The following is a 144,179-nucleotide window of genomic DNA, read 5'->3' on the forward strand; positions in this document are numbered from 1 at the left end:
AAAAGATGATCGATAGATAATACATTCATTTAACTATTTTCGTATGTAGTCTTTTCAAATACATGTGGCAGTGCAAAGAAAAACTTTACTTTGTGATTTTCTTTCAATATATACTCACCAGTAACGAGAATTTCATTAGTTGAAAAATCGTCAAGTTGCATAATTTCATTAAAAAGTGACATTCTTCTATCAGTACTATCAGTTTTTTCTTCAAAAAAGCTTAAATGCCTTCAATTTGGCTCACAGCCTTATCATATACAGCTCCTAGATTGCCTATGTGCTCAACCAATTCAACAATTGGTCTATCTGTGCTCCTACAATGCTTTTTGCCTGACAATGTCCTAGTGGAGGTTGGAGCAACTAAACCTATTTCTTCTTTGTCCTTTACTCTTTCTGTATTTTCTTCATGATAGGGATCAAACTCTAAATAAAAGAAAGCATCCTCAACAGCATTCATTGCTTTAACAGCATCAACAATTGTTTTAGCTCTCTGACATGTTACTCTATTAGTTTCAAAAATCACTTTAAAATTATCAAAGAAAGGAAAATGTTTGCTCCTTAATCTTCTAGAATATAGACGAGTCTATGTAAAAGTTAAAGTAAATTCAAATAAAATATAATGAATAGAAAAAAAAATAAAATAAGTTAAATGATAGTTTAATCTTAAACAACCTACTTAAACCCACTAATTAAAAATTGCTTTCTCAACAATGATACATTTGTCTCGATTATTCTACCTAAATCCACTTATATTTTTCATATCATAAATAACGAAATGTTATCTTTTTAGTAGTTAACCCTTGACTCAATATAGAGGGTGGTTTTAAATTAGGAATTGAGAATGAGTTACTCCAGCATCATTTCAAGATATCTAAATATCCAACACGGAATGTTTTATTATCTGCTCTTCAACTAGGATCATTTGTCAATGCATGTAGGCATTGGACGAGATATGAATCCTTATCCCTTGTCCATGAATGTTTTACCTACCCCTGAGCTTTCTATTTTTCTTTTAGATGGGCCTCTTACAAATTGAAAAGGATTGGCTCGAGATAAAGACATGTTGATTTTCTAATCATATGGTTAGACATCATGCAAAAATATTAATATAGTAAATCAAAAATTAGATAAGAGTAAAATGTCTATATTAAGGCATGAAGTAAACTAATAAACATGGAAAAAAACCAAAGATATTGAAAACAATTGCCATATACATTGTACACTCAACAAGAAAAAAAATACATCAATATATATTGAACAAAGGTAGAAATCAAATTTTACACTTAACCATATCATAAAAACATCAATTAAATCTAGAAACATGATAAGAAATAAACAAAAATCTATAATGTTCTTATTCCCAGGATTGAAACTAATTTGTAAACATCTCATGTGCATATTATCTCTAAAATGAGTCCAAGCATAAGATGGCTTAACATGCATAATCAAACCTTGATGTTCAGGTTTATCTGGTTGGTTATTACTTCCTTAAGCAACATCACCCTTTATAGGATCAATTACCATCTCAGACATAATAAAATTATAGAGAAGGCAAGAAGTAGAAATGATTTTACACTATCTTTATTGAATAAAATGACTTCTCCTTAAAAATTACCATCTAGCTTCAATATACTAAAGCATCTATTGATACAATTTTTTACTTGAAAATGTTTCATATTGAAGTATTCCTGCAAGGCCGTCAATTGGAGTTCTGACCTCCTATCATTTAGATGGTATCTTTGACACCTTAATCATTTGTGTATTCGACATCACACAAATAGTAATAACCTATTACAGTGGAACAACATTAATTCACATAAAAAAAGTGTTCTAAACCCTAAAACCAAAATATTAAAGCTAATATTTTCTGAGATTCTCAACCCATTCTTGCATGTAATGACATCATTTAACACTCTACCATCTGTTGCAGAACCTTTCCATCCTAGTAAAACATATATGAATTGCACATATGAGGTGTAAACACCAAAGAAATTGGTAGCAATTTCATTTTTTCTAGTCCTGTATCTAGGGCTATCAATGTGTCTACATTGACTTTGATGTATATCCCATCTAAGGCACCAAAACAACCTTTAAACCATTTCCAGTTTTTATCTATTGAATTATCTAGTATCAATTTGAGTTTTTTAAACAATAGGGTATGCAGTTTCAAAACAAAATTCAATATAGAATAAAATTGTCTACTAATTGTCTCTTTAGATCTAACTACCTTACGTTTCATAACCCTATTTTTTGTATGATGAACAATTATGTTGAGAAGCTAATAATCAGTTCCTCTATTGGCATATGTTTAGATGCCAGTAATCCCCTTTTTGTTTGAAGCAAATGACATAATTTTACAAAAGTTTTCATATCCATTCTAGTATTATCTATATACCATCTATTGCTTTTAAAAATCATTGTATTTAAGTTTAACTCTCTAACATGTAGCCTATCATAAGAGGTTTCCCCATAATATACTCTACATTGTTTTTTAAGTTTCATTACAATTAAAGCCATAACAACAATAACTAACATATGCAACAAATTCTCCATTTGATTCAAATGCAAAATAAGGATTGTAACCAATTGCATCTTCTTTCTTAGTGATGAACGAGTCTTAACTGTTTATAAGAAAGATTCTCATTAATGTTGAAAAAAATAGAAAGCAAATTTTTGCATATGGAAGATAGAATCTATCACACATTCAAAACCAAAATATAAATGAACAACAAAATATTTGTGGATGAGAGAGCTAAAACCAAAATGAATAACATATTTATATATCAACATATTTTCAATCAATATCTAAACACGATCTAAACAAATAAAATAAAAAAACATTTGAATGCAACAAATGACGCATAGCAAATAATTAGGTAAAAGATAGTAAACACACCGTTTTATTGAAAAAAAATGCAAATAAACTAAACAGCACAAAGATTAAAACACAGATGTTGAAATTGATGTTGGTTGAACAGGAAAATATTTGCATAAAGCTCTGCTATGTTGAAATAAAAATCAGAATGTGATTTTTGTTATTGAAATATGATTAAGACATCAATTATGATGTTTCTACACAAGAAACATCATAATAGTATATTCTTCTGAATTTGATTAGACATTATAATGTTCATAATGTTAGAAACACAATTTTTTAGAGAAAAAAATTTTAAATTAGTCAATTACTGTATTTATTTTTAAATAAATGTAGTAATTAATAATAAAAAAGAACAACGAAAAATAATATTGCAACATTCTAATTACAAAAATGAAATAAAAAATTGATCAATTATTGCATTTTTACAAATAAACACAATAAATATATTCATTTACTGCATTTCTTTAAAAAAAAACAGTAATAAGGTTTTAACAAAAGCCATACTCTACCACAATTTCTTTGTACTTTTCAAAAACAAACTTAGTAATAGAAATATGGAATTAAAAAAAAAACAATGAACAATTACTGCATTTTGTTTATTATAAATATGGTAATTGACTTAAAAAAATTTTAATTTCATTGTCAAATGTTGCTTTTCAAAAAGTTAACATAGAAGTAATTTTTTATTTAGAACAAACGTGAAACTCAAACAACTTTTCATCCGAAATCATAAAATATCACAAGAAGATGTGAGTTTTTAATTCTATGACTTTTGAATATTATTGAGAATTTGACATTTTCCCCAAAAATCGAATAACTTTGAACCAAACATGAGAATCAAATACTCACAATTATATTTCAGGAGAAAATTTTTGGATTCCTCCTAACTAAATGAACCCTAATGATTCCAGCACAAGAATACAACAGGAGACATCTAAATTATTGAAAGCAACCAACATTTAACGTTTTTGAATTGCATTAAATGAAGTTAAATGAGAAATAAAACTCTTAATTTTAATGATTAAGATTCAATTCTTGATAACTTCAAATACCAAAAATAAAAAATAAATGGAAAGTAAAACATTCATTGAAACAGATCAAAGTTAGCACAAGCAGGAAAAGGTGTATTTTGGCCCCAAAAGCGAGGAAGCCCGAGAATGTAAATCGATCACATGACAAATAGTGATTACATAAGTTTGAAGACATAAGTGATGGAAACTTGCAGACTGCTACAAATTTTAGAATTTTTACCAGCAGGGCTGAAGTTTCTTCAGGTATTTCACTTGTTTGAAAACATAAAATCACTGCATATTGCTTCAGTAGCTATGAATTTGGATGCTACAAACCAGCCTGCAATGAGAAAACAGACATTTGAAATCTCATTCAAACCCTTGGGTGAAGGGTAAACTCATGAACTTAGCATAATCTTATGATTTACCTACAGACAGCAATTGAAACAACTTGGCTAAGGAGATCTTGTTCAAGTAAATTTTAATAAATGCAGACAACAATATAATATAAAGTTTTCATCCATACACCATCTGCCCCAACATTAATCTTGGCATGAAGAATCTAATTGATTGCTAAAAATGACTCAAACAATTGGCCTCACCTTGATAGGAAAAATAAAGAATGACTCTTCACATTTCAGATCCCAGCCAAGATTATTATCGGTCATAATGCCATATTTGTCTCAACATAAAAATGGTTTGGTAAGACCGGAAGGTCAAAGAATGTTCATATGTAAGTGTTGTATGAATTGCATTTTATTGCCATGAAAGTCAACGCAAAGGATTGATTTTCATATACTTGTATACAAATACCTACGCACCACACAAAAACCCACACAATCACCATCAGCTTCTTATGACAAAATCCAAAAAGGAATCTCACTCTTTATTCCTCTTTCCTTTCTATTTTTCAAATCTGAACATGGTTAATGGCTTATTATCAATAAAATTGCTGTGGAGTACACATGGTTCATGCATTCCTGAAGGCCTGGGTTCATTTATAAATGACAACAACTCAAATTAATCAATTCCCTGTATATCAGTTTTCATTTTCAGCAGTCTACTGCTGGTATCTTCCTATTTAATTTAAATTGGACATAATAAAATAAGTCAGCAGCAACTACCGGGATTTGAATACTGAAGCAGAAGCAAGAAGTCATTGTGTCAAGAAAAAAACTTTATCTGAATGTTATGTAGAAGGCACTGCATCAAAAGAATGAAGAATTTCTTCCAGTACTGCTCTTGTATTGTTATCAAGAGGACTTTCAGGCTTGTCTGAATGAGCAATATTAAGAAGGTAAAGCTTCTTTGATGCAACAAAAGCCGCTGAAAAGATCCTCTTCATTCCTCCCCTAGTGCTATCCACCTGATACTCAAACTCATATACTTGTAAGCCTCCTTGACCTGGTCTCTCAGCAACTCCAATTACCTTGGCATCCTTTGTGCTTTCCTGTAAACAAAAGGGTAATGTACAAAACAACATTGTTTAAATTACCATAGACATCAGAACTGAAAAAAAAAAATTAGAAAAACAGCAACCATATTCAATTCAACTTATCCATGTAAAGATATAAATGTAGAAAGAATGTTCAGCACATTACAATGCAGAAAGATACCTCATTATTTCTATACTTCAGACCTCATTTTAACACCCAGTTAGGAAATACATCAGAAATTCTATATTTGTAGTAGCCCCTGCACCTACCAAATGTGTCTGAATTATATGAATGGCTCAGCTATGTGCTCACATATTGTAAGTATTGCAAGAACTACCATGAAGAAAACTTGAAAACACCACAGTCAAAACCTTCTATAGTCTTTTACCACATATCTTGCACTTTCTTCGTCAGTTCAAAAGTTACAATAAAAGTAGATGTAAAATACATTGCTCAAATCATTTTATCCAAATAACACATGGTCAAATATTAACTTAAACTTTCAAACAATTGTTTTATATCTTCTTGAAAAAGAATAAATGTTATTTACCTAAGGCAAGTATTTCAAATTAGAAAATGACCTCAGATATTTTTAAAATGTCCTCAACACACAGGAAATTTCATGTATTACAACCATCATTTATGCAGTAAATAAGAAGGTTTTCTTTTTCCTTTTTTTTTTCTCTAATTTTCATTTAGCTCAGCCACACAAGGGCAAAAGACACAAGCATGTACACTTATATTGGTACACACATGACAAAGAGAGAGAGAGAAAGAGGAAGGATGTTGGTTTTGAGCAAAGCATACTCTCAAGAAGATATATTTAAGACATAGATTCATAGTCACGGTTTCTTACAGTAAAATAAAAACCCACATTCATACCACCAGTGAGTTTTATTTGTTACTGTCTTCTCTTCTCATATTCCAGCGTTGATTAAAAGTTGTAGAAAAAGGCCCTATGAATCCAGATAAGTTCAATATAATTGCCAGCAAATGGTAGACTGTACCATGATTTTGTTTAATTAGAGAAAACATAAACTGAGTGTCGGAATTCAAGCTAGGTTTAAAAGACTTAATTCAGGTGGCTGTTGAGCAAATGGAATATAGATGAAGCACCTTTAAATTGAGAAGCTAAGGACATATTATGGATGCAGAAACTGAATTTGTGCCTACACTTTATCTGCAAGCGTGCTTGTTAAGCTTTAGAGGGTTAAATTTCTTTAAGTCATTGGAGTAAATAAGAGGGCAATTGAGGACAAACACAATAGTTAGCAACCAAACATGAAAAGACATAAAAGTAATTCAATAGATACATGAAGGACAAGGGGAGTCTCTGGTAAAGCAAGGAAGAAAACCTAAAACACAATTAGGTCCATAATATAAGAGGCATGCACAAGGTACATTAAGGTTTCTGGAATTTTGCAAAATGAGAAAAATAGCAATTGGTAGAGAAAACTGTAACCGTAAAGAAATTCAAAAGTTCCTGAATTAGGTCCCCAAGAGGGCAACCAAAAGGTTAGAACTTGAACTTTCAAATTGGAGCGGTTAGGTTCAAATATTAGGGATGATACAGGGTGTAGGAAGGGCAAGAGCTATATCCCATTGCATAGCTCAAGTCACATGTGTGAAAAAAAAAAAAAAAGAGATCTTAAATTAGTGCTATGACAGGGCATTTCTAATGCCAAGGAATAATATCTTCATTTAGAAGAGGTCTGAAGATTTGGGATGAATCGGGGGTCCTAATAGGTAAGTGAAAATACCCTAGCACTCCAAAAATTGTCCAAGAATGAATAATATTCATAAATCCAACTTTCTGAACTAAAAATTCCAACTACACTTGGAGCCAAATGAAATATCAAAAACTGAATCATATTGGATAGACTGTAATGATACAATTCTCAAAGGGACCTTAATTCCTTCAAAATGAAGAATATCAGTGAATCTTTTGTTGGGCTAAAAGCCTCCAATCCAATCACACCAGCGGAAGCGAAATCAAATAATAAATCAAACACACAAGAGACAATAATTTAACGTGGTTCGGTCCAACTGACCTACATCCACGGATGAGAAAAAAGATCCACTAGTTGTAGAGAATTACAAACATACATCATATCATCAACCTCACTCAAACAATCAATACTCATAAAACACTCTCAATCTCCTCTAGTCCTATGGAGTATTCTCAACCCAAACAAACACAAACCCAAACCCTTGTGCACCCTTTCAACATAACCAAACACATACCCATATGCTCCCATACACCATATCTATGTGGACCCTCTCAATCTCCTCTAGTCCACTCACAAACAAACATACACACCCATAAGACGTAGAGCTTCAATATTCCTATGGGGTGTCTATCCCACAAAACCCTACAACTTTCTTACATCTTTTTCTCATACCTAACCTTGTAGAGACTTCACCTATTTATAACCATACAAACTTGCCCATTAAGAATCCCTCTCCTCTTAGAATTCTTCTCATGTAAGTCAAACTTGTCTATTAAGAATTCCTTTTCTTTTAGAATTCTTCTCTTGCAAGTCAAACTTACCTATTAAGAATCCTCTTTCTCTTGGAATTCTTCTTTTGCAAGTCTTCTTGTCCATCAAGCAATATCTGACAAATCTCAAATAAATCTCTAACAAATCTCAAACAAATCTTTTATGGGATTTGAGTCAATATTCCCAACAATCTCCACCTTGACTCAAATTTCATCAATCATCTGTTTTCATGCTAGACATGCTTGGCTCCACCTGCAATTGAAGTCTTACAATCATCTTCTCTTCTCTTGTGTCTTCATGCTTCATACAAACTAATCCTCAATCTTCAAAACTTGAACTCGAACTCTTTTCTTGAATCGAGCTCCTTTGAACTTGCTTCTTCTCATGTCTTAAACCAAGCTTTTTTCATATCTCAAACTGTCAACTCTTCCCATGTCTCAAACTATCGGCTCTTTTCACATCTTGAATCTTCAACTCTTCTCACGTTTCAAACCTTCAGCTCTGATACCACTTGTTGGGGAACACCACAGCTCTGATACCATTTGTTGGGCTAAAAGCCTCCAATCCAATCACACCAGCGGAAGCGAAATCAAATAATAAATCAAACACACAAGAGACAATAATTTAACGTGGTTCGGTCCAACTGACCTACATCCACGGATGAGAAAAAAGATCCACTAGTTGTAGAGAATTACAAACATACATCATATCATCAACCTCACTCAAACAATCAATACTCATAAAACACTCTCAATCTCCTCTAGTCCTATGGAGTATTCTCAACCCAAACAAACACAAACCCAAACCCTTGTGCACCCTTTCAACATAACCAAACACATACCCATATGCTCCCATACACCATATCTATGTGGACCCTCTCAATCTCCTCTAGTCCACTCACAAACAAACATACACACCCATAAGACGTAGAGCTTCAATATTCCTATGGGGTGTCTATCCCACAAAACCCTACAACTTTCTTACATCTTTTTCTCATACCTAACCTTGTAGAGACTTCACCTATTTATAACCATACAAACTTGCCCATTAAGAATCCCTCTCCTCTTAGAATTCTTCTCATGTAAGTCAAACTTGTCTATTAAGAATTCCTTTTCTTTTAGAATTCTTCTCTTGCAAGTCAAACTTACCTATTAAGAATCCTCTTTCTCTTGGAATTCTTCTTTTGCAAGTCTTCTTGTCCATCAAGCAATATCTGACAAATCTCAAATAAATCTCTAACAAATCTCAAACAAATCTTTTATGGGATTTGAGTCAATATTCCCAACATCTTTATTATCTAACAGGATATGACGTATCCTTTAAAAAAAAAAACAAAAGAAAGGATATGATACATAAATGTAAATTTATTTATTTTTGCTATAAAGGTTCTGAATATTTGATGATGAATAGGGGAAGCCACATAAATATCATGAGATAAAAAAATTAAATACCAATAAATTAATAATTATTGAATCATGCATGTAATTTTTGTTAGAAAATATGGTTTATCATTAACAAAAATAAAAGAAAAATAAAGGCAACAACAATTATAATGTTGACTTAACGTTTATCTACGAATTTACACTACTAATTTGACAATTGATGAACACTTACAAGCGTATTCTCCTAAAGCTAGGTAGAGAAGAAAAGAAATTCTAATAGGCAGTGACAAGTCAACATTTTTCATCAAGTTGATTTAGGTTTATCTATCTTTTCCCATCTTAGTTATCAGAATGAGGCAAATTATTGTTACTGACATGCAATTATTAGTCTTGGTTGAGTAAATAATGAGGACATTGATCAAATAAATTGCCATAGAACCTTTTGAAGATAGGTGTAATGAATCTTAGTGTCACATGAAAATACAAATAAATTCATTAGGAAAAATGGGAATCGAACCAATGAATGTGATAAAAAAGAAAGAGTTTGTTATCAGTACCTTGCGTTTTTCAGCCTGTATAAGCTTATCAGCCACAAACTGAGGAGTACCAAATTCTCCAAGGCCGTTTAAACGAACTGGATTCACAACAACCCCGACATTGTTACTCCCCTTGTTTGCCTCCTCAAACAAAACAGTTGCCCCTGCTTTCTCAACCTTAGCCCACCCCACCCCAATTCATCACATTAGATGCAAAGACAATGAAACTAACAGAAGTTTGAGGTACAGCAGAAGCATTTTCATTCAAAATTTCCTGTTTTATCTATATAAATTATAATAATAAAAAGAAATTACCTTGATCCAAGAAGAAGGCCTGAGAAGAGTGAAACCCTCCTCCACATCTGTGTATCTTTGGAGCTCCAATTCATTGTGAGACAAAGCTTTGGAATAGTGTGGCAAAAACCCATTTAAGATAAGAGCGAGAGCTGAGGAATTCAGGCTTCTCTTGGTCAGGGAAAGTGGGGGTGGCAATGTATCTTTGTCCGGAAACTGGTGTGTGAGAGCTTTGGTTCTGGAAGAAGGGAACTTTGGAGAGGAACGGTGGTGATGGCTGCAGGAGTAGGGGCTTTGGTTTGAGAGGGGGAGGCAAATTTGGCAAGCCATTTTAGTGAAGAAGCGTAGGGAGGCTATATCCACTGGACATTATTATGGACGCTAGTTTCAATTCTACGGCTCACTCTCTCTACAAATTTCTTTTTACTTTTGAACAGATATTCCGACTCAAAATCAAAGTTCAAACCAAATATTTATGGACCGAAGGTGCAATGTTTAACTCAGGTTTAGGTAAGCGTGACTTTATTTAGTATCAAAGAAGAGAAATTAAAATTTTATAATTTTAGATTTAAATTTTATTGTATGTAGATTTAATTATTTAATTTGTTTTAATTTATTTATTGATATTATATATATAAATATGAGAATTGATTATAATTATAAATTTTCTTTTACTTATAATTTTTTAAAAAAAAAAAGTAAGAGTGAATATGGTCTGTGGAGAGTTAACATCGCGGATCATTCCTATATGATTGATTTTAAAAATTTTGAACCATAGATTAGTCTATCAAGATCGCAAATCACTCATGTAATATCAATTCAATTAGATATAAGATTTGACCTTATTTTTTTTTATTTTCAAACAAATATATAATTAGAATTATAATCTTTTAATATCATAATAAAATTATAATCATATAATCCAAATTTATGAATTCACGTTATAATTCATATTAAAATTAAATATTATAAAATACAAACAACAAAAATCTAAAAAAACTCTTCAAGCTCAAAATTTTAATGCATATTTTGATTGAATTACAATAAAAAGTAAGTTAACAAAAAGATTAGTAAGAAAAAAAAGGATAAAAAATTAAAATATATATTGAAACAAAAATAATTTTAAATTCAAATTATTTTTTTATATATTTTTTTCAAAATTTAAGTACTTTTAATCAAACTGTTTAATCCTTCCTGCAGTCATAGGACACCTTATTCAAACACATATCAAGCTTGAAGTATCTTTCTGTCTTTTTTCCTTTCCTTTCGTTTTCTGCAAGTTGAAAATTTTTCTCACTCTTATCTCATTCCTAAAAAAAATGGGATAATGAATAGAAATAAGAGGATGACCTGAAAGATTAAATGGAAATGACAAAATTGAAAATTAAAGATTCCATTTCATTGAAAATTAAATTTTAAATAATTTAATTTTTTAGGTCTAATTTAACATAACTGTTACAGTTAGAAAAACTCAATTTGGAAAAAAGTACATTTAACTGTAATAATTGATTACTTTGAGGACTCACCCCATTAAGTAATTGATGCTTTTTTGCTATTTGCTATTTGATTTTCTAAAAATGAGTATAAAGTAAAAGCAAAGGCAAAAAAAAAATGACAATTAATTTAAAATAAACATAATTAAAATGTAACACCAGATCTAACATAATTAATCTACATAAAACTAGAATCATGTCTTTTTTCATTTAAAAAAAAGATCAAATACTATGTAAATAATCCTTCAACTCCTTTTTCCCCTTTGTTTTTTCTTATAAAAACAACAAAGAAATATCCAAAGCTCTACATAAACAAACAAATATGAGTTGTAAAGATTATTTTATGTGTACACTAACATATACATAAATGGTTCCCCCAAATGAACGCTAGCATAATAAAGTTTTTCTTCATGGCTTGATTGATCAGTAAACAAACCAATTTACCTCTTAAAATCACTGTTGTATACATAATTTGACACATTTCTATGCAGCACTAGCAGGTGAAGAAGCATGCTATTCCACTTATTTGAAACCCCAAATTCATCAATCCTTTGATCCTAGAGTTTGATTCATCAAACCTGTCTGCCTCAATCCTGCAATGACTCAAGTTAGTGACATTTTTGTTAGCATATGTCAGAAAAAAAAAAAAGGTAAAACAAAGAAAATGAGTAAGATTCTTTCACAAGGGCGTCCTAGGCACCTCGCAGCATGGAAAAAGTTTGGAAAACAAGCCAAATCATCTCGACTTTATCAAGGATTTTATGATGTCTTAAGGGCACTTGTTGAGATCACTATTTTAAAGAAAGAAAATAAAATCATCCCACATTTATAGTCAAACACCAAGTTATTTTTAAAATACTTCTTAAAAATAAAACTTTAACGAGTGCCCTCACTCTCAAAGCACTTTGTGCCATTTATGAAATTCTTTCATGTAATCATAGACTTATATATTGAAAATTCTTGATATATCTGTTTTATAAGCAACTTGAATTTTTTTTTTTTTTAATTTTTATATCTATTTATATTAATAACCAATAACAAATTGATTTTAATATTTAAGATTGTTGAAATCAACTTTAGGCCTAGAAAAATAGATAATACAGTTCATTTTACCTTCCTGATAGTTTACTGAATGGCAGGGATACTGAGGGAGCCAATGTTGAGCACTCTTGGCAAAATCTGTACCAATTGCACGGCATGCAAGGGTCCAAAAAAAAAAAAAAGCCAATATATAAACATGCCAACCTACATAGGCAAGGTAAATGCAAAAAACTAAGCAAAACTTAAACTCCAAAGACAGTACCTCGCCCAATCGAGCATTCAATTTCAAGGATACAAAATCATCAGCACGGGTTGTACCAATATTCACAATTGCAGTGGTGGCACCTGCCACATGAGCAGCCCTGTGAAACTCAAGGAACATTAGCTGCAGATCAAATCCTCTAAAAAAACTGTTTACTGTGCTTAGAACTTGATATACTCAAAACAGGGGAAAGTTCCTACATCAGAATCCTGAAACTAAAAAGCAACAAACTTGAGGACTGGCTCTTGCAGGAAAACTTTAAAGTGATAGATTAGTACATGACAGCCACAACTTATTAAATAAATTATGTTCAAATAAATAGAATAGTGAACCAATTATACTTGAACCATAGATTTCATACAAACACCATTGGTAAGTAACTTGATTTTGTTCTTTGGATGTGAATTGTAAAGTAAAATTTATACACCTGACAAGTCGGTAAGCAGACATGGTCATCAAAGATGAACCTAGTGCAAGGAAAGCATCACATTCTCTAGCAACTTCCATGGCTATATCAGCTCTTTCCTTGGGCACATTGTCACCAAAGAAGACAACCTTGAAGTTGAAATACACAACAAAACATTAAAAAAATAATTGCATTTGTATTCATTTTCATTTTAAATGGACAACTACTCAACTCAACTCAAATTAATCTCAAACTAGTTGGGTAAACTACACAAAAAACCTCAATTTTCATTTTCTTGGGAATGTACAATTACAAAAGCTAACAGCAAGATGGCTGAGGCAACATCACCATGAACAAAGATTGGGAAAAAAAAAAGACTACCTTCCTCCTTCAAATAGAACACAAAAAAGGTAAATAAAAAAACCATAACAAAAAAGAAAGGTATTTTTAGATAGAGTTAATTATATTTTTGGTACTTGAACTTTGAAAAAATGTATAAATTGGTACCTAAAGAAATAATATGTACAATTTGCACCCTAAACTTTCAAATAATGTATCATTTTAATCCAAATTCTAATATTGTTAACTCGTTTATATGATTTCTAACCAATATAATTTTGTTATATGCTTGTCATTTATTAAATAAAAGTGTTAAATGTTTTATAAAAACTCCATGCGGATCCCACGTGACAAACAATAATTAACCAATTCTGGATAAATATTTTTACAATTTAGTTTAATTTTTTTTTAATTTATATTGAAAAAAGATGTTAATAATATGTGTATGAACACATAACTTGATAATATTTGTTAAATGCCAAATAAGCTGATATGGTTAGCAAGATTAGAATTTGAGTTAACATGATACATAATTTGAAAGTTCAGAGTGCAAATTATATGTTTTATTTCTTTAGGTACCAGTTTATACATTTTCTCAAAGTTCAAGTTCCAAAAATATAATTAACTCTTTCAGATAACAATAGACATTACACCTATGCAATAGTCCAAAATGAATATTATTTAAATCAGTTAGCCTGTGATGCATCCCAAAAATACCAACACTAATATTTCTGGTACTGAGATGATAGCAGAAAGATCCTATTGCAATATACTATATCAAACTACTTGCTACTATCTGAAGAAATAAAAGCTAAAGTTCAGCTGAAGATGATCCTCTTCACCAAAATAACAAGATCCTTTGAAAATACATGTTTTACTTTCAATTAAAGGACTTTCAAGATGCATTGTAGATCCCTATCCTCATGATTCCCATTGAAAAAGTATGCAAAACTAAATCATGACAAGGAAAACTTCAAATTCACACGGGCAAGAAACAGTATAGGGGCATATATAGAAGGAAAATGTGATCAAAAAAGATACTAGTTTGGACCTGTATCTTCTTTCATTTGTATGAAAAAGTGGTAATTACCAAAATTTATCTTGCTCTAAATAAAACCACAAATCTTTCTGAGAACAATTCACTTTTCAGAAAAGACTGTCTGTTAAGAGACTATGTCCTGAATCTCACAGGCTTAGCTATCACTGCCACCACCCCCCATTTAAATAAGAAAAGGGTTCATTGCCTACTCTGCATAACTGGTTCATCTCAATAGCTTTAAAACATTTATATTCTTTTAGCACTTGTTGATAAAATCATGTCACAAATACAACTAATACCTGTGTATACTAGATTCCTAGATATTTGTGCCACATACATATGCCAAAACTTCATTACCATGTACATCTGAGGATTACATTCATGGTTCCGTGTGAAGTCTTTAAGTTATAAACACACTTTTAACAATCCCTCTAAACACTTAAAATCAAATTCTTAATTATTCATTATGTTCTCTGTTCACCACTACCATAAGCTACTGAAAGAGAGAAGTATGTTCAGGAAATAGGAAATATAAGCATCACAATCACAACACTTAGATGTCGATTACTCATAAAAGCAATGTATCACGCATCAGGTTTCATAAAAGCGAAGTATCTTACATCAGGTTTCAGGATCCCCTTGCATTTCTTGCAAGTGGGGATGTGGAAATCCTCCCAAAATTTCTCATCTATCTCAATATCACCATCAGGCCTTTGTTTCATGCCAAAGCTCTTATCTGATCCAGGGCTGCCATAGTCCAAGCTTTCAATTGCTGCTGCCCACTGTAATAACAAGTATTCATTGCCTATTCCAGTAATAAAGCAGAATGTCTTTGCAACCAGATACAACCGAAGAGATGAGGGATTCTATGTGGAGATAGCATATTAATCAGTTACTAAAGAAGCAAAATGTAATGGTGGTCCTTAACCTAAGCACAAAGTTTCATTTGATCCCTAACCTCTTAATTGTTCTATTTAAATTTCAAACCTCTTCAAATCGCTATAATTTAGTCATTCCATTAGATAGTTTGGTTAAAAGTGAATGGATGGTGCTAACATGAACAACCACATAACTGAAATTTGGATATTCTATTTATTTTAACAAAGTTATAGGATGATAAGGCATTATTGGAACAAATTAAAGACATTTGGCAAATAAATAAACAATTGAAAGGCTAGGAACAAGAAGTGAAAAAAAAAAAAAAAAATCGCAGATCACTCACTTTGGTTTGGTCACCTAACTCCACGTTATCAATTGGTTTTATATCCAACACCCATGAGATATGAGTTCATTTAATCAAAGCTTTCATAACTTAAAATCAGAATCCGAAAAATAAAATAATGCATATGAGGCCAATTCTTGTGAATTTCCTAATTTGGTTAGATTATTACAATATTAATTGCTGATGAGAAAACGAAGATTAATGGGAATTGCTCAGGGTGATTAAATCTACAAGACTAACCTTTGGATTAAGGGCCTTCACTTCATCTTGAAATAAATTTCGACAGAAGGAAAAACCACAATCTAGACAAATCACACTATAAACAGTCCCGTGCAATTCAAGTGGGTTGCTTCCAGCACAATGATGCAGCCTGAAACATCATCTTGATAAATACTGCTCTAATGTCATATTAATAAGAAAACAGTTCTTTACCTGTCAACATTCTGTGTTATCATAAAGTGTATTCGGCCAGCTTTCTCTAGAGATGCCAAAGCAACATGAGCAGCACCTGGTTGTGCTGCAGTAAACCGCCTCCATCCAGCATAGCTCCTAGCCCAATATCGCCTGCGGGCACGACTTGAACGTACAAACTCCTGTTCAAAGACAATTGCAAAAAGTTGAAAATGTAGAAATTGGTTATGGAAAGACACTTATAGAAAAACAATTGATAGTGAATTATTGCATAAATTTGGTTAACCACACATAGGTTCTAGACATCTTTAAAGAAATATGTCAGAAAACTACACTTATGAGAGATTAAAAAAAAAAAGATGGATTTGATGTTTTGTAAGTAACTCATCTTGTATACCCACTACTTTGGATAAATGAAATTCAATTATTCAAGAAAAAAAAGAGTTCCGAAGTTATGTGAAGATTTTTATCTTTATTTGTTATAAAAGACAAGCAATTTTGATGCTATAAAATGATGGTTAGATTCACATTTCACATGATGTATATGAACCTTTGCCAAAAGTACAAGTGAATGATCAAGAGTCTCAAGACATCTATGACGGTATTGACTAGAAAAAATACTACCTATGAAAAATGATGCATTCAGTAGCCAGCACGATAATGTAAATACACAACTGTGTTTCACTAGAAATCTAGAACACAAACTTCCCTGACCTTCAAAAATGAATGATCTGGAACTTCAGGAAACACCTTTTTGTTTATCACCCCACAGAAACACACATAAAGTTCTGAGAACAGAAATATGCTTTACGATGACTAGCTTTGTACCAGGTTTCCTCTCTTTTTCAGTTGTCTCTTTGATAACAAAACAGAGATACATAAAAGGGTACTGAGAATCTTCTGAGAAGAAAGCAGTCAAGGAATCTTATCAAGCCATGCTAATATCCCCATCATGTGCTCATGTTCTATACAGCCACCCTTATATATCATTCTTACATTCTTCTTTTAGTCCTTAGAGTACTCAATTGTGAAGGAAACAGTTAATGTCATTGCAAAGTAATGAAATCAATTGTAAGCATGAAAGACAACATGTTGCTTATAAGCAAACAATTTATCAACATTCTTCAATTCATTAGCTGATTCGCATATTAACTAAACTCTAATGTGTATTTGTTCAGTGCTAAAGAAGCCAGCTTTCACGGCACATGCCTGCAGATCACCTGATGGGTAATTGGCTTGAAACCAGAACTATAAGCTCCATTTGGGCTGAAAAAAAAAAAATTCTGTTATTGAAAAAAAAATGAAAAAATAGACATTGACATTTGAAAAGGAAGGAAATAGGGAATTTAGAATTAGAGAGAATTTTTAGTGTAAATTGTCTTAAGAGAATCTGAACCATGTATAATTTAGAGGCTGGCAGACTGCTGAGCAGAACCAAATCACTAACAAAAAGAAAAAGTCTGAACAAAATGTACCAATGTACCAATGTGAACAGCTAAATGAGGCAAGTTATGAACGCTAGGGTCTTCACATAAGTTCCTAGTTATTTATTTTCACAAGGGGTTTTTAATTTGTCTGATTTCCTTAAGCATGGGTATTTTAGAGCACTTGTCTTTTCACTAATGTATTAAACTCTGGCTTGATTTTATTTCATTGTTGATGTCTAGGAGAAGAAATCAAAATGTGGACAATAAATGGAAATTTCACAAAAAAAAAAGAAAAAAAAGAAGAAGCGATAGCAGCAAAGAACAGTTGATTGAAAACCTTAACATTTGAAATGCTATGGTTTAAAAAGTTGGCAAAGGATTTCTACGGCTGCTTGTTAATGTTTCTTTTTTCCTCAATTGGTTCAGTAAAAGAAGCATCTATTATCCAACTTTTTCTTTATAGCAACAAAGAACAGTTGATGGAAAACCTTAACATTTGAAACCAGCATTTTTTAAATGCTATGGTTTAAAAGCTGACAAAGGATTTCTACTGCTGCATGTTAATGTTTCTTCTTTCCTCAATTGGTTCAGTAAAAAAAGCATCTATCATCCAACTTTTTTTATTTCTCTTGCTACATCAGCAATTAAAGTTCTTTACACTACTAACAATTTCCAAGTATCCAAAATGCTGTAAAATTTGTACAAAATTAGTAATTACAAATGAAAAGTCATTCAACTTTTCATAGTTGGAAGCCATATATGCTATGCTTAAATAATGAATGAAAATATAAGCACTTAAGAGACAATGACCAATCAGCAGGAACATCTGTCAAATATACGGCATTGCCACTCTGACAAACAGTATAGTGTAGAATGAAGAACAATAAAAGAATGACTAATAATGATCTACAACACTTTACCCGCTATTTTTATGCCTAAATTTAGATATTGTATTAAAAAAAATAAGAATAATCAACAACAAATTAAAAAGTTACAGATATATATATATATATTTATTTATTTAAATTTTAAAAGTTATGGAAGGCTGTAACCTAAGGCAAAGTTGCCTGATGCTAGAATTTTCAAAATACTGGCTATTGCAAGAAACAAGGTTCATAAAATTATGAGTCACATTCAAAAAACAAAGCAAACAAGAGATAGAACCTTCTATAATCAGGAATTCCACATTCAGTGCTAATTCCAGCTCCAGTCAATACCACAAGCTTGTTGCTGCACGACACAAACAGCTGTCAAATATTTAGCCCATTCAAATAAATTTACATCACTAATTGTGTGTCTACAACAGGAAACTAAATATGTGAACACAAGAACAAGAATGACCTTTGTTCAAAGAGTTGATACAGGAGATTGACATCTTCAGTACTAGGAGGATCTGCTTCAGGAACCATCTTCTTGTCTTTCAAAAATTTTGAAGGTGCTTGTGTCTTTCTAGCTGACACCCCAGGGACAGATATCCGACATGATGTCTGTACAAACTTTACCAATCCCTGAGAGAATGTTACCCTTTTTCCTTGGCTAACTGGTTGTTGAAATTTGCAACTTGGTTGAAGTATATCTACAAGAAATGATGCATTCGCAAGAATATGGTGTCAATAATGCAAGCCATACTTACAAAATGATGAAGACAACATGTTATGTGATGTGTAAGACTACAACAACACCTGCCTGTCAAAAGACTTCCAAGCACCTCCCGTGTACTTGTAGAAGCCTGCATGATGAACATTAACAACTTTTGCATTTAAGAGCTCCAATCAGAAACAGAAGACAATCATGTGATGCAATAACACAGGACCAAATCGCACCAACATCCAATGTGCAAGTTTGTACGCTGACAATGGTCATTTGATGAAAAATGAAGTGTAAGAATCGTATGAATTCAAAACCCAGCTTTAGTTATATACCAGCAAGGACAATGTCGTGGGGGGAAGAATGTAGTAAAAGACATGATCATTTGGACATCAAGCTCCTCTACTCTCACTATATGTAAGGTATGCCTAACTCTAACTATAGGTCAAGCTCATTTTACTAATTTGTTTTTCCTACTTTCTCACAGACCTATTGGAAGCTTATTGCCGGAGTAAGGTTAACAGCTAAGATGCAGCTAAATAGATTTTTGTATCAACAATCATTTATGGGCATAGGCTAACCTAGTGGCTTAGTTAGAAGAATGATTTTTCATGGTGTTCTTTTCTATAAACTATAATATTGGACAGAAAATTGAAGATGGAATTCTATAACATATTAACATAAAATGTGGGTATCCATCATTGACTTTTAAATTTTAAGTTAGATAAAAAGGACAGAAACGAAGGATTAAATCCTGAATCAACAACAAATTTCCATTAGATGAAATAAATGGTTTAATTTCTTCGCTAGAATAACTCCAAAAGGAAAAAGAAAAACAGAATTCTAGTTTAAATACATGAAATTGCAGCATAAAGATATACAAGTATGAGATAAGTAAAGGAGGAAGGAAGCTTACAGAGATAAAGGGAGGAGAACGCCAAGGCAAACAACGTGCGAGCATGATCTTGGCCTTGGAAATCTGGCAGATTTAAAAAAAAAAAAAATTAAAAACGATGGACTTTGATTTGGTTGAGCCTCCAAGGAATGATGGGAGTTGTTGTGGTGTTGATTTTTTTTTTTTATGTTCATTTTTGCACCGAAATTGTCCGCTCCGTATCCATCCACGTTTCCTGTTTCTCCCTTTCCATATCATAAATAGTTTTTTTCCTATGAAAAGAATGCAAAACTTGGATTTTACATTCCTCGCAATCACAGGTAAATTGCCACAATGTTAACATATACATCTTTTTACTCGAATTTCAGAAAAAAAATTTATACATTATTATTTTAAAAAATATATATATAATTTACTTTTCAAAAAACATAACATACTAATCCAAATTATGATATTATTAGTTTAATTTTATGATATCTGCTTACCGTAAAATTGTCTACGTCGTGTAAATGCTATGCGATAATTGACAATTTTCATCACCACGTATAAAAATACTTTATTTTTTAATTTATGTAGAAAAAAATGTTGATAACTATGACTTGATATACTTGCACTTAATATTATTAATCGAACATTATATACATTAAGTGAGTATTTGTCCATTACGGCGGGTTACTTTTTTTATTTTATCATATATATTTATCATTTTTTGAAAATTTTATTTAATTTTATATAAAAAAAAGTATATAAAAATTACGAAAATGACACATGAATATTTAAATTAATCTTTTATCTCAAATTAATTTTCTATTATGTTTTTATAAAAACACATAAAAAATTAAAAAAAATAAAAATTAATTGAATATTAATTATTTTCTCATCTCTATCAATTAGATTAATTTTGTTATAAAATTAATCTAATAAAATATTTTTAAAACTACGAAAAGAAATAAAACAAGTGGTTTACATGATAATTTCACTAACATTATTTTCTTATAAAATTTATATAAAATTAAATAGATAATAAAATATATATATATATATATATATATATTATGAAGTAACCTGGTGTAAAGTACTTTAAATATACTTTTGATTTTTAAAAAATAAATAAATCTTACTTGATTTGATATTGATATTTTAAAAAATACCATATCAAATAGAGATTGACGGAAACCTATTAAATATTTTTTTATTAAGCAAATCATTACGTGTTAATTATTTTTACCTAATTAAAAAAAACAAAAAAATAAAAAAATTCAAATAAAAGTGACATGTGGATAATAAAATTGAGTTCATATTATCACAAAATATATTTAATTAAAAAATAAAAATTTAAAATAAAAAAATTGTAAAAAAAAAACCTAAATAACAAAATAATAAAAAAAAATTCATAAAATGTGGCACATGAAGACCTCGTTGAGTTATAAATATTAATTTATTAAATTAAAATGTTAAATAAAAATTTTATTAATAAAAATATATATAATATTAAATAATAATCAAATATAAATTTTTATATATACCTTAAAATAAGTTGTAACAAAATACCTTAAAAATACTTTTATCCCAACATCGTATTTTATAAAAAAACTCAACTCATTTCAATTTTATTTTGATTTGAAAAAAAATGGCTCCCATCGAATTTGAATGAATTTAAATCGATCGAATACATGATGTTTTAATATTTTTGTCAATAGGCACATTTTATTCTAAAATTTATTTAATTAAAAATATCAAATAAAAGGAAAAAGAAAAAAAGACAAAGGGAGGCTACGTAGCCGTCTTCATTGTCATACTTTTTATAACAAAATTAATTTAATAAAAAGAGTATAAAAGAACCAACAAAAAAAGGAAAAAAAGAGAAAGAAATTTATTTGAGCATCATACGGATATCCTAATTAAGCTAAAAATATTAATTTTTTTAAATTAATATATTAAATAATAATTTGATTAATTAAAAAAATAAAACACAATAAAAGGGGAATGGAGTGTTAAATGTGTACGTTTGTTTTGTTTTTTATTCAAAAAGACCTTAGTTTAAGAAAACAGAAGAAAAAAACTGAAAAAATAATTTAAAAAAAGCAAAAAGCAATAAAATTAAGAATAGAAGAAAATTGAGTTACCATGTGACACTTGCAATGATATTTTTCTTTGAAAAATTTATTTATGAATTTTAAAATGAAAAAAAGACTAAAAAAAAATTAAATCTAGATATGACTTTGATACTTCTGCAAATATTTTTAAGAAAATTATCAAATTTTAAAAAAAAATAACTAAAAATGGAAAATGTATATTTTAAATATCATATCAAATGGATCTCATATTAAAAAAATTTTAAATATTTTTTAAGAAGGAAAAGTAAATAGCAAAAAAAATAAAAAAAAAATAGTCAAATGACTTAATACGTGACATACTCTTAATATCAAGTGGATTAAAAATAAAATAAAAAAATTTTAATTAAATAAATAAAAATAAAATAAAAAATAAAAAAGACATACATAATATTGGTATCAAGAGGATAAATAAATAAAATCTCTTAATTAACCTTTTTTAAAAAAAGTAAAAAAGAAAGTATAGTATAAGTGAGTGCCACAAAAAAAAAAAAAGAAATCTTTTTAAATATATATTTTTATAATTTTTAAAAATATTTATTAAATATTTTAAACTAAAAAATTAAATAAACAAATATAAAATTAAAAGGCAAAAAATCAAAAAAAGCAAAGAAAAAAAAACTATATATATATATATCAAATACACTTATACTAAAATTTTTTAATTTTACAAATAAGATTAAGATAGTGATATATATCACTTAATTTATATTTAAAAAATTAAAAAATTAATTTAAAAAAATTAAAAAACATGTTGCCATTTTAATTTCACTTAAGAAATTAAAAAAATTTTATTATTAATATATTTGAAAACAACACGTGACACCATTAGAATTTTGTTAGAGGCGCTTTACCAAAATTTAAGATTTAGATGTGTATGGATTGGATTAGTTATTTTAGAGACTTGAAGTTGATTGGAGCTGTTTTGAAATAAAGAATTGTGCTCCAACCATTAAATCAAATTCTAAGACAAAATTTTAATCCTCTTCAAAACTTTATTGCCGGATAATTAGCTAAATCTACTTAGGCTAAAACCATCCATCTTGTTAAATCATGGACATAGTTTTCTAGGAACCACTTGACGACCATTCCAAGTTATGCTCTGATGAAGCAGTCCAACAAAAGGAATCTCAGACAAGTACTTTGATAATGAAAGACAACTGGAGGAATCTCAAACAATTTTCTTAATGCAATTGAAGTTTATGAAGGCCAAAACCATCGGAGAAAGCAACAATCTACTTATGCTACATCACATCTATGAACTTAAAAGCACTGAAAATCCATACAGATCTAATCAAAGAACAAATCATAGAAACAAACAGATAACATCCTAATTACTATTGCCATCTTCAGGCCTTAGATATGAAGTATAGGAAAGAAATGATTATTTACACTCATATGCATGTTTTGGTTATACATTTGCTCCTGAATGTATTTCCCTGAAAACTCTAAGGAAATACCCTGGGCTACAAAACAACTTCTTATAAGTCAAGGAGGGGGAAAGCTCTTGTAGACAACCTCTCGTCCAAGACCCATCTAATAACTAAAAAGGAAAGAGAAATGGGAGGAGGGGAGAGGTCAAAAAAGGATATACCGAAAAATCACATCAATGAATGAAGCATGATTGCGTTGGTATGGCTAGGCAAAGCTTGATGAGCAGCTCCATCTTCCTTGCAAGTAATCCTCTGTTGTGACACTCCTTTCATTGCTGCTTACAGATAGTGAATCATCCTCCAAGTCTAGCAACGCAAGGTTAAGATGGGATTCAATATTAGTAGGATATACTTCCCCATCAACAATATCAACCTCTTCTGATGCCCTAACTTGTTGCCTTGCCCAATTTGTTGCTTCCTGGTCACCATGTAGGAGCTTCAGGATCTGTAGTCAAAAGAAAATCAATAGGCCAAGAAATGGATCCAAATAAACAAAATGGCAAACCAGGCAAGAAAAAAATGAGAGAGAAAGGTCATTTGAGAGTGAGCTTACAAGGCTAATTTGAGGCCGCATTATAGGTGCGCGTCTAATGCACAAGGTAGCAGCTAAAACCATTCTTTCTATATGATGAAAATCATAGCCACTGCCTAGCTGTGGATCTAGCAACTGCGAAATATTGCCGTCCTTTAAGATTGGCTTTGCCTGGATATTGATATCAGAGCATTACCAATTGTTAAAAACCGAGTCACAAAATAAACCAGATTAAAACAGCATTGTAGTTCGACATTTTATGGAAAATGGGAGAACATAAATGAACATAAAGCATGATGTACTCAAATTATCATTTGTATAAACATCATGAATTACAGAAAAAGACACTGAATGTACTAGTCTTTCTGAATTATATAAACATTGTTTCTGCAAATTTCTAAATTATGTTATGATTGTAAATACCCTCATTTAGTTGAAGATATGCAGAACCATTCTCCTAATTCCATGTTTCAAGAGATAAGGCTCACAGGCAATAGATTTAGATATGAACTCACCCACATAACAAGGCTCTCCTGACCTTTTGGACAGTCATTGTCAATGGGCTTTCTACCAGAAAGCAGCTCTAGGAGTACAATGCCAAGCGCGTAGACATCAATTTTATCACTCATTTTGCCATGCATGAAGTATTCAGGAGCCAAGTAACTGCCACAGACAAGTGTTACCAAGTCTATCTAAAGTGAGTGATAAACTGGAAAATTTCAGAACAAATTACACACCCGAAGGTTCCAGCAACATCTGTGCAAGTCATATGAGACACAGAACTTGAGAGCTGACTAGCAAGTCCAAAATCTGACAGCTGAAGAAGCAGAACAACTAGTAATGAGACCAGAAAGCTTAAAACCAAAAGATAATATTGATACCTGATTGGTTCAACATGATACCTGGGGCTCAAAATCATCAGACAGAAGAACGTTGGAAGATTTCACATCTCTGTGGATCACAGGCTGTTCACAACCATTATGCAGGTAATCAAGTGCTTCAGCTACACCAACTGCCACCTTATATCTCTCCTGCCAGCCAAATGCATTTCTATCCTTCTTATTACCTTGATACAAGAGCAGCCAGTTAGGCTTGAGAACATAGTACATTTAAAATTGTAAACTACAACCAATTCCAGGAAGGAAAAGATTCAGTGTAACAAAATATAAGGTAGTAAAATTGACAAACTAATTACCATGAAGGTTCTCTTCTAGGCTTCCCCTGGACAAGAAATCATAAACCAAGAGCAAATTTTTTTCCTCTAAACAGAACCCAAATAATGACGTGAGGTTTTTATGTTTTAAACTTGTAATGATCTCAATTTCCTGAACAAACTCCTTGACTGCATTCTCAGTTGGCTTAAGTATTTTCACTGCCAATTCCTTGCCATCAGGAAGGCACCCTTTATAAACATGACTGCTGCCACCTTTACCAACCATATTCTCTGAAAAATCACAAAACAATTATCATTAGAATGACCACTCAAAATAGGCCAAACTCAGGATTTTTTTTCATTAACTGGTAATGAACAACAAACCTGGCATGAAGTTAGAGGTTGCTTCCAAAAGCTCTTGGTAACTAAACAATCTACATGAGGATGAGTATTTCTCAGGTAAACTTTGTAGCTCTTCAGGAAAATTGCAAGGAGACAGAGGACAGATAGGCTCATAGCCAACTGGCACAATAGCACCGTATTCTCCATCCAAATCCGAAGAATGATTCTTTTCTTGATCAGAATGGTTTTGCCTTTGATCAGGATAGACAACAGCTGAAGAATGCTGGCTTGGTAATTTTAACACCAATTGGACCACAGATTTCTTTGCAGAAGAATTCTCCGAGTGATGCCGCTTAGGTAGAAACACCCTGCGAAGAAGAGACCAACTAGGTCTCGAACTGGGCAGCTTCCTAACCAGAATGGAATTACCCTCACTCGTTTGGAATGGTACCAAAGCTAACCGATTATCCACACTGCCATTTCCTTGTAATTCTTCCAGCAATTGAGCGTTAGAATTTTCAGGCAATTTCAAGGCTGAAGCACAGGCTACACAACTCTTCTTTAATGTTCTCTGCCTTAAAAATAAACCGTATTTATACGAACAATTGCCGTTTTCTAAATTCAGCTTCCCTGTTCTTGTACTCTTGCGCAAGGATACTAATCGAACAAGACTCTTATTCCGTCGATCATTTTCTGCTCAACCAAATGCCATAGACCAGAATTCAGTATCAGAAACGGAAATTTTCTAAAAATTAAATACAGGAACAAATTAGAACTAAAACTAAAAGCAAAACAACAAGGACTGCCTTGGGATCGGTTCAAGTTTGTCTGAACTGCTTCCCTTTGGAACAAAATTTTCCCATTTTCAACAGCGTAAACCGAGAAACATTTTGGCAATTTTCTGGCGCAATATTTTGCAACTGAAGCAGATGAGTGTATCTGGAGATGGTTCTTGGAAGTTCCCAGAATCAGCTTAGCTGCTTCATGAGACTTGGCTTCCCTCACCAGAATCTTCTTCGCTGATGACCCTCTACAAACTTTGAGCTTCAAATCGACCTGAACAATCTCCCACCAATTTTCCATAATCACTTACTACAACTTTTAAAATCACTACACTATTCAATTCATTTACCTGTTTTAAGTTGCAGAATCCTTCATAAACTGCTAGTATAGAATCAAAAGTCTTAACAAGAGAAAGAATCGATGCCGTGCTTTCTGGCATTGAAAATTTCACCATAGAAATTACTCGTTTAGATTAAAAAAAAAGGAAATATAAAAGGAGAAATGTGAGATGTAAAGAGAATGATACCAGTGGCAGTATCAAGGATGTGAAGGGCAACGACATGATCACCAGGCTGTGCCACCTTGACCAGCGCCCATGTCAGCAATTCCTTGCTCACCCTATCAAATTTGACCCCCACCAACACTGTGGTTCCTCCTCCTTCCCCTTCCTCTGTCTCCCCTTTCATCTTCAAAGCAAAGCGTTGTCGTTTCCTTCCTCAGCTGCAATGGTGTTTGCAGATAACAGAAAATTTTCTTCCAAGGAAAGAGAAACGGAAGAGCGAGAGATAGAGAAGAATAAGAGAAAGAAGCTTCACTTTTTGTCACTGTGGGCTTTGCTTTTTGCCCATCAACTCTCGCTCCGGTTTTCTCTTTTTATTTTATTTTATTTTATTTTTGTGTGTGTGTAATGGAATAATCATGGCTTGTCTTGCCTGCACAACGCACATTGAGTGGTAGTATAACTGTTGGGCAGAGATATTAGGGTGTTTCCGTTAATATTGTAGACGTTGTGGTCAGGTGTGATATAGGCCGTTTGATTGGTCGGGGTTTAGGTGTTGAAAATATTTAGAAGTAGGCTACGTGGGTTTGGACTTTGGGGAAGATGGGGATGGTGGGGAGTTTTATATTTTGCTCATTAAGATCAAATATTTGTTAGCAAATATAAATAAAAAAATAGGTAAAAAATCACAAGAATGATAGAATCGGATAAATAAAAATAAATAAATAAATAAATCAACTTACAGCATAATTACAAAGCGAAGAATCCAAGGAAGGTGGGCAGTTTGTAGTTTCTGTCTTTTTCTGTCCGTCAAGTGCTGGTATTGTAGACACATGTTATCTAGGATACTCCGATTGTGATTGATTTTGGAGATGATTTGGGTATAAATTAAGTCGATTTAAAAATTAAGATTAATTCAGTGAATATTTTATGTAGGCTCAAGTTTGGTCCAATTTTGTTATTGGATTAATTATTTAGGTCCAAATTTTGTATTAAAACTAGAATTTTATGTTGAATCTTGAGTTTCATATTAAAGCTTAAAATTTGTACAAATTTTACATAATCAATTTTGATTAATTAAAGATCAAATTAAAATAAATACATTAATTAAAAATAATAATACAATTAAACAATCAAAAAAATTAATTAAAATTAAATTTTATAAAAAAAAAAAATGAAAGGCTAAAGGGCTGAATGACGACTGCCATAGTAGTAGCTTTTCCTCACTTTTCTCTTTCCCTAGACCTCAATCTCACTTTCCCCGATCTACTTCGCCACTTTCAGCTATCAAAATTTACCTATATGATTTATCTAGTTTATCTGTAACACAAATTGGTAAAATAACAATACCTTAAAAAATACAATAAATCAATGATGTAAGAATAATCCAAGATTGCCAATTACTTTTTTAAAAGAAATTAAATTCCTAAACAAAGGCGTAGGAGAGAAAGGGAGGATATGGGATTTTTAATAAAATTCCAAATGAATTCATATTGGAGAAGAGGATCAATTGGGGAAAAAAAACCCCAAAAATTGAAAACTAGCTCCACACCACCCCAACACCTCACTGACACTAGCTTCGACCTCGACTTTAACCTCAGCACACACCTCCCAATCATCCTCACTTATGTCTTTTGCCTATACTAACTTCGACCTTAGCTTCAATCCCAAACCACCATCACTTATGCCTTTTGCCCACACTAGTTTCGACCTCAACTCCAACCCCAGACCACCTTCACTTGTGCTTATCACCAATCCTAGCCCCATAGCCTTCCTTCTAGCGCCATTGTCAACCATAGCTCAACCCCACACCTATTAAACCCAACTCAGTCGTGCTTCCCACAAAAACCATAACGCAACCCTAGCACCATAAGCCTTGCCCAGCCCTTTACTTTCACGCATTCACAAACTTTAGCACAAACTTGTCCAACCACACCTTTACCACCCTAAGCACCAAGGCCCCAACTGTACCAACTTTCTCACATTTTGCCTATATCTATCAAACCTAACTTAATCATGTCTCCTACAAAAACCCTAACCTAACCTAAACAACAACCATAATCAACACCATAAAAAATACACACCTGTAAAAAAAAAAAAAAAACCCACATGCCCCTAAAGTGAGAACCCAAGGCCAAAAAGACAAGAAAAAAAAATAACAAAAACATTAAAAAAAAAAGAAAACTTTTTTTGGCTAAATATTTTGGAGGCCAATCTAGGAGGTTCAAGCGGTCTTTTAACAAAAAAAGAGTTAGAACAAGGTATATGGGAAGAGGGAAAAATAAATTTTTGGGAGTTTTTCAACACCGGTTATGGTAGCCGACAATGATAACAATAGCACAATGCCAGACTTCAAGCTTGGTATGAAGCTTTAATTCTTCTCTAAAGTTTTTATTTTTTCAGAATAAGGGTTCAAATTTTTTTTTTTTAAAAAAATAGTTACCTTTTATAGCAAAAAAAAAAAAAAAGACCAAAATAATGTCGTTTTTGCTCAAGAGGATCTGCATGTGACTCAACCCAAGGTTCACACTAACCGACTCGGCTACCCATTTTTCCCTTGCCTTTAACCAGTCCACCTAACCGAACTTGAACCAAACCTGAACTGAAGTAGAACCGTCAGATCACTCCAAGCTACCAGACCACTCTAAGCCACCACAAACCACCTAAACCACGCTAAATTGGCCTAGATCGCTCGCGGACCATTGATCAGCATTGACCAGTCGATTTTTGGTAATTTTTTTCATTTTTATTTTTTTAAAATTTTAAATTATTTAAGTTAGTTATTAATGTATATTTATATTTTAAACATTTAGAATAAATGCATATATTTTGGAAAATAGGAAAATTAATGTTTTAAAAATAATAAATTAAGAAAAATGTGTATGAAAAAATATTAAAAAAAGTGTAAAAAAATAATAATCAAAAAATGAAAAATGACAAACAAGTGTAAAAGAATAATAATAATAATAATAAATGAAAATCTCTAATGATGAAATATTAAAAAAGTTCAAGTAGTGATTCCTTAAAATTTTTAAATGAGAATATTTTTCTAAAATACTACTAAAGTAATGGAGTATTTAAAAAAGTATTCAATATAAAGATTTTTCATTTATTTAATTTTTCTAAAAAAATATAATTTAGTAATAATGTAAAAATAAATAAATGAATAAAAAAAAGATGATAAAAAGTAAAAATAACCTTTTTAGTATTAAGACTAATATAATAACACAGTTTATTTGTAATAACTAATCACTTTTGCTTTTAAAAAATAATAATAAGAGTAAATTTTTTCAAAAATAATAATAAAATAAAATTAAAGTTAGAATAAAATAAGAATGATACTAATAAAAGGGAGGAAACAAAATGAAAATCTTCAAAGATGGAATTCTAAAGAAGTCTGAATAGATATTCCTAAGTGAGAAAATTCTTCTAAAATACTATCAAAGTATTAGGGGTAACTAGAAAATTTTCAATAAAAAAATTTTCCTTTCTTTGATCCATAAAAAAAATGATATTAAATATATACAAGAAAAAATTAATAATGATAATGAATCAATTAGACGAGTAAAACAAAATAAGTAATAAAGAAAATATAACATAAGAAAAAATAAATGAGGTGATTGAAAATTATTACATGCATGCCATATGTTGTCATCTACATTTCATACAATAATTTCAAAAGTAACGTGAATTTTCGACAATGGGATTCTTGAAAAATTCAAGTAGTGATTTTCAAAAAATCCTTAAGTAAGAAAATTTTCTAAATTATTGTAGAAATATCGAGGTATTTAGAACAATTTAAAAAAAATCTCTTTTACGTTTTCTCATGAATAAAACTTTTATATAATGCATTAATGTTATAAATAAATCCATGTGCATCATATTCCATTCATGCACACCAATTTTAAAAATAAATAAAATTTTCGAGGATGAGATCTTAAATAAGTTCAAGTTGTGATTTTTTAAGAATCTTTAAGTAAGAAAATTTATATAAAATATCGCTAGTGTACTGGAGCATTTAGTATAATTTTAATAAAGATTTTTCGTTTTTTAATAAATCAAAAAAGAAATTTTTTAATTAAATCATAGGTATCATATATTATGTCATAAATTTTGATTTTTAAAATAGATACAAACTACCAAGGATGGGATTCTTGAGAAATCCAAGTAACAATTCTTGAAAAATCTTTAGATGAGAAAACTCTTCTTAATGCTGCCAAAGTATTGGAATATTATTAGAAAATTTTCAATATGCAAGTTTCTTATCTATTTTCCAAACAAATGACTAAAAATGAAAATGTGTTTTTTATTACAATAAAGAAAATTAATTTTAAGTACCAAAATTAAGATATTTTTGTCAAGATTAAAAGATAACACATAATTAATTTTATTGTTTTTACAAGCACCGTAGGGGTACTAATCCTTCCTATCACGTAATTGAATCCCGAGCCCAAATTGGTTTCGTTGACCCAAAAATTATCTTTTTAATAAATTTTAAGATTTTATTAAAAAAAGTTAGTTTTAATAGGAGATCAATCATACCTAACTTAAAAAGATTGGTGGCAACTTCATATGTTTTCAAAATTTGTCTAACGATCCTTAAAACCATTATGATAGCTTAGCAACTCTACTGGAGACATTATTTTTTTAAGAAAGTCAAGCCAAAAATTAATAATGTGTTATCTTTAATTTTAGTTTAATGGTCTTAATTGGTATTTAACCTTAATTTTCTTAATCTTAATTTTTTAATAATACTAATAATAATAATGATAATAAAAACTTGTTTTTCCTTTTAACCATGTCATTTATTTTACGCTTCGTATTTATCATTATTGTTATTATGAGGCACTTAAAATAAGGATTATGACACTCTGTTCCCTTATTCACACATGACACATTCATATAATGCATGAGTTTTGTACTTGAACTCTAACCCTTTTAGGATGGAGTAAAGTACTTATACTCTCGTAAGGTGATAACTTAAAAAATAGCAAACAAAATACTCCCACTCAAATTAAATCCTTTTCTTTTGTAACTTATAATGGGAAAAGAACGAGGTGTCTTACAAGTTTTACGTAGACACGAGTAAGGAACAATTTGGAAACCTCTGATATCCGAATAAATCTAAGCAAAGTATATAGTAAGCCATAAGGGCTGAACCTAAATGGAGCCATACCTACCCTTTTTGTAGATCATCTTAAAGAATTAAGGCAAGCAAGAGAACACTTGTATTGTAATGTTTTTTTTTAAAAGAAGTCATAAATGTGTGCGTTTATATTTGTTTTAATTTTTAAAAGAAATTTTTGGTCTTATCCCTTTTTTTTTTCTAAAAATAAAAGAATGACCTTCCCTTTTACCTTTCTGTTTCAAGCTTTTATTATTTCATTATTCCCAAAAGTTTTGCTTATTATTATTTTTTTCTTTATTTTTTTTCCTTTTCAAATTTCATATCATATCCTTATTTACTAACTTATCAATTTTTTTTCTTTTTGTGTTTTTTTAATATAAATTACACTGGCATACTACAATAACACAGTAAGGTATTTGCTCTAAGACATATTTTAATCAAGTTTCTTTTCATGGATCCCATAATGTTACAAATTTGTTTTTCGTCAATGAGTGCTCCATGTGAGTCATATAATAAGATGTATAAATGGTCTAAGAAAACCCAACAAAAGGAAGGGGATTGCTTATCTATCGATTATGTATCAGGATTGCTTGAAAAAATGCATCTAAATCTTACACAAAATAATTTAGAGGATTTGGCTACTATATGGGGTTTGATAAGTGAAGTGAGAAAAGAAAAGTCATATGAGAAATGTGGGTAGATCACATTTCTTGTCTTAGTAGTAATTGTGAATAATTAATTATAGCTACTATCTAGTTTTTAAACCCATCATATAAATGTTTCATGTTTAACGAAGAGGATTTGACATTGACTATCAAATAGTATTTGATTCTAATGGGTTTGGAACTTGACTATCCCGATAAAATATATGTCAACAAACCAAAGTCAAGGCACCATAAAAAGATTAGCCAAATTGATGGAAATGAAGATAGAGGCCATGGACGCTTTAACAAAGGACAAAGGCAAATGTGCTAAGTTACCTTAGCATTTCTTCTAGGATTTCATTTTGGGACACTTGAAAGATGACCAAGGTATGGCAGTAATTACGTTAGCAATTTACAGCATGGTGATCTTTTCAAAAACTTTGGAGTACGTTGAACTCGTAGTGATTGATCTATTTGAATAAGTTGAAAGTCAGACAATTAATCCTATTCCAAAAATCTTAGTTGATACCATTAGGTCATTGAATTTTTGTTACCAAAATGGAAGGCATTTTATAGGGTGTGCGCAGTTATTATTTGTCTGGATAAAAATCCATTTCATATGCTAAAAAAATGTTTTTTTCAGGCCTTATTTTTGAAATAGAGCCCTATTAAAGAATTTTGCCAAAGCCAATGGCCAGCATTGAAATCTAAAGAATGGGTAATGTTTTTTCAAAGACATACCAGTGATCAGGTCAAGTGGATGACACCATGGATGCCTCATGTGCCTATGTTATGTTGAGGATGAAATGAGCCATAGGTACTACTTTTGGAGCTATGGGGAATGATCAGTTACACCCCACTAATAGTGCTAAAGCAATTTGGTGCAAAATATTTTGTTCTTATAACACATGGACTCATTCAAGTAGAATTTGTTTATGGAGAAACAAGCTCGTTAAGAATAACAAAATACTCTATTAAGGTATGGAAAAACACTCAGAAGCTAAAATTAAAACCTCTTATCGACAAAGTTATTCTCGATTACTCAATTTGAAAAGTAAAACATTCTAGATATATTATGTTCCTTCTAGATGACTCTCTTTTCAACAAGTTAACCGTTGGGCAAAGGAACTATTATAAGATGTCGAGCTCATCAAATAAAAACTTGAAGTAAAAAAAAATGAAAAAAAAATTTAAAACTCCAAGAAAAAATGGGACAATTGAGGTATGTAACGGAAGCTCGAGAAAGTAGACTAAAAAAGGTAATGCAAGATCGAAACATGGCATAAAATGACCTAAAGGATTTGCATCAAGAAAATAAAAAGATGCAAGTCCAACTGAAGAAGGGAAATGGTGTCAAACTTGGTGGCAGATAGCATAGAGAGATGATTGAACTTAAGAAAAGATACAATTTTGGAAGGACAAAGCCAAAGAAAAGTGAGGAAAAGGCTATTAGGATTTCTTAGGAACAATAAAATTGGAAGAATGTGTATTCAACAGCTTCAGCAAGGTTAATAGAATGCCAAAAAATATATATATAAGATTAAAGGCCCATATAAAAGATGAAAAAAAAAGCATTGTGAAATGCAAAAAGGGAAATATTCACTTTGCTAGGTAATTCAAAAAATGAAACAACAATTACAAGATCACAAAAACCATATCTCTACAATTATAAAAGAATAAAAAAATAGAGAAGAAGACTAAAGATATACTTGTGACCTCGAAGTGGACACTTGCATGAAGTAGAGGGTAGAAAGTTAAGAAAGGCAACACTGTATAGAGTATCTAGCTAGTCAAATTTGCAAGACAGTGAGAAAAGCAAAAGAAATTGTCAAAAAAGTATAAACTTTGATATAAGAAATCAACCCAACTGGGGGTTATGGGCAGCATCTGTTAGACTTTTTGGTTAAAGCTAAAAATCATTACAAGCAAGTTAAATGTTTCTACAATTACAATTCTAGAATGATAGGCTTTATGTTATCAAAAGTTGTTCGGAATCAATGAAAAGTTCTAGTGTTTGAAATGTGTCATGGAGTAAATACCTTTTAATGCATTCATACATACATTGTGCATATTTTTTTTCTTAATACTTATCTCATTAAAATGGTGTTTTTTTAAGAAAAAAAAAAGTTAAAATGAGAATTTTTCTTTCACAAAAATAATATGGCATCCTAATTTTTCAAATTGTGGTAATAAAGGTTTAAAGATAGCTTAACCATGAAAGTACCCATTTGCTCATCACTCATACAATAAACATTCATAGATCAGAACAATGGAAAACGAGTAAGCAGCCAAGATAGAAAGAATGGAAAAAGCTCAAGAAGATATACAAGAACAGATGACTGAAATGTAAAGAGATGAGAAGGCAAATGATAGAGTTAAGGGAGTTGATGAAGGGCATGGCTAAAGCTAAAACCTTTGTTACAAGGGAGAAAAATTAACCTTAAGAAAATAATAATGTTAGAAAAGAGCTGCTTTACCCACTCGATTTTACACCACCTCATGTTCGAGCTTCTCAACTAGTGTATGCACTACTTATGGGTGGATAACCTTACCCTTTCATAAATACAACTCTGTCGACTAACCAACAACAAAATCACAGATAATTTAGGCAAATTAAAAAGTGTGGTCTTGTTGATCCAATCTTCATTTCGAACCTGGATGACCCCAAGGAGCAAGAGAAATTAAGAGGCATATTAAAGTCAGGAGAGAAAGATAAGATTCAACATAAATATAACTTACTAGAAGAAAAACTAAAAGCTATAGAATGAAGTGATACCTTTGGAAGTATCGATGTATGAACTCAGCTTAGTCCGTAATTTAATAATTTCATTGAAGTTTAAAACTCTTAATTTTGAGAAGTATGATAAAACTAAATCCCATCGGCTCATTTCACAATATTCTATCATAAAATGGTAGGTCATGCAAAAAATGATAAGTTGTTGAACCGCTATTTCTAAGATAGCCTTACTAGGTTTATGACTAGATAGTATGTCCAATTAGATAGGAATTATATATATTCTTGGAAAGATCTTCCTAGATCTTTTCTAGGCCAATTCAAACATGTATTGGACATGACTCCTGACAGGTTGTCATTGTAAAACATGAATAAAAGAGCCAATAAAAATTTTAAGGAATATGCCTATAGATGGAGGGATCTTTTCATTCAAAAACAGTCATCTTTGATTGAAAAGAAAACAACAGTGTTTTTTATTAGTACTCTTAAGGCATTATATTATGACAAGCTTGTTGGCAATGTAACAAAAAATTTATTGATATGGTGATTTTTGGTGAAATGATAAAAAATGCCATCAAGATTGACAAGATTGAGATAGGTGATACCTCTAACTCTAAAAAAGTAATGTCACTTAAAAAGAAAAATAGAGAGGTACATACTGTGAACTATGAGAATCAACTGCCTAAAAATTTCATACTATAACACCATATCCAACCTACATGCCTTATTACCTTACCACAAATAATATTTTTTGAGGTCTATACCCATATCAATCGATACCATAATTGAGGTTCTTAAAGAATTTTTATGCTCACATGCCCATTTATACCCCTGCACTTGTAACCCAACCTTTTATTCACCTAAGTAGCTCAATAAGCAATCTTAAAGGGCTATAAGCCACTCAAAAGAAAACTCTCATTGACCTTATTCCCATATCTTTACATTAATCTACTCCATCGACTAGTAGCAAACCATTTCATTGTACCTTTTTCTATAGAGCCTTTGAAACCTCTATAGCTAAATAGTATGATCTAAATGCTCAATGTGATTGTCACGAAGGGATTACAAGCCATTTCATAAAACATTGCCTAGCTCTTAAGTACAAAGTGCAAAATTTGATCAAACTAATAAAAAGCCAAATGTCAATGAAAATCATTTACTAAACCACATCGAGTCAACAATCAACGTAATATATGGTGATATGTTAGGGCATGTTAAGAGAAACATTGATGAAGTTAAAACCCCAATGAGTTAAGTGTTTGAAAGCTTGTTCAAAGTCAATATGCTTCATCCAATTCTTTTAGAATAAAAGACCTATCATGAAGATTATGATTCGGCTCAAACTTGTATTTATCACATGAATGTAGTAGGACATTTTATCCAAAATTATGGTGTGTTTTGCCCAGTGTTGCAAACAATGATGGATTCATCCTTGGTAGGTTCTCTTAAATAGATGACCAAGACTTAATGAATGTAATATAAGAAAGACTTTTAAGGAACATGTCTTTCAAGTTTGTGCTTAAGCTAATGACTATTTTCTGTAATGAAAATCCAAGTTTGGCAAAAGAACAACCTATTTTTTTACCCATGATGAATGCAACAGAAAGAAGATCTTCAGGGAACATGTTTTTTAAATTTATGTCTAAATCAGTGACTATTTTTTATAATAAAAATCCAAGAGAGTAGCTTATTTCTTCTCTTATAAGACTTTTAACAATTTAAGTTCCTAATTTATTCCCTTGCCAAAATGATAAAGTAATGCCATGAAAATATGATTGCAATGTTATAGCAGAAAGATTAAATGACTATCAAGTTACAAGTAACCTAAATGCCAATAGCATTAAAAATATAACTAGAGTGGGTGGAACAACATGAAGTGGAAGGTGTTATAATCTAAAATTGTTAAAAAATGCTTTAAAAAAAGCTAAAAAAAAAAGAAAAATTATTGGACGAAGGAGAAAAAACTCATCATTTAGTGGCTTAAGATGCATAGTATAAAGAACATGTCACTGAAAATGAAGCGATGAGATTTTGAAATTAATCAAACATAATGAATACAATGTGGTGAAGCAACTGAATAAGATACCTACTCGAATTTCCCTATTATCACTATTGTTGAACTCTGAACCGCATCAAAATATCTTACTGAGAGTGCTAAATCAAGCGGATGTAAACCATAACATATCTATCAAAAATGTCAACCATATTATGGGAAATATCTCTAAATTCATAACTTTCAATGAAGATGAAATTCCATTGAAAGGTAGAGGCAATACTAAAGCCCTTCACATCACTACCAAATACAAAGGCCACATCCTAGCTAAGGTTCTTTTTTATAATAGCTTTTCAATCAATGTCATACCTATGGTCACACTAACAAAGTTACCCATTGATGCATCATACATGAAGACAAGTCATATAATAGTGAGGGCTTTTGATGGATCTCATAAGGAAGTGCTAGGAGATATAAAGATACTGATGCAAACAAGGTCATGTATTTTCTTTGTGGAATTTCAAGTCATGGATATTTCACTGTCTTATAACCATCTATTGGGGTGACCATGGATTCATATAATAAGCGCCATCCCATCATCCTTGCGATAGAAAATAAAGTTCATAGTTGAAGATTAACAAATTTATGTTTTTAGAGAATAAAACATACTGGAAACTAAACCTATGAGCACTTCATACGTAAAAGCTGTAGAAAAGGCATTAGAGTGCTCTTTTAGATCTTTTGAATTTATCAATGTAACTTATGCAGGAGAAGGATCAAAGGTGCCTACTTCATGCCTATCAAATACAACAGGGATGGTTATTAAACAAATAGTGGGTAAATGATGGCATGCTAGATATGGCCTCGAAAAAAAATTTACAAGGTATTAAGGAGCCACTAAGGATATTTGAAAATAAAGAAAGATTTGGAATAGGATTCAATGTCACTACTGCAGGAAAGAAAAAAGCCATGGCAAAAAGATAGAAAAAAGATTGACCCATTTTAAAGGATATGAACAAGAGTGTGAGAAAATGATTATCCCTTTATGATACATTTTACTCAAGTGGATGTATTCATCTTGATTCACCAAAAGAGCCAATGTTGAACATGAAATAAGCTTTTTCTAAACTTTATATCCATATGTGGGTGATGAAGCGACAATAGTTCAGAAAAAAAAAAACCTTTCATTTATGTAGGTCCCTTCGGTGAAGAGCTGAACAATTGGATGATAATGAAGTTGCTAGTTATCCTTAAATCTTTTAAAAAGTAATTTAGTGAGTTAATTTCCCTAATGCTTCTACCCAAGAGCGTTTGGAGGTCTTTTATGTATGGCATAGCTTTCCTTTATCATTTTAATAAAATGACTAATGTTTTGTATTTCCATTTCCTCTTTCATTTCATTCATTCAAAATTACAATTTTTTTTCTTATCTTGTATGCCTATATCCTTTTAAGTTCACCCATTTTTAGGTTTTTAAATAATGAATATGAAGATAATCATGACAATAATTCAAGATTTGACTTTGAAAAATCTATTCATATTGATGAACTCGATAATGAAAAAGATTCGGATGAGTACAATATGTCCCTTAATTTTTTAAAACTAATGAAATAAGATAGGAAACAAATTGAACCTTATGAGAAAGCTATAGATGTAGTTAATTTAAGTAATGAGAAAATAAGAAAAAAGTCAACGTGGGTGCATCCCTTCCATCCACAAAACAAGGAAAGCTAGAAGAGTTACTTTGTGAGTTCATTGACGTGTTTGCATGGTTATACCAGGATATGCCAAGACTCAGTTCAAATATTGTGGAACACCAATTGCCATTAAAACTAAATGCAAGCCAGTGCAACATAATTTAAAATGCATAAAACCTAACATGCTATTAAAAATTAAAGAAAAAGTGAAAAAATAATTTGATGCAAGCCTTTTGAAAGTTGCTAGATACCTGGAAGGTGTAGCTAATATAGTCTTAATTTCTAAGAAAAATGAAAGTTCGAATGTGTGAGGACTATAGAGATCTGAATAGGGCTAGTACAAAAGATAATTTTTCTTTACCCTATACTAACACTTTCGTGGATAATACTACAAGGCATTTCACATTCTCATTCATGGATGGTTTTTCATATTATAACTAGATTAGAATGGTCCCTACTGATATTAAAAAAAAATCACATTTGTTACCATGTGGGGCACGCTTTGCTACAAAGTTATGCTTTTTGGATTGAAAAATACATAAGCTACTTATCAAAGAGTGATGGTAATGCTTTTCTATGACTTAATGCATAAAGAAATAGAAGTGTATGTAGATGACATGATTGCAAAATCTTGTAAGGGAGAAAATCATGTTACCAATCTCAAAAAGCTATTTAAAAAATTATGAAAGTACCAACTCAAGCTAAATCTAACTAAATGCATGCTTAGTGCTAAGTTAGAAAAACTGTTGGGGTTTGTTATTAGTGAAAAGAGCATTGAAGTTGACTCGAATAAGATACTTGCCATTCAAAACATATCTCTTCCACACATACAAAAAAAAATAAAAAGTTTTTTAGGAAAGTTGAATTACATCTCCTACTTTATCTCTCAACTCACTTCCAAATGTGACATAATTTTCAACCTGTTTTGAAAACATGACCCCAGCAAATGGTATAAGAAGTGTCAGTGCGCCTTTGAAAAGATTAAAAAATACTTGTCAAATTCATCGGTGTTGGTATCGCCCGTTATAGGAAAATCGTTAATTTTGTATCTTATAGTGCATGATCATTTTATGGGATGTGTGTTGGAACAACAGGATAAAATGAGCAATAAAAAATAGCCATTTATTATTTAAGTAAGAAATTCACCAAATATAAGTTTAAGTATTCTCAATTAGAAAAGATGTATTACGCATTAGCATGGATAGCCCACAGGCTTAGGCATATATGTTATATCATATTACTTGACTGATAGTAAGATTAAATCCTCTTAAGTACATCTTTGAGAAACCATAATTGTCAGAGAGGTTAGCGAGATGGCAAGTCATGGTTTTTGAATATGATATTGTATATGTTGCACAAAAGGCAATCAAAAGAAATGTGATAACTGAATTTCTAGCAGAACGGGGAAAAGATGAAAAAGGTGAACGGATAGAAAACCATAGAAAATGTTTTTTGATGAAGCTTTTAATACTTTGAGGCATATGATTAGAGTAGTTCTAATATCTCCTGATGGAAATTACTATCCAAGCACTGCGAAATTGGATTTTAATTGCACCAATAACATGATAGAATACAAAGCATGCATAATAGGCTTGCAGATGGCAATCAAGAAAAAGATTAGAATGTTAGAGGTATACGAGGACTCAGCCTTGGTAATCTATTAGCTATGAGGTGAATAAGAAACAAGAGATTCATGATACTAAAGATATGTGACAGATTTGATCAAGCAATTTGAGAGGGTCTAATTTTGGGATATGGCTTGAAAACATATTCAGATGACAGATGCTTTATCCATATTGACCGTAATGTTCAAAGTGAGTGATAAAGTAGAGATCTAACTTATCTAATTAAATGTACAAAGATTACTGGCATACTGCTCAAGTGTTGAAGAAGAGGTTGATGGTTTGCATTGGTACTATGACATCATGTAATATGTCAAGCACCAACAATCACTAGAACATGTGTCAAAAAATGAAAAATGAATTATCTGAAGATTGGCTATGGGATTTTTTTTTGACAAAAAAATTTTATACAAAAGAAATTGAGATCAAAAGTTATTGAGATGTATGAATGTAGCCAAAGCAAAAAAGATACTTGAAGAAGTGCATGAAAAAAATTGTGGGGCATATACAAACGGTCATATGATGACTAGACAAATCATAAGAGCGGGCTATTATTGGTTAAAGATAAAGAGAAATTGCATTAACTATGCTAAAAAATGTCATAAATTTTAGATTTATACAGATAAGATTCACATTCCTTTAGTTCCTTTACATATTCTCACATCTCCATGGTCATTCTCTATGTGAGGGATGGATGTGATTAGACCCATCATTCCAATAGCTTCAAATGGGCATTAATTTATCTTTGTGGTAATTGACTACTTCATGAAATATGTAAAAGCAGCTTCTTATGCTAATATGACAAGGACAGTAGTGTGTAGATTTATAAACAAAGAGATAATATATCATTTTGACCTTTTAAAAAATATTGTTTATGATAATGCTTGCAATTTGAATAACAAGATGTTGATAGAGGTTTTTGCTCAGTTTAAGGTTAAGCATTATAACTTGGCCCCATATCACTTGAACATGAATATGGCAGTAAAAGCTGTCAATAAAAATATCAAGAGAATAATAAAAAAAATAACTGATACTTATAAGGATTGACATGAAAAGTTACCTCTTGCATTGCATGCTTATAGGACATTAGTATGCACATCTATTAGGACAACTTCTTCTTCGCTCGTATATGGAATGGAGGTCATGTTGCCAATTGAAGTGGAGATTCCCTATTTAAGAGCCTTGATGGAAGTGGAGTTAAAGGAAAGGGATTGGGTTTAAAATCACTATAAATAATAGAACCTTATTAAAGAAAAAGGCTCACAACTTTTTGCAATTGTTAGTTGTAAAAAAAAAAATGATACGAGCACATGATAAAAAAATTTAAACTAGGTACTTCCGTGAAGGAGAATTGATTTTAAAAAAGATCCTTCAAAATCAGCATGATAATCTAGGAAAATGGACATCAAATTGGGAGGGTCCATATTTGGTCAAAAAAGTTTTTTTGGGTAGAGTGTTGATCTTGGCATAAATGGATAGAGATGCTTACCAAACCCGATAAATTCAGACATAATGAAAAAGTACTTGAAAAAAAGACAGAGAAAGGAAAAAAATTAAATAAAAAGAATAAAAAATGAAGAAAAATCAATAAGGACTCATATTGAAAACCCAAAAAAGATAATTTAAATCGAAAGAAAGATCTAAGTTAAAAACCCTAAAAGGTAGCTTAGATGCGAAGGGATATCAATTTTCAAATATAGGGGTAATGTCTAGTACTATGAACTCGAAAAGATCAAATGCATTGATGGAATAAACCTAAAGAGAAAGAATTTTGGAATCTTGTTCATGATTAGTATTCATTGTCTAAACATTGTTTCCTCATTTAAATTTTATACCAGTAACCTTTTGAAAGTACCTACTTGTTTGAATATCCACTTGTTTAAGCTCTTAACCTAACATTTCCTTGTACTCTCTTATAATGAATACACATATTTCTCTAATTTGTCTTGCTTTCTAATACTTTGCATTCCTATAAATAAAGGAAATGGTGATTCATCACATTGGTCATGAAAGTTGAAATTGTGATAAATGGTTGATAACACTCATAAAAGGTATTGCATTGCTTTGCAAAAGTCGAGAATGACAAAAAAAAGAAAAAAAGACAGGGTTTGGAAAAATGCCCACATTCAAAATCATCAAGCTAAAGTAAAAGCTTATTGCAAGTGATATCGGATAATGATGTTGGCAAATAATCCTTCCAATTCACAAGGAATCAGTTCTTAAAATTTGCAAATTAGTTTCAAATTGGTTGTTTTTTAAGACCAAAAGATGAAAAATAAAAAGGATTGACTTAGAAAACCTTGTTACCACAATTTGGATGCATAATATTGGTTTCTAATAATACTTGCATTGAATGTATGGCATTCATTGCATTCATGGATTGTATTTTGAAAAAAAAAAAAAGAGAAACGAAAAAGAAAAAAACAAGAATTTGAACTTTGGATTTTTAAGGTTAAATGCTTCAAGGAAAAGATTGAGGTATAGGAAACAATTCTGGACCAAGCATGACTCGTGGGACCCTTGGGTCATAATGTCACGAATTATTTCAAATAAAATATTTAAAGTTCCAAAACCTCTATTTATGGGGAGTCATTCCAAGCAAGATTTTTAAAATTTCAAAACCTCTGTTTATAGGAGTCATTTCTAGCAAGATTCTTAAAGTTCCAAAGCTTCTGTTTATGGGAAGCCATTTCAAATAAGATTTTTAAAATTTCAAAGCCTCTATTTATGGGAAGCCATTTCAAATAAGATTTTTAAAATTTCAAAGCCTCTATTTATCGGGAACCATTTTTAGATGAGATTTTTAAATTTTCAAGACCTTTGTTTTCAAATGAGATTTCTTTAGATCGGATTTTGGAATCTTAAAACTTTTGTTTACAATGAATCCCCTCATAAGTAGCATTTTTAGACTCTTATATTAAAAAAAAAACAAAACAAAACAAGCAAAAACAAAAAAACACAACTAAAAAAAAATAAAAAAAGTAAAAAAAAGAAGGAAAAAGGAATCCATTTGGTCATTGGCCAAGACAAAATGGATGTTTTAGTCTTTGTCCTATTCTTGATTTTCAGTAATATGCAAAAAGAGACAACTGTAAATACCCATTTTGTTTAGGATAACCTGATCATGATTGATTCTGAAAACGATTTAAGCATGGATTGGGTCAATTTAAAAATTAGGACTAGATTTAGTTATAGTTTTAAAATATTTCATGTGGGCTCAAGCCTGGTCCAATTTCATTATTGGGTTAATTATTAAGGCTCAAGTTTCTTTATAAAAACCCAAATTTCATGTTAAAGCTTGAATTTTGTGTTAAAACCAAGGTTTTGTATTAAAGCCAAATTTTGTCCAAAATTTGCATTAAATCCCGGATTCAAGTTTGATTTGATTAATTAAGGACCAAATTAGAATAAATACAATAATTAAAAAATAATAATACAATTAAACAATAAAAAATTAACAAAAGTTAAATTTTATAAAAAAAAAAAGTGAAAGGTTGAAGGGTGGCTGCCATCGTAGTAACATTCCCTCACTTTTCCCTTCCCCCAAATCTCAAGCTCACTCTCCCCAATCTGCCTTACCATTTTCAGCTATTAGAATTTACCTATCTGATTACTTGATTTATCTATAACACCAATTGGTAAAATAACAATGCCCAAAAAATGTAGTGGATTAGTGCTACAAGAACAATCCAAGATTGCTAATTACTCTTTCTAGAGGAATTAAATTCCTAAATAGAAGCATGGGGGAAAGAGGAAAGATTTATGATTTTCAATAAAACCCCAAAGGAATTCATGCTAGAGAAAAGGACCAGTTAGAAAAAAAACCCAAAAAATTGAAAAGTAGCTCCACACCACCCCAACACCTCACCGATACCAACTTCAACCTCGACTCTAGCCCCAGCACACAATACTTATGTCCTTTGCCCACACCAATTTTGGCCCCAGCTTCAACCTTAAACCACCATCACCTGTGCCCTTTGCCTATATCGGTTTCGGCCCTAGCTCTAACCCCAATCTGCCTTCACCAGTGCTTGTCACCAATCCCAACATATAGCCCTCATTCTAGTGCCATTGTCACCCTTAGCTCAATCTCATACCTACCAAACCCAATTTAGCCGTGCCACCTATAAAACCACAACCCAACTTTAATGTTATAACCTCTCAGCCAGCCCTTTACCTTTATGCATTCATTAGCCTTAACACAAACCCATCTAGCTGCACCTTTACCATCCGAAACACAAAAGCCCCAACCGTACCAACCTTTCCCACATTTCACCTGAACCTACTAAACCTAACTCAGCCGCACCTCCAATAAAAACCTAACTCAGATAATAACCATAATTAACAACATAAAAAAGACCTAACCACAAAAAAAAACAACCACACACCCTTAGAGTTGGAACCTAACACCAAAAGAAAAACAACAAACATAAAAAAAAAAAACATTTTTTTAAAAATATTTTGGAGATCGATCTAGGATGTTCAAGAGGTCTTTTAGCAAAAAGAGGGTCAGAATGGGGTAAAAGGGGAGGAAAAAAGTTTTTTTGTGTTTTTGAGAGTTTTTTGACACTAGCTATAACGACTGACAATAACAACAGTAATAGCAGACGTGGTAGCACAGTGTCAAATTTCAGGCTTGGCAGGAAGCTTTATTTCTTCTTTGAAGTTTTTTTTTTTTTGAAGCAAGGGTTAAAATGTTAAAAAAAAAAAAGTTACCTTTTATAGCAAAAAAAAAAGACCAAAACGATGCTGTTTTTATGTAGGAAGATCCATGCGTGGCTTGTGACCTAACCCAAGGTCCGCGCTAATCGACTTCACTACCTGTTTCTCCCCAACCTTCAACCAGTCTATCTGAACTAGACCTAAACCGGAATAGAATGGTCAGATCGTTCCAAGCCGCGATGAACCGCTTGAATCGCACTGAACTGGCATAGACAGCCCGTGGACCGTTGACCAGCATTGACTAATTGATTTTTGGTCATTTTTTTAATATTTTAATTATTTAAGTTGGTTATTAATACATATATCTATTTTAAATATCTAGAATAAATGCATATATTATAGAAAATAAAAAAATTAATGTTTAAAAAATAATAAATTAAGAAAATATGTATGAAAAAAAATAAAAAGTGTAATAATAATAATAATAAAAAAAGAAAAATGACAAACAAGTGTAAAAATAATAATAAAAATAATAACAATAATAATAATAATAATAATAATAATAATAATAATAAATGAAAATCTCCGATGATGAGATATTAAAAAAGTCCGAGTAATGATTTCTTAAATCTCTAGATAAAATTTTTTTTCTAAAATATTACAAAAGTAATGAAGTATTTAAAAAAATATTCAACACAAATATTTTCCATTTATTTAATTTTTCAAAAAATATATATAATTTAATAATAATTTAAAAATAAATAAATGAATAAATAAAAAAAGATATGATAAAAAGTAAAACTAACCTTTTTAGTATCAAGACTAATATAATAACAAAAAGTTTATTTGTGATGACTAATCACTTTTGTTTTCAAAAAATAATAACAATAAGAGTAAAATTATTTTTTAAAAATAACAAAATAAAATTAAAGTTAGAATAAAATAAGAATGATAATAATAAAAGGAAGGAAACAAAATAAAAATCTCTGATAATGGGATTCTTAGGAAGTTCGAGTAAATATTCTTAAGAAATCCCTAAGTGAAAAAATTCTTCTAAAATATCACCAATGTATTGGGTACCTAGAAAATTTTTTATAAAAAGATTTTCCTTGCTTAGGTCCCTTAAAAAATAATAAAAAAATATATAAGAAAAAATTAATAATAATAAGGAATCAATTAGATAAGTAAAACAAAATAAGTAGTAAAGAAGATATAACATAAGGAAAAATAAATGAGGTGACTGAAAATTATTGCAACATATCATATGTTGTCATCTGCTTTTCATACAATAATTTCAAAAGTAACATGAATTTTTGACAATAGGATTCTTGAGAAGTTAGAGTAGTGATTTTCAAAAAATCCTTAGGTAAGAAAAATTTTCTAAATTATTACCGAAATATTGAGATATTTAGAATAATTTTCAAAAAAAAAAAAAACCCAACAATTTTAATCTCCCTTCTTACTTGCCCTCACCCAAACCCATCACGTACCAAGGCCTCACTAGCACCAAGTTCCACCCATACCAACCTCACTACCAAACACATTAGAGCTCACACAAATCACCAACAACCCACCCTTCACTCCAGCTAAACCGACCTCCATTACCACCAGAAAGCAACAAGCCATGCGTCAATACAACCCTCATCAGCCCCTTTAAAATAAAAAAAACAACTTCCTTGTCCAAAGAATCATTCAATTAATACAAAAATCAATCAATAAAAAAATCAACAAACCAGCTCTTATGAGTTGATACCACCACCACCACCATTGCCCCTTTAATTTGCCATTGTCATTAGCCTCATTGATCTCTCTTAATTGAAACCCTTACCTAGATTAGCCTATAGCCTTACCATCGCCTACTGCCATCACAACCCCTCTTTACCTAGCCTTGTCCACTAACCCAACAACTTCAGAGCCATAGAACCCCAGCCAAGACTCTAGCCCTTAGCACTAACACCAGTAACTACTGCCCAAATTGGCCCTACACAGCCCCATACACCACCCGATCAACCAATAGAACTTAAAAAAAAAAAAACCTAAAAACCCACAAAAAATAATCCCATTTGCGGCACCTCACTTAGACCTAAAACCTCCCTTTCTATACCAATCTTTGATAGAACCCTTAATCGACCCTTGCACATCCCAAATCTAGCTTTCACCCCAAAATTGAAGGGCTACATCCCTACTAACAACCATAGCCTAAAACCATAAACCTTTTAACTCTATTATGCCAACCAACAGAAAAAAAAACTTACAATAGTCTAAAAAAATTTACAAAAAATACAACATATAAAAATGCAATCCCCTGATAGGGAACCAGTGTCATAGCCAAAATCGTCATATCGAAAAAATAGTTACAATTTATACAAAAAAATAGAAGTTTTGGTTGAAGAAGAAAAGGAAAAATTATCACAGTTGCATAAGAAGGCATGATTGGTGAAAAGGAAAAAGAAAGAAATGTAGCGACAGCGAAAGGAAGAAAGAGAAAAGGAAAAAAAAAGAGGAAAGAAAAAAAAAAGAAGAAGAATCGATGCCAGTAATTAAGGTTTTTTTTTAGGAATGAAAAGTTCTTTTTTAAGATCAAAGGGAAAATGATTTAAAAAATGAAAGCTTTTATAGTGGAATAATAATAAAAAAATTAAGCGGGTCAAACCTACCCGGCCTTATTTGTGCAACTGTCTGACCCACTTGAAAGTTTGAATCGACCCATTAACCAAGTGGCCCGCAACCCAAACTAGGCTTAGCTTTTGTTTAAGCTTGATTGCATTGTTGGATTCAACTTTTTAATAGGCCATAGATAAGACCCAAAGTTCAACCCCCATGCTTTCAATTAGGTTAGATTAAACTTATGATAAATTTATTTTAACTTAACTTAGTTACTTATTTATTTATTTATTTTCATGCATTTTTTTATTTAGATATATATTTAATTATTTTAAATTATTGATAAAAAATAAATAATAATACTTATATTTATATTTTTTGATTAAATCAAAATTAACCTTGTGAAGTTATGCTTATAAATGTAACAAAATTAATTAAATGAAAGTTTCGATGATAGGACTCTAGAAAATTCTAGTAGTGATTCTCGAGAATTTTCTAGGCAAGAAAAAATTTCTAGAAATTACGAAAGTATTGAAATTTTAGAAACTCTTTTCAATATGAAGATTTTTATTTTTTTTAATTTGATTTTTTTAAGAAATAAAAATATAAAATATTTATAAGAGTATGCATTTTTTGAGAAAATAAATTTATTTATGTATAATTATATTATTGTATAACTTTTAAATATTATATTAAAAATATAAATAAACTATAATAAAAATTTCGAGGATGAAATCCTAAAAAAATTTGAGTAGTGATTCTTTAGGAATATCTAGGTAAAAAAATTTATTTAAAATACCGCTAATGTATTGGAGCATGTAAAAAAAATTTTCAATGACTATTTCTCGTTTTAGTATAAAAATAAAGTTTAGAAAATATTATTTGATATTCAACAATCTGTTTATTAAATATAAATTTTAATGATAAATATGAATTGCTGAAGATAGGAATTTTGAGAATTTCAAGTACAATTTCTTAAGAATTCCTTAGGTGAAAAAGTTCTTATTAATATTGCCAAAGCATTGAAATATTTTCAAAAAATTTTCAATATGCAAGGTTCTTATTCATTTTTCATAAATAAAAAAATACTAAAAAAAATAACAAAATAAAAATATTTTTTTTACAATAAAAAAAATTAAATTTTAAATACCAAAATTAAGACCATTTTTGTCAAAATTAAAAGATAATACATAATTAATCGATACTATTTTAAATGGGCACTCTGGGAGTACTAATTCTTTCTTATGCATAATCGACTCCCAAACCCAAACTATTTTTGCAACCTAAAAATTATTTTTTTAATAAATTTTAAAATTTTATTAAAATGATAAGTTTTAATATGTGACCAATCACATTTAGAAAAAAAAAATATTGTTGGCGATTCTTTTTTTTTTTTTCAAATTTGTTTAGTGGGGTGAAAAATACCATTACGACAGCTTGACAACTCCACTAGGTATTGAATTTTTTTAGAGAGTTAGGCCAAAAATTAATTATATATTACTGTCAATTTTGATTTAATGGTCTTAATTGATATTTAACTTTAATTTTTTTTATTTTGATTTTATTTTTTTAAATAAAGATAAAAATAAAAAAATTCACATGCATTTCATTTAAATTATGTTATTTGTCCATTATTTATTATATATATATATATATATATTATTCTTAATAAATTATGAGGCATGTACGATAGAAATTATGATGTCATTTTCCCTCACACACACGATGACATATTTTTTATCATGCATGAGCTCTATACTTGAACTTCATCTTTTTTAAGAAAGAGTAAAGTACTTATGCTCTTATAAAGTGATAACTTCCGCAATGGCAAGTGAAATACTCTCACTCAAATTAAACTTTTTTTATTCCTTACCTATAATGGGTGAGGATCAAAGTGACTTACTAGTCTTGCATAGATACCAGTAAGGAACAATTTAAAAGCCTTTTAAACGCGATTAAATTCAAACCAAGCATATAGTAAACCATAAGGGCCAACCCTAGGTAGAATCGTGCCACTATTTCATGAAATTACCCAGATTAGGGCACGACAGAAACATCCTTATACAATTTTTTTTAGGTGCAGAATAGTGCAAATAAAACTAAAATTTTGGAAAAAAAAAAAAAAAGAGAAAAAGTGTTGGTAATCTTATATGCTTGTTTTTTCATAAAAAATATTTTCTTGAATTATTCTTAAAGCCTTTTTAGACAAATAAAAAGCAAAAACATGAAGAAAAGAGAGATTTTACCTTTTTTGTTAAATTCCAAATTTTCTTTTGAATTTAAAATCAAGTTTTTATGTAATCATTTTGTTTTTATGTTCTTAGATTTAAAAAAAAAATAAAAAAGAAGTTTTAAAACTAACCAAGCTATTTAGTAGGCCTTGCAAAAATATCCAAGCAACAAAACCTGAAATAAAACGACACATCCAATAAAAATGTTTTGGTGCATATAATTAGTTCTGTGTTTGTTCAAAATTTGCATTTGTGGGAACTTGCAAAAAAGAGAGTTGTGATTTTGAATTTTATCTTTTATAGTTCATTTAATTCTTTTTGTGGTTATTTCCATCATGTTTCACATTTGGAAATGATAACGTAGTACGTGCACTCTTTCTCATACCTAAATGTTAGTGTTAGTTCTATTAGATTTGCATTGTACATGCTTTGTATCCCATGTATAAAGTATGTTAGTACATCTCATATAATTATATTTCATCAATCATATGCATGCCTCCCTTTACTTATGTAATATGTCATTGTATTTCATACATGCAGATTCATGAATGATATGATTCTATAAAATATGCATTGTACAAATAGCATTTCATGCAAGCACACCATTTCTCATAAAATACGACATTGCATTCGATACATATACATTCACATGGTTTATATAAGCAATCATTAGGGAGAAAAAAAAAAGTTCTTCAAAGAAATCCACCATTTAACTCTTGAAAGAAACTTCTTATTATTTTTAGGCAACATTAGTAATGGAGATCTAAAAGATTTCATTTTCTTAAACAGTAATAAGTAATTTTTGCTTAAATATAAAAAAAAAAACTAAAATTAAATAATCTAATCTTTTAACGATTTATTGCAATATATTGAGTGTTTAAATTTTTATTTTTATTCAATTGAACTCGTTAATTGAAAAATTAATTAATAGTTGTCACATCTCACAATCACATGATCTAGGTATTTAATTTTCATCTAATTAAATATTTAATTGAGTGAAAATAAATATTTGATAATTTAATTGATTGTAATAAAATTTTAATAGTTTAAAGGATAATTTAATTTTAATTTAAGAGCTTTTTATATTTAAACTGTAAATTTTTTCATCAAAATTAAAAAATGAAAATGATAAAGCCATTGTTTTTTTTTTTTTTAAATCATTATATTCGAAACTTTTTGGTTATAGGGCATTATAAGTTACAACATATATTATTTATAAATTCAGAAACTAGGAACAATTCATAAATGTTTTTTTTATCGGATCATATGCATTACGGTGAGAATTCACTATAAAAATGGTAGAAAAGTAACTAGCATCACAAATTAAATCATCTACTTACCTTTGTAGGCCCTCGATCGAAAGAGAGAATATTTTTAATCTTATTAGGCTCTGGTTCATGTCCATTGCCAGGGCTAAAATTTCTTTGATCTTCCTCAGAGCCAAAACTTCTTGTCTGCCCGATATCTTCTTCAGTCTGGAAAATTTCACTGGATTTAGCATCATCAGAGTGCTGGACCTATCGCCGGATTATGTCTGCATCCATATAGAATACACGAACACCAACGCAATCCAATTGGGCGCCGGATTGAAATTGAAATGATGCCTCCACATAAGGCATGGCTTCGAGAAGCATATTGTGATCAAAGACAATGAACTGTGCATGATTGCCGCCCTCATAATAATACCTAGGTGGGAACACTGGACTACCGTAATAAATGAAAGCGTGACAATGACCGCTTGTGGTTTTCAGTTGGCATTTGCACTGAAAATCCCTTGCCCATCCGTAACCATTCATGACAACGCATAAAGCAAACCCCAATAATCTACTACTACACATGTCTGGATCTAGCTTCACAGCTATTGAAGAATCCCTGCTTTGATGCTCGAACTGTTCTAAAATTTGACATCCAGGTAAAAGACAAAGCAATTTCACTTTGTAGTAACTTGTTTCATGAAATTTCCCATTGTAGGACTCTTTCTCTACCAGCTCCTTTGCCAATTCCACTATCGGTCTCTCTACTAATTGCTTTGTAATGCACTCAATCCTGAGCAGTGTATTAGCCACAATGTTGTTGATTGCATCTCGATTCAGTTTGAAGCAATTTTCAAAAATCAAGTCAAGTCGTTTCAGTTCGAAGCAACTATCAAATACAATCGAGTCATGTTCGGGGAATGTACTTTGATATTGATCCATGAACGAAACTGTTTGTAATGACATGCAACCACATGCTTTTATTTCTTCTAGAAATGGTGGGAGCCCTAGCAATGATTCAAGTCTTTGGCATCCTGTCACTACCAATTTTTTGAGATTTTTAAGCCTAGAGATTGATGATGAGGGAACTTCTTCAATTGAAGTATTGTCCATATATATTTCTTCTATCTTCTCTGGAAAATTGGGAAAGTTGGTGATGCTGGTGCAATCAGAGAGGTAGATAACTTTCAGAGCATCCAACTCAACAATACTGCTTGGAAGATTTTGAATCCTTTTGCCCATCAGATATAATTTTGATAGATTTCTGGGAATTTCTGGAAATTCAGTGATTTGGCATTCACGAAGATCTAGATCAGTAAGAGATTCCAACTTAGAAAGATTGCTTGAAACATTTATAACACTTGACCAACTCAAAGATAACTTTCTAAGTTGTAGGAGATCGCCGATTGAATCAGATACTTCTTCAATCCCGGTGTATGTTAAATCTAATTCATTTAAATGACTTGGAAACTCAGGAAACCTTTTGAGATTTATACAATATGACAGACCTAGCTGTTTAAGAGACGTCAAACTTTTCAAGCAAGGAAGTTCAACCAGACTGCAGCAGTTGTGACACATTAATTCCTCAAGGTTTATAGCCGTTGAGAGATTTGGGATCTCGCGTAACTTAAAGCAGCCGTTGAGGTCAAGCACTCTTAAATTTTCTAGATTCTGTTTGAAAGTTGAAGATAACTAGATCAGTTTTAAGTCTCTAAATTGTAGGCCATACCAAAAATGAAGAAAAAAATTAAAGAGAGAAGTAATTAATGAATATAAAATATTAATCTTTGAATGAATAAGAAATTAAGAATACCTGGTCTCCACTCCAAAGTAGTTCGATTTTGCCATGCCTTAATCTTAATTCAACAAGGTTCTTTGGATTAAAGTTTGATCCCAAAGATTTAAATGGATAATAGTGCCAACGAAGATAGGATAGCTCAGCAGAAAGAAATTTGGGATCGTGGTTCAAAACCCACTCATCAGACGTAATATAGTAACCCAGAATAGAATTACCATGGAGCTTGATAAATCGGAGATTAGTCATCTTTTCAAAAGCAGCCAGACAAAATTGTAGTGGTTCATGGATTTCAAAGGATATCCCTATAACTGAATCTGTCACCTAACAACCAGAAGCAAATTATCAAGTATCATTATACACGCATGCATATTTATTTATTTATTCATTTAGAAGAAGAAAAAGGTTTGTGTAAAAAGCAATTAGCTCTTACCTTATCATCTTTTAACACGAGACTAACATCTTCACGTCTCCATAACCTACTGCGTTTTCGAGGATCATCCGACTCTTCCAAAACGATATTCCAACCCATTTCTTGTAGTGAATCATGCATGCAAATAATATCTTTACATGTATCAAGTAGGCACTTGTCGACTAGATCGGTTATTGCAGATCGTGCAGCACCTTTATACCAACTATCCAGTATTTTTGTTACTTGCTCTCTGTTTTCCCCTTTAAAGAAGCATGCAACATCGAGAAAAATATTCCTTTCTACCTTATCCAGTCCATCAAAACTAATCTTCAAATTATCAACAACTTCTTCTACCGGATAATTCTTTAGTTTACCCAGTTTACTTTCCCAATCTCCTTTACGCTTTTGATATAGTGCGGCACCCAAAACTTTAAGAGCAAGTGGAAGGCCTCTAGCATAATTTGCTACCATATTTGATAGATCCTGGAAATCAGCAATAGGAGTGTCTTGCCTAAAGGCAAATTTAGAAAAGAGTTTAAGAGAGTCATCCTCAGTTAACGTCGGTACCTCATGTATTTCATCAACTCCATTTCTTAATACTTGTTGATTTCTAGATGTTATAATGATTTTACTTCCAGGACCGAAATGTTCAACACATAAATATTCTATTTGGTCTGGCTTATCAACATCATCAAGGACAACAAAAAACCCTTTACTGCGGAGCCTATCTTCCATGAAGTTAGATATAAAAGGAGTGTCTATTTGGATTTGTTCCTTCAATACTCCGCTAAGAAATTCATTTCGTACAGACTTGTGTTCTTGTTTTTTGAATTTTTCACGAACATTCTGAAGAAAGTAATGACCATCAAACTCAGAATCAGAAGAGACTTCATTATAAACAACACCAGCAAGAGTTGTTTTGCCTATACCTCCCATCCCCCAAATCCCTATTGCTCGATGCATACGTACCAAAGATACAATTTTCTCCTTCTGATCATCTATCCCAACCAATTTCTGATAACGACTACTTGGAGACTTGCTCTTCAACTTATCCAAAACTTCTTTAACGATTTTCTCAATGTGTTCAGATTCAGATCTAATAAATAAAATAGAAGGAATATAATTTTTTTCATAAAGAAAACAAAAACTTAATTCAACATCATATACAATATGATATCAAGGAATTACGAGATTCAAAACAGAAAATTAGTTGAAAAACAAGTAACAAAGTAACAAAGAATTACAAAATTCAGATAACATAAAATTAAATCAAGAAAGGAAGAAACAGTTACCTGTGTGAGTTTCCCACTATATGACAACCTTTCACTTCGGCTACTTTAGCCAAAGAATCCTTCCATTGCTTTACGTCAACGCCCGGCTTCTTTCTTTGATGTTCTTCAAAGGATTTTTTAAAATTTTCACTAAGTTTTCGCACATCGGACGGGTCAATATGGTAGAAAATGGGCACCACAATAAGCTGTTCCTCAGTATACCAATCCATGATATTAGAGAGTTCTCTCAAGCACCATGAGGAAGAAGCATATCCTTCAGATAAAATGATTATGGCTATCTGTGATTCTTCTATTGCTTTCAACAGTGCTTGAGAAAGTTCCTCTCCCATTGTCAGATTTTCTTCATCGTAGAAGACGTTGATTCCACGGTCTTTCAAAGCTTTGAGTAGATGACTAGTGAAGTTAAGGCGAGTTTCTTCACCTCTGAAGCTCAGAAAAACTTGATGCTCTGGTTGACGAGAGGAGGAAGAAGAAGAAGAAGAAGAAAAAGAAGAAGCCATGAAAGAGTAAAATTGTAAGACAAAAGAAACAGTAAATCCAGTGGTTGAGACAAAAAGACACAAATGAAGCGTTGCTAGTCTTCTTTTATTTTCAATCCTTTGAATAAAAGTTTTAACTAAAAAAAAAAAAAAAGTTTAACGTTTCCATGATTTTTGCTATCACGACAAAGCTTATTTATTACATTAATATTTTCAAAAACTTTAATTTAATCACTTTTTGGTAAATGGTGTCCAATCGTACGATAAAATAATGCAATAAGAGAACCGCAAGGTCAAGTCTTTAGATATGGTGTTCAGATTCTATTCCTAATATCCAAAGACCCTGACTTTGAAGACCTTGACCTTCACAATTGAGAAAAACAAGCACGAGAAAAATCAAGCATTCGCAGGTTCGAGCTCAATTTTCATTGTCTCAAAAAAACATAACAATCGCTAAATAAAAGTTAAAATTATTAAAATGAAAGTGAAGAGTGTATATGCGTATTAGTTCCGAGGATTATACCAGTCAAGCATACAAGGGGAAACGTATCGATCATAACTAGAGAGCTTAAAGCTGAAAGCATATTTAATCTCAGACATAGAATTATGAATTTAATTGAATATTCCTTATTAAAAAAACGCATATACACCCTTCATTTTCATTTTAATAATGGAGTATCAAAAATTTCCAGAACTCGAATTCTTATAAAAAATTTCCAGAACTCGAATTCTTATGAAAAATTTGAGCCTTCGATTCAGTCATTTTCGTATGATACTTCCAGTTGGATTCTATTCCAGAAGTCCTTCCCATGCATTTCAATTTCCTTGAATGTTCATTACCGACATTAATTGCTTACATATTCATGGTATTTGTTTTTTTCATTTTGTTTCTATGTGCTTTTTGAGACACCCAACCATGCTTGAGGAAAAGTAGAAATCGGTTTAAGTTCAATTAATTTATGAAATTTTTTATAAGTAACTTGCAGTTATAATAAGATTTAAATCTTAATATTTAACTTTTTATTTTTCAATTAAAGGAACAAGCCAAAAAAATTTATGAAAGGATAATTTCGTAAAAATATAATAAAAGAACAAGACAAAGAAAAAAATGATTGAGGGATAATTTCCTAAAAAAATAATCATCATTTCAATTCAAGTACCAGTGCAATTTCAGCTTATCAATCAACAGTCACATTTCAGCATTTTGTTATAGCTTTGAGCAGCATCCTTGTGATCGAAACTTCAATTCAATGGGCTTTCTTTCCAATTAATTTCATTTGATCACGTTTCATTTGCATTTTTAATTTTTATTTTTAATGTTTTAAGCGTTTTGTGAATCTTAAAAAGATTCTTGGTTTGATAGTCCTTTAAGAATAGCAAATCGTTGGACAAAAATTATTTTATCACCTTATGACTTTGCAGGATGAAAGTCATTTAAATCATGCTTAAGTTTAAAATTAATTAACTCGTTTTATCTATTTTACTGTGATGAAGATAATCAAGCAATTTTTTAAAATATTTTATTAATAAATTTTTAATAAATCATAAAATATGATGGTGATGCTTCACATGTAGTAAAAATATAAATATAACATATAAATTTTTTATATATGATCAATGTAAATTTTTAATTCCAAAAATGATATTAAAAAATTAACATATATCTCATTTTTATTTTTAATTAATTTTTTATTTTTTAAATATATCTTAAATGTATGTGTCATGATTCTTTTAATTTGGCTTATAAAATCTAAAACAATTAGACATATCAAGTTAAATTTTTATGAATAATTTTCCTTTTAACATTGTCTTATGACTACATTATGGATCGATTATTCAACGTTCCAATTGAATATACTTAACAAAATTGAATTAAAAAATTATAATTTTTAAAATTAAGACTTACATGATGTCAAGCCATTTCTAATTCTTTGTACGAATGTTTAAATGATATAAAATCTCGAAATCAATTTTTATAAATAACATATTTTTATATTTTATATAATTTTTAAGCATGAAGAATGAAGATTAAGCCAACTACTTAATTAAATATTTTTAACAAATTCATTTTTCAATTAAAAGGTAATTTATGAAAAGTTACAAAAATAAACAAATATTATATTCATATAATTAATTAAATAATTAATTATTATATAATCATTTAATAATCAACTAACAAATTAAAACATAACTAATAAAATTTCTGTAATCTTTTTATCCTATTAAATTTTCTTATTTCCTTTTACATTTTGCATTTCATTTTGGATTAGAGTTTTCATTTCCTTAGATAGATACACAAACATACTAATATATACATATATGTATATATATATATATATATTTTATATGCATTGCTACGCAATAAATTTTTTTATTGGTTTTGGCTTTCGTACTTGCTGCTAATAAATTGCACCACCAATAAATATAATACAGCTCAAGACTCATCACTCTAAGTAGCATGTTTGCCATTCCCTCCTCCAGCTGGACGGATAGGATTACACACATAAATTGTGTATATATGGATTTTTGTTAAATGTATTTTTAATTGTCTTATTTTGTCAAATTCTTATATATGTACTAAGTTTGTGAAGTTGTTATGTGTATATAACATTTTCATATATTAATATTTAGATGTAAATAAAAGTAAAATATTGTTTTTTTTTTTCATCGATGTAGGGTTTCCAGAGGTAAAGAATGCTTGTTGCATTGATCAATTTAGAAATCAAACCATAGACCACATTAGGGATGGCATTGGTACCCATAAATGGGTATATGAAATTACTTGATTTAATTAAGATTAAAATATTTTATAATCGGTTCAATAAGATTTGAGTAGTAAAATTATTATCCATCATTGATTCAGGTAAAGTTTGAGTAATGATTTTCATATACCCACTATTCGAATCAAATTATAAATAATATATTTTGTAATATTATATTTATTTTTATTTATAAATTATTTATTATTAATATAATATTTAATTAAATTAATTCATTAAATATTTTTATTATGATTTTTAAGTTTAATTTATTATTATGAGTTAATTTAATTTATTAATTTAAAATTTTGCAATAATATATATTAAAATTGATTCTAAATTTAAGTTTGAAAGTGAAATTTTGACTTAATAAGCAAGTATTTAACATGTTTAGGTAATTAACGAATATTTTTACATTATATGACTATGATTTGAGTAATAAAAATAAAAAATATTTGAATTATTATCGGATTCGAATATTTTGATAAATATAAGGATTTGAATCTGGATATCTCAAAAATAATGATACCCTACTCGTTGGCATTCTTAGGCCACATGCTCCAAACTTAGAATCATGCAAAGAAAGAAGTATACTTTGATGAATATCATCCTAGTATGCATGCATTTTGTAATTACAAGTTTTTTTTTTAAGGATTTAACCAAGGGCAACCTATTCATTTTGCCAACCTTACTCACACCCAAAACTATTCTTTTATCTTTTAGTAAGTTATCCTGCAATAATCACTTGTTTTGGTAAGATATCGGATAGAAATCTTATCAAATAGTGGACAAAATCTTTCCGACGACAAGATAATATATATATATATATATATTTATGTATTTCTCAATACCTGTGAAACAAAAAATTTATAAATCTTGTTTGTTTGGTAAGTTATCTCATAGGAATCTTCTCAAATATTGTAACAAAATCTTCCCATTTATTAATGTGAAGAGATACTTATTATATTTGTATTTCCCTATGCTTATAAAACACAATTCTAGCCACATCTCTATACATTGACAAAATTGACTAGCAAAAAATAAGATGCCTAACCATTAAAAAAAATAAAGCTTAAAATGGTAGTTGATTATAAGAATTTGTGTGCACAATGATGTATTTTTTTGTTGTTCATGGCAATTTAGAAAAGGTGAGAAGAACCTGTCAGTAAGACATCTAGATAAATGAAAAAAGATTTCCTTTGAATTTTGAAGGAAATCTCATTGTGGACTGATAAAATCTGCAGATTCATTTCTTGTGGATTTTTTAAGAAGATCTCATTGTAGATGAGGGGACACTTTTTGTGGATTTTAAAGAAAATCCTCAAGACCAAGTTTTTTAAAGTTCATTTTTATTCTTTTATTCTTATTTTGTTTAATTCTATAAGTAGCTTTTATATCTTAATTATAAAGATTGATTAAGAGTTTGACGGCAATGTTATTTTAGCATTACCAGCAAGGAGAAATAATCTTCTCAAATCAAACAAAGTTAAAAACATCGAGCTTCCTCGAAGTTTTGAAATTTCTTCTTTTGATTGGATTATGGAAGGTAAATTTTTTATAATTAAATTTACAATAACAGATGATAGAAAAATAAAAAAAAAATAATTTGAGTTTATGATCACATTTTTAGTTATACATTTGGCCGAAATATGTGCTAAATAAAAGCCAGTCACTCGGTTTATTTGATTGCCAACATCCAATTTGGTCAGCAAAAAATATACTATGAAAATCCAAAAGTAAGATCAAAGATAGCAATGATTCCAGTTAAATTGGAAGAACATTTCGAACTTCAAAGTTGTCAACAAGGATGAAAAGTTAAAATAGCTGTTAAAGTTAGCATAAGAGATTTTGCCAATGCAAAAGCTCAATGACATTGATATACAGCATTTGTTTAACTTTGGGAAATCATCAACATACACAAAATTCAAGTTTCTTGTTACACTACGTCGCTTAATTTCCATTCCTACATCACACTTTAAACAATTAAAATTGTGTAAAGCAAATTAATTGAATTTAATACTTTATTTTTCAGGTTTTACAATGCCTAATGTTTATGGGAAAATCAGTTCGAAGACATCCTAGAATATGATATTGAAGATTTTAATTTAATGTAGATATTGAGGAATTAGAATATAATCTAATTGAAAAAGATAAAAGAAAACATTTTTATCTATATAATAGGTCAAATTATGTCATAGGTCTTTATATTTTACGAAATTTAAAATTTAGTTCTTATGGTATAATTTATATAAATTCAATTCTTATATTATTTTAATTTGATAATCTTAATTTAATTACTAATTTCATCAATTTTTTGCTATTAAAATGCAGTGTGGCTATTGACTTGATGATATACATGTTGACTCTGTTGATGTGACATTACATGCTAATGTGACAATTGGAATGGATACAATTAGTTGTTAAATTATCTAAATGATTTTTGTATTAATACGAAATTTAAATATTAGTTACTGTCCTCGTATGAAATTTAAAATTTAATCCCTATACTTACATAAAATTTAAAATTTAATCCATCTAGTATAAAAAAATAATTTTAATTTTTTAGAAATTTCTTAGTTTTTTAAAATATTAAATTTAAAAAATTTTTACAATATTCTATCACAATATTCTATCACAATTTTTGTGTATTAACATTAAATCCGTCACAATTTTTTGTCAATAATGTGAAATATTATTATTAATTTTGTCATTACATCTAGTTACATTCCGTCATAAAATTTAAAATCTATTATTAATTTTATCACACTTTTTTGTCACAATTATAATATATTGTGGTTATATGGAAAAAAAAAATCTTACATAAATCTATTAAAATTTTATCACAAAATTTTCAATATATGATACAAATTTATTACTATCTAATTTTAATAAAGATATTACTTTTATTATTAATTTCTTAAATGAATTAGAATTAGAATTAGAATTCTATCCCACAAGTGTAAAATTATCCGTCAAACAATGTTTTTATTCCTTTAAATTAAATCCTATTTAAACTATTTTTATAGTCAAATATAAATTCAAGATTCAAATACATTAAAATAATTTACTAAACTTGATTTGTATTAGTTTTTGATTCAACCTTATTATTTAATTTAACATAACTATTTTGATAAGTTCTTGTTGTGAAAACCCCAAAAAAATTAAAAGTTTTCATTATGATAAATGATATTAATGCTTTGGTTTATCAAATAAATTATTTTCTCATTTCTTTTTATTATGATTTAAAATTTGTCCTTCAAATTAATAAAACCTCATCTCACATAAAAATCTATATTTTAATCTTTTATTTTGTTTAGTTGGATTGAATGATCATTCCATTTATGATCCATTTCGGGTTTATTATAAATGTAACTCTATTTAATAGTTTGGTTCATTATAAATTTTGCTATATGATATATTTAAACTAACTAAAATAATATTAGTTTTGATATATTAATTTAAGTTATTATATTAAAATTTATTCATATAAATGATAATAATATTACTATTAATAAGATATTATTAATAATTAATTATATAAAATAAAAATAATATATTTCTAAAAGTATAAATTTTTTTTTATATTAGAATGACTAAAATATTTTTTAAATTTAATGTTTTTGAAAAACTAAAAAAATTTTAAAATATTTAAAATATTTTCTAGAGTTAAATATAAAAATAACCATTGAACTCTACACTTGCTATCAGTTTAGTACAAAAAAATAAAATTATCAATTTGATATTTCAACTTTCATTCTGTTATTATGTTAATACCTCAGACTAATGTCATCAGTATAAAATACTGACATAAACATTTAATAAGATGCTAACACATATCAACAAGGTTCAATGAGCATCACATTGTTAATGTCACATCAGCATAAAAAGAAAAATTAAAAAATTCTAAACAATGTTTAAAAATTTTAAAAACATTTTTAAAATTCATAAATTTTTTAAAAAATCTAAAAAATTTAAAAATTTTAAAAATTTATAAACTAAATAATAAATTCAAAAACTTTCTTAAAGTTTAGAAAAAAATTTTTTAAATATTTTAACCATTTTAAAAAATTAAAAAATTAAAAATTCTTAAAAATTTTTAAAATACAAAAATTAAAAAAAATTAATTCTAAAAAATTTAAAAATTTTAAAAATCTCAAAATTTTTATAAATAATCCAAAATTTTTCAGAAAATTTTTTGAAAAATTTTAAAAATTGAGCGTTTAATAAAAATAAAAATTCAAAACTTTAATAAAAAAATCAAAAAAATTCAAAACAATTTCCAAAAATTCAAAGAAATGAAAGTTTTAGTAAAAATAAAATTTCCTAAAATTAAAATTTTTTTTAAAAAACCTTTAAAATATTTAAAACAAAAAATAAAAATTTTTTATAAAAATCTAAAAATTTTTAAATTTTCAAAAAAATTCTAAATATTTTTCATTTTTTTGAATTTTACTATTTTAATTCTTTAGATATATTTTTTAATTTTGCAAAATCTTTTTTTAATTTTTTTGTATTTTTATTAAATTTTTAAATTTTTTTCAAATTTTTTTCAAATTTTAGAATGTTTTAGATTTACAAAATTATTTAATTTTCAAAAATTTTTAAAAATTTTTAGAATTTTTTTGAAAATTTTTAGAATTTTTTTGAAAATTTTTATATTTTTCAAAAATTTTTAGATTTATTTAAATTTTCTAAATTTCTCAATAAAATTTAGATTTTTTTAATTGTTAGTTTTAAATTTTTAGAATTTTTTTAGAATTTTTATGAAGTTTTATGAATTTTTTTAGAATTTTTATAATTTTTAAACGCTTATCACAAATTTTTTAATTTTGCAAAATTTTTTATAATTTTTAAAATTTGTTAGAATATTTTAATAATTTTTATGAATTTTGTAAAAATTTTAAATTTTTTTTAATAATTTGTAAAGAATATTTTTAGAACGTTTTTATAATTTAAAAAAAAAATCATATTTTTTTAAAATTTTCTTTTTTGGCTAATATGATATTGATGATCTAATATTAACTAAACATTTTTTTATACGTGTCAATATCTTATTAAATATTTAGGTCATGTCAACATTTCGTATTAACAATATTAGTTCATAATATCAACGTGATAACAAAATAAAAATTTAAGTATCAAATTAATAATTTTATTTCTTTATATACAAAATTGACAAAAATATATAATTCAAAAATTATTTTTATATTAACTCTATTTTTTATTATTAAAAAATTAAATTTTAAATTTCATTCAAGTTCATAAATTAAATTTTAAATTTTGTATAAGTAAAGAAATCACTTACATAATTTAATAATGGATTTCATCCATCCCAATTAAAATCTCATAAAGTTAATGTCACGTTAACAAAATCAATACCCATATAATTAAATCAACAATCACATCAACATTTTCTAATGATAAAAATTTGACAAAATTAATTATTGAACTAAAATTATTAAATCAAAATAATATAAGAGTTAAATTTATATGAATTATACTAAAAAATTAAATTTTAAATTTTCACAAAATATAAGTACACCTTACATAATTTGACCAAAATTTTATGTGCTATAGAGGATTATCTCCAAGTTATCGTACCTTTGTCACTAACCTCTCCAATATAGAAATTCCAAACATTATTCATGAAGCTTTGAAAAAAAAGAAAAAGGGAGACACCAAGAACGGAGAACATCAATTGGAAAATAATGGTTCTTACTTGGGAACTCTTAAATTTACCAGAAGAAAAAGAACTTATAGGATGCAAATGGATCTTCAATGTCAAATACTAGTCACATGGAAGTGCAGATCGAGATAAAGAAAGGTTCGTCGCAAAAGGGTTCGCTGAGACCTACGAGATTAATTACTAGCAAACTTTCGCCCCTCAATATCTTGTTGTCTCCAGCAGCAAATTTAGATTGGCATCTTCACCAGCTAGTCTTTGTATATTCTACAATTTGATTTCACATTATTGAGTGATCAATTTTACATACCAATATTTACAGCAACTTTAGGCTACAAGTCCAACTGTAACATGTCTGCATCAGGATTAAAGCTCTTCGAGTTTGATGAATGCAGCAGGGATGCTTCACTAAAATATCTTGACAAGATCAGCCTCGCTACATTCTCAGCTGCAACGGCACTTGTCTCCATGGTACTAGCTGCATTCTCAAATGCATTCACATAGTACAAATGTTTTCACATAGTACAAATGTTGACCATCCAAAATAAATGGTGCGAATACTTCCGAAGCATTGTAAATGAGGATAGGCTCCCCAATTTACTCGAATTGTTTGCTGCCTTGCACTAACAATACCAGCAAATGACAGCCATCAGCATCAATTATGTAAACGTTTTGAATCAATGTTTAAAGTTTTAATAACAAGGCCTTGCCACGCCTTATGGCTCAGAAGGGTGGGACAAGGAGGGTAGGTATAGAGTATGAATCCTAGAACATTGAATATATATCAACTCCCAATTCTCCAAATTTAAGACAAAGGCTAACTCGGACAAGGTATTGATAATTGGTTGTTTCCCTAATGCAAGAGAAACCTGCAAGGAAAATGGATTAACACTACATACATCTCAGCTACATCTGCATCGTGGGTACCCATGCTCTAAATAAAGGTCTAAATCTTCATAAAGCATATAAGAAGCAGGCCCAGATACTTTCTGCAATACAACCATCTAACATAAAGAGCACAAATCACATTAAATCGGCAAGCCATAAGATAAAGCATTTAGCCCAAGTCAAAATCATGCTGCAAAAAGAACTCTCTTAGGCAAAATTGTTTTACGGACAATAAGATCTCTTTCCCAGACCTTACACCCAGGTAAAAAGCTAAAGAGTTAATAGAAAATATTACCTAAAAATGCTATCCAGCAATGCATCTACCATTGGTTCTCGAGAAAATACTTTGTAAGTTACATCTTTTTCCTCATGTTGCTTGAGAACTGAAATGCTCAAGAATGGAAGGCCGGGATCCTCTACTGTGCCAACCAGTTTTGGAATCTCTGCAGCAGCACCCAGGCCAAAATATGCCTTGCCATGAGAAAACACAAATATTATAAAGGAACAAAAGCAGCAGGTCAGAATAATAAGAAATCAAACATTAGTTTAGAAGTCCACTACAGAAAGCCATTAGCAACTCCCAAAATACTCACTGGATTCAAGAGGCCTCTCACAAAAGTTGCATGTGTATGCTGCAATTTCCTCTCAGGAATTGAAATTGAAGGTGTAAATTGGATATTTACTTCATCAAGGGGTGGAGCAACTACTGTGACTCCACATGAATAACTGTTTCCTTTTGTGGAGTTAAGTTCATAATATTCTCCAAGGTAAGAGATGGATTCTATTTCTTCATTCAGGTGCAAAGAGACATCAGAATTATTAATTAGTCCTGCAGCCATCTGCCAGTTCCCTCCTTCAATGGACCATAATCCTCCCCCAGATCCTGCCAATGAAACTGCCCCAGCAAGTCCATTGATATAGACACTTTGACCATAATTGATTCTTGTTATGACCTTCACAGTGCAACATAATTATGATTTGTTATAACTTCTCAACAGTCAGCCTATTTGGGGCCAATTTCAAATTATAACATACAGGTTAGAATTTTGAGCCATCCCCAGATCCTTAATTAGAATTACAAGTTAATTTTCCAAAGACACCATAACATCCCTCCCTTGGAATGACTCCAACAGAAAGTAACTGATAGAACTTGGCTTCGGCAAATCTAAATTTACTAGATAAGATCTGTTTGTTATAGGAATGAATATTATGGACTCCCTTGAACCAAATGCAACAGTTTGCAAATGTCTTGTTCATGTCTTTAAAGTAAAAACCATACAAATAATAACAAGTAATTTGAAAGAAAGTAGCTATTTGTAGAAAACTTAAAGAACAATTATCCTCATTTCTTTTTATTCAATCTACAATGAAGGATTATGTCTAAATAAATAGGAACAATGAAGTTCCTTATTAGGAAACAACTTACATGAAACAGAAAATAATAAAATAATAAAAGGAAGGAAAATTATTCTATTCTAGAATAGAAACAAATCCCTAAAAACATGACAATCAAAATAGTCGACTAAATCAGAAGAGTAAATGAGAAATATTCTCAAAATAAATTAGAAATCAAGCTGCACTAACGTAGGAGAATCAAACCTACACTAATGTAGGAGAATTAGATTTCTACACTCCCCCTCAAGCTAGGTTATGAATGTTAATCATACTCAACTCGAATTTCAAACCATCAAAAATGCTCCTAGGAAGAGCTTTAGTCAAAATATCTGCAAGTAGTGAACTTGTAGGGATATAGGCCAATTTGACCAACCCATTTTCTATCTTTTCCTTTATGAAATGTCTATCCAACTCTATGTGCCTATAATGATAAACAGGATTTTTGGCAATACTTATAGTAGCCTTATTGTCACAAAATAGTGTCATAGATGTCACAGTTTAAACTATTAATTCTCCAAGTAACCTCATCAGCCAAATTCCTTCACAAATACCATGGGACATTGCTCTAAACTCAGCCTCAGCACTGCTCCTAGATACAAAAGCTTGCTTTTTACTTCTCCAAGTGACCAAATGTCCCCAAACATAAGTGCAATATCCAGTAGTGGACCTTTTATTTGTTACTAATCCAGCCCAATCAGCATCTGTGTACACCTCGACTGCCCTATTCATTGACTTCTTAAAATATAGAACTTCACCAGGACTCTTCTTTAAGTACTATAGGATGCGATGAACAACTTTAAGATGCTCATTGGTTGGATTATTCATGTATCTACTCACCATCCCTACCGCAAACCCAATATCAAGTCGTGTGTAGGAAAGGTAAATAAGCTTCCCAACTAGTCTTTGGTATCGCCCTTTGTCATGAGAAAGCTTCCATTTTCACTTCCAATTTTATTAGTTGAGTCCATAGGTATATCGGCTGGTTTGCATCCGATCATGCGGGTTTCTTTGAGTAGATCAAGTACATACTTACACTAAGACACTGATATTTCATTCTTAGACCAAGCCACTTCAATTCCAAGGAAATATTTGAGGAACCTCAAGTCCTTTATTTCAAACTCCTTTGAAAGGAGTTTCTTCAAATCATCTATTCCTTCCTTATGGTTTCCGGTGATTATGATATCATCCACATAAACAATAAGAATAACTCTTTTTCCTTCATTAGTGAACTTAACAAACATAGTATGGTCAGATTGACATTAAAAAAATCCATACCTTTTCATTGCCCTAGTCAACCGTTCAAGCCAAGCCCAAGGAGACTGTTTAAGTCCATATAAAGATTTTCGGAGTTTGCATGCTTTGCCCATGTTGTCTTGCCTTTCAAAACCAAGGGGAATTTCTATACATCCTCCTCCAAGTCACCATTTAAAAATGCATTCTTGATATCAAACTGGTGGAGAAGCCAAAGTTGGTTGCTAGTGACAATGGAACTCTAACTGAATAGAGTTTGGCTACCAAAGCAAATGTCTTCTCATAGTCTATCCCATAGGATTAAGTGAACCCCTTTGCAACAAGTTTAACTTTGAACTTGTTTATACTTCCATCTACATTGTGCTTTATTATGAAGATCCACTTACATTAACCGAGTTTTTTCTTTTGAGCAAATCTAAAATTTTCCATGTCCCATTTTTCTCTAGTGTCTTGATTTCTTCAAGAACTGCTGGCTTTCAATCTGGTTCATTGAGGGCTTCATGAATATTTTTTGGAATTTGCACATTGTCAAGGTTAGTAGTAAAGGCTCGAAAGTTTGGATTTAATCTGTCATATGATATGTACTTGCAAATATGGTACCGAGTACATGATCTCACATCTTTTCTTAATGCAATAGGAATGTTAAGGCCACCAATTGGCTCACAAGTTTTAGTTTCAGATTCATTAGGGACATTAACTGTGTTGGTTTCAGGTTCATGGAGACTCAGATCTGGTTAATTTTTAGTGCTGGGCTGTGTAAGTTGTCCACTTCTTTCTGTGATTTTTGCTTTCTTTAGTAGACTACAGTTCTTTTGTTTTTTCTTGCATAACCTTAGGGTTTGTAGATTCAAGAGTTGTCTGAACAAGTTGGGTTTCGAAATCTACATGGCTGATAGGTTGAGTAGGTTGAGAATCTGGTTTTGAAAAGGTTGGTTGAGATTCTGGTTTTGAAGGGGCTAGTTGGGAATCTGGTTTTGAAGGGGTAGGTTGGAAAATTGGCAAGTCAACAAGAATTGATATTCTTGAGTAATATTCTCCCCCCCCCCCCCCCCCCGAATATCATTCTTGCTGTAGTATGGAAGATTTTCAAAGAAGGTGACATCCATAGAGCTATAGAATTTTTTTCTGATAGGTGAGTAACACGTATAGCCCTTCTGGTTTGGGGAATAACCAAGGAATATGCATTTTAAGGCTTTGGGATCAAGCTTGCTACGATTTTGTTGGCTAATATGAACAAAGGCAATGTAGCCAAAGAGTTTGATGGGAATGGAAGAAATCAACCGAGTTTGTGGGTAGGAAGCAATGAGAGTTTGACAAGGTGTTTTAAAGCCAAAAACTCGAGAAGGCATTCGGTTAACCAAATAGGTTGCAATGAGTACAGCTTCTCCAAAAAAATATTTAGGCACATTGGGAGTCAACAAGAGGGGTCTGGTCATTTCTATCAAATGCATGTTTTTTCGTTCGGCAACCCTATTTTGTTGTGGAGTGTCAACGCAAGATCTTTGATGGATAATGTCATAATTGGTGAGGTAAGAGCCGAGAACAACATTGAAGCATTCCCTTCTATAAGAAATACCCAAGTGAGTCGAGTATGATCATCGATGAATGTAACAAACCACTTAGAACCTGTGATATTGTTAACTCTTGACGGTCACCAAATGTAATTGTGAATCATTGAGAAAGGCTAAGATGATTTATAGGAAAGGTTAGGGTAGTTATTTCGAGTGTGCTTGGAAAGTTGACAAACTTTACACTAAAAATCTTTAGTAATGTTATTGAATAATGAGAGAGATAGCCTTTTTAGGTATGAAATATTTGGATGTCCTAATCTATAATGCCATAACATGATAAGGTCATCCTTACTAGTACTAGAGGCTAAGGTTGTACACGAGTTTTGTGGTCTCTCAAGTGCATCATCTTGAAGAAGGTAGAGCCCTGCACACATCCTAGCACTGCCAATAATCTTCCCCGAGCCCAATTCCTAAAATTCACACAAGTTGGGGAAAAATTTTGTAACACAACATCTATCCTTCGTAAGTTTACTGATGGAAAGTAGGTTACAGCTTAAATTAGGGACATGGAGAACAGAGTTGAATGTTATGTCTTTTGAAACTACAACAGAACCTGTTCCTGTCACTTTTGAGAGAGAGCCATCAACAATTTTTATAGCAGAACTATCATAGCAAGGTCTATATGTGTTGAATAAGGATGTATCTCCAGTCATGTAATTTGATGCTCCTAAATCAACAATCCAAGATTGTGTATTTTTCCGTTGAACACTTAAGGTGTTTAGGAAATTACCTTTTTGTGCTAGTAAACTAGTTCCAAAGGTTGCAGACTTATTTTTAAAGGTTTGTTGGAGCATCACCTCTTTGTGACTTTCCTCATGCTATGCCTCTGCAAAAGAAGAGTTCTCACTCCTACTAGCCATAATGGAACTCGTGTGGTTACAATCTAATGGTTCATGCCAACTTGCTCTGATACCATGCAAAAAACTTAAAGAACAATTATCCTTACTTCTTCTTATTCAATCTACAATAGAGTACATCTAAATAAATAGGAACAGTGAAGTTCCTTATTAGGAAACTGTGGGAAAACACTTATTTACAGCTTGTTGTAATCTTGTAATCTGTATATTTATATTTGTATCTCTAGAATTAAGTATTTGTATCCCTAAAATTAAGAACAAAAAATTATGATAGACAATCCCTCAATTATAGGATCAGTTTCAAGAAGATTTAGTTTCCTAATTTTCCCACTAGTTAGTTGTATATAAACCTAAGGTGCTTGTATAATTCTTTATGAGCAGTTTTTTAATATACATTCAGTTTCACTCTTAGTTTTCCACACAATTTTATTTCTTAGTTTTTCCACAGAAACAACTTACATGAAACAGAAAATAAAAAAAATAATAAAAGAAAGGAAAATTATTCTATTCTAGAATAGAAACAAATCCATAAAAACTTGACAATCAGAATAGTCGACTAAATCAAAAGAGTAAATGAGAAATATTCCCAAAACAAATTAGGAAATCAAGCTGCACTAATGTAGGTAATTTCAATAGGTGAAGCAGCTTCCAACAGGTTCATAGACAATATGAGCATGGATCTGCAAATTATAGTTGTCCAACTTTATGGATTCTTATTACAGTGAATACCACATTGCATAGCAGTTTGCAACCTTAAATAACTAGGTAATGTAATGACAACCACTTGAATCATCAACAAAGAACAAAAGACAAAGACCTAACTACACACGTTCTTGCATCAAGTTTAAACCATAGAGGAACAGGTCAGTGGGTTTTTTTTTTTTTTGGTTAGGTCAGCGATTTTAAGAATGACAAAAATGCAACATTAAGTTGTTATAAATATATATATTGGAGTTAATATACCTTTATTAGGTGAGAATTTTGTCATTGTTCTTTCCAATTTTTTGGTTCAGGACTTCTAGAATCTTGTTCCCATCACATAGTTGATGCAGTAACTTTTCACGGACAACAAATCTCATGGCATCCTAAGAAAGCTTGTTCCAACACATCTATCAAAAGGCATTTAGTAGAAGGCAATGATTTTTAACTCAAGATATCAGTACCACTATGTAAAAACTATTCCAGATAATTCTTAAATTATTTACCATTCGCAATGGATAATTTAATTGTAAAGAAATGAAAATCTCCCAGAACATTTTAATCAGAAACATCCAAGCTTTCATAAAAGATGAGCAGCCTAAGCAGATTGTAGGGTGTATATTAGAGGGAGACAAAGGTAGTCTTTTATCAATTTGAAGGTAATATCAAGATCCGAATCCTTTCCAAAGGAAACTAACTATATTCTCAAAGGTAGTACCAGTTGTATCAACTCTAGGAACCACATGCTACCATTTAGATTGAGAGCAAAACACACACATCATTCTGGGAAAAAAAAATCTCAACACATCAAATAGAATGTAGAAAGACAAAAAGCGCAAGCAACTTAGAATTCTTACGGTGACAAGCTCTTCTATCAATAAGGGAGACAACTTGGTGTCAATGAGTTCATCTTGCAAAGTTCGAGTTGTGAGATCATATAAACCAGCCCATTTAAGCATCTCATCCACTGTCTCAAAGACGGGTCTCATTTCAGGGCTTTCATAGTACTTTAAGAAGTTATCCAAAGTACTCTGCACAACAACACCACACCAGTTTCAAATTAGGAAGTAGAAACAGAGATAATCAGGCTTCTGTCTCATTGCTGCTATTACTATTTAATGTTTGCTTCCACAAAAGTAACTAATAAAATGCAAAATTATAATTGATTAAAAGTGAACAAATGGCAAAAATGTGAAACTAATTCCAATTCCAGCATAATTTTTTTGTACAAAAGTCAAGAAAAGCCAAAAAATAAACCTTTCAATTTTAAACCCGTAACACCATTTCAAAACGACTGCACAGTTTAAAATTTTAGTAAAACCGAATATGAATTTGATAAAACAAAAAAAAAGTATTTTGTGTTCGACATGTTAACATAAATTGTGACGCATTTACACACGTTAATTACAAACACGAATATACAAATTATAAGGTGTAGCAAAAAAAATCATAGTACAGTAGGAGAATAACTTTGTTTCTTATGTGCAAATTAAAAAAGACAGGCAATCATAGAATAGAAGGAAGTAAATTGAAACCTCAACGAAGCTATTCATCTTGAGAAGGGAGAAGCCGTAGCGGAAGAACAAGTAAAAAGAATTGACAAAAGAAACAATTTTCTGCACCATTGGAAATTTGGAATCAACTTGAAGGGTTTTGAAAACAAACTTCTTCCCATCCCAAATCCCGAACGACATCGAATCATCATCCTCCGACGTAGACGGCGGTTTCATCTTCAACCCAAGAAGCTTCGTGTAGTTAAGCGCGTGGTAGTTCTTGGGATGAAGAATCGAAGCACCAGCCTCAAAAGTGTCGCCGCCAACTTTGATTGTGGCCATGCGACCACCGACGAAGGACCTACGCTCAAAGATACTGATATTAGGAGGACTGGGTTGGGAAGGTGTAGGATGGAAGCAGTGGCGAAGGAAGTGGGCGACGGGAGAACCGCCGATGCCGCTGCAGACGATGCAGACAGTGGGCGGAGTTGGAGCATCGGTGGATACGCAGAAGATGAGAGGTTTTAAAGAAAGGATTAGGAGGATATGGAATCTGAAACTGAAACTGGATTTGAAAAACTCTTTTTTTTTTTTCTTAACTTTTTCTTGTCGATGTTGTTGGTAAGCTAGCAGTACGTTAAAATACAGGGTGAATGAAATATTTAATTAAATATTTAAATTTTAAAAAATTTTATATAATATTTAAATTATAAATTTATTAATTAATATATTATTTAAAATTAATTTCATTAAAATAAATATCATATTAATTAAAAATTTTATAATTTAAATATTATATTAAAATATTTATATATTTAAATAATATATTAAATATTTTATTATAATTTAAAAATTATTTGTGACGTTAAACCTAAAAAAACGTAAGTATGAAACGGTGCTACTCTCAATCATTTCCACGGTCATAGTTGCTGGGATATTTGTGTCGAACTGTGACATTATTAAGATTAAATTTTAATTTAAATAAATTAATACATATAATCAAGTCAATTAGCCAAATGATATCATTTGCATAATGACATATCAAATAGCAATCAACAAAATCATATTTTCGAAGATTTTTATGGTTAAGTCTGATTTAGGATTGATAATAAATCATATCAAAGTAAATTTTTATTTATCTCAAATTCGATTTAATTTTTATAATTATAAAATCTGAATTCGATTCGATTAAAAAAAATTTTATTATTTTTTATATTCGAATCCGATCAGATTTGATATTATATAAATCATACTCGACTCAGCTCGATCCGAAATTAATACAATATTATTTTTAAAAATATAAAATATTATTTTTTAAATATAATTATATATAAATTAAAAATTAAAAATAATAATTAAAAATAATTTTTAATATAATATCGAGTCAGATCGAGTTTACTTAAAACATGAACCCGATCCGATCCGACCCTAATTTTTTGTTAATAAAATCCAATTCAACCCAACCTGAAATCTAATTTTTAAAACAAAAAAAAAATCGACCTCATAAGATCGAGTCGAATCAAAATTCACCGAATTCAAATTGAGCAGTCAACCTTAATATGATCACACAATATCCATCAAGAGACTTTTTTTTTTTTTTCGCTATTTTTACTTTTGATTTGCACAAAAGAACGTAAAGTTGTTTTTACTTTTAAATCAATTTGTGTGTAACAAATATTAAATGTTCAAATTTTAGATTATTAAATAATTTTTAATTATGTGAATTTAAAATGTAGAAAAAAGTTTTTCTTTTTTTAGTCTATTTGATGTATATACTCTATTATATAAGTGAAATCATAAAATGACACTTAATAAAAAAAACTAATTTTAAAATTTTAATTATATTTAATTTTAAAATATATTTAAAATTAAAATTTTTTTATAAGATGTTGTATAATTCACTGAATTTTTCAATTCTATCCTCTATACCTAATTTAGCCCCAAAAGAAAAAAACAACGTTTTAATTCTTTTTTTTTTTTTAAAGCAATGCCAATAAATAATCTATAAAAAAAATTTGCATTTAGCCATAAAATAAAATCACCGATTCAAATGTTTTTGTTATGCAATTCTTTGTTACTCGAAACTTGCAGCAAGGAACCTTTATCAATCTACAAATATTAGCATCTGTTTTCTATACCTCTTGGTATGAATCAGTCTGTAACACTTGTCCATCGACAAAATTCGTTTGAAATCCTGGTATACTCTTATAAAAGGTAGCTTCCCTTGGATGATTTAGTGCCTTTGCTCAAAACCAATCATATCATTCGGATCCTCCGTATGGGACAATAATGAAAAAATTCATCTTCGTGGGATATCAACAACTTCAACTGGTTTTCCTTTCTCAAAAGGAAATACCTGGATTGCGGAGAGGGAAATATAGAGAAAAAACTAATTTTTAACTAGCATATTAAATGAATAATATCAATAATTATTTATATATCATTTTACTTTAGTAATACAAGTTTCCTACTCTTTTGGATAGGTATTAAATCACTTTCCAAAGTAATGATTAGATCACTTTCGGTTATCCAAAATCATCACCAAGTGTTTATCAAATAAAGTGATCCAATCACCATATATAAATCACAATAGTTTTTAAGATGATCATCTCATACCAAATACCACCTAAAAGCAATACTACATACCACTTTTGAGAGGGTATATAATTGTATAAATATAAGGTCCAAAGAAAATAAAATACAACCATACAACTAAGTAATATTTCAACAATTAATGGGGAAAACTTGTACCAAATGTTTGGACCATGGTGTCTCTCCCTTGCAGGGTTCCCTTCATTATCTGCTTTTAACCATTATATCTTTACCTGAACCACAAGAATAATCAAAATCATGCAAATGTCTTGTATCGAACGCAATGAGATAACCTTCATGTTATCTTGGAGACATGGTATTTATATCATTTTGGAAACAAACTGAAATCCGACATTCTTGAATCACCAGTAGCAGCAAAGTAGCCCCCAGCTCTACATGATAAAATCAAAGTAACGGCAGAGCAACAGTAGTTGAATATTTGCAATTTATTCCAGTTCCCATCGGTGCCCTAAATATGCTTTTGCCTACCAAATAAAAAAGTAGGACCAGCCTTAGAGGATTATTTGAAAAGAATTCTACAAGAAAGCAACAGTAATCACATTAGAGCCAGTATCTCTAAGCATTAAACCAAGATGTTGCCCGTACTTCAAAGAAAAGTGAGCCAACTTTTACAAAAGCATTAAAATAAAAAGGTTAATGTCACGAGTGATCCCAAAATTATAATAAAATATTTAATGTGATATCTAATTTTAAAATTTTCTAATGTAGTACCCGAACTATAAATCTGTTAACTAATTTGATACTCACATCTAACGCGATTAGCTTCAAACGATAACACGTGATGGATAAACAAACCTTCAAATACCACATTAATTAATAGATTCATAGTTTAAGTACAACATTAAAAAATTTTAAAGTTTAGATACCATTTTAAATATTTTACTATAATTTAGGGATCATTAATTATATTAATGCTTTATAAAACAAAGTTGTTATATTCAATTTAGAGGCCTGTATAATATCAGGGACTTTTTCTCTTTGTTATTTTTTTTTTCCCTTGCACATGGTACACTATATGAGAATATATGAGAATGACAGAAAGTTGAATATAAAATGCAGAGTTTTACTCTGCAACTACAAAACCAAAGAATATAAAACTATTACATAAATACATTCCAAGTGAAGTGAGAAACAAATACAAACACAAAGACTGCAAAGTTGAATCAAAATGTTGCATATTATAATGATGAAGAGATATGTAACAACTAAAGAAAGATTATTCCAAAAATTTCCAAAGTAAAAGCCACATTAAATTTATACGCTATCTATGAAGCATACTTAATCCATTTAAGACCTAAAAATGAACTCAGCCAAAACATGATTAAATCACAATGCAAATTATATGAATATCAACATACAAATCAAGAGAAAGTATAGGCTTTGCAATGGGTTAACCTATATTGTAGCAAGGCAAAATAAGTAGTTTTGCCAATAAATAGAATGATCAAATTGATGATTCCATCAACTAAACAGTTCACTGGAACCTCAGTAGTAAATTAATTGATTATAATTCTCCATATAAACAAGACATATACCCTAAGAGCACCTAGCTCATCAAATCATGATTATTCTGCAATACTCAGAAAGCAAACATACCCAGAAGATAAGACAATAAAAAAAAGATAGTTAAACTAGAAAAACTCATAGCAGTTGCAGGCATGAAATTAAAAAGTAAATGGCAACTGGAAACTTATTGTAGATAAGCAAGACAACCTTAATTGAGTAGTTTGTTTAACCCTCAGCCCTCTCACCCCCACTTCGCCAAAAAAAAAAAAAAAAAAAAATCCTACTGCAATTGTTGTTAATCTCATGCCAAATTACCAAAAATGAAGTTTTCTTTATGCATCAAGTATAGCATGACTGCAATAAATAGAACAAACACTGGACAATATTCAAACTCTAAGGGGTAGTTTACGTAAAAAAAAAAAAGAGCAATTAAAACATTCTTCTGGAGAACATAACACAAACCTTAGTGATGAAGATGAACATGTTGAGGTGTTTGAGAACCCAGTGAACACATTTGAGTAGGACTTGGTCAAATAAGAAAAGTTGGGAATTGGAGGTAGCGCAGGCACCCGTTCACCTTTCTTCAAAAGCTCTTGCAAGTTGAGTCTTTGCAGTGTCAATACAGCCCTTGATTCCTTCCAAATGAAGGCAAGAAGACCATTTTGAATGATGAAAAGTGAGCCAGGCTTTGAACCGGGATATCTAAAACCATATCCATTTGCAATACCCTCCCCCATTAAAGCTTGCTTAACATTCACTGGATGTGAATCAGCATCACTATCCCAAGGAAATGGGTCCAGTGAAGGCTCATCAATATTCACTATGAACATTGCAGAACCATTTGGGTGAAGAACGTAGTGGGTGCCTTCCAATATTTTAGTTGCAATAAGTAGCCGTTTTCCCTCTGTCTCTTCATAAGAGAGCAAAAGAAAGAACAAAGCCTTTCCAGGCTTGTCTTCAGTAGGCCTTCCTGGAGGCCAACCGAATGTTCCTCCCCATAAACCAGCATACTCTTGGTCCTCCCTTGGGACCCACATAGGCAGCTTGTAAAGAGCAAACCGGGTATCATGCATATTTGGCCAAGCTCGATAAGATGATAACTTCACTTTAGAGGCTTGTAATGTCAGCCCTATAGTATCCCCTGACTTTAGAAATTCATGAAGTTGAGCATGCCTGTACTCACTGCTAGAAGAATTAAATTTTGAAACTGCTCGACCACCATTGACAGAACCAGACTTCCGAAGAATTTGTTTAATGCTAGTTCTGAAGTACCCACCTATACTTTTCCTATTGTTTCCATGTGTCTGGCCATCATCCCCATTCAGAGAATTTGAGCAAGAACTAGAACGGTCAAAGCTCTTTCTAATGTCATTGAGTTCCAACTCAGTAGGGCAGCCAGGCATCTCATTACTCGCCTTCAAATCAGTGCAATCATGATCACTACCAAACCTATACATCTGCAGAAGCAGTGATCTTCGTTGCAAAAGAAGCAGCAACACGTCTTTTTGGAAATTCTCCACATCTTCCCTCAATCTAGGAAATAAAGGCCCACTTACAGAATCAGAGACCTTTTTACGAACTTGGCCAGTGACAGTCTCAAGCAACTTTCTTCTGTCACCAAAAGCCAACTGACTAAAAGGAATCACTGCCTCACTTTGTCCTAACACCTGCTGTGAGCTTGATAAACCAATATTAGATCTACAAACCTTTCTTGAAATATCCTCATTGGAATGATTAGCAAAGTTCTTATTAGGGAACAATTTACGTCCATTCCCTTTTTCCCTAGGCTCAACCTCAAGCAATAGCACATTGCAATTCCTCTCAACAGATTCCACTGAACCAGGATAAAAATAGTCAGATCCTTGCTCCCTGCCATGCAGAAGAAACGTGGTAGAACCATATAAATCACCAATAATTTCAAACACCGGAGCCCATAAAATGGGGCCATCCTCAATTCCTAATGGACCAAGCTCTTGAGGAATTATTCGACAGCCAACAACAGAAACAAAACCAGGCATTACATAGACGACATTGCCAAGCTCTGGATTCTGATGAACCCAAATCCCAACTAATGGCTTTACTCTAACGAGGAAGCGGCAAAGCGCCTTATAAGATGACACACCCTGCCTCCACTCCACAAGGTCCCTTGCAGGCAAGATTCCAACTACATCACATTGACTGAGCCAAATCTTTTCAGAGTCTACAACTGGACGTAGACTTTTGCAACATAGACTGAGATTACATATGTCCCTTGGCGAAAGGGACCGCGATATAATGGAAAATACATCATCAGGTAAAGCAAGAAACAAGCTAGAACCACAAGTTTCTGGCAACATAGCAGTATATCACTTATTTCTTCTTGGGGTTATCAAGAATTTTTCCAAAATTTTTCCAAATTGAGCTACAAATCAATATTCATGGAAAAACAGCAACTCTGATTCTATAAATAAATAAATAAACAACAAACAATTAGCAGAAAAATTAACAACAAAATCAGAATTTAGAGCAATCATGTTAGACACCCACCGAATTCTTTCTATAACAAAGGATAGATAACAAATAAAGCTCAGCTGCTCACAGTATAGCGTAAGACTAGAGTGATTTCTCAAGTCGTCGCCACTAAATTCAAAAAGTTTAAAGCACCTTTGGCACTTTTCTTTTTCAGTTATGAGGGAAATGAATGATGGACGAAAATGGGGGTGAGAAGAAAGAAGTCTGTTTCAACTTTGATGTTGTGGTTGCCAGCAAGCCAACCAATATTGAATTTTTGAGCTTCAAAAAGAAGCCAAAGACCCTAAAAGCCAAAACACTCAACATTATTCTCGCACTGTTCCCAGTCCAATTATCATTGACTCTGTGGAATATAGATAGTCAATGGTTGGTGGTGTTTTTCTTTACAAAAAAAATTAAGTTAATATTTGGTTTGGGTGATCATTTTAAAAATTATGATAATATATATATAGATTAAATTATTATATTTAGTAAGTATTTGATAATTTTATTTGATGATGATCATGAAATGATCAAATCATTGTCTTAAAAGTTAATCTAATTTTTATATAAAAAAGTGAAAACTTTTATTATCAATATAAATTGATATTTAAAACTAATAATAACCAATTTTATCAATTTAATATGTGATTTAAAATTTTATTGTATCTTAAAATTATAACTATTTTATATCATAAAGTTTTATATTACAAATTAATATTTATTATAACAAGTTTAAAATAATTTATGTATTTTTTATTTTTTAATATTTTATAAATAATATAATTTTTATTTTTCTTTTATTATGAATTTAATAGATTAGTTTTATTTTTAATTTAAATATTTTTTTACATAATTTACATTATAAAAATAAATTTATCTATCAATAAATATATTTATTAATTTAATAATTTAATTATGTTTTACTATAAAATAAATAAATATAATTAATATTTTACAAATTATTATCTTTAAATAACTTTAAAGTTATTAATTTGTATAACTATTACAATATGTATGATTATTTTCATACTTTTAAACAAAATAATTTATTTTTTAATAATACTAAACATAGTGATCATTAATTTTTAAGAATTAATCATTTTGTTAACTAAATAAAATAATTTTAAATCACGAGTGTTAAAATCACTTTGACAATAAAATCACCTTGTAATCATATTATTATAGTGATCCTGCAAAAGATATCAAATGATATCTAAAAATAATTTGATCAATTAAAATTTTAAAATGTTTTATTTCAATTATTTAATTTAAGAAATAGCTTTTGATAAGTGTTATTATTTTAAAGGTTAAATATAAAAATGATCTCTATATAATAAATTTTTTATTAATTGGATATCTAAAAAATAAAATTATCGGTTTAATAATTTAACTTTCATTTCACTACCCACTTTAATATTTCAAATTAACGTAAATAGTAAACTTGATGATGTAGTATAAACATCTAATAACACGCTAACAAATGTAAAAAAATCAAACTAACATTATTTTCCAAGTCAATATTAAAAGAAAATTTCAAAAATATTTTAAAAATTCAAAACAAAAAGTAAAAAAAAAAAAACTTGAAATATCTTTTAACAATTATAAAAAGAAATTAAAAATATGAAATATTTTTAAAAATTATAAAAATTTTAAACAAAGTAATTATTTAAAAATTCAAAAAACTCAAAATTTCAATAAAATTTATGAAAATTTCAAAAATTAATAAAATAAATTTTTTAAAAATTCAAAAAAATTCAAAAAAATTAAAAAATCTAAAAATACAATATATATATATATATATAATTTTTTGAATAATTTGAAATTTTTAAAAATTAAATTTAAAAAAACTAAAATATTCTAAAAGAATGATAAAAAAATTAAAAATTCTGAAATAAAAAAATAAAATTTTAATATAAAATCCAAAAGACTCAAAACTATATATATATATATATATTTATTTATATATATATATTAAAATTGTGAGACTAAAAAACGAAAATTTTTCAGAAATTTTAAAAAAAATTTATAATTTTTTAAAATTTTTAAATATTGTCAAAAAAATTATATTTTTTATTTTCAGTTTTAGTAAGGTTTTATGAATTTTTTAATTTTAAGAAATTTTATTTTTATATAATTTTTTTTAATATTTAGAATTTTTTTAGAATATTTGGGATTTTTTAATAAAATTTTGTGTTTTGTTTTTTTTGAATTTTTCAAGCTTTCATAATTTTTTAATTTTTAAAATATTTCAATTTTTTAATTTTTATAATTTTCTAAAATATTTTGGATTTTCCAAAAATTTTTAAAATTTTTTAAAAATTTTCTTTTAATACCAACATGACAATTAATAATGTGATATTAATTAAATTTTTTAACACATATCAACATCTTATTTGATATTTATGCTACATGAATTAGTTGACCAATAGTATTAATTTCAAGTGCAAAAAACCTAATGATGAAATGAAAGTTAAAATATCATATTGATAATTTTATTTTTTTATACCAAACTAACAAAAAGTGTAAAATATAAAAGTTATTTTATATTTAATCCTTATTTTAATCAAGTCTTTATTTAAGCTATATATTTGAATATTTATATAGTTGTGTATTTAACCTTCGTCTCACAATTCATATAACATGCTAAATATAAATTATATTTTTTCTTTTTACTAAATTTTATATAATTTTTATTCAAATTTTAAATTATATTATTTTTATATTTTTTTATTATTTTCATATTATATCATTGAATCGTTTATCTATAATTTTTTAAAAAAAAACCAAAAGTAGAATTTCTTGACAAAAGCATTTATAAGATTGGGCGAAGGGCATCAAGTTATCAGATTCAAATGCCCATATTTGGTATTACATACGAAGGGGTTTTATTTACACTCCTTTTTTTTCTCTCTATACCTTTTATTTTACAAAAAAAAAAAATGTAAATAAAATTACTTTATTATCATTCTCAAAATTTTTTAAATATTTATATTTGGTAAATTTTATAACTTTTCAAAAATCCATTTTTGAAATGTTATATAACTTTTGAAAATTCATTTTGCAATATGAAATTTTAAGAAAAATTAAAAAATAATTAAAAAATTTTAATAATGAGTTTAATGAAAGAAATTATTATTAAAAAAGTTTAAATTTAAAAATTAATAAAAAGCTAATTTTACTATTTTTATTTAAAAAATAAAATATGATGAGACCTTAATTAAATTAAAAATAAAATAATAAAAGTAATTTTTTATAAATTTAAAATTTATCATTTTTTAATAAATATTTTTTCTTAGTATCATTTATTAAAATTTTATAAAGTTCTAACTAAACTAAACTTTTTGAAAAATTCTTCTCATCTACTTCTCTAATTAGCATATCAAAATTAGATAAAATTGTATAATATTCAGTAATGTTACTTACATAATTTTAATCAATTTCAACTTTTATATGTTAATCAAACTTGATAATTCTTCTATTATAATTCACAATATCAAAAGATAAATATTTAATTAAAATCTCATAAGATTTTGTTTTTTTTAAAGATCAAAATAGTAAAATTAACTTTTCTCATTAATTTTAAAATTTATGCTTTTTTTAATAATAACCTTTTAATTTCACTAATTAGTAAAAATTTTAATATTTTTTTTTGTTATTTTTCTTAAAATTTCATTTTTTGAAAATTTATTTTCAAAAAATTTTATAACTTTTCAAAAATATATTTCCAATAAGTAATATAAGTTTTCCAAAATTCATTTCAAATAAATTATAAAATTTATCATATATGGATAATCAAAAACTTGTGAAAAAAAAATAATTAAGTAATTAAACTTTAAAAACAATTCAATAAATAAAAATTAAGGGTATAAAGAGAAAGAACGGAGATTTGAATAGATCCCCTCTCCCATGTGACAGCAGCAAAATTGAATATTTGAATTTAAAGACCACGTTGATTTGATTTCTCTTTTCTGCTTAAAGACATATATTATATCAAACACTGATAATTTGAACCCAAATGTAGAAAAAATAATGAAGTGAAACTCAAATTCAAACAGAATTTAAATTCGATTAATTACAAAGTAAAATATGAGAAAATTGAATCCTTGCTTCACTTCAACTAAACGCCAAAATGGTCCAAAGTCTAAATCCTAAAACAATCCCCAATCTAATATGCTTATTTCCACTTCCAAACACCAAAAATTCACTAATGCACCCACTCGACTATTTTGATTCAATGATAAATACATGCTAAAGTATATTATCATCTGACAAAAAAATTAAGTTCAAATTTCCTTAATTATTAAAAAAAGATCCAAAAGTCGTAACCAAACCAACCCGGTTCAATTATAGAAGACAATGATCCAATCGCTTCCTGTCCCAAACCAGTAGATGATCTTAATAGATTATTAAATTCCAGGATTCATTTTGCAAATAAATAGCTATGCAGAATAGCACCTAAGAATAGATGAACCTATCAGCAATTATTACATCAGTAGAATATAATTCTAGTCAGCAAGGAGTTACCTGTATTATGGCGTCAACTTCCCAATCCCATGCTCATACCAAGAAAATGAAAATTGCAACATGGCATTTATAATTTCTTATGAATAAAAAACCTTATCCAGATTGGTGAAGCACATTCAGTGCATCCAAGAAATTAATGTGACAAGACTGGCGGCAAGCTAATATAGTAATGATATATGTGGGCAGAAAGTAAGCAATTTCAATAATCACCATCATATGTAAATTAAACAGGTATTTATACAGATCTGTACAAACGGACATGAAAATAATTGACCACCAAACTCACCCCATCACGTTTGCAATCATGGGAATAAACAAATGAAAATAAAAATATGAAAAGAGGTGAATAAGGCAGCCAGGAGATGTTCATTAATAATGGCAAGTGGCTCATGAAACAGCCACGACGTTTTGTCAAGCAGGCAGTGGTTCCTCCGTAACTGTGTTTTCAAAAATTGTCATGAGTTTAAATTTCTCAATCAAGCAAAGAGTGCATGCATGTGAGATGTTTGTGCAAGTATGGGCATTTTGGGAGTGAGTGTGTCCGTGTTGGTATGTGTATATATGTATACATGTATATATGTATAGGGAGAGAGAGAGAGACCTCTTCTTTTTGTGGAAATTTCAGCTGTTGCAATTTCAGCATCATCTCTAGCTGCATTAGAAGCAACTGGTTTCTTGGTTGGCACATCAGGAAGATCCAAATTTTGTTCTTCAGATTCTGCTTTTGTAGGCACTTCTAGCATATCTTGAACAGCCATCTAAGCGAAACATACACAGTTTGCCATTGAGAAAGAGACTGATTGATGGAACTATGACATATGCTCGTAAACAAAACTAAATCCCAAATGACACATTATACAAAAGACCCTCACATGTTTATACCACAATAAAGTTCCTTTCTTTTTTCATAATAATCAAATCAAAAGGAAGAAATAAGCCAACCTTAACATAACAAAAAAGGTCTAATCTCAGGGTTCAACATATAATCTCATAGTAATATGGGCAAAATACTCATAAAACAGTTATAATATGGAATGGTATAAGCATAGAACTCAAACAAGCTCATGGTAAAGAGAAAAAGTTATCCAAAGCAAAAGCCATCCTACCCTTTGTTTAGTAGCAAGCAAAAAAAAAAAAAAAGAGAACAAAGAAGCTACAAACATATCACACATGTCCCTAGCCCCTAAAGACAGAATTGGCAATGAAGTGGCATGGAGTTTGGGAGTGTGGGGACTGGATAGATGGAAGGAGAAACTCTTTAAACAAATGATTGTGAAGAGTATGGGACAAAAATGAATACAAAAATATTTTTTTTCCTTTCCTACATCAAATTGGGTATTTCCTTTCCTTCACCAAATTTGGTATGAGATATGAAGAACCATATGGAAAGTGCTAGCAAGGAGTGTTCCTTTGGCTAGGGTAAATCAATAGTTGAAGAGGACTGCACTTTCATGGTAGAAAATGCTCAAAGAGCAACATATTAGGCTGCAAAAGTCTAATAATTGAAGTTGGAAATTAATGAATGCCAAATTGAGAAAGCAATTTCTCCAGGCTGATTACATGATGAATTTCTATGAGCCCTTTCATGACTTCGAAAAGAAAGTATTAAGAGTGTAAAAATACACTCTCTATTGGGCTTAGACATGCTATCAGAAATGAGATAGAATCACCTTACATATTTGAAGGATGCTAACCAATATCATCTAAGAGCAAACAATTGTGGCTCAGTATGGTGCTAGAAAATTATTGGAATCTATAAGGAAATGTCTCATTTTAATAGGAGTGAGCAAATGGTTAGTTTGGTTGTAAAATCAACTTAACCAAATTTTATAATGAAAATAATATAATTGATGGAAAAAAGGGAAGGAAACCAAAAAGACTGAAACAGAATATTCCGGTCGATTCAGTCATGTTAAGAAATCACTAAAATTCCACTGACTAAACTCAAGAGCCAGCGCCACATGTTGAAAGTTGTTGAAAAATAACTGAAACCTCAGCCGCATTAAAGTTAATAAGGCCAGTCTCATAATACTAATGGCTTCATTCATTTACAATTTGTTGTCCCCCTTGCATTCCCCTGTATGCCCTTGTCCCTTGTCTTTTATTGGGTGCCTCCATAGCCTTTTGGGAAGGGAAGGAAAAGTTACTAAATATAAAAGGGAGAATGTGGAGGGAGTTCAGTAGAGAAAGAGAGAAACAAGGAAAACAAAGTTCTGTAAGTCCTGTAAGCTCTTTCTCTCGAGACTAGGCTTTGGTTATGTACCCACAATCAAGATAACGGGAAACAAACAAAATCCTAGCTGAGTGGCTTGATATAGTAAGTTGGGTTTTGGGGTCAGACTGACCATTGTAATCTATGTTCTTTGACAATGACTTTCTTCCTTGTTGTGCTCATGGACATAAGGAATTGGTTCTCGAACCACATATATTGGTGTCTTCTCTCTTTATTGTTTCCTTTCTTAATTGGTTATTGCCCTAATTTGATCAGACTAATTTCTAAGTTAGTTAATATGATCATCTTCAATTACACTTAAGGGGTTTGAATTGGTATTGCCCAAGATTTCTATGCTTTGCCTACAATCTTAATGGTGCGTACACAACCAAAGCCGGAACTGAGAGAAGTACAAAACTCATAAAACTTCCTTTTTCCTTTTTTTTTTTCTCTTCCTCTGCCAAACTCCCTCCACATTCTCTAATATTTACAAACTTTTCCTTATCTTCCCGAAATGCCATAAAGGCAACCAATACGAAACAAGGGTACAAAAGGGATTGCAAGGGGGACAACAGATTGTAAATCACAGAGCCATTAATCATGTGCGACCAGCCTTATTAACTTTCATACGGCTGAAGTTTTCGGCAATTTCTCAAAAGATTTGAAGATATGTCATCAGCTGTTTGAATTTATTGGCTCAAATTTTCAGCCATTTCTCAACACCTTCCTGCCTGTTTTATCCCCATGAAGATGAGATCTAATATGATGTTTATCAATGCAGATGCCTGTCATAGTTTAGTGGGTTGGCAATAAAAACCATCTACTCAGAGGCTCAATAGGGAGCTTACATAGCATCCCATGAAAAGCGATTTCATTAAAAGTAAATAAAATTAACAAACCTAGCTATTTTCTCAAACCCTACAAATTTGCAAAGATAACTATAAGAAATTGGTCATTGTTCTTATATTGCTGGAAGAATTAATCTAGATGCTTCTGGATGCCACCAGCACATAAAGCAGAAATGTGTAGGTAAGCTAAAAATTTAATAACTAGAGGTTTAGCCTGAAAAAGGTATTGTTGCAGCTGAGTTTTCTCCACCTTGGACTTGACATTATAGTAAAAGTTGCATGTGTACATACATAATTACATGTGTGCCTGTGTCATTCATTCTAAGGTAGAAGTAATGTTGCACAATATTATTCAATCCATTTTTAACTACAGTAAGTTCTGTTTTAGGGTTTTATGTCTTTTTGGTTTATTTTCTTTATAAGTTGTTTAGCATGGTTGAGAATAGACTTATTTCAAGGGTTAGGATAGTTACTTATAAGGGGTTTTTTTTTTTTATTTATTTAAAGTAGTAGCATTTTTTTTAATGAGTAGTTCCTCTTTATAATCTATGAATCAGAACAGATTGTTTTATCAATTTCATGGCACTAGAAACAAGAAGGCCAAGCCTCCTGTGTATTTCACCTCTATTCCTCCATCCCTAATTTCTCTTACTCTACCAATTAAACAAATTTTACTTTGGTTTCCTTCCAACATGAAACAGGGTAAAAGCAATTGGCAAGGAAAATGGAAAATGGAAAATGGAAAATGGGTTAGGCAACTGTTGTAAGTCATAAAATTTTAATGTTAATTTCTATTTTTTTACAAATAATCCTAGGGCTATGTTTTTGCATATTTTTGGAAAAACTCATCAATTAATACTCCTATAAGTTTTGTTTAATTAAGTGAAGAAATTAAGATTTTCTGTGACCACAACCTAAAGGATAAAACAAACCATAGATCATTCTTTATTAAAATGAAATTGCATTTTTACCAGTTATAACCGAAACAAATACCTGAGTTTCCAAGTGCTCAAATTCCGCCAAAACCTCCTCTTCATCTTTAGCTGATAATTTCTCCCCCAAGATCGCATTGATTTCCTTCAAAATCACAAATATGGCAGCCCATTTCAGGAAAAAAAAAAGAATGGAGAAGAAGAGAAGAAGCTGAAAGCCCATGTGAAGAGGAAATGCTCAAGTTATGATTTAACAGACAAAAATGATATACCTTTTGCTAGATAAAGAGAAAAATAAAATTATCACCAAAAAAGAAAAATATGAGTGATTCTTTAAAAAAAGGATAACACATGGCTTATTCTCCATTTTGTGCATGGTTGTCTAAAACCATAAGCGTAATATGTTTACAGGCTTTCAAATAACCTAAGTTATTGACAGATATTTAGAAGTATATTATCTGAAATATTAAAAGAAAAACATATCTAAGAGAAAAAATGTGAAAAAAAACTTCTTGAAAATGACAGATAAACATAATGAGTCCTGTGCAAACTTGAATTCTACATCATAATCGCAACCTGGTAATGCAAGCCTACAATCTCTAATGTCATGAATGGCCTTTGAACTATAGTGAAATGTTTGATGTGGTACTTGAACTTAAAAATCTCTAATGTGGTACCTAAACTATGGATTTGTTAACCAATGAGGTACTTAGAGGGCTGTTTGTCTACTACATGTCATCATTTCGAGCTAATCATGTCAAGGGTGAGCACCACATTAGTTAACATATTCATAGTTCAAATACCACATTACAAATTTTTAAAATTCAGGTATCACATTGAATATTTCACTATAGTTCAGGGGTCATTCATAATATAAACCCTTCAAAAATAGATTGGCATGCCCCCATATGCAACTATCTGACGGCACGATAAACCACTTATATAATGAGGACAAATACTTGCTGACAAACAAAGAAGAAGGAGAGTGAGGGAGAAAACAAACAAGAGAGACCTACATCAAGGATCATATTTCATTCTAGACAAAGGAATCAAGATGAGTAAGAATTGAATTGAAGCTCACATCTTGATAAGCCCTAGCCTCTTCGGTGTCATCCATTAACTTCTGGACATCATCTATGTTGATCTCACTTTGTATTGCCTTAATTGCATTGTTACCTGTTTTCAAACTCTCAAAAACTGCTTTTTGCTTGCTTGCTAGTTCAATATCTGCCAACTGAAAGAAAAATTAGTGTTTTAATCTATCTAAAGCATTTTTTAAAAGCAATACTAGAACCCCAAAAGTAAGGTAACAAATTGGAGCTCATGTCGATTCTAGATCGATGATAAAGACATTGTAAAGGATTGAGTGGATATTCAATCAAACTCTTATACTACTTTCTCATAATATATATATATATATATAACATTAAGCAATGAGAAAATTGAAAGAATTTAAACAAGGTAGCTGCATTTCAGATAAGAAATGAAATCATCAAATACTATGATAATTCAGTTTCACTTACTTGTTGCTCGACATTAATAAGCCATGCGTCAACTTGTTTCAATAAATCTTCTTGGGCTTTCTTCTTCTTCAAAGCTAACAAAGCTCTATCCTTTCTCATTTCACGAATCAAGTCTCTAGCAGCTTGCTTTTCCGCTTCTATAACATTCTCAAGCTAACAAAGGAAGAAAAATATAAACAAATATGAAGCTAAACGCAACATAACAGAAATTCAAAAAAGAAAAAAAATGAGACAGCAGAGAAACCTGCCGCTGGTACTGTGCAAGCTTGCGCCTCTGGGTCTTAAGGGAGAGAATTGCTCGATCAACTTCGGTGATCTTGGGTTTCTTCACAAATAAATTCCCCATTTATTACTGATTAATTGCTCGGTTCACGTCAAAAAACCCTAACCCTCACCTAATCACTTGTCTCCTATTCTCTCTATACGGAAGAGAACCCAAATCTCTACACCAATCAGCCTTAACGAAGGAGGTACGACCACAAATCTCCGGAGACGATTTTTCCTGTTATTTTTGTTTTCCGTCCTTTTTTTTCTCCTGCTATTTTTGCTTTCCCAATTACCCAATCTCTTACTTTCCTTGATATCCTATCTTTTCCAGCTTTTTTGATATTTCATTTCCATTTTTATGTTTCTCCCTCTTACCTTACTTTGACCCTGTCTCTCACATAAATCAATTTTCAAAATCAATTGTGGACTGATTTAACATCAATAAAAAGTTAAAAGTGCATTCCAAAAATGTTGTGAAAATTATGAATTAATAATTTTAAGCAGTTGATATGGTTGTGAAAATGAAAAATATTTTCAAACATATGATATTAAGGCTCTGTTCGGTAAGTAAAATTTGGCTTCTGAAAAAAAATATATTTTGTGGAAATTCAATTTTAAAAAAATCAATTATTTGCTATTATTTGGATAAAATAAAATAAAATATTTTGTCATTGTTTGAATCACTTTGTGTAAAATATTTTTCACCATAACACATTCAAGCTCAATGACGGGATGAGCTAAAGAGATGAGGAAGCTCTCGTTCCACTCAGGGTTTTGGAGTTTTTCAGACACGTGTGAGAGCTACGATGATTTGGGTTTTGAAATTCTATAATTTTATAATTTATAAAAGTATTTATTAAATATTTTTTTTAAAAAGTAAAAGAACAAAAAAAATAAGTAAAATTCAGAAACTGAAACAAGGTAGACGGAAATGGGATTGTAAACCGCGTATCATTTAAGTGTGTTTTAAAATAATAAAAAAAATTTAATTACTTTTTTATTTAAAAAATACAAAAATAAAAAACATTTAATATAAGTAGATTTTACGCATTAAAATTGATACCATTTTCATACACAGTGATAAGTAGTACGATCAAAGTTTTGGTAACTGATACGATTTCAGTTTTCAGCTCTTCGAGTGATAGAGTCTTGATAATATTATCTGGTACTATAACAACAGCGTATAGATCGATCAAACTTGACAAAATAATACTATTTAAAAAAAAAAAAAAAAGGCAAATGAAAACAAAGAAATATAAATGGCCATTAAGAAAGTAACACATGACACACTAATTGATGAGCGTTGTTCATCCATATATTAATAAAATTAATTGTAAGGATTTAAAATAGAATTCAAAAAAAGGAATAGTTGTATACCTTTGCTTTTCAAAAGAATGACTTGGTATATCTCGTCTCTTTTTTTTTACGATAAATTATATAGATATACTATGAATTAATGTGATTTGAGTTTATTTTTTGAGATTTAAAAAGTGACATTTAACCACCATCAGCTGTATATTAATGACATTTCGTCAGTTTTCATTAATGCTATTAACACTTAATCAATAAATCCTAGCTCTTTTCTCGATTTTTTTTGTTTACTTTTTCTCATATTCAAACTTTTCAAAGAAAAATTAGATTGAAAGCATGAATTTTTCACAATGTTTAGTAAGTGAAGGATCAAATATTGGAAAAGTATACTATTATGGTATGTGCCACTAGTTGATCTTTTCTCTTCTTCCTTTTTTCATCTCTATTTTAAAAACTCAAAAATTTCCAAAAAATTCAAACTAAAACTCATTGAAAAAAAATCTTTATTGACGAATTGTTGTGTATTATGGGGATTTGTGGTTGTTTTGTGAGTTTATTATGTGTGAGTAATTCAGGGTGGATTTGAGTTCTGTGAGCTTTTCTAGTGGATGCTGGGTTTGTTTTTGGGACTATTGATGGTTGTCCTTAAAAATTGATGTGGCTGTCGAATGGAATTGGTTGTTTGTTTGATACTTGATACAATTCCTAAAAGCAAAAATTCCATTTTCGAAAAGGACACAAAACTTGAAATTTACATATAAACAAATAAGTTTTTGAAACTCTCAACAAAAAATAATCAACACAACTAAAAAACACCATTAACAAAAACACCCAAAAGCAAAATCAAAATTTTGGGTCTTGGTTTAAGATTGCTTTTTTGGGTTTGTGAAGAAGAGTTTTTTTATGGTTTTGGGTTTAGTTGTTTAGAGAGAGAAATTATCTGATTTTAGAGAGAGAAGATGAATTTAAGATGAAGAAGAAAAAAATTAAAAAAAAATAACGATTTTGGGTAAAAATACAATAAAACAAATTATAAGATAATTAAGTATCACATTTTAAACCTCGAGGGACAAACTTAAATCACATATAACTACAGAATATAGATATGTAATTTACCATTTCTTTTAATACACCAAAACTTTGCTCAATCATAATGCGTAATGATGAATGTGAAATATTAAATACCTCTTTTTTACCCAAAAAAGATTTATCTTGATGAAAGTCAGGTAAATAATATTGTTCTCTTTTATATGACCCATGAAAACTTTTTATTTGAGGATATCTATAATCAACAAAATAATATTGTCTTTATGTGTTATAAAATAAAAAGTAAACAACTTATACTTTATCTTAGTAAAATAATAAATAGAGAAAAGAACATATCATTTGGTGGGTGAAAATTTTAATTTTAGATCTCTAATTGCATTAAGAAATATTCTAGTGTCATGTGCTGATCCTTCCCATCTAGCTATTATAAATGTGAAACACATAATAAAATCACACAACATTTTGAGTTCAAACACCTTTTCTTCTTATTTAGAAAATTTTTTAATGTGGTGGAAGGATAGCAACAACATATGTATCATTAATTGCACCTATGCAATCCTATATAAATAATCATACTAATCTTCACAATTATAATAATAAATAAATACACAAAACTATAGTATTATATTCTTGAAAACTTACCTTTAAATTTAGCATATATCTAAGATCATTACATATTTGTTCAGGTATTGAGCTAAGTGATCTATCTTCAAATGCACTATATCAATGGCCATTCTTGAAACTTTTCAAGTATAATTGCAAAATTTTAGCTTATCGTTGCCATAAACCTTTGAAATCGTTTTTGACATCTATAATTTTTTACACCAAGCACCAATACATATAAAAAGATAGTCAACATCTCATAAGAAAACATTTTTTGAACTTTGCAAATTGTATTGTGTTTCTAAAACCTTCAACAAACTTTTGAATATAATTGTGGACATTCTAAAATTAATCATGCAATGTCTTTTATGGCCATCAAGAATTTCTCACACCCATGCTTCCTCTGATTGTTTTAAGATATATATTTATCATAATATAACTAAATAGAACAAGTTGCAATAAGTAATAACCTATTAAAATTTTTCATATGTTTTAAAATATCTTTCCTTCTCCTTTTATCATCGAAATTGTTAAGAATACTATTACTTATATTCATTACTTGTGAAAATGTTTTAAAGAAAAATGCTTAAAATATTTGGTAAACAATCAAATTGTTTAAAATAAACTAAGCATTATAGAAAAAAAAATACATGTAGATTAGTAATCATAAATATGTTTGAGTTACCATAAATATAATAGATTTCAATATCACCCGAACATAAATAAATTCATTAAAATACACATCAACATTATAAAAAAGAAATCTATGGCACTTAAATGTATATAATGAAAAACAAAGATAAAATACAACAACTAAAAATAAAAGAAACTAAGACATTCAATATTTCATCTCCTAAGGTCTAAGGAGACTAAAAAACTTAGAACTCTCATCCATTTCTATTTTAAGCCACCAAACTCTAATCTCATGAGATATTAATAAAAATACAGTTCATTTCTCCTTATTAACTAATAACTTCAGAGAGAAAAGTAAAGTTTGTTGGCTTTAGGAACTTCATCTAACAAGTTATCAAGTACTTTGATTACTTATAGAATGCCCTATGGATTCGTAAGTAGAGTAATACTAGAAGTAGCTTGACTCATATTATCAGTTGCACTGGATAATTTATCTATTTGGTTAAACAATTTTAAAGCTCCTCTAATAGACTTTGATAACTTTTTTTACTAGTTATAGGATGAGAAAATTTTGGATCAATGAATTTTCTCTTTTGGTGTGATTGTTGCAATGTTCTTGAAGTTAATATTGAAGTTCAAAAGTTTGATCATTTCTATATAAATCATTTGCATTCAATAAATTATCTACTATTTGATTGGGCATATAAACATCATTCATTGCAACTCTTTTTGCATGTCTTTTAGGTGTCAAATTATTATCCTTAGATAAATTGCTAGGAAATATACTTGAAGAAAGTACTCATGCTTTGTCACTGACGGTAACTAATCCTATAAACATTTGATCTAACTTGCCTCCTAATTCAAGATCAATACCTTCAATTCTATATTTTTAAGCTTTAGGCATAATCTTTATATAAGTTGATGGTATAGTAAGAAAATAAGAATAAATAAATAAGAAAAGTTCTAGTATAAGAATTTTTAATATACCTTTAGCCTATCCTCCTGCTATTTTTCAAAGGCATCAATTGTTCATTTTATAGGATTCTACCTTAAACTAGTATCTTTCCCTTTAAGCTTCTTTCATGCTTTTCATTGTTTCTTCAATAGATCCCACCTATTTTTGAGTTGTTTCTATGAATAAACATTACTTTATGATTCTCGAATTTGACAATTATTCTTAGCTATCTTTTTTTTTTTTAAAATGAGTTCTAAGTCTATTGCCATCAAAAATTTCTTTAATACAAAGATCACAGAATATTATTGCCAACCTTCTATCTCGTACTACTTTTGCCTTGTCATCTTAGAATGTTTTAGTAGCTTGAACAATCTTGTTAACCTTTTAGGTGAGATGGTGATCCAAGAGGGGAGTGAATTGAATTTTTTCAAATTCTTTCCCAAAAATAGATTTCAATATAATTCAATGGAAGATTAAAACCAATATCAAAATATGATGCAAATAATAATAAATTGATGATCTTGAAGCAAATATAAACTATAATCAAAGTAAAGAAATATGGATAGAAAAATCAAATACAAGGATTTGTAGAGGTTCGATCTTTCTCCACAATGCAACTACGTCATTTTTCTTAGTTGTTTGCACCAAGATTTCAATCTACTAATCCTGAATTGAGAATATAACCCTATCTTTTTTTTTTTATAAAGTTTAAGATAGAAACTTCTATCCTTACACAATTAAGGGATATTTCACCCCTTACTTACAAAACAACCTAAATGATTTTTAAAAATTAAAATACCTCTAAAGGTTGAGTGTTTGCTTAATAAAATACAAAAAAATTTGATAAATGAACAACAACAATGATCTGGATATAACAAATACAAAGATATAGACTTTAAAGCTCTAAAACTCTTGATTTTTTTGAGAGCATAAATATATAACTTATTTGATCTTGCTCTCTTAATTCATCAATTATCTTGATGTGTTGGAATGTCCAATTTATAGAGAAATTGAATAACTAGCCGTTGGTGTTGGTTTGGAGTTGAAAAAAATGTTAAAGCTTGAAAAACTAGCCTTTGGAGCTTTTCTGGGCATAAGGGATCGATCTTGTGCCTTACTTGATCGATCCTTTTTTGCATGGGATCATCCATTTTGGTGTTTTTCAAATCTATTTTATTTTTGTAAGAAAAATCAATCGATCTATTACAAGAGAGGATCGATTGGTTTAGCTAGAGGATTGATCTTGTAACTCAGGGGATCAATTCGATCAAGCTGAGCAGTTGTCTATTGTTTTACACTCTACTAACTAATTTAATCATATCTTAAGTTATAAAATTCCAAATCAAAACCGTTTAAAGATTTAAAAACTAGACTTAAAAGGCTTTATATCCATATAAAATTTATCACCTAATTCATTGTATATGAATTATAGTGAATTTTTAAAACTATCCCTTATGTAGTTTTTAGACAACTACAAAATGTCTAGTAAAAATTCAAAATCTTTTCTTAAAAAATTTGGATTTTGATTTGTTTCATCCATTAGAAACAGACTCAAAGAGCTTTTCAACTATATAAAATTCAAAGATTAAAAGTTTGTGAATTAATAAAAAAAAAACAAATTCAATGTTGAAAAACTTTATTCTTGTAAAACAACTTTCTTAAGTTAATCTATTTCTTAAAGCCAATATTATCAAAATTGTATTGAGTCCAAAATGAATAAGTTCACTTTAAAAACAACAATTTGACTTTCATTTAAACTCAAATAAATAATGTTTAAAGATAATTTTGATTTCAGAAATAAGAAAACATGAAAAAAGGTTTGTTTAAACTTTAAAAATCATATTATTTACTTAGTACCATAATAATAAAACTTAAGAATATGTACTAAATAAATTTTTTTTAAATTTTGATCAAGCTTTATTTAGCTTAATGTTTTGTTATTTTAAAATAAAGATTAATTCAACGCTAACAATCTTTCCCTTTTTGATATGATAAAACTTAAAGATAAATTTGCTTGATAAAATTTTTTTTAAGACATTTAAGATTTTTGAAAAGCATATTGAAAAGCTCCTTTTAAATTTTGCATGGCAAAACTCCCATTTAATTAATGCATTCTAATCCAACACAACTCAAAAAATATATGTTAGTCAAATATATCAAATAAGCATAATCAAACATTTGCATGTTAAGCACAAGCAAATTTGTTCATATGATATTTCTTTTCCTTTTTGTCATAGTAAAAAGGCATGAACATATTAACGAGCAAATAAACACAAAGAGGTATCATTAACAAGTATATTCATAATACGTTTCTTTCTCTTTTTGTTTAAGCTATTTATACCAAATGTCAAAACTTTAACCTAGTTGCTATAAACATATAAGAAGAAATATCTATAAACTCTTTCCCTTTTTGTCATAACAAAAGAAAGAGAGATCAATTCAAGGTATGAGATAAAATGTTTGATACCAATAATATTAAGAGTATTTTGAATGTATGTAATCAAGTGTAATATACACAACGAAGTTCACATACATGTACTCAAGAACAAAAGTATAAATGTGTTCAATTTAGACGTTATAGCACAAAATTATTCATTCAACCTAGCTATATGAAATTTATGAGCAAAACGATAATAAATGATATGCAACCTACTTATAAATTATGTTATCATAAGATGTGTTTAGAACCTAAAACATCAATAGCAATTAAGTATAAATTCAAACATATGCATTCAAACTCATATCAATTGTTAAAGATATACTATCACAAAACATATCAATTGTTACCATAAAATAAATCAAGCAAAATTGTATTCCAAGATTCCTCTTCCTTTCAAAATAAGGATTAATCAATTTAAGGTACACATAATTTTACATGAAAGGTACAAGCTATATCAAATATAGGCACATAAATAAGTATCCATGAAAATTTAAAAATTCTTTAACAATTTTGATACCGATTATTAACAATTGTTAGCTATTTTGTTTACAAACTTTCAAGGATCATAATATATTTCAAGCATATGAAAATTTCAATCAATACATGCATAATAGCATTCTTTCATAGGCATATCCTATCCAAAACAAATATTCAATCATTATGTTATAGCAAAGAATTATACAAGTATGATTTTTCAAGCATGATGAACACATATGCTATAACAAAGAAATAATGAAAGCATAATTATTCAAATATATTCATATTTATTTCAATGCCTAGCAATGAACTTAATCTAAACATAAGCAAGTATCTAAATATATATTTCAATCAAAATCATACAAGCATATGCAAAAATATTTCAAATCACATATACCAATATACTAATAAAGATACAAATATTTAAACATAATGTGGTATATGCCATTTTCATAATCTTAATCAATGAACATGTTCAAAAAAATCAATCTATTTAACTCATATATGTCCAAAGATTCAAATGAATATTCAGGCAATCAAAACTATTAATCAAAGCAATCAAGGCATGAATATTAATCAATTCAAGCATTTAACAAAGTTAAGACAAATTCTATCAAGTAGTTTGGTGATTAATTTATGCAAAATGTTCACAAATTCAAACATAATATCTCATTTTTGCACATATCAAAGCAAGCATTTATCAAATCATGCATTAAATATTATAAACCATAGGTACATAGCATAGATTCAATACAATTACATTCATCCTTATTAAGTTATATTGTTGTGCTCATCGTAGTTGAGTGAGGTTTTGAATCTTTCATTCCACATCATTTAAGCTAGTTTTTTTATATATTTAGGCTTCATTGATGATGATGACTTATTTTGCTTGTTTCACTTAAAATCCAAAAAATGTAAGTTCATTCATACTCATTTCAAGTTTTTCTAGCATAGACTTAGAAAATTTTTTTGACAAATAATTTTCATTAGAAGCATCAAGAAAAATTAATTGATAAAAATTATACCAATTGTTAGAAAATAAATTCATTATTTTAAGTCATTATAGGCAAAAGAAATTTTGTTCACTACGCCCAATTTTCCAATTGGAAATGAGATATATATATATATATATATATATAAACTTAAGCTAAAGACCATGCATTAAGTTAAGCAACAAATATCATAATATTGGCACTAAAGCTAAAATTTTCATGTAATGTGCAAAAATCAAACCTTTTAGATCATTCATGAATACAAAATAGACATATTCAATATTCATATACATTAAATAAATCATCAAAGAATATATGAAAATCAATTTGAGGCCCAAAAAAATTTAAAAAACTCAAGAAAGCATATTTATCATAAAAAACATCATCAAGAAATTTTCATCACTAAAACATAAATATGTCTACACAAATTATAGGTTATAATCAATAATGACTTAAGCTAAAAATAAGCATCATAAGAAAATCATTTACTTAAGTCATGTTACAACCATGTCAAACTAAGCAAAATAACATTTGTCACATAAGCACACATATTTGATAAAAGTAATAGATGAACCAATAATATCTATCCTTTAAGAACAAGTAGTTCATCAATTCAAAATCAAAATAAAAAAATGGGATAAAATAATTAAGCACGAGATCCAAAATATTTTACAAAATTAATAAATCAATTTAGCACAAGAGTAAGTATATTTAAAAATATTTTAAAAATCAAGAGATAAAAAATTTAAGCACTATCAAATTACAAGGATTAACGTCAAGTTTAATCAATGATTATATAAGCATATATCTTGACCAAGATCATAAATAAACTAAGAATCAATATATATTTTTTAAGCATAAAATGTTCATCAATTCACCAACATCACAAATCAAGAATCAAAACAATTATGTATAATACAATCAAGTTTAAGAATTCATAAGATCCAAGTATTATAAACAAATTGAGTAGTTTTAAACATCATGGTTAAATAGGTATGTTCAACAATCATAAATCAATATGCATAATAATCACAAAATCATTTCTATCAAGTCAAAATTATTCAAACAAATATATTTATGCAAAATACCATAAGATAAATCATTCAAAGCTTAATATTTTTAAGATTTTATTTTTAAAATTTTGAAGCTCATTTTTACTTGAAAAAGACTTTAATAAATCTCATAACTAGTCAAACTTATTTTTAACCATCTTGTACTATTCCAACAAGTTTTAAATGACAAAGCAAAGTTATTCAAGTAGTCATTTGGCCTTAGAAATAAAAAAATCAAAATGTCAATTCTTAAACCTATATTTCCTTGAAAAAGGCTATTAAGATGGGCAAATATGTTTAAACTCATATTGAAGCTCTTAAAACCATTTAGAAAAGTTTTATATCACACTTTGAAAAAAATCCAAATGGTTTTTATGCCCATAAATGTTCAAAAACAAAATTTGATATTTTAAACTCCAAAATCTTTTGAAACTTGCATGTAACACTTATGAAAAATTGAGACTATTGTAAGTTATTAAGTTTTCTTTGTTTGAGCAAGTTTAAATTATTGAATTCAAAATATTCAAATTAATTTTACAATTAAAAGCTCACTAAAACAAAATTTTATATTTTAAAGCTTGATTATAGTAAAAATAACTTTTAAAGCAAAATATAAAATTTTAAAATCATTAAGCTTTGAGTGTTCCCCCTAAGTTTGTACATAAATATAAAAATAATTAACCACATAACTTAATCACATCAAGCATATATAAAATACATCTCAAGCATTAAACACAATATCAACAAGCATATGTGGATATGTATTTCTTTCAAAATAATTTAGAATCAATCAAGATATATCAATAAAACATATAATAATTTAGCACTCAAAATTCATCAAGATTAGGTAACCAAATTCAAATTCATAAAAATTTAGAGGTTACTATTCTCCATTGTGTGTCTAGAGTTCCAATTTTAAATATCACATTGTAGCTTCTTGTTCTAACACACCTACAAGAGACTATCTCATTTGATTTTTGATACACAAATTGTTTGGGTCTTTAAGTGTTAAACACCAAGTCTCTTGTTTCTTTAGGAACCCATACTTATCTAATTCTAAATGTGACTTTTCTTCTAATAGGATAAGTAGGTATAATATGACTATGAAAATGACAAAAAATACATTTAATTATTTTAATATTTAAACAAGCCTTGAAAATATTTTATTTTTCATTCATCAATTCATCAAATTTTTTTTTCAAATCAAAATTTTTTTTTTTTGAAAATTCATTTCTATTTTGAAGGGTTTTAAAATCTATTTTCACCTTTTTATTTTCTTTTTTCAAAACATTTTTTGCATTTATCAAAAACTCATTCTCTACATTCAACATTAAAATCATTTTTTTATATTTTAAGTAAATATTTTTAAACTCAATTACTAGCTCATTATAAGCATATTGTAACTCATTAAAAGTATAAGAGTTTGAATCATAAGAGTTAGATGTTAATTTCGATTTTTCAATAGTCATGAGATATGATGTATGTTAGTTAGAAATTTATCTTTCATGTACGTCATCCAACTTTCTTCGTATCATTTGAAGTGAAGCAATTTAAGATCAAGTTGAAGTTGTGGGAGTTAAGAGTTTTATAGAGTAAGCACTTGGCCTTAGCATCATCCATCACTTGCTTTAAATAGTTTACATCATTTGAAAGAATTTCAAGCCCTTTTTCTATCAAATTTCAAGCTCTAAAATCTTGAGCCATTATGAATACTTTCACCCTCATTCTTCATTTTACAAAATTTATATTTATTGAACATGAGAGCTTTGAGGATTATCTCACTATCTTAGAATCAAAATTAAGCTATAAGATCTTTACTTAAGGTGGTTAAACCTATAAAAAGATACCAAGGCTCTAATACTAATTGTTAACTTTTTAGGTGAGATGGTGATTCAAGAGATGGTGAATTAAAATTCTTTAAATTTTTTCCCAAAAATAAATTTCAACATGATTCAATGAAAGATTAAAACCAACATCAAAATATAATACAAATAACAATAAATTGATGAACTTAAATCAAACATAAACTATAATCAAAGTAAAGAGATAGGGATAAAAAAATCAAACACAAGGATTTATAGAGGTTCATTCCTTCTTCACAATGCACCTATATCCTCTCTTTTGGTTGTTCACACCAAGACTTCAATCCACTAATCTTAAATTGAGAATATAACTTTATCTTTTTTTTCCTAAAGCTTAAGATAGAAATCTCTACCTTTATACAATTAAGAAGATACCTTACCTCTTACTTACAAAACAACTCAAATAATTTTTACAAACTAAAATACTTCTCAAGGTTGAGTGTTTGGCTAATTAAGTATAAAAAAAATTGATAAAGGAACAACAACAATGATTTGGATACAACAAATACAAAGAAATAAACTTTAAAGCTCTAAAACTCTTAATTTTTTTTAAGAGAATGAATATATGACTTATTTGATTTTGCTCTTTTGATTCATCAACCTTTTTAGTGTATTGAAATGTCCAATTTATAGAAGCATTGAAGAACTAGCCGTTGGGGATGGTTTGGAGTTGAAAAAAACATTGAAGCTTGAAAAACAAGCCTTTGGAGCTTTTCTGGGCATAGGGGATTGATCTTATGCCTTACTCGATCGATCATTTCTTGTAGGGAATCGATCCATTTTGGTGTTTTTCAAATCTATTTTATTTTTATAAGAAAAATCAATTGATCCGTTCCAAAAAAAGGGATCAATTGGTTTAGCTAAAAGATCGATCTTGAAACCCAGGGAATCAATCTGGTTAAGTTGGCTTGTTATTTTCTATTTTGCACTCTACTAACTAATTTGATCATATCTTGAGTTGTACCATTCTAAATCAAAAATCATTTAAAGATTTAGAAACCAGACTTAAAAAAGTTTCTATCATATAAAATCAATCGCCAAATTCATTGTATACAAATTATAGTAAATTTTTAAAATTACCCATTATGTAGTTTTTAGACAACTGCAAAGTGTCTATTAAAAATTCAAAATCTTTTTTTACAAAATTTGGATTTTGATTTTGTTTCATTCATTAAAAAGTAGACTCAAAGAGCTTTCCAACTATATAAAATTCAAATATTAAAAGTTTGTGCATTAATACAAAAAAATACAAATTAAATGTTGGAAAACTTTATTTTTGTAAAACAACTTTTTAAAGTTAATCTATTTTTCAAAGCCAATATTATTAAAATTGTATTGAGTTCAAAATGAATAAGCTCACTTTAAAAATAATTGGACTTTCATTTAAACTCAAATAAATAATGTTTAAAGATAGTTTTGATTTAAGAAATAAGAAAATAGGAAGAAATGTTTGTTTAAACTTTGAAAATCATATTGTTTATTTAGTACCAAAATAATAAAACTTACGAACATATACTAAACAAATATTTTTTAAAATCTTGATTCAGCTTATTTAGCTTAATGTTTTATCATTTCAAAAAACGAATCAATTCAAGGCTAGCAAATGTTAACATTTTTCATCTATCATATATGATATGTTTCAAAATATTAAAAAAATCAATATAAAAGTATATGGTAAATAGTCTAGACAATAAATATTTTTCATAAAGTAGATAGTAAATAATCTAGACAATAAATTTTTTCATCTATCATATGTAACATGTTTTAACTATTATTTGAATGCAATTTAAGCTTATATGAAATATGAATAAACTTATGCTAATATTCGTGGGTAATTTTTTTGTGATTAATTCAAGAAAATTACTTTGCTTGACAAATTAATTTTTTTTATTTAGCTTGACACCTTAATTAATTATATATCAAATTCTATATTTGCACATACATATAAAAGTATATATAATTTTGAATAAGGATTAAGAATTAAAATGAAAATGAGCACTGAGGATGTGAATATATGTAAGATTTAGTACAAGGGAAATTCACCCCCTATTTTAGTCAAAATACTAAAATAAATAAATAAAATAATTAAATTTTAGACTTTATTTATTAGATTGGAAGAATTAGTAATTAATTAATTATTAAATGTAATTAGCAACAAACAACAAAAACCAAAAAAAGTAGCATTTAGGTATTAATAGTACGTAGTATTTTATTTGAAGTAGAAGTGGTCACATGAATTGCATATGCTACATAAAAACAATAACTCAACCCTTAGCCCAACATAAGTTAATTAAAGTAACATAAGCAAAAACAAAAAGAGTAACACAAGTGAAAACAAGACTAGACTAAGCATGTTCAACACCATCAATCACATGATCTGTTTCAAGATGTTAAGGGAGAATGAAAATGATATTCATCGATTTAATTTGTTAAGTGGTCTATATCCTATCCTTTACAAACAACATTTATGACAAACCCATTTTGTAATAAGTATAATGGAATTTAGTTCATATATTCTAATTTATTGAAGGAATATTTCATTATTAAGCACATTTTTTTTCATTTTAAAACAAAATAAAGCCCTTGATTTTGTTTGTTGATCATTAAAGGAAAGCTTATTTTCCAATAGTCTGATATAGCCTATATTTTATACTAAACAATTATAACATTCCTCTAGCTCCATTTATAGAATATCATTAACATCGTACAATCTTGCATATGCATATGATTCATTATCCCTATAACAGCCAAAAACATTGAAGACTGATATCCTATATGATTATAAATTTTAAGAAATATTGATCTTTTACCCTACTTTCCTAGAAACTCATTACTCAAATATCATTTTTATCCTTTAAAACACTAATCATCTTTGATAATCTAAAAATTACAAATCTTAAATTCAAAACTCAAATAATAAATAATTTTATACTTTAAATTGATATAAAAAACAAAAATAACAAAAAATCAAGACAAAAAAAAGTATTTTCATACCTTAACCAAAAAGGGGTTTAGCCACAACAAAAGTATTTTGCAAGTATTTAGTGAATAAACTAGTGAATAGTTACGTAGTTTAACTATTTAGGTATATGTAAATATAGAGATAAAAATTTATTAATTGAGGATATTTTTGTCAATAACAAATAATTAATTTGGTATTTGGTCATTTTATTTCTAAACCATAATTTTTCAATCACAACTGCATCTTTCAACTAGCTTTTGTGATTGCTTTCTTTTAACTATCAAAAAGTGCTTTTAGCACAAACTAGTATATTTAACATTGCTTTTGCATTCAAAAGCTACGTTTTGAAACCCAAACATAATGCTAAACAAGGCCTTTTGTGTCTAATCTGATGCCTAAACCCCAAATTTCAAAACTATGTTTATATTTAGCCTATAATATTTATATTAAATAATTATTATATCTATACTTTATTTATGTAATAAAATGTTGGCTCACTTTTGCATGAAAATTTTTCAAATAGTTAGAAAAATTTTTTAAATTGAACTAATAATAGAAAAATAATTGTGGCAAAAAATAATATAAAAATAAAATTTAATATCAAAGGTAATTATTTTAAGGGTTAATATGTAAAATGGCCCCTATACTATACATGTCCTATTAGTTTTGTACTTAAAACAAATAAAATTCGTAGTTAAATACTCTTATTTTCATTCCGTCAAGTACTTTGATACTTTGCATTATTATCTCTAGTTCAATTACTGACATAGCATGAATATTCAATAAAATTATGTCATGTGTCATAAATATTTGGTTATCGCCACTTCAGTTATTATCACTTAAGAAAAAGATTAAAAAAATAAAACTTGATTTTAAAAAAAAAATAAAAAGAAAAAAATTAAAGGATTGGAAAAAGAAGAGGATGAAGGAATGGGAATGAAATGCACCATTGGGTGGCCTAAGGCCAGATAAAGGCCTATCTACCTTAGACTTGATAGATCAACATCAACGCCACTTGTTTGAGCCAAATAATTTTGTTTTATTTCTCTTTATTCTTTTTATTTTTCCTTTCCTTTATTTATCCTTTTATTTTTTTTTATCTCATTTATATTTTATCTTCTTTCTTCAATTAACAAAATACAATTGTGTGAAAAAGGCACAAATTCAATCCCTGTAATGTTGGTGTCAATTATAGTCGAGTTGACCTTGCACTAATGATGATTGTTAAGATAAAGCTAAATTGACCCATATTTCTTCTCTATTTTCGTCTTTTTTTTCTTTACCTGCTTTCATTCCCCCTATCCATTTATTCTCTTTCATTCCTATGCTTTTATCTCATTTCCCTTATCCTTGTTGCTAATCTTTTTATCTTGTTTCTCTTTCTTTTTAATAAAATATAATAACCCTAGAATCAACTCATAATGCAAAAAAAAAAAAAAAATCTACAAAACTTAAAATTATTTAAAATAATTTCAAAGCTCCTATCCATGTCGACATCAAATCCACCAAAGGGTTCACAAAAAAAGAGTTAAAGTTACATAGTACATAGATTTTTTTGTTTATAAACATTTATTATTAATTGAACAAAAAAATTTTTGATTGCTTTGTGTAGACACCTAATTTTGTTCGGACACGTTCTAGTTAAAATTCAATATTTTAAGTCATGACTCAAGTTTTTTTTAAAAAGTTTTGAATCTCATGAGTAATTCAAGTGTTTTGAACAAGTTGATTTTTGACCTGATACTAAAAAAAAATGGTGGAAGTCAACATAAAGTCAAAATAACTTTAAAATTCAACTTGATCAAACTTGGTTAATTATGAACTTTTAAGGTAAAAAACTGATGGGAAAGTTTTGAAATAGTTTGAAATTAAGACCGTTAGTTAAACTCATGTGTTACAATTTTGAAAATTCTTCAATTAAAATTTTGGTCAAATCTGAGTCAAATTTGGTTAAATTTAGGCTCATTTGGTCAAATGGTAAAATTTTGAAAGAAATTAATCAAGAAACCTTTGGATTTGAACAAAATACCTTTTCGATTAAACTCGAGTCAAACTTGATCAAACTCATATCAAACCTTGCAAATTGAGTCGATATCTTGATTGGAATTAATTAAGACTTAATTTTAATAAAATTATGATTTGAAATCTCAAAAATCAAATTTTGGCCTCAAGCTAGCCATAAAATCTAAAAGTGCCTTTTTAGAGCATTTACTTAAACTTGATCAAAATGAGGCTAGATTTTGGGTGTGGGTGCAAATTTAGGTTTAGAGTTCCCTTCATAATTTTTTAGCATAGTAAAGTCAAGGGAATGGTATTAGAATGGAAAAATTGAAAGAAAAATGCGAAAAACCTAATTCGCTTAAAAGGGGTAAAGTCGTAATTTTATGGGGTAAGATCGAATAGCCCCACAAACATCTAAGAAAATGTGCTGTAAATTATATGAATCCTTAGATCTTGGAGCGTAATCATCCAATGGTCCACATTGCATACTTGGTCATCGAGTTTAGTAAAAAAAAGATAAACTATTTTCCACTATTAGATAAGATTGGATCTAATGCTTTGTCTTTAAGTAGAATATTGTAAGACTGATTGGTAAGCTTTTGGCAGCAATACACAAAAAATAAAGAAAAAAACAAAAAATTGGAAAAACTTAAAAATGTAGCTTTTTTTTTTCTCTTTCATGCATTTTTTATAAGTTAAATATAAAAACTGTCCCTAAACTATATGCTTTCTGTTAGTTTGATACCTGAATTTTATGAGTTAAATATAAAACTATTAGATTGGTACTTGAACTTTCAATCTGTTATCATGATGGCACCTAAGATTAATGTCATTAGTTAATGTTGCTAATGTGCCATAAACATTTAATAATATATAGACACGTGTAAAAAAAAAGTTCAGTTAATACGACATCAGCATAAAAAATTTCAAAATTTTTTTCAAATTTTAAAAACATTTAAAAAATTCTAAAAAATTTTTAAAATTCAAAAAATTCAAAAAAAAAATATTAAAGATACTAAAATATTTTTCAAAAAATAATTAATTTTTTAAAATTTAAAAAAAATACTAAATACTAAATAATTTTAAATAATTCTAAAAAAAATTTAAAAATTTTTTTAAAAATATTTAAAATTTTAAAAAAATTTTAAAATTTCAAAAAATTCTAAAAAAATAATAATTTCTTTAAAAAATTCAAAACAATTCTAAAAAATTCCTAAAAATTTCAAAAAAATTTTAAAATTTTAAAAAATATATGAAATATTTTTAAAAATTTTAAAAACTATGATCATTTTAAAAATTTAAAAATTTTAATAAAAAATGTAAAAAAATTTAAAAAATAAAAATTTAAGAAAAATTAAATTTTCTTAAAGTTTAAAAATACAAAAACTTAAATAACTAAAAATTAAAAAAATATATAAAATTTTTTAAAAAATTTTAAAATTTTTTTTAAAAATTAAATAATTTGAAAAGTTAGAAAAATTACAAAAAATAAAAAATAAAAAACTTAAAAATTTAATAAAAATCCAAAATATTTCAAAAAATTTTTTAAAAGTTCAAAAAATATATAAAAAAAATTAAAATTGTAAGATTCAAAAAATACAAAAAAGTTTTAGAATTTTTAAGAAAATTTCTTGCAAATTTTTAAAAAATTTTCTATTTTTTAAAAAAATTTAAGTTTTTTTATTTTAACTATTTTTAAGTTTTTTTGAAATTTTTTTAAATTTTAAAAAAATTTTAGTTTTATTAAAATATTCTTTTTTTAATTTTCAAAATTTTGAAAAAATTTAAATTTTTTAAAAATTTGAGATTCTTAGAAAATTTTTAAATTTCATTAATGTTTTTAGAAATTTTTAAAAAGGTTTTAGAATTTCTTAATTTTTTTAAATTTTAGAATTTTTCAGAATTTTGTTAAATTTTTAAAAATTATTTTAGATTTTTTTAAAGTTTGTAAAAATTTTTAGAATTTTTAAGAAAAATTTTAGTATTTTTTAGAATTTTTAAAAATATTTTGGAATTATTTAGAACTTTTTAGAATTTTTTGAAATTTTCTTGTAATGGTTATATGGCATTTATGATGTGAAATTGACTAGATTTTTTTATGGATGTTAATATTTTATTGGATATTCATGTTATGTCAACAAAGTTGACTAGCGGCGTTAATCATTGGTAACAATGTGATAGCAGTATGAAAGTTCAGGTAACAATCTGATAGTTTTATTTCTTTAGGTACCAAACTAATAGAAAATATATAGTTCGGGAGTCATTTTTATATTTAACCCTTTTTTGTTTACAAAACATGTAATCTTTGCTTTGCTTTGATTTCTTTGAAGGAAAAACAACATTTTCTATGGTGGATTTCTTCTACAACATTTCTTAATTCATCATTACATCATTTCAATCTAATGGAAGATGTATGAAATGAAGCATGATAAAAAATTACACCTAAAAAATTATTTGAAGCTCTCACCTAGGGGTTTCATGTCTAGGCCGAGACTTCCTTCCACCATTATTAATGTTTTCTTTGTTTGATTTTCATGCTTTGATTTATTTGTGATGATTGGGATTTTATGTTTAAAAGTTTTTCATCTTGTGATCCTTTGTGATGTATTTTGGTGGATGAAAAATGGTTTCCATTTAGGTAGTTTGTTATGTGTTTGATAAATGTTTTTATTAATAAAATAATTTTATAAATATGTTTTCTAAGTGTTTGATGAAAAATTTTCAAATAAGAAGATAATATTTTAGGAATTTTCTAAATGTTTGATAAAATAAAAATGTGGTCTTTTATCATGTTTTTAAGTGTTAGTAATTAGTATTGGCAATAGGTTAGTACTTGCCATAAGGGAACAAAAATTTCTTTGGTAAGACAATAGGGGCTTTTGGCCTAAGTAGTTTCCATGCTTGGTTGAAACCGTCTTTTCCCTTTTCATTTTGCTTTTATGGTTGTTTTTATGCATGGTTTAATTTACTAAGTGTTTGTAAAATTTTCTTGTTATGTGATCATCATGGTAGTCTAATACCATGTTTAGCATTTAAATGTCATAAGCATTGTCATGCATTATTTTAATACATTGGCTTAGACATTAACCCCTAGTGAAAAAATGAGATTATAGTCTCTTGGCTTGCTTTGAAAACCTATCCAAATGATGGGGGTTTTGGAGCGGTTTAAGAGATCATGAAACCCTAAACCAACTCGAAACCCTAAACTTTTCTGAAACTTTAAACCCTAACCCTAAAAGTCTAACCTTAAAACTGTAAACCCTGATATTAAACCTTAAACTTTCTTAAAACTCAAAACTACTTGAAACCCTAAACTTTTCCAAGACCCTAAACCTACCTAAACCCTAGACTTTTTTGAAATCTCAAGCCTTAGGTAAAAGCTAAACCTAGGTCAAAGCCCAAACCCTAATCAAACATTAAATCTTAGGGCAAACGTGAAACAAAATCAACCCCCCAAAACCAATATTGAAACCAAACCCATTTGGCCTAAAGTTATGCCCAAATTCAAACAATTCATATAATAAATCTTTGATTAAATGAATTATTCCTAAATGCCACCTAAATGATGAGGTATTTAGAAATTTTTTTCATCAAGCATTTTCATACGATCCTTTAATAAAATGTCTAGTAAAATAAAAACAAAATTTCTTTTAAAATATATACACTTTTTTTCCACAAAAAAAGATGAATTTTTAGATGGAAAAGTTGTTCCTAAATCCTGCCTAGGCGTTGAAGAATCCAAGTGATAAGTTTGCATTTAAGATTTTTATTTCAAAATAAGTAAGGTCAAATTCATTAATCATTCATCATTATGCATGACATCAATTTGCATATGTTTTATCTATTTATTTTTAAATAATTGTTTGCATTTATCTTGTCTATTTATTCTTTTTATTTATTACTGTTTATTTATTAATTGTTGCATTACTAGTTTTGCTACATAAAGTGTTTTCTTTTTATCAAAATGATTCTTTCAAAAAAGAAAAAAATGGGCTTTTGTGAAATAAATTAAAACAACATTTTGAGAAAAATAATTTTTGATACTCTACCTCGACGTTAGAGAGTTATTAATAATTATCATCTATAAAAAATGTTATTTTCATTGTAAGGGATTATTATGATGAATTTTAAGCAAAAAATGTTATTTTTAAATTCCCCTCAGATGATAAGGAGTTTTAAGGTCATTCTTTAACCTCAAGTTTTTCATTTTATTCCTAAACCATATTTTTTCTAAAAAAATTGATTTCAAAAGGTAAAGAAAATTATTATTAAATATCAAGTTAAAATCATTTTTATCTAACACCGTAAAAATAGCGTATAATTAATTGGTATCATTTTTAAAATGGGCAATGTGAGGTGTTAATCCTTTCACGCATAATAATACTTACAAACTTAATTCTATTTTAAAGACCAATATTATTATTTTTTTGATAAATTTTAAACTAGTTTTAGGGTTAGGTAAGACTATTCGCACCCCAAAAAACTCTTAATGCACCCCATAAAATTAATCAAATAGAAAATTATTTAAATACCCATTACTTAATTATCTTTTTGTCCTTTATACCTATTATCCGTAAGTTATCGAAAATGTATTTTCGAAAACTTCTTAACTATATTAGAAATTCATTTCTGAAAAGCATTTTAATTATCTAGAATAACATTTTTTGAAGTAATTTTTTACTTTATTTTTTTTGTTATGATCTCTAAATGGATCTGTAATGATTTCTTTGACGTATGCTATGTTTAATTCTAGCAGTAGAAACCTATAATCTTTCAGCCAGGCACTATCTATTCAATAATGTTTGAAACATTTATCAATTCTAACAAACGTGCATTTGAAATGAATTGCTAATTGTGAAGAGTGCTTGTGCAAGTGCCTATTACATCATGTGCAATGAGTTAATCACATTCCATCGCACATGGTATAGCAGCCAATTTGCGGAAGTGCCTTTTAGCAATTTTTCTTAGATGTATGTTTGTTAGAATTACAAAATGTTGCAAATGTTACTGAATGTATAGTGCCTGGTGGTTGAAATATTAGAGGTCCATATTGACGGATTTGTCAGTCTACTAATGACATATGAGGTTATTTTTTATGTATTGAAAAGGTATTTAGTCTTTTTTAATGGCTAAAGGTTATTGTATACCAAAAATATATTTTCGAAAGTTTTTGAAGGATTTTGTAAACAAATGTCCAAAAATTATTAAGAAGTTCAAAAAATATACTTTTGAAAATTCTCAAAGATTTTTGAAATTTTCAGTACATTGAAAAAGTTTCTGAGTATCCATTTCCGAAAACCTTTAATGCATTACGAAAATTCATTTTTGGAAGACTCAAATCATTGCCTTAAATTGCACCCCTAAACTTAAAATCGTAAATCTTTGAAAAGTAAGCACAAAATAAAAAAAAAAGAAAAAAAATGATTCACCTATGTTTTTAAGCTATCTAACATCAAAATCAAGATTGGATCTTGATTTAAGGCTTTTCAAGGGTTTAGGATTTTGGTGAAAAAGAAGAAAGAGGGTGGGGTGTTTGGTTTTTTTAGGAAATTAGTGTTTTAATTTGGGGTGTGAAAAGAAGGGATATGTGTTAATAGTAGTGAGGTGTAAAAAAAGGAAATGGGAGTGTAAATAGTCATTTTCTTTAGAGTTTTATTAAAAATATTGGTGGTAACTTTTTGTTTTAATTTTGATTTGATTTTCAAATTCATTTAACGGTCAAATTTTTGGACTTACATATTGTAACACTTTATAAGACATTTTAAAAAACAAAGTTAAGACTTTTTCTTTCATTATCCCTTTTTATAAAGTAGGCTTAATTTCACTCATGATCTCCAATATTTTACTTACATTCCATTTAAATTCTTAACCTTTATATTGTGTTCCATATGAGTCCTTATTTTTTTTCTTAAATGATGCCACTTAAAACTTATTATTATATAACCAATTTTGTATAATAGGTAACCTATAGCTTACCTTTAAACTTAGGTTAATGCTATGAATAACTTTTAAATTATAATAAAATATTTAATATGATATTTCAATTTTAAAAATCCTTAATATGATATTTGAATTATAAATTTTTATTTAATATGATATTTGAAAAATTATTTATTCCCTATATATCATCATTTGAAATTAATCACATTTAAATATTATATTAAAAATTTTTAAAATTTAAGTATCACATCAAATATTTTATTATAATTTATAAACCATTTATGACACTATTTTGAATGAATATAAAAGCAAATTTAATAAACGTCTAAAATGTTAAGAAATTGAATAGGAGAGAAAAAAAATAGAATTAGGTAAGTTGGAAAGTATAAAAATAATTAATTTATGAATTGTGATTTTTCAAAATTTTTTTTGTGGACAAAAGTGATAATTGAATGAGCTCATATCAATTTATTTTCAAGTTTGGATTTTTAAATTTAATTTTATTTTGACTTCAAATAATTTAAAATTTAGATTGTTTCATATTCAAATAATTATAAATCGAATTGTTTTAAGTTTGGGTTATTTTAAATTTAATAAATTTAATTAATTTTGAAGTAGTTATAATTTGAATCTTTATGTATCAAAAACTTAGATTTTAAAATTTTACATTAGATTAATTTTAAATTTAGATTATTACTAATTGTTTTAAGTTTAGTCTATTTCGAATTCAAATTTTCCTTTGATTGAAATTATTTTGAGTTCAAAATTTTTTTCTACTTTGAATCTTTAAAGTATGGATTAATTCAGGATTCATCTGAAATAGTTCTAAATCAGGATAAATGGAATTCAATCTCAAATCCATTTTTATAGTTTTGTAGATTTTTAATGCAATTTTGTTAATAAACCACTAATTCTTAATTTATTTAAATTCCTTACTCCCAACGTCATTTCCCAATCAAAATCCATCGCTGAAAGAAAGACGTCACAAATACCCAGAGCCCGAGAGGACCAAAACAAAACCTGCGAAATGCATATTCAAAGCAAATAAAAATTGCAAAGGATTTCTTTGAATCACATGGTTTAAACAGCTTAATCCTCCTTCCTTCCCGCGAAAGATCACAGTGATTCTTTTGATATTCAACTCGAATGCTATAGAAATCAAGTACTTTCGAGTGCCGATCCCCCATGGAGGAAGGCGATAAAAGCATTGGTGGTGGTGGGCAAACCTCTTCGAGGGTTTCAGCTGGTTCGCCATCTTGGTTGTGTGCTAGCAGGCAAAGATTCACCATTGAGCTGAGGCCTGGTGAGACCACGATAGTTTCTTGGAAGAGGCTAGTCAAAGATGCTCAAAACTCGTCTCCTCCTTTGACTGCCCGAAAGAATGAAGATTCTCCGGTGAGAATTTTTGGTTCAAGCGCATTTCACTAAATTGCTTGCTTCTACTTCTATATGTTTTTTTTTTCTTTCTAGGATTGCAGTTTGGGACTTTTTTTTTTCCTTTAATTGAAGTTAACATTGCAGCAATGGAATGCGATTAATAATTCTGATAGTATTTTGTTGTAAATTTAATTGGGTCTTTCACATTCATACTTGTAATTGATCTGATACTGTGTTAATAATTTTGGGTTTGCATATTTTGTTGTATGGATAAACTATATGGGTATGCTTGGAGCAACATGTTTTAGGTAAATTTATGGTTCTTCGAAATCAAAACTACTTTGAAGCCCATCAGAGTTTGGATTGAATCAAACTCGTTATTGCTTGGCATTCAGAGAAACTGAAGCTATATAAATAGCTATATTTCAGCAATTGTGGCACAATCCCTTTTAACTATTTGCTTCTCTATTGAAGGAACTAAAATATGGAAACTTCCCTAACTGTCCATGATTTACTGGCTAGATGCTAATTCTTTACACCTATTAGGTTGATAGATTTTATTAGTTGTTTTTAGAGGTATAAATGATAAATCAGTGCTTGCAAGCTACCGGGGTTCAACTCGGGTAAAACTCAAATTTGGCTCAGTCATTATCGAGCTAAGATTGAGCTCGAGCAGCTTGATTTATCGAATAAGCCAAGTTCGAGCATTCTAATGTCTTTGAGTGGCTCGCAAGCCTAATTAAGCTTTTATATTTTAATATATATTTTTTATTATTTTAATTAAAAAATTATTTTTTTTATCCTTATGTGTGTATGTGTGTATAAATGTATATATACATATCAATTCAAGCTCGAGTTTGAACACAAATAATCAAGCTTGAAGTTGAGTATGGAAATCGAGCTTGTTTTTTGTTCGGTAAACGAGCCTAATCGAGCGAGTTTGAGTAACTCAATTTTTATCTTGAGTCGTGTTAGAGTTTAGAAATTAAAACTCAATCAAGTTTGAGCCGAGTTTTGTGCAGCAAGTTTCGAGTTGAGCTCGAGCTTCTCATATATTGACTCAACTCAGCTCAATTAGGCTGAATATCACCTTGGATATCTAACCTTGTAAATTGCAGTTTCTTCCATATCAGCTTATTTTTAAAACATAATCAGATTAATCTTGCATTTATTGTGGTTGTTTTTTGAACTAGAAGAGAATAACTGCTTTGGTTGCCTTTAGCCTGAATATTTATTGGCATATAGAAGGTCTTTGTTTCCTTATTACGGTAGAACTACAATCAGGTTCAGGTTCATGACTTGGAATGTTCTCTAGGATTTCATGGTGATTTTTTAAATTAGGATTATTCAAATAGAATGACCAAACATGCTATACAGAGCTTCCAGTTGTGATTCTATGATTTGGATGGACAATTATATTGTTTAATCTGTGATGATTTTGTAAACTTTTTGCTCTTGATTTTTCTAATCATATTTGTAATAACATTTTTAAGAAAGATCTTGTTTCATTTCAAACATTGCTGTCAATGAACCCACTAATATATTAAAATGAGAACTAACTAATGATTGCTTTCTTGACACAATTTAACCACTAGTGGTTCACTTGATGTTTGTAAAGTTTGGTGTTTGGAAACTGTATATGGTAAAGCTAGGTTTAGCCATCTATAACTTTTGCATGTAATAAGGGCTAATCAATATTCATCATCCTTTCTTCACAATCTTATGTTTAGGGCTGCTTTTATTCCAAGCAATAAGTGCTAATTAGTACTTGATTTTGTGACCTTGGACATAAAAAAGGGAAAATGCAATATCTCTCTAACTTGTTCCATGTAAACAAGAAATTGGACAAATGATTTAATGACTGCTCCTTCCAGTAAAAGTCACATAATCACTACAGCTTTGCATGTTTTCTATTGCATAGACTTCTTAAGATCCCGTTTTAAAATTCGAACTCTAGTTTTTTGCGCTTTGGTGTTGTCCAAGACTAGTTTAATTAGACAGTTGCAGTCCAGATGATTGGGATGTAAGGGTTGTTCAATAAATGACAAGCCAAGCTGGGTCTGGAGTTCGATCTTTTATCCAATGCTTAGATTGCCAAAGAGAGGTAGTCTCAAAGGCTGGTATAAATCTTTGACTTTACTTGTCCAAAATGACAATTAATTATGGCATTGGACTACAAGGTGTTAATATGTGGGCACTTACGTTCATGTGGGAGTTTCTTTATACTTTCCTTACAATTATTCACTTTCAGGAGCCCTTAAAGATAAGAAATTGGTCTCTAATTTAGTTTACCCTCTAAATTCTTTGACAATTTGGTCAAGATGTAACCCTTTTTTTGTTGCTTGGTCCTTTAATCCTGATTAACTTGATATTGCTTGGGTAAGTTTGTGTCAAGGTTGATGTTGGAGTTGTAACATAACTAAAACATGGTGCTTTAGAATGCTTACCATTCTCAAAGATGAATGAGGATTTTAGTCTGAAAATGCTTCTTTAAAAATCATTTATGAAGAGAATAATGGTAAATAAAGCAGTTGGTGGTTATTACAATGTTTGTTTTAGCTAAGTTAATAAATTCTCTTTCAATAATTGTTATGAGAGCCTGTATATGTGGCCTGATATTATTAAATTGAACTTCTAAAAGACTTATCATCTTTTAAATATGTTTAATTATACATTTATAATTGCACATAAGTATAATAAATATACTCTCAAATTGTACATGTATCGTGTCTACCCAGACACTATCATGCATGTAGTTATGGTGTCTATGTTAGTGTGTTGGCATGCTTGTTGCTGCATAAATGAGTCAAGACTACCGTCACTGCATCAGAATTGATTAGAGTTACATGCTTTGCTTGAACCCCTGAACTGGAATTTGATGTACTGCATTTAATTGTTTTTATTTATTTTTTGTTTTAATGGATTTGTTATCCTAAATGTGTTACTACTGATTTACTTTCCCAATGCATTCTCATAAAAGAGTGAAAAATGTTAGATCTCTTCTCTTTTACACTTTTTAATCATGACATTGGCTAAGGAATTAATGCAATTAGTTCTTTTGTTTGCGTGTGCATGTGTGTGTTTAGTGTTTATAACAAATTTATGGGAAAAAAAAAAAAAACTGAGAATGAAGTCTAATTTGCAATGTCAATCACTTTCATAGATGAGAAACATAGAGGGTGAACCGCCTTTCCACCACTTTCATATAATTTAAAGTTTCATCTGTGTGTTTGGAGCAGCATTTAAAGTGAAGTATTTGCCATTTTTTGGACCCTAAAGTGCCAGATAGTTGACCAAAATATTTGGGATTGTTGATACAATCAGCTGTGCAGACAAGATTTCTCTGTTGGAATGATATAAAAAGGGAAATATACTTGGTCAAAACTGTAGAAATTTGATTCTCCTACATTAGTGCAGATCTAATTCTTCTACATTAGTGCAGCTTGATTTCCTAATTTGTTTTGGGAATATTTCTCATTTATTCTTCTGATTTAGTTAATTATTCTAATTGTCAAGTTTTTAGGGATTTGTTTCTCCTTCCTTTTATTATTTTTTGTTTTTCTGTTTCATGTAAGTTGTTTCCTAATAAGGAACTTCACTGTTCCTATTTATTTGATGTTCTCCTTCATTCTAAAAAGAATAAGAAGAAAGAAAGACAATTGTTCTTTAAGTTTCAACATGGTATTAGAGCAAGTCTGCCCGAACCTTTAGATTGTAGCCACATGAGTTTCCGCTATGACTAGCCGGAGTGAGAACTCTTCTTCTGTAGAGATATGGCATTAGAAACGTCACAAAGAGGTGATGCTCCAATAAACCCTTGAAAACAAGTTTGCAACCTTTGGAATTAGTTTACTAGCACAAAAAAGTAATTTCCTAAAGGTGTTAAGTGTTCAACGGGGAAATACACAATCTTGGATTTTTGATTCAGGAGCATTAGATCGCATGACTGGAGATGCATCCTTATTCAACACATATAGACCTTAATATTATAGTTTTGCTATAAAAATTGCTGATGGCTCTCTCTCAAAGGTGGTAGGAACAGGTTCTATTGTAGTTTCAAACGATATAACACTTGACTCTGTCCTCCATGTCCCTAATTTAAGCTGTAATCTACTTTCCATTAATAAGCTTACGAAGGATAGATGTTGTGTCACTAAATTTTTTCCTAACTTATGTGAATTTAAGGAATTGGGCTTGGGGAGGATTATTGGCAGTGCTAGGATGTGTGCAAGGCTCTACCTTCTTTAGGATGATGCACTTGAAAGATCACAAAACTCTTGTACAACCTTAATCTCTATTACCAATAAGGATGACCATATCATGTTATGGTATTACATATTAGGACATCCAAATATTTCATACCTAAAAAGGCTATTTCCCTCATTATTCAATAACATCTCTAAAGATTTTAGTGTGAAATTTGTTAACTTTCCAAGTACACTTGAAATACCTATCCTAGCCTTTCTAATAAATCATCTCAGCCTTTCTTAATGATTCACAGTGACATTTGGGGACCATCAAAAGTTAATAATATCACAAGTTCTAGGTGGTTTGTTACATTCATCGATGATCATACTCGACTCACTTGGGTATTTTTTATGAAAGAAAAATCTGAGGTTAGCCAAATCTTTCAAAACTTCAATAGCATGGTATAAACCCAATTCCAAGCCAAAATCTAATTCCTAAAAACTGACAATAGAAGGGAATAATTCAACTTTATTCTTGGCCCTTACCTTACAAATCATGACATTATCCATCAAAGCTCTTGCGTTGACACTCCACAGCAAAATGGGGTTGTCAAACGCAAAAATAGAGATTTGATAAAAGTGACTAGATCCCTCTTGTTAACTTCCAATGTGCCTAAACATTTTTGGGGAGAAGTCCTCATTGTAACTTATTTGGTTAACCGAATGCCTTCTTGAGTTCTTGGCTTTAATACACCTTGTCAAACTCTCTTTGCTCCTACCCACAAACTTAGTTGATCTCTTCCATTCCCATCAAACTCTTTGGCTGCATTGCCTTTGTTCATATTAGCCAACAAAACCGTAGCAAGCTTGATCCCAAAGTCTTAAAATGCATCTTCCTTGGTTATTCCCCAAACCAAAAGGGCTATCGATGTTACTCACCCATAACAAAATAATTCTATAGCTCTATGGATGTCACCTTCTTTGAGAATCTTCCATAGTACAACAAGAATGATGTTCAAGGAGAGAATACTACTCAGGAATATCAATTCTTAGCTATTGACTTGCCAATTTCCCAACCAGCCCCTTCAAAACCAGATGCCCAACTAGATTCCCAACCAGCCCCAGATTCCCAACTAGCCCATTCAAAACTAGATTCTCAACCTGCCCAACATATCAGCCATGCAGATTTTGAAACCCAACCTGTTTAGACAACTGTTGACTCTTCAAACCCTAAGCTTATATAAGAAAAAACAAAAGAACTGATAGTCTATTCAAGGAAACAAAAACCGTAGGAAGAAGTGGACAACTGTACACGCCAAGCACTAAAAATCAACCTGATCTGAGTCTTTAAGAACCTGAAACTAACATAGCTAATGTCCCTATTGAATTTGAAACAGAAACTTGTGAGCTAGTTGATGACCTTGCAATCCTATTGCATTAAGAAAAGTTGTGAGATCATGCATCTGCTACCCTATTTGCAAGTATATTTCATATGAAAGGTTAAATCCAAACTTTCGAGCCTTTACTACTAATCTTGACAATGATTAGGAAGCTCTCAATGAACTAGGTTGGAAGGTAGCAGTTCTTGAAGAAATCAATGCACTAGAGAAGAATGGGGCACAGGAAATTTTAGATTTGCTCAAAGGGAAAAACCAGGTTGGATGTAAGCGGATCTTCACAATAAAGCACAATGTAGATGGAAGTATAAATAGTTTCAAAGCTAGACTTGTTGCAAAAGGGTTCACTCAATCTTATGGGATAGACCATGAGGAGGCATTTGCTCCAGTTGCCAAACTTAATTCAATCACAGTTCTATTATCACTAGCAGCCAACTTGAGTTGGCCTTTTCACCAACTTGATATAAAAAATACATTCTTAAATGGTGACTTGAAGGAGGATGTCTACATGGATGACTTGGAGGAAGATGTCTACATGGAAATTCCTCCTGGTTTTGAAGGGCAAGACAACATGGGCAAAGTATGCAAACTTCGAAAGTCTTTGTATGGACTTAAACAGTTTCCTCAAGCTTGGCTTGAACGGTTGAAGAGTTATGGATTCCTTCAATGTCAATTTGATAATATTATGTTTTTTAAGTTCACTAATGAAAGACAAGGAGTCATTCTTATTGGTTATATGGATGACATCATAATCACTAGAGGCCACAAGGAAGGAATGGATGATTTGAAGAAACTTCTTGCAAAGGAGTTTAAAATGAAGGACCTGGGGTTCCTTAAATATTTCCTTGGGATGGAAGTGGCTCGGTCTAAGAATGGAATATCAGTGTCTCAACATAAGTATGTACTTGATCTACTCAAAGAAATCGACATGATTGGATGCAAACCTACTGATACACCCATGGACTCAACTAATAAAATTGGAAGTGAAGATGGAAGTTCTCTCACGGACAAAGGGCGATACCAAAGACTAGTTGGGAAGCTTATTTACCTCTCCTATACATGACCTGATATTGGGTTTACAGTAAGGATAGTGAGTAGATACATGAATAATCCAACCAAGGAGCACCTCAAGGCTGTTTATCGCATCCTACAATACTTAAAGAAGAGTCCCGATGAAGGTCTATACTTTAAAAAGTCAATGGACAAGGCAGTCGAGGTGTACATAGATGCTGACTGGGTTGGATCAATAACAGATAGAAGGTCTACTACTGGATATTGCACTTATGTTTGGGGCAATTTGGTCACTTGGAGAGGTAAAAAGCAATCTGTTGTAGCTAAGAGCAATGCTGAGGCTGAGTTTAAAGCAATGTCCCATGGTATTTGTGAAAGAATTTGGTTGATGAGGTTAATTGGAGAATTAAAAGTTAAGACTGTGACATCTATGACACTGCTCTGTGACAATAAAGCTACTATAAGTATTGCCAAAAATCTTGTTTATCATGATAGGACCAAGCACATAGAGTTGGATCGACATTTCATAAAGGAAAGGATAGAAAATGGATCGATCAAACTGGCCTATACCCCTACAAGTTCTCAAATTGTAGATATTCTGACTAAAGCTCTTCCTAGAAGCATCTTTGATAGATTGAGCTGGGTATGATTAACATTCATAACCCAGCTTAAGAGGGAGTGTAGAAATCTGATTCTTCTACATTAGTGCAGATCTAATTCTTCTACATTAGTGCAGCTTGATTTCCTAATTTATTTGGGGAATATTTCTCATTTATTCTTTTGATTTTGTTAATTATTCTGATTTTCAAGTTTTTAGGGATTTGTTTCTCTTTCGTTTTATTATTTATTATTTATTTGTTTCATGTAATTTGTTTCCTAATAAGGAACTTCACTGTTCCTATTTATTTGATGTACTCCTTCATTCTGAAAAGAATAATAAGAAAGAAGGACAGTTGTTCTCTAAGTTCTCAACAAAAACTCTTATCTCATTTCTTTTGTCCTTTTCTTTTTTGGAGGTCTCAATTTTTTCCCCTTAAAATAGACACGAGTTTATTGTTAATTTTTCTTTTATATCCCTTGGTGTCTTATAAATTACAACTAAAAGACAAAATAAACTTATTATTGAGGGTAAAGAAAGAATCTTGTCAAAGTCAAATACCTTTATTTCTGTTTCTTTATCATATTGCAAGTTGGATTTTGGCCCTTGCCTTTGTACCAAGAATTAACAGCCCATCCGTAGGTCAAACAATTTGTTATGATTCAATTGGCTTCTCTTTCTTGCTTGTGCTTTTGCTAGCTTATTTAGATTATATCTTTGCAATGGCACTTTTTTTTTCATTGCATTACAGGTGGTTTTCATCTATTCTAAGATCTCAGAAGTGTTTAAATGATCACTAAAAATGTTAATTTTCTATTATTATGCAGGATGAATGTTTTCAAGACAACAAGTCAACAGTTAAACAGAATGGGTTACTTGTAAACTCTGAGAAATTGGAATGCGTGTGAGTTTTTTTCCCTATTTAAGTCATTCCTCTTTATATGCTTGTTTTTGGTATATTAGATAGGGGATAGGGATGAGGATGGTGGGACCCGAACTCCTACCTTACATGTCTTCCTAAGCCTTCTTAACCACTAGGTCAAGAAGCTGAAGACTGCATTTGGAAAGTAAATTCCTTTTCTACCAACTTTCTCTCAGCTCTTTTCTCCGTGGGTTAGCAGTTGTTTTATCACTCTAGTATTCAACAATTTAGATCTCACAATACAGTGAGGTAAACTTGTTTTTATATTGGAGGAACCTCTAAAGCAAATATATTTCAAAGTGGAGGGATTTCAAAGTTGTAACTAGACACTTTATTTCTTCTACTGCTCAATACCCTTTTGCTTTAAAGAACTCTTCTGTTCTAATCTAAATAGGAATAGAACCTTCTTTAAGTGCTACTGGACCCTGAATATGGAAAAAAATATTAAACCAAAAGGAGGTTGAAGATGGGAATTATAAAACAGACTGATGAAAGTACCTGATTAGGAGAGTGATGAATTACCCTGATGGTGCCCTGCCAATTTTGATACCAGGTTGCGGAGAAAAGCAAATAAACTTGCCACTCTAAGGAACTCACACCAAAATGATTCAAAGTTAAAAGGAAAATATCTCCTCTAAAACACAATGCTATGAATTTTAAGTTTGAATTTTCAGTACAATGAATCGAAAATAATTACCAGACATGCAATAACCCTTCAGGAATAGGTGATGGTCAAAATTAAATTTTTACAAAATAGCCAAGTGGAGCACTTTCCAGGTGTTGAAATGGAAGAGACACATAAAATGCTGGATTCTGCCTGAATCCATAATTCCTAAGAACTCCAATTCATGATTTAGAAACTGGACTTATGAAGCTTTCCAAGTATGTATGGCTTGGGTTTTGCAGGCTTGCAAATTGGCACTGTTTTGAGATTGAATTTTAAGCAAAATTCTGCACTATGGTGGCTTGATTTGAATCATGAAATTCCAACTCTGTTTTCATCAATATGGGTGCTTTCATGTCATAATTTAAATGTCTAGACTTAGAACCATGGCATAGAAAGGTGCCTTGGTATTTCATGGAGCTAGGTGAAAACTGACAATAAAGATCCGTAAGGAAGATGGAACTCACTCACATGCCCGGTTGGTACCCAAATAAGGGAAATGTCATATATAAAATTTAGTTGTAAATGAATATCTTGTTAACAATTACTCCCACAACTTTAAGTGTTATAGGACATTATATATTATCTGTATACATGTGGGAGTCTTGAAAGTGGAACTTTCCTTCAACCTTCATTCTCCAACACCTTGTTTACAATACTTTAAAAGAGAATTTAGTGCTTAAGCTGGAGAAAGCTGGAACAATAAATTTCCATGCATTGGCTGTTTTTGTTGTTGTCATATAGCATATGCTAGGCTCTCGTACGCTTAAAACTCTTTTTCTTAGGAGTAATATTTTATCTTTAATTTTTTTTCAATTAAACCATGAGCTAATAAAAGCAGAACTTTAGTCTTGTCAGTATGAGCTATTATTTTGAGCATGTAATCACTGATTCGAGAAGCATACTTGTTTTTGGTTGCTGATTTTAATAGTTATTCGTGTCTTACTTTTTGTTTGAGAAAGTTGATTGTGGATTTGACTCCCTTTAATGATATAATGTTTTGGTCCAGAAATGAGCCTGTATTGTCAGTTGCTCAACAATCAAGAAAACGGAGTAAAAATATGGCCAAAGGTCAAGGAGAGAAAGTTGATGTTCATGTGCCCAGTAAACATGCGAAAGTGGAACATGGGAGGCTAAATTTTGCTGCAACAAAGGCACTGCTTGAAGGGCAAACTTCTGCTCTCCTGCAGGACATAGCTGCTAATAGTAAACATGATCAGAAATTGCATAACCTGTTGAGTTCTCCAATAAGATCTTGTATTAAGAAACCTGCTTACGCTGGAACTATGTCTGAGCATTATTCAGACACAGGAATCTCAAATAATGATGCTTCTATATCTCCACTAAATTCAAAGGATGCTAACAAATCTAGGAGCGTAACCATCCACTCTATGGATAAAGGAAATAATACAAACTCTGTTGCAACACATCAGAAGTATCTGGATAAAAATTCTTGTAAACAACTTGAGTCTCAAGTGAGAAAATTGATGACTGATAATGTTGAGGTGGGAATTTCCACCGAAGTAGAACAGAGGGAGAAGAGGGTAACATGTGGTGAACTGCCAGATCTTAACCTTCCTTTTTATCCAGTGCAACCAGAGGTAAGCAATTGTATCTCCAAATTTCAACCAGAATATATGTGGACCTGATCTTATTTTGTCAATTGTCACAATAAGTGGTCATGAGTAATTCAATTTTAAGGTCATTTCCTTCTGTGAAGTGTCTCTGTTTTTGGTATAACTGATTCATATTTATAGTTTAGAATTAAATTATTGTAATTAGTTGTCTTTATAGGTTAGAATCCCTTTATCTCATTCCATGATTTGATGAATTACTTCCTGTAACGACGAATGTATCTACATCTTACCTAGTCTGTAATAGTGGATGGCTTTGGCATTGTCTTTAGTGTTGATGCAACTGGTGGAGTTACTAGTGCTCAAATGTTGACAATAATTAATAACATTCCAAACCCCTTATCTATTGCTTAATAAATTTGAACTTTCAAGCGGTACTGCTTGTGGGGCAACTTGCTTGATAGTGTGTTTTGTGGTCTAAGACTTGATTAAGTTCCATTTCCTATACTCATACTTGACTGGAGGATATACTTGATCTCGCCTTTACTAATTGAATATTGACTGAAAATTTAGCTTAATCAAGTTTAAGCACAAGTTTCAAAGTTGGACTGAAATCTATATGGGTATGCAAAATTATAGATTGAGTACAAAATAAATTAGTAAAAGTTCTTTAGCATTGATGCAACCGGTGCAGGTACTGGTGCTTAAATCTCGGCAATAATTAAGAACATTTCGAGCTCCTTATCTATTGCTTAATAAATTTGAACTTGCCATTATTACTGCATTTTGGAGTCTGCTTGATCGAGTTGACATGACTTGATTGTGTCATTGTCTATACGCCTTCTTGACCGGAGGAGATATTTGATCTCACCTTGACTAAATGAAAATTGACTGAAAATTTAACTGGATCAGGTTTAAGCACAAGATTAAATTTGGACTGAAATCTATATGGGTATGTAAAATTATAGGATGAGTACAAAATAAATTGGTAATAGTTCTTTTGTATTGATGCAACTGATGCAGTTATGAGTGCTCAAATCTTTGCCATAATTAAGAGCATTCCAAGCTCCTTATCTTTAGCTTAATAAATTTGAACTCGCCAGCAGTACTGCATTGTGGGGTAATCTTGCTTGATCGAGTTGACATGGTGAGCTTGGTGGCTAAAACTGAGCGCTATTTTCTGTACTAATACTTCACTTGAGGATGTAGAAAACTTAAAAAATAATTGTTTTTTGTTACTGTAAAATTTTTTATTAGGAAATTACTTACATGAAACAAAAAACAAAAATAATAAAAGGAAAAAGAATTATTTTATTCTAAAATAAAAATAAATTCCTAAAAACTTGATGATCAAAATAATTGACTAAAACAGAAGACTAAATGAGAAATATTTTCAAAATAAACTAAGAAACCAAGTTGCACTAATGAAGGAGAATTAGATTTGTAGTAGTGTGGAAGAATTAGATTTTTATACTCCCTTTTCAAGTTGGGTTATGAATGCTAATCATACCTAGCTTGGATTTCAATTCGTCAAAGATGCTTTTAGGAAGAGCTATAGTCATAATATTTGCAATTTGAGAACTTGATGGAATATAGGCCAGTTTGATCAACCCATTTTCTATCTTTTTTTTTAGGAAATGTTGATCCAGCTCTATGTGCTTGATCTTATCATGATAAGTAAGATTTTTGGTAATACTTATAGTAGCCTTCTTGTCATAGAACAGTATCATAGATGTTACAATTTGAGCTTTTAATTCTCTAAATAACTTCAATAGCCAAATTTCGTCATAAATATCACAAATATAATGTGACATTGCTCTAAACTTAGCCTCAACATTGCTTCTAGTTACAATAGCTTACTTTTTACTTCTCCAAGTGACCAAATTGCCCTAAACATAAGGGCAATATCAAGTAGTAGACCTTTTATCTATTATTGATTCAACCTAGTTAGCATATATGTAGACCTCGACTGCCTTATCTATTGACTTCTTAAAATATAAACTTTCACCATAACTCTTTTTTAAATACCGTAAGACGCAATAAACAATATTGAGCTGTTCTTTGGTTGGATGTATTTACTCATCATCCCTACTATAAACTCGATATCAGATCGTGTATGGAAAAAGTAAATAAGCTTCCTAACTAGTCTACGGTATTACCTTTTGTTTATGAAAGAGTTTTCATTTTCACTTCCAATTTTATTAATTGAGTCAATGGGTGTATCCGCAGGTTTGCATTCATTTATGTTGATTTTTTTAATAGATCAAGTACATATTTACACTAAGACACTAATATTTCATTCTTAAACCGAGCTACTTCCATTCTAAGGAAATATTTAAGGAACCCCAAGTCTTTTATTGCAAACTCTTTTGCAAGAAGTTTTTTCAAATCATTTATTCTTTTCTTGTGGTCTTTAGTGATTATGATATCATTCATATAAACAATAAGAATAACTCTTTTTTCTTTATTAGTGAACTTAATAGACATAGTATGGTCAATTTGACATTGAAGGAATCTATACCTCTTCACTGTCTCAATTAATCGTTCAAACCAAGCCCGAGGAGATTGTTCAAGTTCATACAAAGGTTTTCGGAGTTTGCATGCTTTGCCTATGTTGTCTTGCCTTTCGAAACTAGGAAAAATTTTCATGTAGAGATCATTTTCTAAGTCACCATTTAAGAATGCATTTGTGATGTGAAGTTGACAGAGAAGCCAATCCAAGTTGGCTGCTAGTGACAATAGAACTCTCATTGGATTGAGTTTGGCTACTAAAGTAAATGTCTTCTTATAGTCTATCCTATAAATTGAGTGAACCCATTTGCATCAAGTTTAGCTTTAAACTTGTTTATATTTCTATCTATATTGTGCTTTATTGTGAAAATCCACTTACATCAAACTAGGTTTTTCCCTTTAGGCAAATATGAAAATTTTCATGTTCCATTCTTCTCTAGTGTCTTGATTTTTTCAAGAACTACTGCCTTTCAATCTAGTTCATTGAGGGCTTCCTAAATATTTTTTAAAATTTATACATTGTCAAGATTAATAATGAAGGCTTAAAAGTTTGGATTTAACTTTTCACATAAGATGTACTTATAGATAGGGTACTGAGTGCATGATCTCACACTTTTTCTTAATGCAATAGGAATGTTAAGGTCATTAGTTAAATCATAAGTTTCAATTTCAGATTCAATAGAGACATTACTTGTGTTAGTTTCAAGTTCTTATAAGCTCGGATCAAGTTGGTTTTTAGTTTTTACCTGTGCACAGTTATTCACTTCTTCTTGCATTTTTTGCTTTCTTGAGTAGACTATCAGTTCTTTTATTTTTTTTTCTTACATAACCTTAGGGTTTATAGAGTCAAGAGTTGTCTAAATGAGTTCGGTTTTAAAATCTGCATGATTGATAAGTTGGGTAGTTTGGGAATCTAGTTTTGAAAGACTAGTAAGGAATTTGTTTTTGAAGGGGTTGGTTGAGAAATTAGAGGGGCTGGTTGGGAAATTGGCAAGTCCACAGCTAAGAATTGATATTCTTGAGTAGTATTTTCCCTTTGAATATCATTCTTGCTGTAGTATGAAAGATTCTCAAAGAATATGACATTTATAGAGCTATAAATTTTTTTTTTTTGTGATGGTGAGTAACATCTATAGCCCTTTTGGTTTAAGGGTTAACCAAGGAAGATGCATTTTAAGGCTTTGGGATCAAGCTTGCTGTGATTTTGTTGGCTAATATGAACAAAGGCAATGTAGCTAAAAAGTTTGATGAAAATGGTAGAGATCAACTGAGTTTGTGGCTTGAAAGTAAAAAGAGTTTGATAAGGTGTTTTAAAGTCAAGAACTTTAAGAGGCATTTGGTTAATCAAATAAGTTTAGAGAGAAAGCTTTTCTCTAAAAATGTTTAGGCATATTAAAAGTCAATAAGAGAGATCTGTTCACTTTTATCAAATGTTTGTTTTTGTGTTTAGCAACTCCATTTTGCTGTGGAGTGTCAATGCAAGAGCTTTTATGGATAATGACATGATTGGTAAGGTAAGGGTCAAGAATAGAGTTAAAGTATTCTTTTTCATTGTCAATTTTTAGGACTTAGATTTTGGCTTGGAATTGGGTTTGTACTATGCTATTAAAGTTTTGAAAGATTTGACCAATCTCGAATTTTTTTTATAAAGAATACCTAAGTGAGTCGAGTATGATCATCGATGAATATAACAAACTACTTAAAACCTGTGATATTGTTAACTTTTGATGATCTCCAAATGTCATTATGATTCATTGAGAAAGGTTGAGATGATTTATAATAAAGGTTAAGGTTAGTATTTCGAATGTACGTGAAAAGTTGACAAATTTTACCCTAAAAATCTTAAGAGATTTTATTGAATAATAAGAGAAATAGCTTTTTTAGGTATAAAATATTTGGATGCCCTAGTCTGTAATGTCATAACATGATAAGGTCATCTTTACTAATACTAAAAACTAAGGCTGTACAAAAGTTTTATGGTCTCTTAAGTGCATCATCTTGAAGAAAGTAAAGCCCTGCACACATCTTAGCATTGCCAATAATCCTCCTGAGCCTAATTCCTGAAATTCACGCAAGTTGAGAAAAAATTTAGTGACACAACATCTATCTTTTGTAAGCTTACTGATAGAAAGTAGTTATAGTTTTAATTAGGGACATGGAGGACAGAGTTGAGTGTTATGTATTTTGAAACTACAATAGAACCTATTACTACCACTTTTAAGAGAAAGCCATCAGTAATTTTTATAGTAGAACTATCAAAGCAAGGTCTATATATGTTGAATAAGGATGCATCTCCAATAATGTAATCTGATGCTCTAGAATCATCAATCCAAGATTGTGTATTTTCTCGTTGAACACTTAAGGCATTAAAAAAATTACTTTTTTGTGCTAGAAAACTAATTCCAAAGATTGTGAACTTGTTTTGAAGGGTTTGTTGGAGCATCACCTTTTTGTAACTTTCCTCACGCCATACTTTTGTAGAAGAAGAGTTATCACTCCTGCTGGCCATAAAGGAAACTCATGTGGTTATAGTCAATGATTCAAGTCAACTTGTTCTAATACAATGTAAAAACTTAAAGAACAATTGTTCATTTTTCTTCTTATTTTTAGAATGAAAGAGTACATCAAAATAAATAGGAACAGTGCAGTTCCTTATTAGTGTCATAACGTCTAGATCCGGGGATCTATCGCTAGACATTGACTTAGAGGGAGTCGCCACCAATCTTTTTTATCTAGGTGTGATTGGCCACCTAAAGAATCTGTCCTTTCAGGGAACACCTAAGCTTGAGGGTCCCTAAAAGAATAGGTTCAGGTCTGCTAACCAGAACAAAGTTCGGGAGTTCGGTTACGTGTGAGGAAGGTTGTAGCACCCTCACAACGCCCATCAAAAGATGGTACCAGCTTAAATTTGTGTTATCCAAAAGCCTTAAAATTTTACCAAGTAATTAGTTGTTGGAAATTATTCTCAATTGACTCTAATACTTTTAGCAGAAAATTGAGAAAATTCCCTCACCTCAGGAGTATGCAAGAAAAACTACTGTTTCACTTGCAGGGGCTCCGTCGTCGGATTTATTAAAGAAAAAACAAAATCATCCAATTAATTATTGGAAATTATTCTCAATTAACTCTAATACTTTTAGCAGAAAATTGAGAAAATTCCCTCACCTCAAGAGTATGCAAGAAAAACTACTGTTTCACTTGCAGAGGCTCCGTCGTCGGATTTATTAAAAAAAATACAAAATCATCCAATTAATTATTGGAAATTATTCTCAATTGACTCTAATACTTTTAGCAGAAAATTGAGAAAATTCCCTCACCTCAAGAGTATGCAAGAAAAACTACTGTTTCACTTGTAGAGGCTCCGTCGTCGGATTAATTAAAGAAAAAAGAGAAAAAAAAAATCAAGATCAAAATCAAAGTCAAATAAAAAAAAATTCAAAAAAAAAAAAAAAAAAAAAAAACCTGGAGCGGCTCGGGTTGCGGCTCGGCTCGGCTCGGCTCAAGGAAGAGAAAACGGCTCGGAGAAGCGGCTCGGGAAGAACGGCTCGGCTCGGCTCGGCTCGGAGGGGGGCTGGGCACGCGCGGGTCAGAATCGGGTCGACGCTCGGGTCGGGTCGGGTTCGGCAAAACGCGCGGATCCTCTGATTAACTTAAAGCCAAAACGACGTCGTTTTGGGAGGGTATAAAAGGCACCTTCCTCCGTTTTTCGGCAGAACGCTCCTCTCCCCTCTCTCTCTTCCTTCCCTTTTCTCTCCCTTCTCTCTAAAAAACCGAAGAACTCCGGTGGAAGATTCACCGGATTTTGGAAATTTTCGCCGGAATCTGGGTTTTTTCGCCGGAAGTTGGCCGGAAATTCACCGGTTTCTGGGATTCTTTGCCGGTTTCTGGGATTCTTCGCCGGAAACTGGGCAGTTCGCCGGAAACTTCAATGTTGGCCGGAATTTTAGCCGGAAACTTCAAGGTTGGCCGGAAAATTCAACCGGAAACTGGAATTTTCCAGAAACTCCCAGAAAAAAAAAATTTCGAAAAATCCCCAAAAAAATTTCTGATAATTTCTGGAACTCTCCTAAACCTTTTCCTAGCCTTCTATACTCTTCCCTACGCCTTTGCTTCTCAAATCAGTAGCTCTAGCTGACTGTTTTCTGTGTGTTCTTGACTGTTCCAGGGGGGTCCCTTTTATAGGGATTGATCAGGAGTTTCTGATCAATCCCAATTCCTCTTTGGACGGAAATTCAGTCTTTGAATCCAATTGGACTCTTCTGATTGAATTCCCCTTCAGAGTGGGAGTCTTCAACTTTGAATCCTAGCCCTCCAAAATAAAAATTAAAATAAAATTAAAAAAAAATCTAGATAATTGGAAAGATAAATCAAAAGATAAAAAATTTTCAAATAATATCTGAAAATCAGAAAAAATCAGAACAGATAATTAAAAAAAGATAAGAATAATAATATAATAATAATATATAACTATATACATATAAATCTAATCTAATAAAAAAAAATATATATATATAATAATAATAATAATAAAATACATAAAATACAAAAGAAGAAAAAGAAAAAAAAAATACAGGATTGAATTGGGCCTTACCCGTTTGGGCCAGGCCCAATTGATCTGGGCCCGGACCCAATTGGGTGTCTACAGCTGCCCCTCTTTGCACATTTTCTGTGAAACAGAAATTGTGCAAAGACGTAGACACCCAATCAAAATTCAACTCAACATTTTTATTTTTTGATTTTTTTTTTTTTTTTAAAAATTTTTGTTTTTTTTGTTTTTTTGTTTTTTTGTTTTTTTGTTTTTGTTTTTTTTTGTTTTGTTTTGTTTTTTTTTTTTTTGCCGAAGCTCCTCTAAACAGAGACTCAACGACTTTTGAAAGTAAATTGCTCCTCTAAACAGAGGCAACGGACTTTGGAAAGTAAATTGCTCCTCTCAACAGAGGCACCACGACTTTGGAAAAGTAAATTGCTCCTCTCAACAGAGGCACCACGACTTTGAAAAGTAAATTGCTCCTCTAAACAGAGGCACCACGACTTTGGAAAAATAAATTGCTCCTCTAAACAGAGGCACCACGACTTTGAAAAGTAAATTGCTCCTCTAAACAGAGGCACCACGACTTTGGAAAAATAAATTGCTCCTCTAAACAGAGGCACCACGACTTTTGAAAAGTAAATTGCTCCTCTAAACAGAGGCAACGGAACTTTGAAAAATAAATTGCTCCTCTAAACAGAGGCACCACGACTTTTGAAAAGTAAATTGCTCCTCTAAACAGAGGCAACGGAACTTTGAAAAATAAATTGCTCCTCTAAACAGAGGCAACGAACTTTGAAAAAGTAAATACTCCTAGACGATCATGTCCGAAGGAGTTGAAAGTTGTGTTTGAAGGGATTTCAGGAGATTATGCCCAAAGGTCTTATAAATCAACCCCGATACCAAGAGAGATCCTATTTCAAGGATTAGGAACTTACCTGACAAGTTTCTTCTCAAACTTGCAAAGTCTTTTTATATCTGTCTTTTTCATGTGGGATGTTGGAACACCCCTGCTTCTTGAATTTATACACTATATTCTCCTGAAAGTAGTGTATGCTGTGCAAATGCATATGAATTTCAATGCATGCTATGCAAATGTTGACCAATTAATTCATGTTCAATGTATGGTACTCAAGTTTTTCAAGCTCTTTTTTTATTTCTTGGGTGTCAAGCCCTTTGATTTTTCAGGATCCAATTGCACTGCTCTTCTAAGATTGAACCAGTGTAGCTCTCAATTGTCTTTTCCACTCACATTCTTCCTTGTTCAGTTTCTCAATACTCCGGAATAAGCTTCATCAATCGATCATCCCTTGACCATCATCCATGAATTTCTCAGCACTAGCAAATTTCAAAACAAATTTCATCCACCATCACTGGGTCCTTGTCTCAGCATCAATCATTCCAAAACAAATTCTGTCCACTGATTGTTCCCACCATTCGACCAATTCATCCTTGTACTCATCACTTGGTTGTATCGCTTTTCAAGATTTGCCCCATCATATTCTCTATTTGGTCACATCATACATCCTTCTAAATCATCTCTTTTAGGTTTCTACCATTTCTTCATCATCTTAGATTTCTTTTCAAATGAATGCAAGACTCTTTTAAGCGCATATTCATTCATTCATTATCATTTCAATTCTTGACAAATACCATGCAATCAAGCATTTTCTCAATTCATTCTAGGGGTGAAACAATGAGAGAACGCAAGGTGAATTATGGTAAAGATAATCAATGAAGATCTGTTTTGGTACAAAACAAATGGGAAAGGAAATAAATTGGATGTCATTGAGATGGATGGTATGTTCAAATGATGAATATTCAGACAATTCTCAACATTAATCTAGGATTCTTTTTCAAAAACTCATTCCATTTACAGTTGAAGTCATCTTGAGCTTGTCGAACTTTGCCCCAGTCTTTGAGGGATCTTCAGATGTCTTTGACCTTTCATTCATGTGAGCCATTTGCCCTGGATCTTTTTTTCTACCAAGATCACCCTTTCAGGTTTTCAATTTGAATCTCTTTTTTTCATTTTCTCATTTTTTCCTTTTTTTTCTATTTTTTTCTTTTTTTTTCATCATCTTCTTTTTTTCTCATTTTTCATCCATTGTTGATATCTTTCATACATCCAACTTTAGAGCAATGTAGCATGATTTCATTGCTTCATCATGAGCATACATTCGCTCAACATATGATCATTCAAGTTGAGTATTCACACTTGATCCAAATGGACTTTTCAAGGTTGTAACGTAGGCCAAGGGGAAGGGTCATAAAAGAAATGGATATAATAGGCTCAAAACATGTATTAAAAAGGTTCAAAACCAAAGGATCATTTGATGCAGCTTGGCATTTTGCCCCCACATCATTTCACTACTTTTTTCTTTCATCACACAAAGGATTCTCATTACTTTGCCCCAAGTCATGTGTGGCATTTGTTTTTTCTTTTTTTTTCATTTTTGAGACCTTTTGTGGTGTTTTTTTTTTTTTTTTCTCTTTTTTTTTTTTTTTTTTTTTTCAAAAATTACCCTCCAGTGTAGAGGGTGATCCTTGGTTGGGGTTCTTCAAGAAAAAAAATCATGATTGGCTCAAAGGGGTAGCAATAAATGGTTTTTCCAATGGTAAAAGAAAGGTGGCCATTTTTCATCTCAATTGTGAATACCTTTCTTGAACATCATCTATTGAACAAAGCTCATGAATCTGTATAAAAGATTACACATCTTCAAGACATATCTGTTTCTCCTCCAGTAATAGCTTACTTCTGTTCAAATCATCTTCTCATATTAATGTGGATGAGTTCTCAAAATTAAATCCCAGAATTATTGTTATCATTGTCTAAATATTCATCATCTGAAATTTAAGAATGGGAATGTGAAGTTATGAAGGGTAGCAGGGTATGGAATAATGGTCAAATGAAAGAGAAAAATGTAATGAAATGCATTGACTTGCCTTTATTAAAATGATAACAAGTAAAGTCATATTGCAAAAAGAAATCCAACATTACTTGAAAAGAAATCTTAAAGTGACAAAAAAACTTTCAACCTGCCTTATCTCCATTAAAAATTAGCCCCCTATATGATCAGGTGAAGAAATCCCCATTGACGTCTTGCCCCTCAATTCATTGTGACTCTCCAGATCCTTTCTGTTCTTGACTTTCACTTAGGGTGTTAACATTGAATGTTGTTGCTTTTCCTTGATCAAAACTTACCATTCCATCATTGATCAACCGTTGCACCTTATACTTTAAAGCAGTGCAATTTTCAGTAGAATGGCCAGTAATTCCATAGTGATAGTCGCAGTGGGCTGTAGGATCATACCACTTTGGGTAGGGTGGTTTAAGAGGTTCCACATGGCTGGGGGCAATCAAGTGGCTATTATAAAGCTCTCGATATAACTCTGTATAAGTCATAGGGATTGGATCAAATACAGGTTTTTCTCGAGCAGTCCGTTGTTCTCGCGAGCCACTTGCTGGGTTAGTAGGGCGAACTTGAGTTCTTACAGGAGCTTGAATGTTAAGGCGGTAAGTGGATGAATGAGATGGTTGTGAAGCTAACTGGTATGGGTAGGATGAGGCATTATTCACAGCGGGATAGTATGGAGAGTAGCCTTGGGATGGATAGGGTTGATAACCCCTGAATTGTTGTCTATCAAAGCTCACAGCTTGAGCTTCAGCTTCTTTCTTTTCTGATGTCTTCTTGGTTTCTCCTCCTTTCAACTTGCCATTTTTTATGGCACTTTCAATAATTTCTCCAGAGATCACCATGTCAGCAAAATTCTTTGTTGCATTTCCTATCATCTTTTCATAATAGGGAGGTTTCAAAGTGCTAACAAACAGCACTGTGGTCTCTTTTTCTGTCAGTGGAGGTTGCACCTGTGAAGCTATATCTCTCCATCTCTGGGCATATTCTTTAAAAGACTCGTTTGCCTTTTTCTCCAGGTTCTGCAAAGACAAACGATCAGGAGCCAAATCGATAATGTGTCGATATTGACTGATGAAGTCGTGTGCCATATCACTCCAAGAGCGAATACGAGTCCTATCCAACTGAACATACCATCTGGCGGCAGAGCCAGTAAGACTGTCCTGGAAAACATGCATCAGAAGTTTTTCATCATGAGCATGAGCTGCCATCTTCCTGCAATACATGGTGATGTGGATTTTGGGGCACTTGGTACCGTCATATTTTTCAAATTTTGGTACTTTGAACTTATAGGGAATAACCACATCAGGGACTAGGCAGAGCCCAGCAGCATCTACTGACCCATAAAAGCTAAATCCTTCCACAGCCCGTAGCCTCTGCTCTAGCATGCTAATCTTGAAACTCTCCTCAGCTTCCACTTTCATCTTTTCTTTTTCCTTCTCCTTTAAGGCATCTAGGTCAGGAATTGGTTCTGCTACTTTTTCAGTGAAGACAGGATTTATATAGCTATTATACTGCCCTGGGTTGAAAGCTGATGGTATTCCAGGATATGGCGGGACCTCTTGAGCAGGCTGGACCTGAGATGGGCCAAAACCTGGAGGGTACAAAGGGTCAGCCACTTCTTGCTGGCTTGTACTTCCTTCAACTCCTTTCCCCTTATTCATGTTATTTAGAGCTTCCAGAATCTTGCTTAGTTCACTTTCAATCTTCTCCTGGGCTTTCTCTAGCTTTTCAAATCTATGAGAATTTTCCTCCTCCATTTGTCTTGCTCTGGATCTTGTGTTGTATGGATGAGCAGGGTTCTCGCTAGATGGAGCTATCCTCGGACCTTGAGTACCATACTCATGATTAGAAATGTTATGCTTTATGTATGATGCTTTGATGCATGAATAAAATGTACATTTTCCTGAATGAAATCTAATATGAAATGGATACAAATGATTGTGTTAAAACATGACCATGCAAGTAATGTAGATGCATAAAATTAGACAAACAACATAGTTAGTTTCATGAATGAAATGAAAGTAATGCTGATGCATAACATTACAAAAAATAATACACAAAGTTAAGCAATCAAAATGATTAGATAAACACCTTTTTTGTGTCCTAATTTCAGGGTATATCTATCATTGGGTAGAAAGGGCTCTATCCTAGGTGTAAGCACTCTTAAGGTTCACTACATGCGGTTTTAAAGTCAGAGTCTAAAGGCCCTCAAATTGTTCCTTACATCCTTGTCCATCACAGACTAGTAAGGCACCCTAATTCTCACCCATTACAGGCTACGAGCGGAAAAGGTTCAATTTGAGTGGGAGTATTTCGCTAGCCACTGCGGAGGTATTAGACCTCACGAAAGCAATAGGTACTTTACTCCCTCCTAGAGGGACGGAGCTCGGGTATAGAGCTCATGTTATGCACATGCATATGAATGACATAATTAACAAGGTAAATAAACATGACTAAAAAAAAAAAAAATTACACATATATACAACAAGGTTCAATTTTATTAGGCTTTTGGATAACACAAATTATTTGCTGGCCTGACTCTCAAAATCCCCAGCGGAGTCGCCAAGCTGTCATAATGTCTAGATCCGGGGATCTATCGCTAGACATTGACTTAGAGGGAGTCGCCACCAATCTTTTTTATCTAGGTGTGATTGGCCACCTAAAGAATCTGTCCTTTCAGGGAACACCTAAGCTTGAGGGTCCCTAAAAGAATAGGTTCAGGTCTGCTAACCAGAACAAAGTTCGGGAGTTCGGTTACGTGTGAGGAAGGTTGTAGCACCCTCACAACGCCCATCAAAAGATGGTACCAGCTTAAATTTGTGTTATCCAAAAGCCTTAAAATTTTACCAAGTAATTAGTTGTTGGAAATTATTCTCAATTGACTCTAATACTTTTAGCAGAAAATTGAGAAAATTCCCTCACCTCAGGAGTATGCAAGAAAAACTACTGTTTCACTTGCAGGGGCTCCGTCGTCGGATTTATTAAAGAAAAAACAAAATCATCCAATTAATTATTGGAAATTATTCTCAATTAACTCTAATACTTTTAACAGAAAATTGAGAAAATTCCCTCACCTCAAGAGTATGCAAGAAAAACTACTGTTTCACTTGCAGAGGCTCCGTCGTCGGATTTATTAAAAAAAATACAAAATCATCCAATTAATTATTGGAAATTATTCTCAATTGACTCTAATACTTTTAGCAGAAAATTGAGAAAATTCCCTCACCTCAAGAGTATGCAAGAAAAACTACTGTTTCACTTGTAGAGGCTCCGTCGTCGGATTAATTAAAGAAAAAAGAGAAAAAAAAAATCAAGATCAAAATCAAAGTCAAATAAAAAAAAATTCAAAAAAAAAAAAAAAAAAAAAAAAAACCTGGAGCGGCTCGGGTTGCGGCTCGGCTCGGCTCGGCTCAAGGAAGAGAAAACGGCTCGGAGAAGCGGCTCGGGAAGAACGGCTCGGCTCGGCTCGGCTCGGAGGGGGGCTGGGCACGCGCGGGTCAGAATCGGGTCGACGCTCGGGTCGGGTCGGGTTCGGCAAAACGCGCGGATCCTCTGATTAACTTAAAGCCAAAACGACGTCGTTTTGGGAGGGTATAAAAGGCACCTTCCTCCGTTTTTCGGCAGAACGCTCCTCTCCCCTCTCTCTCTTCCTTCCCTTTTCTCTCCCTTCTCTCTAAAAAACCGAAGAACTCCGGTGGAAGATTCACCGGATTCTGGAAAATTTCACCGGAATCTGGGTTTTTTCGCCGGAAGTTGGCCGGAAATTCACCGGTTTCTGGGATTCTTTGCCGGTTTCTGGGATTCTTCGCCGGAAACTGGGCAGTTCGCCGGAAACTTCAATGTTGGCCGGAATTTTAGCCGGAAACTTCAAGGTTGGCCGGAAAATTCAACCGGAAACTGGAATTTTCCAGAAACTCCCAGAAAAAAAAAATTTCGAAAAATCCCCAAAAAAATTTCTGATAATTTCTGGAACTCTCCTAAACCTTTTCCTAGCCTTCTATACTCTTCCCTACGCCTTTGCTTCTCAAATCAGTAGCTCTAGCTGACTGTTTTCTGTGTGTTCTTGACTGTTCCAGGGGGTCCCTTTTATAGGGATTGATCAGGAGTTTCTGATCAATCCCAATTCCTCTTTGGACGGAAATTCAGTCTTTGAATCCAATTGGACTCTTCTGATTGAATTCCCCTTCAGAGTGGGAGTCTTCAACTTTGAATCCTAGCCCTCCAAAATAAAAATTAAAATAAAATTAAAAAAAAATCTAGATAATTGGAAAGATAAATCAAAAGATAAAAAATTTTCAAATAATATCTGAAAATCAGAAAAAATCAGAACAGATAATTAAAAAAAGATAAGAATAATAATATAATAATAATATATAACTATATACATATAAATCTAATCTAATAAAAAAAAATAAATATATATATAATAATAATAATAATAAAATACATAAAATACAAAAGAAGAAAAAGAAAAAAAAAATACAGGATTGAATTGGGCCTTACCCGTTTGGGCCAGGCCCAATTGATCTGGGCCCGGACCCAATTGGGTGTCTACAATTAGGAAACTACTTACATGAAATAGAAAATAGAAATAATAAAAAGAAAGAGAATTATTCTATTCTAAAATAGAAATAAATTCATAAAAACTTGACAATTAAAATAGTTGACTAAATTAGAAGAATAAATGAAAAATATTCCCAACATAAATTAGGAAACCAAATTGCACTAATGTAGGAGAATCAAATCTGCACTAATGTAGGAGAATTAAATTTCTACAAAAGAGATACTTGATCTTACATTGACTAAATGAATATTAACTGAATTTAGCTAGATTAAGTTTAAGTATAAGTTTCAAATTTGGACTAAAATCTCTGAGTATGTAAAATTATAGATTACAAAATAAATTAGTAAAAGTCAGTTACTTGAGTGAGCTTGCTAGCTACACAAATCAAGTTGTAGCAAGCTTAAACTTGATTGGAACTCAATAGTAGTTCACTTGACCATGAGTAGCTAAAAAATTGAGTCTGAGTCGGTTGAGTTGATTAACTTACGCTTTTAGAAATATTGATTATTTCTTGTTGTTTCTTTTGATAAATTCAAACAATCAAAGTTGTATCCTTAACTTTTAAAGCTTACCTCTAATTAGATCATACATTATGGTGTACATTTTTTTGTTTTGCTAGTAGATGTCAATTAGAAACATCCACAACATATGATGTTTCTAATGTGTAACTAAAGTAAATGTGATGACATAAGTTAAAAGACTTATGGAAGAAGAAATTTAAAAGTAATAATGATTGGAAACTTATTCATAAACAATTGATGTATGTCTTATTTCTTTCAATTATTGATGGGAGAAATAGATAAGCTTTTAAAGTTGGAGCAAGGTCACATTTAATCTATGTCAAGTTCTTAGCTGGTGAGTGGTTTATAATTTCTTTAATTCTTTTAGTTGTTTATTGTAAACAAGAACAAGACATCAAATTGTTAGCTTTTAATTAAAGAGCCAAAAGTTAGCATGTATGAACTTTTGCACCAAAAAAAGTCCAATGCAAACAAACTAATAATGCTTTACTAAAATTGGCACAAATATTGGTATAACCCATGGATAGAAGACTATTGAGTTTAAAATTTGTTAAGCTTATGGTACTAGACTTTTATACCAAAAGAAAAACCACATTCTAACTCTTGTAGGGGCCTAAATTGTTATTAATAATTTTTAATTAAGGAGAGAAATAATGCCTATAAATGAAAAAATACCTTGAATAAAATTTTTTTATTCCTCTATATTTTTTTATTACAATGTTAGAATTATATGAAAAATATCTAAGTTATAGACTAAATATTTTCAGCTTTAAAACCTGAGATTTTCATGCATTAAAAAAAATAGAAACAATAGCCAATCAAATGAGAAATTTACTCTTTACATATAATAGGAAAATAACTAATAAATTTGGTGTAATTACCCAAATAACTTCTTATTCAAAAAATAAGAGACTTAACTAAAATAGATAAAGTTAACTAATTAAGCAAAAATGAAGATTAGATTTTTATTCTCCCACTTAAGTTGGGTGGTAGATGTCAATCATGCCCAGCTTAGACTTCAAATTCTCGAAGTTGTTTTGAGAAAAAGCTTTAGTATATATACAATTTGAAGGCATGTGAGAGTATAAACTAATATAACACTTTCTTCCTTTATCTTCTATTTGATGAAGTGACGATTAATCTCTACATGTTTGGTTTGTTAGGATGAACAAGATTCTTTGCTATACTTATGGCAACTTTGTTGTCACAAAATAACTTCATGGATTCTTTTGCAAAGACCTTTAACTCCTTTAGTAACCTTTTTAGTCAAATTTCTTACATATGTCATGAGACATAGCTATAAACTCAATTTTCGCGCTATTTCTAGCCATCATAGATTACTTTTTGCTTTACCATATAACCAAAATTTTTTGCACATAGGTATAATAACCAGTAGTTGATTTTCGATTTACCTAATCAGCATTTGTGTAATTTCAAAATTTCAATGTGATATCTTATTAAAAAATAATCCTTTGCTAGGACTTTTTTTTTAAGTATTGTAAGATTCGATACATAGCCTTCAAGTATTCCTCAGTTTGGTTGTTCATGTATCTGTTTACTATACTACCCGAAAAATCAATATCTGGGTCTTGTATGAGAAAGGTAGATGAGTTTTCTAAAAAGTCTTTGATATTTGTCCTTATTCATTGGTGGTCTTTCTTCTTCCAGTCTTGCCTTATTTATTATATTCATAAAAGTGTTAATATGTTTGCATCCAAGCATTTCGGTTTCTTTTAGTAAGTTTAGAACATATTTACACTGTGAAACAAAGATGCCATTCCTTGAATGAGCTACCTTCATGCCAAGAAAATATTTGAGGTGTCTCAAATTTTTAATTTCAAATTTTTTGGCTAAGAAGTTCTTTAGGTTACTAATTTCTTCCTCATAGTCTCTAGCAAGAATAATGTGATCTATATTGAAAATAAGAATGGCTATTTTTTCTTTGGGTGAATGCTTGATAAACATGGTATGATCAGTTTGGCATTATAAAAAACTATACTTTTTTACCACTTTTGTTATTCTATCAAACCATACACGTGGGGATTGTTTGAGACCATATAAAGACTTTTGAAGTTTACATACATTGCTAAAGTTGTCATGGTTTTTTAATCTTGGATGGATTTCAATGTAAACTTTTTCTTTTATGTTGCCATTAAGAAATGTATTTTTGACATCTAGTTGGTGGAATGACCAATCTAGATTGGCTATTAATTATAAGAACACCCAGATTGAATTAAGTTTAGCAACCGGAGTAAATGTCTCATCCTAGTTAACATCATAAGATTGAATAAATTCTTTTGCAACGAGGCAAGCTTTGAATTTGTTACTACTTCCATCTGCGTTGTGCTTGATAGTAAAAATCCATATGTACCCAACTAAAATTTTCTCTTTGGATAGTTCTAAAATCTATTATGTTTTGTTTTTTTCTAGGGCCCTGATTTTTTCCAAAACAATAATTTTTCATTTTGGTTACATGAGTGCTTCATGAATATTATTGAAAATCTATATATTGTTTAGTGTGTTAACAAAAGCTTAATAACTGGGTGATAAATCTTCATAAGAAATCACAATATAGATCAAGTTTTGATTTTATGATTTCATACATTTCCTTAAATCAATCGATTGATCATTTATTAAGAGGTTTAATAGAATCAAATTTAGTAAGGGTGTTATCTATGTAGGTTCATATATTTTTCGAATTGGTTTAGATTTTTGGTTTTGTTTTAAATGTGTGGATTCTCCTAAATCTTTTTGAGTTTTATGTCTTCTTGAATAGACAATCAATTCTTTGTTTATTTTTACTTATGTAGATTTGGGCCTTGGAGGATTTGTTTGGATGTTTTGGATGTTTTGGATGTGAAAAGGAGTTTAAGAAGTGTTTGTGGTTCGACAATAAGATCTTTACAAAGTTGATATTCCCGTATGATTGGATTCTCTTTTTGAATGGCAGTTTTAGGACAATAAGGTTGATTTTCAAAGAAGGTAATATTCATGGAATGGTAGAATTTCTTTGTTAGTGGTGAGTAACACTTGTATCTTTTCTGATTTAGGGAGTATCCAAGAAATACACATTTGATGGATTTGGGATTTATTTATTTTTTTGTTTTGTTGGCTTGAAAGAATAAATGTAATGCGTCCAAACACTTTAATTAGAATAGACAAGATATTCGAAGGTGAGGGTAGGAACTGAGAAGGGATTGGTAAGCGCTTTGAAAATTCAAGACTTTAGAAGGTATTTTGTTTATAAGAAATGTAGCAATGATAACAACCTTATCCTAAAAATGCTTAGGTACATAGGTAACTATCGTAAGAGATCTTGTAACTTTTAATAAATGTAAATTCTTTCTTTTAGACCATTATGTTAAAAAGTATCAACATATGAGTTTTGATGAATTATATCATACTTCATTAGATATAATCCAAGGATTTAATTGTAGTATTCTCTCTCATTGTCAGTTCTTAACACTTGGATTTTGGTTTTGAATTGAGTTTGGATCATATTATTGAGGTCTTGGAATAATTGGCCTATTTATGATTTTTCCTTCATAAGTAATAACCAAGTAACCTTGGTGTGATCATCGATAAATGTGGCAAACCTTCTAAAGCCAGTAATGTTATTTATTCTGGAAGAACCCTAAATGTCATTATGTATCATTGAAAAGGATGAGATGATTTGTAAGGTTGATTAAGATATGTGGTACGGGTATGTTTAGATAGCTGGCAGATTTCACATTGAAAGTTGTTAGAATTTTTATTGAATAATGAGAGAAACAACCTTTTGTGGTACACAAAATTTGAATGACCTAATCAATAGTACCACAATATGATAGTACTATCTTTATTACTATTAGATGATAAAGTCACATAAGAGGTTTTTTTAATATTTTTTATCAGAATCATTAGCTCTTAGGATATAAAGTCTTGCATGCATACTAACATTGCCAATCATTTTTCTTGAGCCCAAATCTTGAAATTCACATATATTTGAAAAAAATTTAGTAAAACACTTAAGGTCTCTTGCGAATTTACTTATACATAGTAGATTACATCTTAAATTTCACACAAATAGAATGAAATCAAATGTTATCTCTTTGAAAATAATAATAGAACTTATATTGGAATTAGTAATTCAAACAGTAAAGTTTTCACTATATTTACTAAATACTGATCTATCCCAAGTCACATGGTTTAAAGCTCTTGAATCCACAATCTATGAACTTGATTTTTCTAACTTTACACTTAAAACACTTAAAAAATTACTTTTGTGTACTAAAGAACTTGTTCCAATAGGAGTGATAATGTTCTGTAGTGATTTTTTAAACATCATTTGGATAAGCTCCAATTATTCTTTGTTAAAAGGACTTGGCTTGGTAAAGATTGAATTTTCAAGAGTAGCTAAGTTGCCATGGCTGTTTTGATCTGGTGAAGACCACGAAGGTTTTCAGTTGGCTGGTTTCCTTTGGATCTTTCAACATGTTTCCTTTGTGTGTTTAATTTTTCAATAGTGGTTGCACCTAAGTTTGCCTATCATTTGCAGATCTTTATTGTTCAACTAGGATCCTTTAGACACCTAGGGTTAATTTTTTAAGGTTGGTGTAATTGTTTATTTTCCCATCGTAATTTTTTTGGCTTTCTCTTTTATAAACTTTTGAAAAAGCTTATCGAATACTCAATAATAGCTTAGTGCCAAGGATTTTTTTTCTTAGACTACATCATGGTTCTTGTCAAGACCAAGTAGAAACTTGTAAATTCGATCATTCTCAATCAACTTCTTGTACTATTTTTCATTGCTATGGCACTTCCATAACACCCCTTTGAGTGTATCAAGTTGCTGCCAGTGTGTGATAAGAAGGTTGAAGTATTTTGTTACTGAAAGTTCACTATGTTGAAAAATCATGAAAAATACTATTGATTTTGAAAATTTTTGAAGTGTTGTCAACATTGAAATATGTTTCCTTTTTTGCATCCCAAATCTCTTTGGTTATTTTGTAGTACATGAAGTTTTCTTTAGTCTTGTTGGTCATAGAATTGATTAATCATAACACCACCATACTATTCTCCAACTTTCAGCTTTTGAACCTTACATCATTCTCTTCTAGAAGTGTAGCTACTTTGGTAAGATAATCTTTCTTACCCTTTCTATACATGAATATCATAGTAGACTGAGACTATTGAATATAGTTTTATCCCTTGAGTTTGTGTCCCGTAATTTGAAAGACTAAGCCTTAGGGTATACTAGGATTGGTGATGATAGCTTTGAGGTTAAAGGTAACCTTTAATGTCTAGCTTTTTTTTTTTTTGTTGGCTATGTTAGACTTTGAATGTGTAGAATTTTAAAGGTTCAGATTGTACTTTGATACCATAAAAAAAATTTTCGAAAGAAAATTTTTTGTTCCTCTATATTTTCTTATTACAATGTTAAAATTGCATGGAATATATAGGCTAAAGATTAAATATTTTTAGCCTTAAAACCTAAAATTTTGTTACATTAAAAAAAATAGCAATAATAGCTAATCAAATCTACACATAATAAAAGACTTAACTAGACTAGGCAAAGTCAACTAATCAAGTAATAATGAAGAATAGACTTTCACACATCACCATGTTGTTCTCTAACTTCTAGATTTTGAACCTCGTATCATTCTCTTTTTGAGGTGTAGCTACTCCTGTAAGATAATCTTCTATCTTTTTTCTACACATAAACATCATAACAGATTGGGACCATTGAATATAGTTTTGTTTATTGAGTTTATGCCTTATAATTTAAAGAACTGATCCTTCAAACATATCGAGGTTGTCAATGATGATAGCTCCGAGGTTAGAGATAACCTTCTATGTCAAGTTCTCCCTTTTATTGGCTATGTTGGATTCCAAGTGTGCAAAATTTCAAAAGTTAGATCATGCCTGATACCATTAAGAAATCTCTAGAATAAAACTCTTTTGTTCCTTTATATTTTCTTATTATAATGCTAGAACTGCATGAAAAAACAAAAAACTAAAGACTGAATATTCCTAGCTTTAAACTTGAGATTTTCATTCATTAAAAAATAGAAACAA

General features: G+C 30.2%; 8 protein-coding genes and 1 pseudogene across 18 annotated transcripts; 1 reads left to right on the plus strand and 8 right to left on the minus strand.

Annotated features, from left to right (window-relative positions):
- Positions 1–3,946: 3,946 nt before the first annotated feature.
- LOC111300622 (Photosystem II reaction center PsbP family protein) lies at positions 3,947–10,931 on the minus strand. 2 transcript variants are annotated; one of them, XR_016329922.1, is made up of 4 exons: positions 10,059–10,931; positions 9,765–9,920; positions 5,013–5,338; positions 3,947–4,228 (listed from the first exon to the last, which is right to left on the minus strand). XR_016329922.1 is itself a non-coding variant. In XM_022896250.2 (3 exons), the coding sequence occupies exons 1-3, from the start codon at positions 10,365–10,367 to the stop codon at positions 5,078–5,080; spliced, it is 726 nt and encodes a 241-aa protein (XP_022751985.2). In that variant the 5' UTR covers positions 10,368–10,931; the 3' UTR covers positions 3,947–5,077. The 2 variants fall into 2 exon arrangements, 1 of the variants encoding a protein (XP_022751985.2); XM_022896250.2 differs by having other exon boundaries at positions 3,947–5,338.
- Positions 10,932–11,639: 708 nt separating this feature from the next.
- On the minus strand, positions 11,640–20,733 carry SRT2 (sirtuin 2). 4 transcript variants are annotated; one of them, XM_022895161.2, is made up of 13 exons: positions 20,645–20,697; positions 20,181–20,243; positions 19,364–19,406; positions 19,019–19,253; positions 18,842–18,907; positions 17,471–17,516; positions 16,272–16,432; positions 16,080–16,209; positions 15,238–15,399; positions 13,261–13,388; positions 12,834–12,933; positions 12,644–12,709; positions 11,640–12,123 (listed from the first exon to the last, which is right to left on the minus strand). In XM_022895161.2, the coding sequence occupies exons 2-12, from the start codon at positions 20,223–20,225 to the stop codon at positions 12,656–12,658; spliced, it is 1,170 nt and encodes a 389-aa protein (XP_022750896.2). In that variant the 5' UTR covers positions 20,226–20,243; positions 20,645–20,697; the 3' UTR covers positions 11,640–12,123; positions 12,644–12,655. The 4 variants fall into 4 exon arrangements, with proteins under 4 accessions (XP_022750896.2, XP_022750895.2, XP_089603835.1 ...); XM_022895160.2 differs by lacking the exon at positions 19,364–19,406 and having other exon boundaries at positions 20,645–20,733; XM_089747709.1 differs by lacking the exon at positions 20,645–20,697 and having other exon boundaries at positions 19,364–19,526; positions 20,181–20,478.
- Positions 20,734–23,641: 2,908 nt separating this feature from the next.
- On the minus strand, positions 23,642–27,446 carry LOC111299743 (protein kinase STUNTED-like). The gene is made up of 10 exons (XM_022895167.2): positions 27,043–27,446; positions 26,866–26,948; positions 26,540–26,789; positions 25,776–26,426; positions 25,434–25,682; positions 25,141–25,304; positions 24,976–25,055; positions 24,754–24,901; positions 24,260–24,409; positions 23,642–24,151 (listed from the first exon to the last, which is right to left on the minus strand). Exons 1-10 carry the CDS (start codon positions 27,200–27,202, stop codon positions 23,912–23,914), a joined length of 2,175 nt encoding a protein of 724 aa, XP_022750902.1. The 5' UTR covers positions 27,203–27,446; the 3' UTR covers positions 23,642–23,911.
- Positions 27,447–51,484: 24,038 nt separating this feature from the next.
- On the minus strand, positions 51,485–55,637 carry LOC111299744 (disease resistance protein RPV1-like). Its single transcript, XM_022895170.2, has 4 exons — positions 55,083–55,637; positions 53,812–54,886; positions 53,397–53,702; positions 51,485–53,254 (listed from the first exon to the last, which is right to left on the minus strand). The coding sequence occupies exons 1-4, from the start codon at positions 55,580–55,582 to the stop codon at positions 51,848–51,850; spliced, it is 3,288 nt and encodes a 1,095-aa protein (XP_022750905.2). The 5' UTR covers positions 55,583–55,637; the 3' UTR covers positions 51,485–51,847.
- Positions 55,638–64,018: 8,381 nt separating this feature from the next.
- On the minus strand, positions 64,019–72,762 carry LOC111300977 (farnesylcysteine lyase-like). Its single transcript, XM_022896517.2, is given in 7 exon segments — positions 64,019–64,518; positions 64,520–64,579; positions 64,581–64,626; positions 65,187–65,362; positions 65,485–65,844; positions 71,522–71,695; positions 72,200–72,762. Coding segments are annotated over 7 exon segments (1,299 nt in total). The 5' UTR covers positions 72,500–72,762; the 3' UTR covers positions 64,019–64,335.
- A 1,943-nt stretch (positions 72,763–74,705) lies between these two features.
- LOC111299746 (F-box family protein) lies at positions 74,706–79,106 on the minus strand. Of its 4 annotated transcripts, none has more exons than XM_022895171.2 (3): positions 78,803–79,106; positions 76,739–78,716; positions 74,706–75,234 (listed from the first exon to the last, which is right to left on the minus strand). In XM_022895171.2, the coding sequence occupies exons 2-3, from the start codon at positions 78,610–78,612 to the stop codon at positions 75,219–75,221; spliced, it is 1,890 nt and encodes a 629-aa protein (XP_022750906.2). In that variant the 5' UTR covers positions 78,613–78,716; positions 78,803–79,106; the 3' UTR covers positions 74,706–75,218. The 4 variants fall into 4 exon arrangements, with proteins under 4 accessions (XP_022750906.2, XP_089603838.1, XP_089603837.1 ...); XM_089747712.1 differs by having other exon boundaries at positions 74,706–75,285; XM_089747711.1 differs by having other exon boundaries at positions 76,739–79,032.
- Positions 79,107–82,787: 3,681 nt separating this feature from the next.
- Positions 82,788–89,760, minus strand: LOC111299747 (vacuolar protein sorting-associated protein 20 homolog 1-like). Of its 4 annotated transcripts, none has more exons than XM_089747716.1 (6): positions 89,053–89,743; positions 88,809–88,961; positions 88,367–88,519; positions 87,347–87,430; positions 83,895–84,051; positions 82,788–83,141 (listed from the first exon to the last, which is right to left on the minus strand). In XM_089747716.1, exons 1-6 carry the CDS (start codon positions 89,152–89,154, stop codon positions 83,110–83,112), a joined length of 681 nt encoding a protein of 226 aa, XP_089603842.1. In that variant the 5' UTR covers positions 89,155–89,743; the 3' UTR covers positions 82,788–83,109. The 4 variants fall into 4 exon arrangements, with proteins under 4 accessions (XP_089603842.1, XP_089603841.1, XP_022750909.2 ...); XM_089747715.1 differs by having other exon boundaries at positions 83,098–83,224; positions 89,053–89,745; XM_022895174.2 differs by lacking the exon at positions 82,788–83,141 and adding an exon at positions 83,491–83,730 and having other exon boundaries at positions 89,053–89,699.
- Positions 89,761–92,889: 3,129 nt separating this feature from the next.
- Positions 92,890–112,537, minus strand: LOC149513764 (uncharacterized; annotated as a pseudogene).
- LOC111299748 (uncharacterized) lies at positions 112,223–123,517 on the plus strand. Its single transcript, XM_022895175.2, has 3 exons — positions 112,223–112,745; positions 120,748–120,824; positions 122,516–123,517. The coding sequence occupies exons 1-3, from the start codon at positions 112,536–112,538 to the stop codon at positions 123,153–123,155; spliced, it is 927 nt and encodes a 308-aa protein (XP_022750910.2). The 5' UTR covers positions 112,223–112,535; the 3' UTR covers positions 123,156–123,517.
- The last annotated feature ends 20,662 nt before the right edge of the window (positions 123,518–144,179 follow it).

Source organism: Durio zibethinus, chromosome 18 (genome assembly GCF_047325235.1).
Source record: "Durio zibethinus cultivar Kanyao isolate XHJ-2024 chromosome 18, ASM4732523v1, whole genome shotgun sequence".
In the NCBI taxonomy this organism is placed as follows: Eukaryota; Viridiplantae; Streptophyta; class Magnoliopsida; order Malvales; family Malvaceae; genus Durio; species Durio zibethinus.

Coding starts and splice junctions, on each gene's coding strand:
- LOC111300622 (XM_022896250.2), bottom strand. CDS start 10,367: ATGGCTTGCCAAATTTGCCTCCCCCTCTCAAACCAAAGCCCCTACTCC. Junction 9,921..10,058: donor GGCCTTCTTCTTGGATCAAG/GTAATTTCTTTT, acceptor GGGTGGGCTAAG/GTTGAGAAAGCAGGGGCAAC. Junction 5,339..9,764: donor TACAGGCTGAAAAACGCAAG/GTACTGATAACA, acceptor TTTTGTTTACAG/GAAAGCACAAAGGATGCCAA.
- LOC111299743 (XM_022895167.2), bottom strand. CDS start 27,202: ATGAAAGGGGAGACAGAGGAAGGGGAAGGAGGAGGAACCACAGTGTTG. Junction 26,790..26,865: donor GATTCTGCAACTTAAAACAG/GTAAATGAATTG, acceptor GAGATTGTTCAG/GTCGATTTGAAGCTCAAAGT. Junction 25,056..25,140: donor CTGATGATTTTGAGCCCCAG/GTATCATGTTGA, acceptor CTGCTTCTTCAG/CTGTCAGATTTTGGACTTGC.
- LOC111299747 (XM_089747714.1), bottom strand. CDS start 89,154: ATGGGGAATTTATTTGTGAAGAAACCCAAGATCACCGAAGTTGATCGA. Junction 88,520..88,808: donor TTATTAATGTCGAGCAACAA/GTAAGTGAAACT, acceptor TTTTTCTTTCAG/TTGGCAGATATTGAACTAGC. Junction 84,052..87,346: donor TTGAGCACTTGGAAACTCAG/GTATTTGTTTCG, acceptor TGTTTCGCTTAG/ATGGCTGTTCAAGATATGCT.
- LOC111299748 (XM_022895175.2), top strand. CDS start 112,536: ATGGAGGAAGGCGATAAAAGCATTGGTGGTGGTGGGCAAACCTCTTCG. Junction 112,746..120,747: donor GAAAGAATGAAGATTCTCCG/GTGAGAATTTTT, acceptor ATTATTATGCAG/GATGAATGTTTTCAAGACAA. Junction 120,825..122,515: donor TCTGAGAAATTGGAATGCGT/GTGAGTTTTTTT, acceptor GTTTTGGTCCAG/AAATGAGCCTGTATTGTCAG.
- SRT2 (XM_022895160.2), bottom strand. CDS start 20,696: ATGAAAATTGTCAATTATCGCATAGCATTTACACGACGTAGACAATTT. Junction 20,244..20,644: donor ACGACGTAGACAATTTTACG/GTAAGCAGATAT, acceptor TAAATCTGCCAG/ATTTCCAAGGCCAAGATCAT. Junction 18,908..19,018: donor TATCAACTCTTTGAACAAAG/GTCATTCTTGTT, acceptor TGTGTCGTGCAG/CAACAAGCTTGTGGTATTGA.
- LOC111299744 (XM_022895170.2), bottom strand. CDS start 55,582: ATGGCTTCTTCTTTTTCTTCTTCTTCTTCTTCTTCCTCCTCTCGTCAA. Junction 53,703..53,811: donor TCGTGTTAAAAGATGATAAG/GTAAGAGCTAAT, acceptor TCTGGTTGTTAG/GTGACAGATTCAGTTATAGG. Junction 53,255..53,396: donor TACTTTGGAGTGGAGACCAG/GTATTCTTAATT, acceptor ACTTTCAAACAG/AATCTAGAAAATTTAAGAGT.
- LOC111299746 (XM_022895171.2), bottom strand. CDS start 78,612: ATGTTGCCAGAAACTTGTGGTTCTAGCTTGTTTCTTGCTTTACCTGAT.